The sequence below is a fragment of the Oncorhynchus kisutch genome, linkage group LG17, assembly GCF_002021735.2.
Source record: "Oncorhynchus kisutch isolate 150728-3 linkage group LG17, Okis_V2, whole genome shotgun sequence".
NCBI classification, from domain to species: Eukaryota; Metazoa; Chordata; class Actinopteri; order Salmoniformes; family Salmonidae; genus Oncorhynchus; species Oncorhynchus kisutch.
This window is the reverse complement of record NC_034190.2, coordinates 24,022,645-24,139,850: the sequence shown is the minus strand read 5'-3', so window position 1 is coordinate 24,139,850 and position 117,206 is coordinate 24,022,645. Positions and strand designations below refer to the sequence as shown.

The following is a 117,206-nucleotide window of genomic DNA, read 5'->3' as shown; positions in this document are numbered from 1 at the left end:
AAAATTTGACTGGTTTGAGTGCTTCATGTGGTTGTATCAAGCCTTTTAGATGGGTACCTGATAGGCATGATGCTGGATAGATATGTGAAACTGGGAAAGAGGTTGTTTTAAACATAGTTCATATTGTATGATGGAGAGTCGTTACATTCATGAAAAAGAGCAACATGAAGTTAATTGAAGAAATGTCTGTCTTGGTATGCAAACTATTACAAAATAAGAGTTAGTCAGAGTCTCTCTCTCCCTCTCTGTGACAGACTGTCTCTGATTGGGAGAAGTGATATCCAGTGAAAGTGATAGGCTAGCAACTTAACAATCTTGTATGTATCTACAGTATGTCTGAATATGCCACAATATGCAGCTGTCCTGCCTTCCCCTAGGCTCCTCTTCTCCTTTCCCACCATCAAGGAGAATATAGTAAGCAACATATCAAATAATAGTACCACTATCAGACAATCATTACAGCTATGGTGCCATTAAGCAATATTTTATTTATGTTTCATTTCAAAATCAAATACAATTGTATTTGTCACATGCTTCATAAACAACAGGTGTAGGCTAACAGTGAAATGCTTACTTATGGGCCCTTCCCAACAATGCAGAGAGAAAATAGAGAAATAGACCTTTTATGAATTAAGTCTTTATTTTTTCTATAACCTTTATTTAACTAGGCAAGTCATTTAAGAACAAATTCGTATTTACAATGACGGCTTACACATAAAAATGTAATAACACGTAATAATAACATTTATAATAAATACACAATGAGTAACAATAACCTGGCAATTGAAGGGGTACCAGTACCGAGATGATGTGCAGGGGTACGAAGTAATTGAGATTGATATGTATGGAATAAAGTGACTAGGATAGATAATAAACAGCAGCAACAGCGTATGGAATGAGTCAAAAAAGCAGGTGCAAAAGCATCAATGCAGAAAGTCTTGGCAGCTATTTGGTTAACTATTTAGCAGTCTTATGATTTGGGGTTAGAAGCTGTTCAGGGTCCTGTCGGTTCGAGATTTGGTGCATCGGTGCCGCTTGCCGTGCGGTAGCAGAGAGAACAGTCTTTGACCATTTTTATGCCCTTCCCCTGACCACGCCCAGTGACGTACCCACTGTCCTCTGTAGCGCCTTGTGGTCGGATGCCAAGCAGTTGTCATTCCAAGCGGTGATGCAGCCAGTCAAGATTCTATCAATGGTCCAGCTGTATTAACTTTTTGAGTATCTGAGGCCCTGTGAGAGTTCTTTTCAGCCTCCTGAGGGTGAAGAGGCGTTGTCATGCCCTCTTCACATTTGTGTTGGTGTGTGGACCATGATAGATCCTCAGTAATGTGAACACTGAGGAACTTGAAGTTCTCCAACCTGCTCCACTACAGCCCCAAAAACAGGTCTTCTATATAATGACTCGATTGAGAAATGAAACTCCTTTGAGAAAAGCACATACTGTCTGTGCAACTTCTACAGTTGAGAACATTAGTTTGAATATTACACTAGTGTTGTTCACTGTCAATTTGTATATCTCAGATTAAGTCAAGAAAGCGAACCATTCATAGATGTCATAATATTTAGAGAGCATTTGTCAAAACAATGTGATGAACACAATCCCAACTCCACCCATGAATACATTCCTGTGATACAATAGAAGAAACACAAAGTCTTGAAAGTTTACATTCAGTTATTGTGTGGGGAAACGTCACTTTTTGCTGATAAGTGTGTTACTGAAGCTTATTTTAGTCCTCACCTCACCACTTGGTGGCAGGGTAGAGAAGTGTGGTTACAGCAGTACAGTAGCTTGTGTTGAACATCTGCACCAACAGAGGGTACTATAACACAGCCATTTCAATTCAGATCTGAAATACAGTTTATATCAATTATCCTGAGAAAGTAACTTGGTTGAGATGTCAATAATGCACAGTTCAGTTGATGCTGATAATCTCAAACTCTATCATAGGTTATTTTAGGTTTATTTACAAAGATTGTTATAATGACTAAACACAGACAAGTTAAAGTCTTTTATTTTCAAAAGAAAGAAATAGAAAGAAAAACTATACATATCTATTTAGAACTGAGATATATAGAAAATAAAAAGGCAACAAGACAATTGAGGTTCACATTGACAATGATCTGAATGAATAAGTGGATAGTGCTCATCCACTGGTGGCTAATTCAAACGGATAGTGCTGGGGGTATTCATGGATGACTTTCAGGGCTTCATTGTACAACTCCAAGTCTGAAAGAAAAACCCCCCACAAAAAACAAATATTATATGCAAAAACATAGATCAGTAAAAAAAAACAAAGAGACGTCAAAGTCTTTGGCAAGATAAAAAGTTCACTCAGCAATATCACACCGTGGGGCAACATCATCAACAATAATTCAAGTAAGACTACCACTACTGTTTCTCCCAAATCTGTGCTCTCCCTTGAGGTAAGCTGCGCTGTCCACATTGGTAAGAGAGCATATTTTTTTTAAAGATTTTGTTGGAGGAAGTCACTGTGTATAATGATGTAACTTTGCAGAGTGTACCTTTGAGAACACATTCCCTTTTCCACAGGAGAGATGACATACTTACCGAAAGGAATGCCTTGGTCTTCTCTGAGCATGTTGTATGCGGAGGCCATTATTGCCCCTTTGTTGGACACTACACCAACCACCTCCACCACCCCACTCAGCTCCTCATCAAGCTGGGAAAGAGAAACAATGTTACAGCAGGCAATGCACTAATAGCCATATGCCTTTGAAACTCAAGTACAATGCTTACTTTCAGTTTTGTGATGCCATGTTGTCATTGTCAGATCGTTTCATTCCTAATTCCTAGAAGATAACTACTGTTCAGCCAGGCTACTGTAGTTGGTTGGTTAAGTCTTGCAACTGTACTCACCGGCTCGTTAAGTTCCACTGATGCAGACTTCCCTTCTCCATCCGAAAGAGTGAATGATTTTCCAGTTGGATGGACCTGTTATAGACGACAAAATAATGAATTGCGATTTAGTCATGCAAACTAGCTAGTTAGTTATAAAAGTAGCGAATTTCATTGCCATGTGTGGCTGTGTACCACCACGATCCTTTCGTCAAGACGGCCATCCAATTTCTAGTGCTGAACTAACGACAGCACTAACATATTACCTTCTCAACACGTCCAACGAAGCAAATCGCCCTGCTGATATATTGAGACAGCATAGAATGGTTTATTCTGGGTTTTGGTGACTCGAAAACTGCCATTTCGATAGATTTTGCAGAACACAACTTGAAATTCTAGCTACGATTGAGTAAAACAAGCAGGCGATAGCGCGGGAAATACTTTGTTACGGCGACGTTTCCTCGTTGTTCTATGCTACATTATTTCCCCGGACAGAAGCTGATGTTAACTATCGTTCCTCATATTAATATTTAAATGTCACATGCACGGATAATTTCATATCAATAAAACTTCAATAATTTAAAATGGAGTATAATATATAAACACCAGATTCAAAGCGACAGATTGCGGTACAATCATTATAAAACTGATTAGAATAAAATTGTTCTCGACATTGTTTCTAAACGGACCATTTACAGAACAGGAATGACCGGAAACAGATAAGACAACAGCAACAACACACTAGTCAAGGACTAACTACACGAAATCCTATAGATAATCTAACAACAACAAAAGTGTATGTTACTTTACTCGACTTTTTAACGAAAATAAAGACTGGTAGGGTAAGTAATTTGCTTTGTTTTGACGAAAACCTAGATAACCAGCTAGCTAACTAGACACTAAAGAACATTTAGCTAATAGAGCATACGTGACATTTGATACTTCGGAAGTTGAAAGAAATCAAACTGAAAGTCACTCACTTGTATTCAGTTATGATATTGCGATCTGTGATCAACTTTCAGGCATACTCCTAGGTTCTACATACCAAAGGGTAAACACAACATGATTTCCTTATGCGTTTTCTCATTCCAAGTGCCGTGATGATGTTGCCATATGCTTGCTAACGTTTGTTTTTCTCGCCTTTGCAGACCCAGTAAGGAGTCAGTATGTTCAGTTTTTTCGGAAATCGTAATAAAGACTCTTCCAAGAAGTCATCGTCAGAGGGTGGTACAGATGGGTTCGTGATAATAGGTGAGAAACAAATAATCAAACGTCAACATGCTGACTTTGTAAGAGTCAGAAATGTGTATTTGCTTGATACTCAAAGTCTAGGTGTTCAACAGAACCTTGACGTTTCAGGTCGTCCTATTGCTCAGTAGACTGCTCAGTTCTGAAACGACCACATTTACCAAATATTTAACAAGTTGGGCAGAACACACACACATAAAGTAATGCTGTGATTTGTTATTGAATCCATGAAATGTGTGTATTCCACAATGCTCTACTGGTTGAACCATTCTTGTTTCATAATTAAATGACCAGGCCTCTCCTGGTTGCCTATTGATATCACCCAGAACAATGCTGTGGGGGTTTTGTGTCAGAGTTGCACACAATGACATGGTCAGTGCTACTGTATTATAAAATGGCATTTTAAATGTTTCAAAGCACTGTACACATTCAGTCAATAACATCGGTCTATATTTTTAGTTTATCTTTTTTACATTTCTATTAATATTTTTTGTCAACAAGACTAAATCCCGAACCTCTACTTTGTAACACTAGTAAATACTATAAGCTTAAAAAGTCCACATGTAGTTTTAAGTTTGTCACCAGCATTGAATGTCTTTCACCACTTCCATGAGGCTGAAATGAACCTGAAATGAAAATAAGGAGTTGCGCCAAAAATAAGTTTCCTCGTGCTCATGGGCGTGGTAATAAGTCATAACAACAAATTAGCATATGTTTATCATTAAGTTCAAAATGATAATATAGGATTTCTACTTGCTTTATGAAGAAAAATCCTGCCAATTTTAAAGGTCAAAGGCAGAAACAACTTCCGTGGGTACCTTTCAAATTCAAAATAATAAAAATGTTATTGTTAGTCAGGAATCTCCCTCCTCCCTCTTTCCTCTACCAGGAAAGTGCAGTATAATTAGCTCTTTATCCCGTGGCTTTGATTGGGAGCGCTGCTGGTGGACCTGGATTCAAATAGTACTCAAAATAATTTCAAATACTTTAGCTGGGCTTGATTGCGCTTGACTGGCACTATGGAACCAATAAAGTAGTCGCAAAAGTGCAAACACTGTCCTTCTGGCACTCCGGACAGGCTAAAACTAACGCCAGAAGTAGTTAAAGTGATTTCAAATAGTATTTGGACCCAGGTATGGCTTTTGATGAAGCAGTAGACACAGATGGTCAGGAGTTGTATGTTTCGCTTGGCAGACAGGAGAGAGCCAGTCTCACAGCCAGCGTTTCTTCCCAGATAAAGGAGAAAGAGTCTGACTGAGCTCACAGATGTTTTAGTGTAAACCCTATGACTGTGCTCTGTTTAATCACATTCTCTGATTTAAAGATGCCAATGATGAGAGAGTGTGTGTATGTGTGTGTGTGTGTGTGTCGTAAGGGAGGGATCAGTCAGATAGCTGATGAAACCAGGGAGTTTAAAATGCAATTCACCAAAACGGAATTCATAGATTTACTCTGGGTGTAATCAATCTTGATAGGAGTTGTTACAGAGCGCAAATCCAACAATGTAGGACTATGCTTCAGTCAGAGTTGGGGTAGTGGCTTTCAATTTAGGTACAGTTAGGTTAGTTTGTCCCGTTGCATTGAATGAATATTCAAAGATCATTTTCTGTGAGGATTATTTTTTATTTATTTTTTAAATAGTTTTAACTGTATCAAATATAAAGTGTAGCTACTTGTTTCCCTGAAATCTGCCATTACATTTGCCATCTGCACCACAGCCTCTTTCCACTTTTCGAGAATTCCTGGTACTGATGGCTCCAGACCAAAGGGAGCAGATGTTCTTACAAAGCTGATCTGTGGGGCTCAGTCTGTGTCCATATGGCAGGGGGCATATTATGTGCCACTCCACTACCCTTTCACTTCCCCAGCCAGCGGCCTGCCGGTTGGGTATGTTCGGGCCAGAGCTGGGCTGTTGGAGAGAGCCAGCGGAAAATCCCAGTGGGCAGGGAACTGGGTGGCTGGCAGGCTGATCTTCTGTGGCCCTTCTCGCCTCCATCCACGTTTAGTTATTCAGACCAAGATAAATCCTCTAGGGAAAGAGCAAGAAGGAGCAAGGCAGTGCAGTGAAAAGTCATATTTTCAATTTTCTCAATGATGTTTCAACACTATAAGATCGAAATAACACTCTGAAATTGTGAAAATTATAATGCCCTTTTAGTGAAAGAGCTTTTGTATGTAAAAATATACATATGTGTCAACACACCCACATGATCAGACTGAGCATTTCAATGTCAAAATTCAAATAAATTATAAAAAGAGCTAACTTTTTTTTTTTTCGGGGGGGGGGGGTGTATTTTCATTGAATAAACACACAGTGACGATTTAAAAATAACATTTATAAAGACTGCATGGGGGCTTTAAGGGAAACAATCTGCAGAGTCCGCCCCTGATGCTAGATGGGGGGATGGCTCACATTTGTCAGGGGGTCATGGAGTCGAATCTCATTTTACCTCAGAAGATTAGCAAATGAGCTATTACAATAACGTCCTTTGACAAGGTTTGTATCCTACATCAGGCAAATCTCTCCCCAGTCTAAGCTGTTAATTTGTAACACCTAATACTTTCTCCTCCATTCTGTCAGATGGAATCTGATAAGAAAGGATTTGTTTTATTATCTCTGAAGTCATGAAGTCATCCAAGTCTAGGGCCTTCAGTCCCTCAAAGTGTGTGTGTGTGTGTGTGTGTGTGTGCGCGCACCTGCCTGCAGCTGACACTCTTGAGGAGTGGTGCTGGTTGACTGCGGAAGTCATGAGCAGCTGCCTGTGCCTCTTCTGGGAGCCCATCTCCCTCTCACAGGCTCTTAACCCAGCCGGCAGACAGACAATAGCCTCACTTGTATTTGGATGGCTGTCAGTGTCTACAAGGAGTCTTTTTCACTAACATCGTGTTCAAAGGCCTACACCCCCACACCACATTCATTTTAACATTTGTCCTCATGTTGCTTTTCCTTGTCTGAAGTCTTTATTTATTGTGCCAGGATAGTAGGTCACTCAGTATCAATTGCCACTGTTTTCCAGGGAGTCCTAAAGTCATTGCAGGTAATGCAAGGATGGGTGTGCATGCATGCAAGTTGTTTTAGTAATCTAAGTGTTTTAGTAATTGGTCACTGGTCATTAACAGAAGATTGTGAAAATAACTGTGAGGCTACTAACAGTGTCCAGCATTACTAGAGCTAGTTTGTTCTGCACTGGCAAAGATGTTTACAAGAAGCCTGCTAGCCTGACAAGCTGCATGTCATTGACCATGTCTATGCTCTGAGCAGGTCCCACAACTCCAGCACGAATCATGACATAACGTGATGTCATTGACAAGATCCACACTGCACAGAGCAGGTCGATGCACATGATCCAAGCCAGAACCTTAGGCCTCTCTCCTGACCTGACACTGTTCAGAAAATATTTTATTTTAATAATTTATATATATATATATGACACACACACACTACCATTCAAAAGTTTGTGGTCACTTTTGTTGTTTTCCATGAAAACATACATGAAATGATTTGTAAAATGAATGGAAAATATAGTCAGGGCGTTGACAAGGTAATAAACAATGATTTTTTATTTAAATAATAATTGTGTCGTTCAAACTTTGCATTCGTCAAAGAATCCTCCATTTGCAGCAATTACAGCATTGCAGACCTTGGGCATTCTAGTTGTCAAACTGTTGAGGTAAACTGAAGAGATTTCACCCCATGCTTCCTGAAGCACCTCCCACAAGTGTGATTGGCTTGATGGAAACTTCTTACGTACCATACGGTCAAGCTATTCCCACAACAGCCCAATAGGGTTGAGATCCGGTGACTGTGCTGGACACTCCATTATAGGCAGAATACCAGCTGACTGCTTCTTCCCTAAATAGCTCTTGCGTAGTTTCGAGCTGTGCTTTGGGTCATTGTCCTGTTGTAGGAGGAATTTGGCTCCAATTAAGCGCCGTCCACAGGGTATGGCATGGCGTTGCAAAATGGAGTGATATCCTTCCTTCAAGATCCCTTTTACCCTGTACAAATCTCCCACTTTACCACCACCAAAGCACCCCCAGACCATCACTTTGCCTCCACCATGCTTGACAGATGGTGTCAAGTACCCCTCCATCATCTTCTTCTTTGTGATCCGAACACCTCAAACTTAGATTCGTCTGTCAATCACTTTTTTCCAATCTTCCTTTGTCCAGTGTCTGTGTTTTGCCCATCTTAATCTTTTATTTTTATTGGCCAGTCTGAGATATGGCTTTTCCTTTGCAACTCTGCCTAGAAGGCCAGCATCCCGGAGTCGCCTCTTCACTGTTGACATTGAGACTGGTGTTTTGCGGGTACTATTTAATTAAGCTGCCAATTCAGGACTTGTGAGGCATCTGTTTCTCAAACTAGACACTCTAATGTACCTGTCCTCTTGCTCAGTTATTCACCGCGGCCCTCCCACTCCTCTTTCTATTCTGGTTAGAGCCAGAGCCAGTTTGCTCTGTTTTGTGAAGGGAGTAGTACACAGCGTTGTATGAGATCTTGTCTATTTCTCGCATGGAATAGTCTTAATTTCTCAGAACAAGAATAGACTGATGAGTTTCAGAAGAAAGCCCTTTGTTTCTGGCCATTTTGATCCTGTAATCGAACCCACATGCTGACGTTCCAGATACTCTACTAGTCTAAAGAAGGCCAGTTTTATTGCTTCTTTAATCAGCACACAGTTTTCAGCTGTAACATAATTGCAAAAGGGTTTCCTAATGATCAATTACCCTTTTAGAATGATAAACTTGGATTAGCTAACACAACGTGCCATTGGAACATAAGAGTGATGGATGCTGATAATGGGCCTCTGTACGCCTATGTAGATATTCCATTAAAAAATCTGCTGTTTCCACTACAATAGTAATTTACAACATTAACAATGTCTACACTGTATTTCTGATCAATTGGATGTTATTTTAATGGACACTCAAAGGTGCTTTTCTTTCAAAAACATGGACATTTCTAAGTAAACCCCAAACTTTTGAACAGTAGTGTACACGTGTGCCAGTCCAGGTTCACTTACAGTTATCCAAACACACAGTCTTTCCATGATGTTGAATGTGAAAACATGCAGCCTTACTATAATGGGAAGTCAAGTACAACTGACCTGACCTGACCTGTCCTCTGTATCATCAAGCAGAGGTGTGTGTGTGTGTGTGTATTCTTGCTTTTGCCTCGTTGTCCCTCTCCTCCTGAAGCATTTAGTGAATGGGAGGTATAAACTCCTGCATGCTCTTGAGCAGATGACGGATGCTCTGTGTGTTACTGACTGAGAGAGAACGGGAAGGCGGGGCCTCTAACTGACTGAGCCCAGAAACAAGGCCATGCATGTACAATGCTGATGACACATAACAGGGAGAACATAGGCTTACTTTACATGGCATTATTTAGATGCCCCTGTTGTCCTAGAGGACTTGCTCTGGAGGTGAACAATACCTACCATGCCAAGAATTTCTTCACAGATGTGGATGGAAATGTGGACTAAATCTTGTGATGAAATTGTGGGAACATTTGTACCCGTAGGACTAAAAGGGGCAAATCAAAGCTTTAAATACAAGGCATAGAATGAATTAATATTGCATACTTATATGCCTCAAACATGGATGGAAATATGAATATGATAATGGAAAAGTAAGACACTAGACAAAATATTTTTATTTAAAAAGATTTTAAAGTTGCAATATGTACAACTTTTTGTGCGACCTGACAAAATTCACATTCACAATGTAAGTTATAGATCTGTCATTCTCATTGAAAGCAAGTCTAAGAAACTGTAGATCTGTTCTATGTGCAGTATTTCTGTGCTTCCGTTTTTAAGTTTAGTTTTTGTGTCTTTTACATTAGGTTTTGTACACAAGCTTCAAACTGCTAAAAGAAAATACAATATTTTTAGTTATGGAAAATATATTTCACAGCGGTTTAGGTGGTACAATTATTCTCTACACTATACGTGCTTGTTTTGTCACAAACTGAAATTAAGTGAACCATTCGAATTTTAGCTACCAGGAAATTATTTCTGCATAGTGCATCTTTTTAAATAAAAAATCATCTGAATTTGAGGTTACTGAAGCCGAGAGACATTTTACTACTAGACTAGAGTAAGCTGATAGATCCCATATTGATCCCATGCAGAGTAACGCAACGTCTGTTTTTATCATGGGGCTCTGGGCCTCCGTTCCCTTTCATGGCGATCATTTACCCTCTATAGAGAGAGACATTGGGTGACTGGAGACACTGAGCTCAGATCAAAGGAATCTGGTGAGATCAGGGAGGATGACTTCATGCTGCAGAAAGAGTTCAGTCCCATAGCAAAGGGGAGTGGAGATGGCAATGGTCACAGAGGAGAAGAAAGAGTTCAGTCCCAGAGGAAAGGGGAGTGAGGAGTGGAGATGGCAATGGTCACAGAGGAGAAGATAGAGGGAGAAGAGGAGACGACAATGTGCAGTTAATTAGTCTAGTTACTAAGGCCCAGTCGTTCTCCCCCAGATGACATGGGAACACAGGCTAGGTTACACCAGAGAGAGGAATGGGGTTGTGAACACAGGCTAGGCTACACCAGAGAGAGGAATGGGGTTGGGAACACAGGCTAGGCTACACCAGAGAGAGGAATGGGGTTGGGAACACAGGCTAGGCTACACCAGAGAGAGGAATGGGGTTGGGAACACAGGCTAGGCTACACCAGAGAGAGGAATGGGGTTGGGAACACAGGCTATTATACCAGAGAGAGCTGCAGACATGCTCTGATCCACATAGTGCTCTGTGGAACAGTATTACTGTGTTACTTTGTTAATGCTGTGTAATCCATTAATGTGATCAGAATGCCACTCCGTTCGTTAAACCACGTCTAATCACCCAATTGACCTGCTTTCCCAGAAGACGGAAAAAATAACCCAAAGAGGCTAATGACTTCTGTTCTGAAGACCACAGGGCAAGTAGGCCATTGTAGATGGGGCTAGTAGTGGGTCTCGTGCACATGTATGTTGATGAAGAATCCAGGCCTCGGCCCGTGGTGTATAATGACAGAATATCTTTCTTTTTTGTTTTCCTCTCCAGGTGAAACTGTGGAAGAACAGAGGAAGATGACCCAGAACGCGAACATCAGCAAACCATCATGTAACGTTATTGTGCAACCATCAAAGGTGATTGTCTTTTATAACTAGGGGGCAACGCTATGCAGAACATGCAGTATAACACTCTTTATGGGCTCTGGTCTAAACTAGAACGCTATGTAGGAGAAAGGCCAATGTAGTGTCATTTAGGACCCAACCTGGGCGATGTTACTCAAAACTGCCAAGTGGTTTGTCTCGTAAATGCTGTCCTCAGTACCAGGAAACACAACTGTTGTAGACTTAAACAGACGGCATAGAGACTGACTGGCTCATCCTGCCTTCATATAGTCTGCCTACAGTCTGTTGCTGCTGTGTTGGGGACAGATGCTGAGTGGCATGGGTGTGATCCTGCACACACACACACAGAGACTTGAGGACCATCACATGCCACTACAATTCAGCACGCTCCATGCCTGCTACACTGGGTCTGGACTGCAGTCTGGACATATGGTGGCTGTAGAAAAGCTCTATGGTGTTGCTGCTAGTTCTCTGTTTGATCTGGTTGGTCCTTGAAGTCGCCTGTGGTCATTATTATGGGTTTAATCAAGGCGTGTGTGTGTGTGTGTGTGTGTGTGTGTGTGTGTGTGTGTGTGTGTGTGTGTGTGTGTGTGTGTGTGTGTGTGTGTGTGTGTGTGTGTGTGTGTGTGTGTGTGTGTGTGTGTGTGTGTGTGTGTGTGTGTGTGTGTGTGTGTGTGTGTGTTGAAGCGTAAGCTGCATATGGTGACATGGCACTGCTGCTTGGCTCCCATTCAATGAGTGTTATCTACAGTGCTTTGCCTCCATGTTGCGCACCCTTCACCTACATGATGTACAAACTCCTACCTCCACCAATATAAACCTGTCCAGCTTCACACACTCTCCTGTGTTATGGGCAATATATGAAACATATGGAGGGCCGGATGGCAGGACTACTACCTACAGTGTTCTGTATTGGTTATTACAGAGGTAATTAGTGGTTAAGATGTAACGTTACTTTACATGTGAAGTGCTAGAAGTCATGAAAAAGCAAAGCACCACACACTGCTTGCTGATCATGCTCCCAAATGAGTCCTCGTCAACCACCGTGTTTGAGAGAACCAACACTCAGACTCTTTTAAGGACGTTTCCGTGGTTACGTCCCAACCGAATGCTCTCTTAATTGAAGAGGAATAAGCCATTTCCTGTAACATCTTCTCTGCATTTAGGCTTTTATTCCAAGGCCCGAAGCACTGCTCAAGTCTCCAATCTAGCACTTTATGTGTACACCAAATCCTTTTGAATCAAATAAGTCAATTGAAGAGTACAAATAGTAGGCCGATTTAATATCATGGTAGACAGGCAAGAATAATTGTATTGTGTGACGCTTGCTTGTGTTTAGTAGTACACTTACTGGTACACTAGTTGAGTTGCTAAGGTTACGGTTTGGGACAGCACCCTAGTGACTTCCTCCCATGGACTTTGCCGAGTTCTGAAACCTCATCGGCATCAATCTGTTTTCATGTCTGACAAAAGTTAGCCACGTTAAGTGTTCCTTTTTCATTGTGTAGCCTACACTTGTTTCTAAATGCAATGTCTGAAGGTGGATGTTTTCTCAACTCTTCTCCTTAGTCCTCCAGTACCACACCTACCCAGGCCCACCACTCTCCAGCCCCTGCTCCACCTTCAGTGATCGCCCCATCACCAGGACCTATGTGGAAGCCCCCCGCGCCCATAGTGGAGGCAGCACTGTCTCTCCCAGAGCTACTAGGAGATGTCCCATTCACCCTGGCCCCCCATGTTTTGGCCATGCAGACAGGGGGTCCTGGGTTCCCCCTCTTCTCTGAGATGCTGATGTTGTCCCAAGACATCAACCACAACCTGGCCTCCTTCACCTACGACTTCACCCTGGAGAACTCTGTGCTCTGTGACCATTGACCTGTAGATAGTTTACTTGCTGACTATGACCGCTGACCTTTTGATCTGTCAACCTCCCCTCCAATACCAGCCCTACGTCAACCCTGGGTCGTGTTCATTGGGCAGCAAACAGATGAAAACGTACTGAAACAAGACGGGACTACCTGGGCTTGTCCAATAAGAAAGGCACATGTTTGTTTTCCTTTCCAAAGTGTTTAGCTACGTTTGCCCTACTGAACACTACCCTGGACTGTCTTGGCTCGTTACCATTCAGGTTTAGTTTCAGTTCTATAGGTTCTGTCTGAGAATGGTAGTACTATAATTAATGGTGAACCTGGTTATTGTGATGATCAGAGTTAGAAAACAGGTGTGAGTCAGTTGGGGTCAAAACTGCACCTGCCGGCAGTGATTTAGGTTACACACAGTATGTAGGTAGATGGGTTCGCAGAGTTCCACCATTAAGATTGTAGACTACTAGTTCAAGGCGAATCACTTTCTGATGCGCCTGTCATAGTAGTGCTGGTTCACTGTTTTAAGAACGGTGTGTATCAGAAGAGTGCTAGCTTCATGTCTGACTGGCATGCTTCATCATAGCTTTGTGTTTCATTTGAACAGTGTCTGGGTCTGTAGATTCACCTGTTGTTGCTGTTAGTTTAGAAGTCACTGATTGACCTTTGGGTTTGCACTAATGTACGCATGAGACAGATTTCAGATAGTTTTCAAATCTTATAAAGGAAATTACACGTATTCTTTATTTGGTTACGATGTTTTCTCTCTGCTGTCCTCACTTTTGCCCATGAAGTTAAGAATGCTTTTACAAAACACTTGGAAAAAGCGTTTGTGTAGCATAAGCATTTCTATAGAGGAACTATGTAGCTTTCTGATCTATTTTAACATGTAAGAATATATATCCCCTATTTTTCAACATGTATTATCAGGAATCACTCGATATGGTGACTCTTATGTGGCCTTTCTCTCTTGATCATCATCAGCATGGCTGACGGCTGGCTCTCATGTGTTGTAACTTTCCCAAACGTTGTATTTATTGTTATTTATTCTGATCCAACCAAGTTTCCCCCAGTCTTCATGGCACAGTTCAGATTTGACAGTGTTTCAAGGTATCCTGTCACATATACTGCATTCATTGCACACTGGCAAACAAATTATCTTGTGAACACACACATAGTTCAGTTACCTCTGACTGCTGTACAAATGTGAGGGGGCAAGAAAATACCAATTGTATATAGTTAAAATACTTTTTAGGACTATTATTTGAAGTTAACTCCTAAGACAACCACTCAAGAACCTGAAAAGATGTCTCATAAGTTGCTGTTATTTTCAGTGTCATGTTGTGGTTTTCCACATCATGTGAAATCATCCATAGAGGCTGCATTTACACACACAGCCAAATTATTCTTTTTTTGATCAGTTCTTTTGCCAATAATTGTGCAAGAAAATCTGAATTGGGCTGCATGTGTGAATTGCAGCCTTACTACTGCATACATTATGAAATATTTGGGATTTACCCTGTCTGGACAATCCTTTGCTGTGCATACCTGGAAACCAAGGGTATTTATATCTGTCTGTGTTAAATGATACTGTGGATTTCCCCAGGCCTCTTCCTCTCTTTGTAATTCAATCACTGACCTAACATAGCATTTAAAAAAAAAAAATATTCACCGGCGTGGAAGGCTACAGTTGTTTGCTTTGTATTTTGGGGTGGGTTTGAGTAACTTAGTTTATTTGGTTTACTTGGATGTGTTTTGGGGGTTTAGTTATGGTGTGGTTAATTTGTTGTTGTTGTGCATGTTTGCTATTAACAATAGATTGTTTTCATTTATCTTGTCATTTTTAACTGAGGGGGTTTCTCTAAAGATGGTTGACCTCTAAAATCGTGAGTACTGTGTTTTTATTAGTAGTAGCTGGTACATAGGAAATACAGTGCATTTGGAAAGTATACAGACCCCTTGACTTTTTCCACATTTTGTTACGTTACATCCTTGTTCTAAAAGTAATTAAATTGTTTTTTCCCCCTCAATCTACACACAATACCCCATAATGAAAAACTGACATCACATTTACATAAGTGTTCAGACCCTTTACTCAGTACTTTGTTGAAGCACCTTTGGCGGTGATTACAGCTACAAGTCTTCTTGGTTATGATGCTACAAGCTTGGCACACCTGTATTTGGGGAGTTTCTCCCATTCTCTGCAGACCCTCTCAAGCTCTGTCAGGTTGGATGGGGAGCATCACTGCACAGATATTTTCAGGTCTCCTGAGATGCTCGATCAGGTTCAAGTCTGGGCTCTGGCTGGGCCACTCATGGACATTCAAAGACTTGTCCCGAAGCCACTCCTGCATTGTCTTGGCTGAGTGCTTAGGGTCGTTGTCCTGTTGGAACGTGAACCTTCGCCCCAGTCTGAGGTCCTGAGAACTCTGTGGCAGGTTTGCATGAAGGATCTCTCTGTACTTGGCTCTGTTCATCTTTCTCTCGAGCCTAACTAGTCTCCCAGTCCCTCCAGCTGAAAAACATCCCCACAGCATGATGCTGCCACCACTATGCTTCACTGTAGGGATGGTTCCAAGTTTCTTCCAGATGTGACACTTGGCATTCAGGCAAAATAGTTGGTTTCATCAGACCAGATAATCTTGTTTTTCATGGTCTGAGAGTCCTTTAGGTGCCTTTTTGCAAACTCCAAGCAGGTTGTTCTGTGCCTTTTTACTGAGGATTGGCTTCCTTTTGGCCACTCTACTATAAATGCCTGATTGGTGGAGTGCTGCAGAGATGGTTGTCCTTCTGGAAGGTTCTGTCAGAGTGACCATCGGGTTATTGGTCACCTCCCTGACTAAAGCCCTTATCCCCGATTGCTCAGTTTGGCCAGGCGGTCAGCTCTAGGAAGAGTCTCTTGGTTAATTCCAAACTTCTTCCATTTAAGAATGATGGAGGCCATTGTGTTCTTGGGGATTTTCAATGCTGCAGACATTTTTTGGTACCCTTCTGCAGATCTGTGCCTCAACACAATAATGTCTCGGAGTTCTACAGACAATTCCTTCGAACTCATGGCTTGGTTTTTGCTCTGACATGCACTGTCAACTGTGGGACCTCATATAGACAGGTGTGTGCCTTTCCAAATAATGTCCAATCAATTGAATTTAATCCAATCAAGTTGTAGAAACAGCTCAAGGATGATAAAAGGAAACAGGATGCACCAGAGCTCAATTTCAAATCTCATAGCAAAGCGTCTGAATACTTTTGTAAATAAGGTATTTCTGTTTTTAAGTTTTTGTAAATTTGCAAAAATGTCTAAACCTGTTTTGCTTTGACATGATTGTGTGTAGATTGATGAGGGAAAAAATGCATTTAATCCATTTTAGAATAAGGCTGTAATGTAAGTAAATGTGAAGGGGTCTGAATACTTTCAGAATGCACTATATGTCATATTGGGTTAGAGGATATGTTTTACATGCTATCTTCCCTATCTGCCCTACTTACCACCTGCTTCTGTTTTCATACCTGACCATCAGCCAAGTATTTGCACGTTATCCTGATATTATGTACTCCGTGTTGGGGAAGCTACTTTGAACAGATCACGCTGTAGTTAGATGTTAAACTAATATGAAATGTATCCAATTAATCACAACAAAATTCAAGTGAGAATTTGGACGGTCTGATGCTGAAAAATAAAGATTATTGCCTATTTCACCCATATTTTATTTTTGGAAAAGAGTAGTAGAATGTAGTTCCAGTAGTTAGCCACACCATTAAATGGCAAAAAAGTAATTCGCTACTGAAAACACTACCTTGATTTCAATTTAGTTCAACTACCACCAAGCTACTGCAAAAATGTTGTTAAGTCACTAGTTGAACTACATGTACAGTACTTCACTACTCCCCAACACTGCAAGTACTGTAACTTCAAATTGATATTAAGAGTTATGGAGGATGTTACATGCAATCGTACATCTGGTTAACCTCTGAACATGCAGTTGTGCGTCCTTTGAAAATGTGCCTACCTCTGAAGAAGTTTGAATGCCACTTTAAAAAGCAAACCATTTTACCTTGTGGTAAATCTGCCAAGTTTACACCCCCTTATTCTGAACCCTGTCTTCAGCTTTACTTCCTTTTCAGTCCTTGTCCAATGCCTTTTATTTTGGTTCTGTATCCTCTTTGTGTTTTAATTGTACATGCATTTGATTTGTGAATCAGCTATACATAATCTTATGTTTGAATGTGGGTGAAAGAACTTGATCAAATTTGTACAAAAGCAGACTATTAAAAACGATGTAAACTATTGTGATGATTCTTGTCTTGTTGGTAGGGAAAATACATATGGTGCAAGTTTAGTACTTTGTAAATCTGTAATAAATGTGTTTGAACAGCAATATGTTGCATTTTAGGAAGGGTCTAGATACAATAGTTTAATCTTTAAACTGTGCAGTGGTTGTTTAAATTTACTCAAACTTGTCAATGCCATGACGATGACTGGTCTAAAGCCGCTTGGGGTAAAATCGATTTGATTGGTCATCCAACTCGGGAACTCTGCGTCTTTCTAGAGCTCCGACTTTCTGATTTAAAGATCACCGACGTCATGATTTGACATATTTTTCCGAGTTCCCAGTTGTTTTTCACTCGGCATTAGGGATACAGTGCAGTTATCAACATAAACAACTCAGATAACCTTTCTATTTTTACGGAATATTCTGCACAACCCATTTCTCTAAGATTTAACTCCGTATCAATGTAACTCTGCGTCACTCAGGGTAGTCCTTTTAGCTATCTCGAGAGCAGTCTACGTTGAATTTTCAACAAACTTCAATGAATCGATTGGTGGATGCTTAGAATTTGGCCAATGACCTCGACCTTACAGTATTATTTTGACCAATCAGAGCTTTACAGTGAGTGATTTTGCCACGCCCTGATTCGTCAACCAGTAGTTTTGACAGAGGAGGAACACAGGAAAGGGGTTGCGTGTTGCAAGACAGACAACATTGAGACAAAACTAGCTAGCTATGTTGTGATTGCGCTTTTATAAGTACAGTTCGTGGTTAAAGTCGTTTTTGTTCAATATGAAGATGTTTAATTGAGAGTTTTTCGGGAATCATACTTGTTCGAACACTTCAAAAATGACAAGTAGCAGAAAAAGTGCGAAAAATGTAGGTAGCTAAGCAGTTTACTCTCAACTAGACTTTTACAAAAACAAATGTTCCAGCTAACTTTTTTGGGAAAGTTACCAACTTGCTTTCTTATGTCACATTTATATACTTGAGCAAGCCAACGAAAGTACTTTCCGGTAACTTGAGTTTTATTCAAGACTACTTTGTATTTTTGGCAAGTTTTTCAACTGGAAGAGTTTCACTGTGGCAATCAACATCATGTCGACAGCATCATCAGCAACCAATTCAACCCAACAGCAGCAAAAGAGGGTCAAGCGCAGCGGTGACGGCTCTCCAACCATCTCTCCAGCCGGCTGCAGCAATTGCAACACCACCACGATCCGGCTGCAGCCTATTCGTGCCACTGTGCCGTACCAGCTCTTGCGTGGAAGTCAACACAGCCCAACCCGCTCCTGCTCCTCTTCATTCACAATCGCGAGCAATACAGGACCGACATCGACGTCCGGTTGCAACAGTCCTGGCAGTCCGACGCAGCTGCTACTCGCGAATCCGGGTGGAAACGGCTCGGTGGAGGGCAGGCTGGTCGCAAGGCAAAGACGATCGCCGCCGGACAGCAAGGGCTCACCCGAGCAGTGTCCCAACTCGCCTGTTTTCAAAGGTGCAGTAGTACCCGCTTGTCCATCATTTATTGCTTCCAAAGCTAAATATGCAATATGTTGCTATAACTAGCAAGCTAATTGGGTCAGATCGGGGGTCTCTGCTAGACGCATCAGCATCACTAGCACGCAAACATTATTTTGCTCAACATTGTGTGTTTATAAGCCTATCCAGAAATAGTAACTAACATACCTTACTAACCCTGAAAATGATGTAATTGATTGCGTATTTCGTATGAATGATTATGGATCCAGTAGCAAAATGTTGTCATGTTCAAATAATGAATTGGCATCGAGGGGATACTTCGAAAGCAGACATGCATATTAACTGTTGTTTAACGTTCAAACAATTGCTTTGGGCTTTCGATGTATGGTCTCGGTGGCTATTATATTATTATGGTGATGATGCAGTTACTGTACCCCCAGGCCAGCGCGCGCCAGTTAAGCTAAATACGGGTTACATTTCTAGAATACTGGCAACGGCAACCACATATTGGACATGTTAAAATGATTAACTAAATACCAATCATGATTAGTGTGACATAGTCATTTATGTAGGTATCTTGTCAAGCGTACGCTTGTTTGCCGGTGCTAAGGAATGGAAAGAATGACGTAGTCGAGGGAAGGTCGTTCGCTTATGACAACACTGAGGCCTAGCAGGGGCGAGTGCATTTCGAGTCGTAAACACGATAATTATATTGCAAGTGCTGCTCCTGCTCGTTGCAAACACTTTTTTTCTAAAGCTGCACTGTTATTCGACACCTTACAGGAGAGTGCAATGTACTATATTTGACAGATAAATACATCCATCTAAGAGGTGAAATGCTATTTTGGACTGCTATTCTTTCCCAGCACTTATGATTGCATGGATTCTAGAAGAGGTAGAGACAGGGTATTCCAATGCATTTCTCTAGCTACCAGGTCTCTATTCACCCTCTTTCAAAATAGGAGACCCAAATATGACTACAGTACCCAGGTGTGCAATGCAAATTCTGCAGGTCTAGTAGTACTGTCACTTTGACTATGGGATACCATGACCCAGACCCCCTAGAAAGCCTTGACCCGTGACCTTACTCTGTGTCAAGCCAGAGATGATGAATGCAATATGGAGATGTTCTGCACATTTTAGGTGCAGGGCACTGGACAGTTGGCCCTATGACTTGGGTTGAATCCCATTCTGCATTGCAGCGCACAGAATGTAAAAGCCCCCCAAAATGAGCAGTCTTATCATACAATCTCATAGAAAGCATATGATATTCTAAAGGCTAGATTTCTCAGATGTAACTGTTTAGGATAGGTGTTCCATGTAACTGTGCAGCATGCACTAGTCTGTGCATAAATGTTGTTTGTTTGATAATGGGTGACAGACAGGTCTGTTAGGAGACAGGCTATTCATTCCTTCCTGCTCACACTCTGGTTGGTCACTGCTGAAAGTGTTCAGGCCATGGTGACATATTCTGACGTTCCATCACATTACCTTTTAAAGTGGCAATATGTAACTTTTTGACTGACCAAATTCACATAGAAATGTGAGTTCTATAACTATCATTCTACTTGAAAGCAAGTCTAAGAAGCGGTAGATCTGTTCTATGTGCGTTATTTCTATGCCTCCCGCTAAGTTATGTTTTTGTGTCTTTTTTGTACATCAGCGTCAAACAGCTGAAACAACAATATTTTTGCTTATGGAAAATATACTTCACAGCTGTTTTAGATGGTACAATGATTTCCTACACTATACTAGCTTATTCTGTTACATAAACTGAAATTAAGCAAACTAGATGTTTACCAACCAGGAAATGGTGGAGAAATTACTGTATCGTGCAACTTTAAGCATGATGATGGTGATGTCATCTCTCAGAACCTTAGACTTGGTGAACCCCTGTAGAGTGATGGTCCCACAACAGTCTCATTCATTTTCATTCATCGTGACTCAAAAGGCCCTATTAACAAATCACCTTTAGCTGAAATCTAGCATATATGAACCAGAAATAACAGGAAGGTGTTTAAAACCATCTGTTTGAAGTTGGCTAACACTCTGTCAGTTCTCTGTTGGAGTAGAGACAGGCCTAACTCTCATTGCTACAGGGGCATTCTGTTGAGGCATTGATTTTGAGCGGGGGTGTTCTGCAGAGTACATCTGCTGCTTGCATTTCCATAGTATATTGAATCTGGGCTCATAACCCATTATGTATAGAACAATCAATACCTTGTTGTACAAAGGAGGATTCGTGAGACGAGAAGTGGCGAAGCTGTAAAGTTGTGCCGTTATGGTTACAGGTCTTTAAGCATATTGCTTGTAAAGCAGGCTTATAGAGGACTGCAGGCTGGGAGTGATTTGGAATACTGTGGCATGAATGGCTTTAATGGTGAAAATGGAACCGTTTTATCTTCAGGTGGGGTGGGGGGGACAGATCACTTCCATATGTAACCTAGGCCTAAACCTGTGACATGTCCCCTCATGTCAAGTTATGAACAATGGGACAGTGAATATGTTTACGTAGGTGTTATCTAATATACGTTCCTTTTGACACTTGAAGTCATTAACTACAAGGGATTTCTTTTGAACTCTCTCCAGGTATAACTTCAGAGAGAGAGAGTGTTGTAAACTACACTGAAAACTGTGTGTGTGAGACGCATCAGTTAATTAGCCAGTCCACTATGCTCTCGTGAAGCTGTAAAACAAAGTCACGGCAGCTTCCGGTAATAGGCTTGGCATTAAAGGAACACAACACCACAACAACCATCTACTTCCTGATGAAAGTATCCATACTGCAAATCTGTGAGCTACGTCCTATATTAAGCTAGTGCACTACTTTTGACCAGAGCCACAGGCTTCCAAAATGGCACCTAGTGCACTACTTTTGGACAGCTCTATAGGAATCTCTCATGTAAAGAGCCTGTCCTGCTAGTGACATTCCTTGTGTGACCCTGTGCTGAACTGTCAGCCACACTTAATGAGAGAGCTATTATGACTGATTAATAGGTGACCTCATCACCTTGAACAGTGAACACAACCGGCCTCTCTTCCAAACTCCAATATTTGATCTTGCCTTTAAATAGTATGGGGTTGAATGAATGAGTTAGTTGTGCAGATGGAGAGGGATTGTGTATCTTGTGTGAATGCTGTGCATTCAAACTCTGGCAACACAAAGACCGCGGGTTAAATCCCTGCAGGGATCACTTGCACACACTCAAAATATATTCACACACTACTGCAGGTGGCTTTGGATAACAGTCTGCTAAGTGTCATGTATTATATTATTATTAAACCCATCGTAAATCTTTCAACGCTGTTCGGCTGCACAGTGAGAGTGATTTCATCTACACCATTATTTAAGAACTATAATTTTGAATCATCCCATACTTTTCTGTCACAACTGTCAAATAAGTGTCCCCTAGCCTTCTCCATCAAAGCTAAGCCTACATCTTGGCTAGAGATGCTTGTATCTGCGACCAGACACACATGTTAGGCTATTTCAACTTATTCTTTCCATTGTTTACGTTTTGACATTTTGGTCTGGCAGGGAATCATTGAAATTGTCGGAAAGCATATGCACCCAGGGCATTGTTCCAATGTGGGAATATGTGTTTTTCTTTATATTTTGAGGGCATGATGATGGGCGCTCTCAATGTAGAGGCAGGAAGTTCTGTTTCCAAAATAGTAGTTTAGCTGAAGTTCTTATTCAGAGCCACCGATTTTATAGTTTGTTTGTATGTATTGGCCAGAGATCGGCAATCATTTCCAAGTATCATCAAAACATTATTTCAAAAGTTATCTTGGCCAGTTTCATTGAATCATTCAATGTTTAGATTAGTTGTTGTTTTAGTCACATTATGTTAGTGGTCACATAATGTGAACCTGTGAATGGTCATGCTGTAGTCAATATGCTATAGAAATGGAGGCCATAACCATATTAGGGTTATTAAATGACCTGGTTATTGCATGGTTTAGCTGTTGTTTCCGTCACATATGTAACCTAGGCCTAAACCTGTGACATGTTCCTGTTAGGATAGGTGTTCCATATGTAACCTAGGCCGAAACCTGTGACATGTTCCTGTTAGGATAGGTGTTCCATATGTAACCTAGGCCTAAACCTGTGACATGTTCCTGTTAGGATAGGTGTTCCATATGTAACCTAGGCCGAAACCTGTGACATGTTCCTGTTAGGATAGGTGTTCCATATGTAACCTAGGCCTAAACCTGTGACATGTTCCTGTTAGGATAGGTGTTCCATATGTAACCTAGGCCTAAACCTGTGACATGTTCCTGTTAGGATAGGTGTTCCATATGTAACCTAGGCCTAAACCTGTGACATGTTCCTGTTAGGATAGGTGTTCCATATGTAACCTAGGCCTAAACCTGTGACATGTTCCTGTTAGGATAGGTGTTCCATATGTAACCTAGGCCTAAACCTGTGACATGTTCCTGTTAGGATAGGTGTTCCATATGTAACCTAGGCCTAAACCTGTGACATGTTCCTGTTAGGATAGGTGTTCCATATGTAACCTAGGCCTAAACCTGTGACATGTTCCTGTTAGGATAGGTGTTCCATATGTAACCTAGGCCTAAACCTGTGACATGTTCCTGTTAGGATAGGTGTTCCATATGTAACCTAGGCCGAAACCTGTGACATGTTCCTGTTAGGATAGGTGTTCCATATGTAACCTAGGCCTAAACCTGTGACATGTTCCTGTTAGGATAGGTGTTCCATATGTAACCTAGGCCTAAACCTGTGACATGTTCCTGTTAGGATAGGTGTTCCATATGTAACCTAGGCCTAAACCTGTGACATGTTCCTGTTAGGATAGGTGTTCCATATGTAACCTAGGCCTAAACCTGTGACATGTTCCTGTTAGGATAGGTGTTCCATATGTAACCTAGGCCTAAACCTGTGACATGTTCCTGTTAGGATAGGTGTTCCATATGTAACCTAGGCCTAAACCTGTGACATGTTCCTGTTAGGATAGGTGTTCCATATGTAACCTAGGCCTAAACCTGTGACATGTTCCTGTTAGGATAGGTGTTCCATATGTAACCTAGGCCTAAACCTGTGACATGTTCCTGTTAGGATAGGTGTTCCATATGTAACCTAGGCCTAAACCTGTGACATGTTCCTGTTAGGATAGGTGTTCCATATGTAACCTAGGCCTAAACCTGTGACATGTTCCTGTTAGGATAGGTGTTCCATATGTAACCTAGGCCTAAACCTGTGACATGTTCCTGTTAGGATAGGTGTTCCATATGTAACCTAGGCCTAAACCTGTGACATGTTCCTGTTAGGATAGGTGTTCCATATGTAACCTAGGCCTAAACCTGTGACATGTTCCTGTTAGGATAGGTGTTCCATATGTAACCTAGGCCTAAACCTGTGACATGTTCCTGTTAGGATAGGTGTTCCATATGTAACCTAGGCCTAAACCTGTGACATGTTCCTGTTAGGATAGGTGTTCCATATGTAAGGCGTTCCTTCAAACATTGTTCCCCTGGTAATTGCCATCGATCACCTTCATCTAAATCATTTTGTGCGTATTTGATACATAGTTGGTCCATGCCTCACCATTGTTCAGCAGCTTAGGGTTAACTGGAAGGTTGCACTGTGCATTTATGTGTGTGTTAGGCTATGGTATGGACATTTGTGTTAGCCTGTGGCCTGGGGAGAAAGTATGTTGGGCTTAGAACAGTCTTTGTAACTGTCATGGCTTCATTAGTTGTAGGCCCTGATTAGCACTGTATTTTATTTTAAATGATTACTTATAGTTGGCCTATTTTATATAGTATCGTGTTCTACATTTTCCAGCACTGTTTAACTATTATTTTTAAAAATGACTACAGGTTGGCCAAGCATGGGAACCAAACAGATTTGACTACGTTTCTTTCGTGAGAGCAGCATTCAGTCTGGTTGGCTCTTTCCTTCATTAAATTCTCTACTTCTAGGCCAAACCTTGTGAAACCTGACTGTAACCGTTGGGCTTTATTTTGATAAGATCCCCTGAAGAGTTCAGCTTATATGTTTAGTCTTTATCTGACTAGTGCCATTGGTTTTCTAACCTTCCACGTGACAGCGTGTCACACTGTCTAGCTTTGAAGGACATTTGCATATATATCCATTTCTTTACAGCCCCCCTCCCCCTTGTGCGTTAGGGATTTACCTACCGATTTATCAGATATTATCAAACTCCTGTTTGATTTTCTCGTTCCCTAATGTTGATATTAATGCTTGTATTGCCAACTATGACAAAATACAGGAAGTGTTTTAGACAACATGTATCTGTGACAGATGTTTTCAGCTCTCTAGGCTCTAGGTTCTCTCTGGTAACATGTCTAAGTTCTGTATAGCGTTTTCTTCCCTATACCATGTCACTTTTTTGGAAAAGGTCAAACCTTGCTCTGAGCTGGACTGAAAGAACTCCCCTAAGGTTGTTGGTGCAGTTTGTTAGTCATTGACTGCCTACGTAACGCAAAGGCCTAGGCATGAGGAGGCACATACAAACTCATGTTTACACTAGAGGTCGACCGATTTATGATTTTTCAATACCGATTTATTGGAGGACCAAAAAAAAGCAGATGCCGATTAATCGGCCAATTTTTTTTACAATGTATTTTTATTTATTTGTAATAATGACAATTACAACAATACTGAATTAACACTTATTTTAACTTAATATAATACATCAATAAAATCAATTTAGCCTCCAATAAATAATGAAACATGTTCAATTTGGTTTAAATAATGCAAAAAAAGTGTTGAAGAAGAACATGAGAACATATGAAAGCTGGTGGTTCCTTTTAACATGAGGCTTGAATATTCCCAGGTAAGAAGTTTTAGGTTGTAGTTATTATAGGAATTATAGGACTATTTCCCTCTATACCATTAGTATTTCATTAACCTTTGACTATTGGATGTTCTTATAGGCACTTTAGTATTGCCAGTGTAACAGTATAGCTTCCGTCCCTCTCCTCGCTCCTACCTGGGCTCGAACCAGCGTTACCCATTCAGAGCAAGGGGAATAACTACTCCAAGTCTCAGAGCGAGTGACTTTTGAAACGCTATTAGCGCGCACCCCGCTAACTAGCTAGCCATTTCATATCGGTTACACCAGCCTAATCTCGGGAGTTGATGGGCTTGAAGTCATAAACAGGGCTGTGCTTGAAGCACAGGGAAGAGCTGCTGGCAAAAAGCACGAAAGTGCTGTTTGAGTGAATGCTCACGAGCCTGCTAGTGCCTACCATTGCTCAGTCAGACTGCTCTAACAAATCATAGACTTAATTATAATATAATAACACACACAAATACGAGCCTTAGGTCATTAATATGGTCGAATCCGGAAACTCATCTCGAAAGACGTTTATTTTTTCAGTGAAATACGGAACCGTTCCGTATTTTATCTAACGGGTGGCATCCATAAGTCTAAATATTCCTGTTACATTGCACAACCTTCAATGTTATGTAATAATTACATACAATTCTGGCAAATTAGGCAGCCAAAACTGTTGCATAAACCCTGACTCTGCGTGCAATTAACGCAAGAGAAGTGACACAATTTCACCTGGTTAATATTGCCTGCTAACCTGGATTTCTTTCAGCTAAATATGCAGGTTTAAAAATATATACTTGTGTATTGATTTTAAGAAAGGCATTGATGTTTATGGTTAGGTACACATTGGAGCAACGATAGTCCTTTTTCACACCGCATCGGTTATGAAAACTTGAAATCGGCCATAATTAATCGTCCATTCCGATTAATCGGTCGACCCCTAGTTTACACACACACACACACACACAAAGTGGAAACAACATCGTTGTCATCACCATCGTTGCATGTGCTGCACTGACCATGCAGACTGAACGCAAGTGTCTCGTGGTCAAGAAACAACAAATGCGCTCCTTGAGTGACGGGGTGGGACGAGGTCTGTGTGGAAAGCGGCATGGAGAGAGAGCAGAGAGGGATGACTCAAGTAGGGGAGTAAACTATACAAATGGATGTTACACACGGCATATCACATTTAACAAACCGTTATAGAAGGTAAAGTAAAAACCCAAACCGGTTCCTGCATCAATACCGGTGTATATAGTAAAATACGGTATACCACCCAGCCCTACTTACTAGGTCGTAAGAGGAACGGTGGAACACCTGATCCATTTTGAGCCCACACCTGTTCCACCTAGCCTCATCATGAGCAATAATCTCCTGTGTGTCACATCCTAGTGTAAATTATCTAACCATTACAGACACAGCCGCCTGAGGCTGTAGAGCTGGTGTGAGGAAGACCTACACTCTTAGCACCCTTATTCTCTATCTAGAACCGGCTGTCCACATAGGAGAACCCTTTGAAGTAGTGTTGTCAAGATACCAACATTTTTGTAATGTTAGACAAGTTGTTTTCTTTGCTGTAAACATGCCTGTTGCACGCAGTACTCAGACTGCCCTGTGCTTGTATACCAGTGAGGAAATACACAATGTATCAAACTCTGCTCCAATGTATCAAATGTACAAAATGTAACAGAAGACTCATCAGGGACTGCATCTCCACTCACCATCACGGTTCAATTCTGATTTAACAACTGATATAGGAATAGGTATGCATGAGGAGTGGATGGAGAGAAGCAGGTGAGGGATGGAGGAATAGGTGTACAGGAGGACTAGAAGGAGAGAAGCAGGTGAGGGATGGAGGAATAGGTGTACAGGAGGACTAGAAGGAGAGAAGCAGGTGAGTGATGGGGGAATAGGTGTACAGGAGGACTAGAAGGAGAGAAGCAGGTGAGTGATAGGGGAATAGGTGTACAGGAGGACTAGAAGGAGAGAAGCAGGTGAGTGATGGGGGAATAGGTGTACAGGAGGACTAGAAGGAGAGAAGCAGGTGAGTGATGGAGGAATAGATGTGCAGGAAGTGTATTCTGACTGGTTGCATCACTGCCTGGTACGGCAACTGCTCAGCCTCTGACCACAAGGCACTACAGAGGGTCGTGCGTACGGCCCAGTACATCACTGGAGCTAAGCTTCCTGCCATCCAGGACCTCTATTCCAGGCGGTGTCAGAAGAAGGCCCTATAAAAATTGTCAATGACCCCAGCCACCCTAGTTATAGACTGTTCTCTCTACTACCGCATGACAAGCGGTACCGGAGCACAAAGTCAAGGACCAAAAGGCTTCTCAACAGTTTTTACCCCCAAGCCATAAGACTCCTGAACAAGTAATCAAATGGCTACCTGGACAATTTGCATTGTGTGCCCCCCCCCCCCCCCCAACCCCTCTTTTACACTGCTGCTACTCTCTGTTTATCATATATGCATAGTCACTTTAACTATACATTCATGTACATACTACCTCAATCAGCCCGACTAACCGGTGTCCCGCACATTGGCTACCCGGGCTATCTGCCTTGTGTCCTGCCAACCCTTCTTTTATGCTACTGCTACTCTTTGTTTATCATATATGCATAGTCACTTTAACCATGTACATACTACCTCAATCAGCCTGACTAACTGGTGCCTGTATATAGCCTCTATACTGTTATTTTTCAGTCTTTTTACTGTTGTTTTTATTTCTTTACTTACCTATTGTTCACCTAATACCTTTTATTTTATTTTTCTTGCACTGTAAGTAAGCATTTCACTTTAAGGTTGTATGTATCCTGTTGTATTTGGCGCACGTGACAAATAAAAATAGATTTGAGTAGCAGATGAGAAGCATGTGAGTGATAGCCGGTAGTGGATACAGCTGGCTGATTACAGCTGCTACGTGATATGTGCATAAAAGTGAAGTGGACATTATTGGACCGGCACATGCAGTGTATTCGGACCCCTTCCCTATCTCCACATTTACTTACGTTACAGCCTTATTCTAAAATGGATTAAATGCATTTTTTCCCTCATCAATCTACACACAATACCCCATAATGACATCACAATACCCCATAATGACATCACAATACCCCATAATGACATCACAATACCCCATAATGACATCACAATACCCCATAATGACAAAGCAACATTGTTTTTGAAAATGTATTTAAAAAATGAGAAACAAATCTTAGTTGCGTAAGTATTCAGACCTGTTGCTATAAGCGTCAACATTTTGCTCCGGTGCATCCTGTTTGCATTGATCATCCTTGATTTGTTTCTACAACTTGATTGGAGTCAACCTGTGGTAAATTCTATTGACTGGACATGATTTGGAAAGGCACACACCTGTCTATATAAGGTCCCACAGTGGATGTCAGAGTGAAAACCAAGAACACAGTGGCCTCCATCATTCTTAAATTGAAGAAGTTTGGAATTAACCAAGACTCTTCTGAGAGCTGGCCAAACTGAGCAATCGGGGGATAAGGGCCTTGGTCAGGGAGGTGACCAAGAACCTGATGGTCACTCTGACAGAGCTCCAAGTTCCTCTGTGGAGATGGGAGAACCTTCCAGAAGGACAACCATCTTTGCAGCACTCCACCAATCAGGCCTTTATGGTAGAGTGGCCAAAAGGAAGCCACTCCTCAGTAAAAGGCACATGACTTTGCCAAAAGGCACCTAAAGGACTCTCTGGTCTGATGAAACTGAAATTGAACTCTTTGGCCTGAATGCCAAGCATTCTGGAGGAAACCTGGCATCATCTCTATGGGGGCAGCATCATGCTGTGGGGAAGTTCAGAGGCAGGGACTGAGAGACTAGTCAAGATAGAGGGAAAGATGAATGGAGAAAGTACAGAGAGATCCTTTGACGAAAACCTGCTCAGGACCTCAGACTGTGGCACACAGCCAAGCAGGTGAAGCTTTGGGACACATCTCTGAATGTCCTTGAGTGGCCCAGCCAGAGCCTGGACTTGAACCCGATCGAACATATCTGGAGAGAACTGAAAATTGCTGTGCAGCAATGCTCCCCATCCAACCTGACAGAGCTTGAGAGAATCTGCAGAGAAGAATGGGAGAAACTCCCCAAATACAGGTGTGCCAAGCTTGTAGCGTCATACCTAAAAAGACTTGAGGGAGGGTGTAATCGCTGCCAAAGGTGCTTCAACAAAGTTCTGAGTAAAGGGTCTGAATACTTATGGAAATGTGATATTTCAGCAATTTTTTTTCTTTCTGTAAACCTGTTTTTTCTTTGTCATTATGGGGTATTGTGTGTAGATTGAGGGAAAAACTTTTTAATCCATTTTTAGGATAAGGCTGTAATGTAACAAAAGGTCTGAATACTTTCTGAATGCACTGTACAAGCGATTAGTTGCTGTTTGTTAAAGAATTTAAGCATGTATAAACAACTGACTTCTTCATAAACATTTTATAAGAGGCGTCAGCTGGTTGTTTTAGATCTGAGAAATTTGGTTGTATCATATGAAACGGTACTATAGTATTCTAAGATTTGGGTATAATAAAAACTGACTTTGCACATGGCTGAGTGGAGTTTCAAAATATTGCATGTGATATGGGTCTCTTGCGAAATGGATATTACTCGTCAATATTGTGATTTTTGAATGTGAATTAGATACATTTTGCAGCCCTAGTCTTAAAATGCAACAATTCTAAAGCTTCTCAGTGCTTGTTGTGTTTAGTCTGAAAAAGACTTCAAGCCAGACATGCTGACTTAGCTTTCTGAGATGAAACACAAGCAGCATCTTTCAAAAAGAGCTCAGCATATTATTTCCTCTTTCTTACTTCCCGTTCTTCTTCAGACCTCAGCTGTGTCAGGTCAGCAAACTGCTGCTTGACAGTGTGTCAGATCACAGCCAAGGCCTTATTGTTACTTCTCTCAGAATGTAGTAGTGTTTACCTGTAATCCAGTGGATTTGCCCCAGGTGACCCTGCCCAGTGCCTTTGTCAGTGGGCTTTGATCCCACTAAGGCCTACAGGGCTTGTCAGTCACCTCAGGGGCAGGGTAAGGGGGCCCGCTGCCCTAAGTCCACCTAGTACACTCAAGGACACCACTGCTGTCCTAGGGTCTTTTGAAAAACGTCAAATGCTTCACTCAAATCCTGCGATCATAGCCATACATTGAGGTTTTGTAGCACAGGAAAAAAATATCAACATTTACTCAATACTTCCTAGTTATGAGAGACTTCAGCATAGATCAAGTCCTCCATGAATCAGAGGTGTTACGGTACACAGCACAAGTCTGTTTCATTTCATACTGGAATGTTGTTCTTAGAAACCTGGCCTGTTTGGTCAACTTTGCTAAATGCCTAATATATTAGCTAGCACCTTGTGAGTTGAAGCCTTTTGCTTTTGAAAATTCTAGCCCCATACAAGGCCACAGGGTTAGGAGGGTGTAAATATTGTTGCTTCTATCTCACGCGCGCACTTACACCAGAGAGTGTTGCTAGAACAAACACACAACCCTTGACCCAGATCCTTGGGTATGTGAGTTATTTTTATCAGGTTTTGCCTCACAGTGAGGGAGGACAGGCTGGGCTGCTCCAAGGGTAACCAAGTCAACCTGCAGTCTCTGAAAACAACACCATGACGTCTGTCTGCATCCTCATATATTGCATCTAGAAAAGAGATTGTGAGGATTGCTTCTGACAGTACAGAATGTGAAGGTGGATTGGCATAGTAATCTGATCAGTTGTTAATAGATTATAAGCACAAAGTATTGGACTTGGTCAGGCAGAGCCTTCTGAGAGCCTCCTCAATTAAAATATCTCTCCCCCTCCCATTCCAGTAGAGCGGTCCAAACCCCAGCAGCAGGTGCGTAACTCAGGAGCCATCCGGCGGACTTCCTCCCTGGGTACCATCACCGGCCCCTATCTCACTGGCCAGTGGCCTCGCGACCACCATGTGCACTACCCCTCATGCATGAAAGACAAATCCACTCAGGTAGGTGTCCCCTTACTTCCTCTCTCCTATATTTCATGTGTTATTGGGTCCCCCCTGCTGAGATGAATGAATGAATGAATGTGCACAATGCTTCGTGCATTAAAGAGAAATCCACTCCGGTTGGGGCCTCCTCACTTCCTGTCCCCCTACCCTTCATGTGTCACGCTTTGTTCGATCGTCCTAGAGAGATGAGTGCAAGTGACATTTATTCAACAAGAAAGAACGGATGATATTCCAGCTAGAAGAAACTAGATGTATTTATGGCTCTGGTTTATTGTTAGCTCTGGTTTATTGTTAGCTCTGGTTTATTGTTAGCTCTGGTTTATTGTTAGCTCTGGTTTATTGTTAGCTCTGGTTTATTGATAGCTTTGGTTTATTGTTAGCTCTGGTTAGCACTGGTTTATTGTTAGCTCTGGTTAGCACTGGTTTATTGTTAGCTCTGGTTTATTGTTGGCTCTGGTTAGCTCTGGTTTATTGTTGGCTCTGGTTTATTGATAGCTCTGGTTAGCACTGGTTTATTGTTAGCTCTGGTTAGCACTGGTTTATTGTTGGCTCTGGTTTATTGATAGCTCTGGTTAGCACTGGTTTATTGTTAGCTCTGGTTTATTGATAGCTCTGGTTAGCACTGGTTTATTGTTGGCTCTGGTTTATTGATAGCTCTGGTTAGCACTGGTTTATTGTTGGCTCTGGTTTATTGATAGCTCTGGTTAGCACTGGTTTATTGTTAGCTCTGGTTTATTGATAGCTCTGGTTAGCACTGGTTTATTGTTAGCTCTGGTTTATTGATAGCTCTGGTTAGCACTGGTTTATTGTTAGCTCTGGTTTATTGATAGCTCTGGTTTATTGTTAGTTTATTGTTAGCTCTGGTTTATTGTTAGTTTATTGTTAGCTCTGGTTTATTGATAGCTCTGGTTAGCTCTGGTTTATGGTTAGCTCTGGTTTATGGTTAGCTCTGGTTTATGGTTAGCTCTGGTTAGCTCTGGTTTATTGATGGCTCTGGTTAGCTCTGGTTTATTGATGGCTCTGGTTAGCTCTGGTTTATTGATGGCTCTGGTTAGCTCTGGTTTATTGATGGCTCTGGTTAGCTCTGGTTTATTGATGGCTCTGGTTAGCTCTGGTTTATTGATGGCTCTGGTTAGCTCTGGTTTATTGATGGCTCTGGTTTATTGATGGCTCTGGTTAGCTCTGGTTTATTGATGGCTCTGGTTAGCTCTGGTTTATTGTTGGCTCTGGTTTATTGTTGGCTCTGGTTAGCTCTGGTTTATTGTTGGCTCTGGTTAGCTCTGGTTTATTGTTGGCTCTGGTTAGCTCTGGTTTATTGTTGGCTCTGGTTAGCTCTGGTTTATTGTTGGCTCTGGTTAGCTCTGGTTTATTGTTGGCTCTGGTTAGCTCTGGTTTATTGTTGGCTCTGGTTAGCTCTGGTTTATTGTTGGCTCTGGTTAGCTCTGGTTTATTGTTGGCTCTGGTTAGCTCTGGTTTATTGTTGGCTCTGGTTAGCTCTGGTTTATTGTTGGCTCTGGTTAGCTCTGGTTAGCTCTGGTTTATTGTTGGCTCTGGTTAGCTCTGGTTTATTGTTGGCTCTGGTTAGCTCTGGTTTATTGTTGGCTCTGGTTAGCTCTGGTTTATTGTTGGCTCTGGTTAGCTCTGGTTTATTGATGGCTCTGGTTAGCTCTGGTTTATTGATGGCTCTGGTTAGCTCTGGTTTATTGTTGGCTCTGGTTAGCTCTGGTTTATTGTTGGCTCTGGTTAGCTCTGGTTTATTGTTGGCTCTGGTTTATTGTTGGCTCTGGTTTATTGTTGGCTCTGGTTTATTGTTGGCTCTGGTTAGCTCTGGTTTATTGTTGGCTCTGGTTAGCTCTGGTTTATTGTTGGCTCTGGTTTATTGTTGGCTCTGGTTAGCTCTGGTTTATTGTTGGCTCTGGTTAGCTCTGGTTTATTGTTAGCTCTGGTTTATTGTTAGCTCTGGTTTGCTGATCTGCAAAGCATGCTTGTTTTGCACCAGTATACTGAGGTGAAGGACCGGTACTAATTGTACGTATATTGTCACAGCAAAATAATCCTGCATCAACAGGATTCGAACATTTAGACCATAATGTTTCTTGATCTGTGGTTAGGCTATTAGCTTGCCGGAGAATTCTCAGCAACAAATGTGATCAAATGAAGTGGCTGAGTACTGCGCTGCATCACCGTAGGGAAGTGGGCTCTTTCAAGTTATTGGTGGCAATCCAGATTGTACACTACTCAGTCACTGATTCACTTACCCACACAGATATGAGTTAGCCTCTGCTGCCCTCTTTCACAGGTCTACACACCCTGTTTCCGCCAGTCACTTTGACGTTTACCACCTACGCAGCTGCGGGCCTGTCTAGCCTTGCTATAGATTAACCAGCCTGGCTCTCTGTATTAAATGCCTGCTTTTTTTGTATTGACCAAGTAGGCCCTAGGTGTCATGGAAGCACAAAGGTGTCATTGTGGAGAACATGTGAGCTCCTGTCTGTCTGAGTGACACATGGCTTCTGCTTGTCAGATGAAGTCAACTGTTTGTACAGAGCCATGTTGCTGCCAGTCCAGCTGCGGCTGGAATGTTCCCTTCCTCCTCCATGTCTTTCTCCTCCTTCTGCTTTTCTTTCTCCTTCTTCCCCTCCTCACCCTTTCCTCGTTCTATTCTGTAATTCTCAGCCATTGGGTCTGTGAACTGGAATTTTTTCCATCCTCCCCCTCTTCTTCCTGGTCCTATTCTGTATAGTGCTGTGACCTGCAACACCCACACCATCCTTCCAGGTTATGACAGACATGCCCAAACACATAGCACTAAGATTATACCGAGAGCAATAAGTAGAAGTGTGTGGAAGATTGATTGTGCAGGTCTGGGTAGTGTACTGGGCCAGTTTCACTGACCTAGGTTAAACCTACTTCCCAACTGGACGAAAAGGCCTTTTAATGGACATTCTGCTTTCTGCGTTGAACATGATTGTACAGTGTCAGCCCAATATTCTGGATCCCTCAAACTGGTTGTTAAAGGGGTAGATTTGGCCTTTAGTTTATCCTTTCTGCTCTGGGTCTAGTGCAGTCAGTGGTGGAAAAAGTAACCAATTGTCATACTTGAGTAAAATAAAATGAGTGAAAGTCACCCAGTAAAATACTACTTAAATAAGTCTAAAAGTATTTGCTATGACATATACTTAATTATTAGAATTAAAAGTACAAATGATTTGAAATTCCTTATATTAAGCAAATCCGATGGCACCATTTTCTTATTTATTGAATTTATGGAAAGCCAGGGGCACACTCCAACACTCTTCATTTACAAATGAAGCATATGTGTTTAGTGAGTCTGCTAGATCAGAAGCAGTAGGGATGACCAAGGATGTTCTGTTTATAAGCGTGTGAATTGGACCATTTTCCTGTCCTTCTAAGCATTCTAAATTTAATGAGTACTTTTGGGTGTCGGGGAAAATGTATGGAGTAAAAAGTAAATTATTGATATAAGAAGGATTGTAGTAAAATAAAATACTGATCGCCCCAACAACTACTGAAGTAGTACTTTAGTCGTTTTACTTAAGGACTTTACACCATTGAGTGCAGTAGCCAGTCACAGTGAGAGCGAGCTAGCAGGGTTATGACACCACCGCAGCCAGTGCCAGTTAGAGTCAGAGATGACATCCCATTACTTGTATTTGTATTTATTATGGTTCCCCATTTAACTGTTGTCAAGGCAGCAGCTACTCTTCCTGGGGTCCAGCAAAATTGAGACAGTTAAACATTACAATATATTCACAACAGATTTCACAACATTTTAATAAGTGTGTGTGCCCTCAGGCCCCTACTCTACCACATATCCACAACACAAAGTCCATGTGTACGTGTGTTTGTATGGATGTGTCTGTGCCTATGTTTGTGTTACTTCACAGTCCCCGCTGGTCCATATGGTGTATTTCTTTTAATCCGTTTTTTAAATCTAATTTTACTGCCTGCATGAGTTACTTGATGTGGAATAGAGTTCCATGTAATCATGGCTCTATGTAGTACTGTGCGCCTCCCATAGTCTGTTCTGGACTTGTGGACTGTGAAGAGACCTCTTGTGGCATGTCTTGTGGAGTATGCATGGGTGTCTGAGCTGTGTGTAAGTAGTTCAAACCGACAGCTTGGTGCATTCAACATGTCAATACCTCTCACAAATACAAGTAATGAAGTCAATCTCTCCTCCACTTTGAACCAGGAGAGATTGACATGCATATTATTAATGTTAGCTCTCTGTGTATATCCAAGGGCCAGGCTTGCTGCCCTGTTCTGAGCCAATTGCAATTTTCACAAGTCCCTCTTTGTGGCACCTGACCACACGACTGAACAGTAGTCCAGGTGTGACAGAACTAGGACCTGTAGGACCTGCCTTGTTGATAGTGCTGTTAAGGATGTAGAACAGCGCTTTGTTATGGACAGACTTCTCCCCATCCTAGCTACTGTTGTATCAGTATGTTTTGACCATGGCAGTTTACAATCCAAGGTTACTCCAAGCAATTACCATGTTATTCATTACAATGTTTAGTTGAGGTTTAGTGAATGATTTGTTCCAAATACAATGCGTTTAGTTTTTGAAATATTTAGGACTAACTTATTCTTTCAGTTGCTGTGCTAGCTGACGTGCAAAGTGTTGAGTCAGCCGTATACAATAGACACACTGGTTTTATGCAAAGCCAGTGGCATGTCGTTAGTAAAGATTTTAAAAGTAAGGGACCTAGACAGACTCAGGAATTCCCCAGGGCAGCTATCTGGGTTTTGTTGGAGAGACTTCCAATTAAACGACACCCTCTGTGTTCTGTTAGACGGGTAACTCTTTATCCACAGTATAGTAGGGGGTGTAAAGCCATAACACATACGTTTTTCCAGCAACAGACTATGATCGATAATGTCAAAAGCCGCACTGAAGTTTAACAAAACAGCCCCCACAATCTTTTCATCATCAATATCTCAATAAGTAATTTGTGTAAGTGCTGTGCTTGTTGAATGTCCTTCCCTATAAGCATGCTGAAAGTCTGTAAATTTGTTTATTGTGAAATAGCATTGTATCTGGTCAAACATAATTTTTCCCGAAAGTTTACAAATTGCTGGTAACAGGCTGATTGAAGATATGGCAAATAGGAGTGGTAGTATAATCCACTAATTATCCTCAGTAATTTGTCAGACCCCAGTGGCATGTCATTGTTGATAGACAACAACAAAAAATGTCACCTCTTCCACACTTACTTTACAGAATTCAAAAAACAATGCTTGTCTTTCATAATTTAGTCAGATATACTTGGATGTGTAGTGTCAACGTTTGTTGCTGGCATGTCATGCCTAAGTTTGCTAATATTGCCAACTACACTAATGATTTTTTCTTTGGCAAGATCAGTGGGTTTTGTAATAAGTGAGCCATCTGATTCAATGAATGATGGAGCAGAGTTTGCCTTTTTGCCCAAAATTTAATTTAAGTTACTCCAAAGTTTTACTATCATTCTTTGTCATTTATCTTTGTTTTATAGTGTAGTTTCTTATTCTTTTTATTGAGTTTAATCACTTGATTTCTCAATTTGCAGTACGTTTGCCAATCGGTTGTACAGCTAGACCTATTTCCCATTTATTTTGCTTCATCGCTCTCAACCAAACAGTTTTTCAATTCCTCATCAATTCACAGGGATTTAACATTTATTTACAGTAATTTAGTTCATGGATGCATGCTTATTAGTAACTGAGATAAGCAATTTCATAAATGTGTTAAGTGCAGCATCTGGTTGCTCCTCATTACACACCACGGACCAACAAATATTCTTTACATCAACAACACCTCTTATACACTCTATTAGGCCCAGACTTTGGAACTTTGGTTTTTCTACATATGCCTACTATATTGTGATCACTGCATCTGATGGATTTGGATACTGTTTTCAAACACATTTCTGCAGCATTAGTAAAGATATGATCAATACATGTTGTTGATTTCATTCCTGTGCTGTTTGTAACTACCTTGGTAGGTTGATTGATAACCTGAACCAGGTTGCAGGCACTAGCTACAGTTTGAAACTTTTCCTTGAGTGAGCAGCCTGTCAAATCACCCAGAAAATATACCTGTCTATTGATATCACATACAGTGCCTTGCGAAAGTATTCGGCCCCCTTGAACTTTGCAACCTTTTGCCACATTTCAGGCTTCAAACATAAAGATATAAAACTGTATTTTTTTGTGAAGAATCAACAACAAGTGGGACACAATCATGAAGTGGAACGACATGTATTGGATATTTCAAACTTTTTTAACAAATCAAAAACTGAAAAATTGGGGCGTGCAAAATTATTCAGCCCCTTTACTTTCAGTGCAGCAAACTCTCTCCAGAAGTTCAGTGAGGATCTCTGAATGATCCAATGTTGACCTAAATGACTAATGATGATAAATACAATCCACCTGTGTGTAATCAAGTCTCCATATAAATGCACCTGCACTGTGATAGTCTCAGAGGTCCGTTAAAAGCGCAGAGAGCATCATGAAGAACAAGGAACACACCAGGCAGGTCTGAGATAGTGTTGTGAAGAAGTTTAAAGCCGGATTTGGAAACAAAAAGATTTCCCAAGCTTTAAACATCCCAAGGAGCACTGTGCAAGTGATAATATTGAAATGGAAGGAGTATCAGACCACTGCAAATCTACCAAGACCTGGCCGTCCCTCTAAACTTTCAGCTCATACAAGGAGAAGACTGATCAGAGATGCAGCCAAGAGGCCCATGATCACTCTGGATGAACTGCAGAGATCTACAGCTGAGGTGGGAGACTCTGTCCATAGGACAACAATCAGTCGTATATTGCACAAATCTGGCCTTTATGGAAGAGTGGCAAGAAGAAAGCCATTTCTTAAAGATATCCATAAAAAGTGTTGTTTAAAGTTTGCCACAAGCCACCTGGGAGACACACCAAACATGTGGAAGAAGGTGCTCTGGTCAGATGAAACCAAAATTGAACCTTTTGGCAACAATGCAAAACGTTATGTTTGGCGTAAAAGCAACACAGCTCATCACCCTGAACACACCATCCCCACTGTCAAACATGGTGGTGGCAGCATCATGGTTTGGGCCTGCTTTTCTTCAGCAGGGACAGGGAAGATGGTTAAAATTGATGGGAAGATGGATGGAGCCAAATACAGGACCATTCTGGAAGAAAACCTGATGGAGTCTGCAAAAGACCTGAGACTGGGACAGAGATTTGTCTTCCAACAAGACAATGATCCAAAACATAAAGCAAAATCTACAATGGAATGGTTCAAAAATAAACATATCCAGGTGTTAGAATGGCCAAGTCAAAGTCCAGACCTGAATCCAATCGAGAATCTGTGGAAAGAACTGAAAACTGCTGTTCACAAATGCTCTCCATCCAACCTCACTGAGCTCGAGCTGTTTTGCAAGGAGGAATGGGAAAACATTTCAGTCTCTCGATGTGCAAAACTGATAGAGACATACCCCAAGCGACTTACAGCTGTAATCGCAGCAAAAGGGGGCGCTACAAAGTATTAACTTAAGGGGGCTGAATAATTTTGCACGCCCAATTTTTCAGTTTTTGATTTGTTAAAAAAGTTTGAAATATCCAATAAATGTCGTTCCACTTCATGATTGTGTCCCACTTATTGTTGATTCTTCACTAAAAAATACAGTTTTATATCTTTATGTTTGAAGCCCGAAATGTGGCAAAAGGTCGCAAAGTTCAAGGGGGCCGAATCCTTTCGCAAGGCACTGTACATTATCAAGCTTTTCACATGATATCCAGATACTGACTGTTAGCACTTGGTGATCTATAGCAACTTCCCACCAGAATGGGTGAGACCGATGAACCTGTAGCCATATTACTTCAACAGTATTTAACATGAGATCCTCTCTAAGCTTTACAGGAATGTGGTTCTGAATATAAACAGCCACACCTCCACCTTTGGCTTTTCTGTAGATCTTATAACAATGTACCAAAAATATTATCTAAGTGAGTTTCAGAGATAGTCAGAATATGAATTTAATCTGTTAGAAAAAACTGTAATTTCAGGAACCTTAATTTTTATGGAATTTTTTTGTACTCTTTTCTGGGATTCTTGATTGCTTAGCTTCCCAGTAAAGCAAGAGAAACAGAGTTAGACATCCTCTGGTTATTTTATGTTAGTACAGGGTGAGCTACCCACAGCGAACTTCCTGCTAGGGCACACCACCTCAGTGCTAACAGTTCCAACACCTTTGGGATAATGTACATTTGCTGAAGCATCATGACAACTCAGCGACACAACGGTAGGGATTAAATAAGCTGGACTTGGGTCGTTGATAAGTCATTGTCTCAACACAGCCTTATAATGCTGTGAAAGGATCCAGGAACCCAAATGATTTGGGTGGAGGCCATCCTCCTTATAATAGCCAGTAGCCAGTTATGGAGGGATAAAAGTCTGCTGAAACATTCAATGCCACAATTTAGGGAGGGCAGAGGGCCAGACCCAATCAGTTTTTTAAAATCCATCTTCAGCTGTTCTGAGCTGCCCTTCATAATTCAAATTTAATTTCAAATTTATTTTATATAGCCCTTCGTACATCAGCTGAAATCTCAAAGTGCTGTAGAGAAACCCAGCCTAAAACCCCAAACAGCAAGCAATGCAGGTGTAGAAGCACGGTGGCTAGGAAAAACTCCCTAGAAAGGCCAAAACCTAGGAAGAAACCTAGAGAGGAACCAGGCTATGTGGGGTGGCCAGTCCTCTTCTGGCTGTGCCCGGTGGAGATTATAACAGAACATGGCCAAGATGTTCAAATGTTCATAAATTACCAGCATGGTTGTATAATAATAATAAGGCAGAACAGTTGAAACTGGAGCAGCAGCACGGTCAGATGGACTGGGGACAGCAAGGAGTCATCATGTCAGGTAGTCCTGGGGCATGGTCGTAGGGCTCAGGTCCTCCGAGAGAGAGAAAAACAGAGAGAATTAGAGAGAGCATATGTGGGGTGGCCAGTCCTCTTCTGGCTGTGCCGGGTGGAGATTATAACAGAACATGGCCAAGATGTTCAAATGTTCATAAATGACCAGCATGTTCGAATAAGAAGGCAGAACAGTTGAAACTGGAGCAGCAGCACGGCCAGGTGGACTGGGGACAGCAAGGAGTCATCATGTCAGGTAATCCTGGGGCATGGTCATAGGGCTCAGGTCCTCCGAGAGAGAGAAAGAAAGAGAGAAGGACACTGAATAGGACAGGAGAAGTACTCCAGATATAACAAACTGACCCTAGCCCCCCGACACAAACTACTGCAGCATAAATACTGGAGGCTGAGACAGGAGGGGTCAGGAGACACTGTGGACCCATCCGAGGACACCCCCAGACAGGGCCAAACAGGAAGGATATAACCCCACCCACTTTGCCAAAGCACAGCCCCCACACCACTAGAAGGATATCTTCAACCACCAACTTACCATCCTGAGACAGAGTATAGCCCACAAAGATCTCCGCCATGGCACAACCCAAGGGGGGGCGCCAACCCAGAGAGGATGACCACATTAGTGACTCAACCCACTCAGGTGACGCACCCCTTCCAGGGACGGCATGAGCCCCAGTAATCCAGTGACTCAGCCCCAGTAATAGGGTTAGAGGCAGAGAATCCCAGTGGAAAGAGGGGAACCGGCCAGGCAGAGACAGCAAGGGCGGTTCGTTGCTCCAGAGCCTTAATGTCATTCGACCCCACATGAACTATGACAGTGTCAGCCCCTGATGACCTCCTACATTCTGTTTTACTGCACTGCTCGGCAACCAGGACCTAATAACCTCCTCAGCCCAGCCCATAGCCAAATTGCTAGATCGTCTCAAAAAACATATTACTGTGGAGTCAACCTGGCAGCCGGTTTACTATATGAACCAACCCATCCATTCCACCTCTCCTTTGTCCACATGCATAGAAAAATCTGACATATTCACGAACCTGCTCTCGTCCTCAGCATCGGAAAAAGGTTTATGGCTTGTGGTATAAGGACACTTTTCATATGCCAAACAGCCCGAACCCTAACCAACTGAAAAACTGGAATTTCCTTTGGAGTGTTTGTTCATTGACCGAACACATGCAGGGCAGGGAACGGTATGCGGTCACACATGGTCCACTGTAAGAGGAGAGGATATGGTGTGTGTGTGTGTGTGTGTACTCTTCTCTTTAAAGAGGAGATGAAAAAGGCTATGTTCAAAGCTGTCTCTCTCTGTTTCCTGCCTGGCTTGGTGAGGGTGTTGAACTGGGTACAGAAGACAACAATGTGAAGATTCCACAAATTAATAGAAGAACTCACCATTTTACAATATTTACTACCTCTTCCGGCAACAGCATTGACCTAGCACTTCCATTGGCCCCTACAGTATATATTCACTGATGCTGTGATGAAGGCATAACTGCAGAAAATAAAAAGGTGAAATGAGGTTACGTATTCTACACAAAAAAACAAACATTTTGGAGAGCCGTTGTTTCCCAATGTTCTTGGACTTGGGATTTTATTTTCTCTCTCTCTTTATTCCATTTCTCACTCTTTTATTATCTCTCTTTGCCTTCTCTCAAGCAGACACACAGAGTTGGCATATTCTTTATCACAGCACACTCTATTTAATTCCTGTTTGATGCCTGTCATGTGTTGAAAGAGCCCGGCAATGTACAAGATGGTGCTGCCTGACATGGTCACCCTGTTTCTAGTTCCTGTTATTTCTTACATTATTTGCTCGGAACATTTCTTGCATTATTACATGCATTTGAAAATAACTTTTGGATAGTACATCCGTGGTCACTCATCACAAATTCGACTTCCCTGAATTGGACCCTTTGTTTGAACTCTCCGAGGCAGTTCCATTCATCCTGGGGGCTGCTCCAGAAGAGGAGTGGGCTCCTATTCAGACGCAGGAGGCGTGCATACCATCCACCGCTTCCAAGTATATTACTCTCTAACGTTCAGTCCCTGGACAATAGACAAGGTCAGGGTGAGGATCTCATTCTAGAGAGACATCAGGGACGGTAACATACTCTGTTTTACATACATCTCATTCCAAAATCATTGGCATTATAATGGAGTTAGTCCCCCCCCCCTTCTAGGAAGACATTCCACTAGATGTTGGAAGATTGCTGTGGGGACTTGCTTCCATTCAGCCACGAGCATTAGTGAGGTCGGCCACGGATGTTGGGTGATTAGGCATGGCAAACCCAGATTTGTCCAGGTGGTTAAGCATCACTCCAGAGAATGCGTTTCCACTGCTCCAGCTTGACACCACTCCAGCTGACGCTTGGCATTGCACATGGTGATCTTAGACTTGTGTGCGGCTGCTCGGCCATGGAAATCCATTTCATGAAGCTCCCGACAAACAGTGCTTGTGCTGATGTTGCTTCCAGAAGCAGTTTGAAACTCGGTAGTGAGTGTTGCAGCCAAGGACAGACGATTTTTACGCATTTCGGCACTCTGCGGTCCCGTTCTGTGCGCTTGTGTGGCCTACCACTTCGCGGCTAAGCCGTTGTTGCTCCTAGACGTTTCCACTTCACAATAAGAGCACTTAGAGTTGACCGGGCAGCTCTAGCAGGGCCGAAATTTGACAAACTGGAAAAGTGGCATCCTATGACGGTACCACGTTAAAAGTCACTGAGCTAATCAGTAAGGCCATTCTTCTGCCAATATTTGCTATGGAGATTGCATGGCTATTTGCTCGATATTTTTATTTTTATTTATTTTTATTTTTTATACACCTGTCAGCAAGCGGTGTGGCTGAAATAGCCGAATCCACTAATTTGAAGGGGTGTCCACCTACTTTTGTGTGTGTGTATATATAGTGTATTAACATATCTCCTGTGCTACCCGCGTATCGAGCACTCTTGACCATTGCTACTCCCCCTTCTGGGACGGCTCTAAGATCCTCCCCCGCCCTCCCTTCGGCAAATCAGATCACACCTTAATTTTGCTCCTCCCCTCCTATAGGCAGAAACTTAATCAGAACCAATCAGAATCTATACTTCAAGATTGTTTTGATCACGTGGACTAGGAAATGGTCTGAGTTGTCTCTGAGAATAGCATCAACATATACATTGACTCTGTGTGCATAAAGGATGTTGTTTACACTGACAATTAGAACTTACCCAAACCAAAAACTGTGGATTTGCGCAAAACTGAAAGCGTGAACCACCGCATTTAACCACGACAAGGTGACTGGGAAAATGGACACGGGTGGCGCAGCGTTCTAAGGCTCTGCATCTCAGTGCAAGTGGCATCATTACAGTCCCTGGTTCAAATCCAGGCTGCATCACATCCGGCCGTGATTGTGCGCCGCCCTATGGGACTCCCAATTGGCCCAGCGTCGTCCGGGTTTGGTCGGGGTAGGTTGTCATTGTAAATAGGAATTCTGCACTGACTTGCCTAGTTAAATAAAGGTAGATAAAAAAATTTTTTTAAATGTGGCAGGGACTCCAGACAATCACGTATGAAGGGAAAGCCAGCCACGTTGCGAACTCCGTCCTTCTCCCTGACAACCTAAACGCCTTTGCCTGCTTTGAGAAAAACACTGAGCCGCCAACGCGTGCCACCGCCGCTCACGAGGACTGTCTGTGGCGATGTAAGACATTTTAAGCGGATGCCGCTCAGACAGCATCCCAGGCTGCGTACTCAGAGCATGTGCATCCCAGCTGACTGGGGGGTTTACAAACATATTCTATCTCTCCATATCTGTCTGTTGTCCAAACTTGCTTCCATATGTCCACCATTGTTCCTGTACCCAAGAAAGCCAAGGTAACTGAAATAAATTACTATCACCCCGTGGAACCCACTTCTGTTATCATGAAGCGCTTTTGAGAGATGGTTAAGGATCATATCACCTCCACCTATCCTCGACACTCTAGACCAGGGTTCCCCAACTGTTGGTCCGTAGGTGGTTTTATTTGTTTTCTGAGCAACAACAAAAAAACGAAATATATATACAGTACCAGTCAAAAGTTTGGACACACCTACTCATTCAAGGGTTTTTCTTTATTTGTACTATTTTCTACATTGTAGAATGAAAACATCAAAATTGTGAAATAACACATGGAATCATATAGTAACCAAAAAAGTGTGAAACAAATCAAAATATATTTTATATTTTTGAAAGTAGCCACTTTGCCTTGATGACAGCTTTGCACACACTAGTGTGTGTGTGTGTGTGTGTGTGTGTGCATAGATGGATATCTATTGATCAGTGGATCACTAATATATATATATATATATATATATATACATACATACATACATACATACATACATACATACATACATACATACATACACACACACACACACACACACACACACACACACACACACACACACACACACACACACACACACACACACACACACACACACACACACACACACACACACACACACACACACACACACACACATACATACATACATACATACATACATACATACATACATACATACAGTTGAAGTCGGAAGTTTACATACACCTTAGCCAAATACATTTAAACTCAGTTTTTCACAATTCCTGACATTTAATCCTAGTAAACATACCCTGTTTTAGGTCAGTTAGGATCACCACTTTATTTTAAGAATGTGAAATGTCAGAATAATAGTAGAGAGAATTATTCATTTCAGCTTTATCACATTCCCAGTGGGTCAGAAGTTTACATACACTCAATTAGTATTTGGTAGCATTGCCTTTAAATTGTTTAACTTGGGTCAAACGTTTCGGGTAGCCTTCCACAAGCTTCCCACAATAAGTTGGGTTTGGCCCGTTCCTCCTGACAGAGCTGGTGTAACTGAGTCAGGTTTGTAGGCCTCCTTGCTCGCACACGCTTTTTCAGTTCTGCCCACAAATTTTCTGTAGAATTGAAGTCAGGGCTTTGTGATGGCCACTCCAATACCTTGACTTTATTTTCCTGGAGCCATTTTGTCACAACTTTGGAAGTATGCTTGGGATCATTGTCCATTTGGAAGACCCATTTGCGACCAAGCTTTAAAACCCTGACTGATATCTTGAGATGTTGCTTCAATATATCCACATAATTTTCCTCCCTTGTGATGCTATCTATTTTGTGAAGTGCACCAGTCCCTCCTGCAGCAAAGCACCCCCACAACATGATGCTGCCACCCCCGTGCTTCACGGTTGGGATGGTGTTCTTCGGCTTGCAAGCTTCCCCTTTTTTCCTCCCAACATAACGATAGTCATTATGGCCAAACAGTTCTATTTTTGTTTCATCAGACCAGAGGAACTTTCTCCAAAAAGTACGATATTTGTCCCCATGTGCAGTTGCTAACCTAGTCTGGCTTTTTTTATGGCAGTTTTGGAGCAGTGGCTTCTTCCTTGCCGAGTGGCCTTTCAGGTTATGTTGATATAGGGCTTGTTTTACTGTGGATATAGATACTTTTGTACCTGTTTCCTCCAGCATCTTCACAAGGTCCTTTGCTGTTGTTCTGGGATTGATTCACTTTTCACACCAAAGTACGTTCATCTCTAGGAGACAGAACGAGTCTCCTTCCTGAGCAGTATGACGGCTGCGTGGTCCCATGGTGTTTATACTTGCGTACTGTTCTTTGTACAGATGAACGTGGTACCTTCAGGCGTTTGGAAATTGCTCCAATGGATGAACCTGACTTGTCGAGGTCTACAATTTTTTTTTCTGAGGTCTTGGCGGATTTCTTTTGATTTTCCCATGATGTCAATCCAAAAGGCACTGAGTTTGAAGGTAGGCCTTGAAATACGTCCACAGATACACCTCCAATTGACTCAAATGATGTCAATTAGCATATCAGAAGCTTCTAAAACCATGACATTTTCTAAGCTGTTTAAAGGCACAGTCAACTTAGTGTATGTAAACTTCTGACCCACGTTTGTCTGTAAACAAATGTAAAAATTACTTCTGTCATGCACAAAGTAGATGCCCTAACCGACTTGCCAAAACTACAGTTTGTTAACAAGAAATGTGTGGAGTGGTTGAAAAACAGTTTTAATGACTCCAACCTAAGTGTTTGTAAACTTCTGACTTCAGCTGTGTATTCCAGACTCTGACAGTGCTCGTTCTGATATTTCTTATTTCTTTTTATTTGGGGGATTTGTGTCTAGTGTTAGGTGTTACTGCTCTGTTAGCTAAAAACATAAGCATTTCTCTGCACCCGCGATAACATATTTGTACGCAACCAGGAAAATTGTATTTACTTTATTCTCATTTATTTTACGCTTGTCTTCCTCCTTCTGTCTTTCTCCTCCTCTCTCTGCTCCAGTAGCAGACCAGGGGTAACCAGGGGCGACTATCTCTCTCAGCTCCAGTAGCAGACCAGGGGTAACCAGGGGCGACTATCTCTCTCTGCTCCAGTAGCAGACCAGGGGTAACCAGGGGCGACTATCTCTCTCAGCTCCAGTAGCAGACCAGGGGTAACCAGGGGCGACTATCTCTCTCTGCTCCAGTAGCAGACCAGGGGTAACCAGGGGCGACTATCTCTCTCAGCTCCAGTAGCAGACCAGGGGTAACCAGGGGCGACTATCTCTCTCTGCTCCAGTAGCAGACCAGGGGTAACCAGGGGCGACTATCTCTCTCAGCTCCAGTAGCAGACCAGGGGTAACCAGGGGCGACTATCTCTCTCTGCTCCAGTAGCAGACCAGGGGTAACCAGGGGCGACTATCTCTCTCAGCTCCAGTAGCAGACCAGGGGTAACCAGGGGCGACTATCTCTCTCTGCTCCAGTAGCAGACCAGGGGTAACCAGGGGCGACTATCTCTCTCTGCTCCAGTAGCAGACCAGGGGTAACCAGGGGCGACTATCTCTCTCAGCTCCAGTAGCAGACCAGGGGTAACCAGGGGCGACTATCTCTCTCTGCTCCAGTAGCAGACCAGGGGTAACCAGGGGCGACTATCTCTCTCGGCTCCAGTAGCAGACCAGGGGTAACCAGGGGCGACTATCTCTCTCGGCTCCAGTAGCAGACCAGGGGTAACCAGGGGCGACTATCTCTCTCGGCTCCAGTAGCAGACCAGGGGTAACCAGGGGCGACTATCTCTCTCGGCTCCAGTAGCAGACCAGGGGTAACCAGGGGCGACTATCTCTCTCTGCTCCAGTAGCAGACCAGGGGTAACCAGGGGCGACTATCTCTCTCTGCTCCAGTAGCAGACCAGGGGTAACCAGGGGCGACTATCTCTCTCTGCTCCAGTAGCAGACCAGGGGTAACCAGGGGCGACTATCTCTCTCTGCTCCAGTAGCAGACCAGGGGTAACCAGGGGCGACTATCTCTCTCTGCTCCAGTAGCAGACCAGGGGTAACCAGGGGCGACTATCTCTCTCTGCTCCAGTAGCAGACCAGGGGTAACCAGGGGCGACTATCTCTCTCTGCTCCAGTAGCAGACCAGGGGTAACCAGGGGCGACTATCTCTCTCTGCTCCAGTAGCAGACCAGGGGTAACCAGGGGCGACTATCTCTCTCTGCTCCAGTAGCAGACCAGGGGTAACCAGGGGCGACTATCTCTCTCTGCTCCAGTAGCAGACCAGGGGTAACCAGGGGCGACTATCTCTCTCGGCTCCAGTAGCAGACCAGGGGTAACCAGGGGCGACTATCTCTCTCGGCTCCAGTTGCAGACCAGGGGTAACCAGGGGCGACTATCTCTCTCAGCTCCAGTAGCAGACCAGGGGTAACCAGGGGCGACTATCTCTCTCAGCTCCAGTAGCAGACCAGGGGTAACCAGGGGCGACTATCTCTCTCTGCTCCAGTAGCAGACCAGGGGTAACCAGGGGCGACTATCTCTCTCTGCTCCAGTAGCAGACCAGGGGTAACCAGGGGCGACTATCTCTCTCAGCTCCAGTAGCAGACCAGGGGTAACCAGGGGCGACTATCTCTCTCAGCTCCAGTAGCAGACCAGGGGGCGAAGCGAGGGCTACTTTATCCCTCTCAGCTCCAGTAGTAGACCAGGGGTAACCAAGGGGCGAAGCGAGGGCTACTTTATCTCTCTCAGCTCCAGTAACAGACCAAGGGTAACCAAGGGGCGAAGCGAGGGCTACTTTATCTCTCTCAGCTCCAGTAGCAGACCATGGGTAACCAAGGGGCGAAGCGAGGGCTACTTTATCTCTCTCAGCTCCAGTAGCAGACCAGGGGTAACCAAGGGGCGAAGCGAGGGCTACTTTATCTCTCTCAGCTCCAGTAGCAGACCAAGGGGCGAAGCGAGGGCTACTTTATCTCAGCTCCAGTAGCAGACCAGGGGTAACCAAGGGGCGAAGCGAGGGCTACTTTATCTCTCTCAGCTCCAGTAACAGACCAGGGGTAACCAAGGGGAGAAGCGAGGGCTACTTTATCCCTCTCAGCTCCAGTAGTAGACCAGGGGTAACCAAGGGGCGAAGCGAGGGCTACTTTATCTCTCTCAGCTCCAGTAACAGACCAAGGGTAACCAAGGGGCGAAGCGAGGGCTACTTTATCTCTCTCAGCTCCAGTAGCAGACCAGGGGTAACCAAGGGGCGAAGCGAGGGCTACTTTATCTCTCTCAGCTCCAGTAGCAGACCAGGGGTAACCAAGGGGCGAAGCGAGGGCTACTTTATCTCGGCTCCAGTAGCAGACCAGGGGTAACCAAGGGGCGAAGCGAGGGCTACTTTATCTCTCTCAGCTCCAGTAACAGACCAGGGGTAACCAAGGGGAGAAGCGAGGGCTACTTTATCTCTCTCTCTCCATTTGACATCACTTATTCATCACAGTAGCTTTAGCTGAGCCTGCAGCATTTAGAGGCCTCTCCTTTTTCTGTTGTGCTCTGACACACAGCAGAGCACTCACGGCTAGTTGAAGGTCCATTTTAGATCTCATTATACATGATGTATGCACAGCAAAGCATCCATGTCAAACCTGCCACTGCTGCATGGTAGAGAGATCAAGTTCACATAACTGTCTGAGGTTTTGTGTCGCAACGGCAAATCTGAAATGGCAAAGTAGTGCACTGCTTAGGCTGGGGGTCAAAGGACCCTCTCCCAGGCTGCGGACTTGTATTCCCTACCACGAGTTTCACGATGATTGACATAGCTGATGAGAATATGAGGTTGGCAATTAGATAATGATATTATTGGTTGTTTCCTTGTTGAATTCAGACACCTGGATGTTGGAGTGAAGAAGCAGGAGAGAGGAGGGGCACACACCAGCGCTCTGCTTCTTGGGGCAGCGCAGACCAGCTCAAAGAGGTACACACTCACTCACGCTTGTGTATGCATGCACGACACACACACACACACCACTAAAACACGTCATTAGAAACCCTAACCTTTCGTAAGAAAACACAACTTGCAGCACTTTCCTAATGACGATTGGACCGAGGTGTTATCAGATCAACAGTGACAGCATACTGTACAGTAGGCCTCTGTGTAAAACTGATGAAATCTGTCATCCTCCTTTAACCCGGACGTAGATTCTGCCAGGTTGAGATGACTTGAAGTTGACATGACGACTAGAATGTCAATGGGGAACTGCCTACCATCTGCCGTGATATGCCCCCTCCCGCTCGCCACCTTCTAGATATAACTTCCTGTATGACGTCCGCATGCTCAGGGCTTCTCTGTTCTAATGCTGGGTGTCAGAGACGTAGTGCCGGGGCGGGCGGTCGTTGTCTTATCATCCCCTCTCCGCTCCACCCTGGTACTATACGGCCACAGGCAGGGAGGAGGCAGATAACACTATCTATCTCCCTCGCAACTAACCAGAAACTTCCCCTCACAGCAACCAACCGCCAGCCCAGCCATAAACTAACAGGCAATTTATTGACAGAAAAGATAGCCAGGCAGACCTCAGATTCCTCGTTCTCTCTCTTTCAGCCCCTTCCTTTCATTCTTTCTGCCTCTCTCTCTCTCTCTACAATTCAAAGGGTTTTATTGGCATGGGAAACATATGTTTACATTGCCAAAGCAAGTGAAATAGATAAACAAAAGTGAAATACAAATTGATGAGTAAACATTACACTCACAAAAGTTTCAAAGGAAGAGACATTTCAAATGTCATATGGCTATGTACAGTATTATAGTGATGTACAAATAGTTAAAGTACAAAAGGGAAAATAAATAAACTGAAATATGGGTTGTATTTACAATGGTGTGTGTTCTTCACTAGTTGCCCTTTTCTTGTGGCAGCAGGTCACAAATCTTGCTGCTGTGATGGCACACTGTGGGATTTCACTCAATAGATATGGAAGTTTATCAAAATTGGATTTGTTTTTGAATTCTTTGTGGGTCTGTGCAATTTGAGGGAAATATGTGTCTCTAGTATGGTCGTACATTTGGCAGGAGGTTAGGAAGTGCGGCTTAGTTTCCACCTAATTTTGTGGGCAGTATGCACAGCCGTTTCTCTCCTGAGAGCCAGGTCTGCCTATAGCGGGCTCTCTCTTGCGCTCTTCCTCTCCCTCCCTAGTTTAGCAGCAAGGAGAACAGTTAAAATACTAGTGCTCAGGCATGTTCCTTATTAATGGTAATGGAGCATGGAGCTGTCGTGCAGAGGGGTTGAGGTCCCCTTCAGTTACACCATGATTGTTCGTAGGCCTATATAACCTCAAGAGATACCAGGGTTGTTAAGCAACCGTAATCTTATAGACCTCATTATTTACCAACACTTCCTCACTTAACTCTTGTGTTCTTATTTCCTCAGCATTATATAGGTTGTACTTGCTCTATTTTCATCCCTGTGTGAAGTTCTGTCCAGCCTAGCTGAATGTCTTAAAACTCTCTCTCTCACACACACACACACAAAATTATATTTTTTTAGCTTCTGTGTACTAGCAGAATGTATTTTTAAGTGAATCGCTGGAAAGTTAGTGAGAGGAGGAGTTCATTTTAGTTAATTTCACCTTTATTTAACCAGGTAGGCCAGTTGAGAACAAGTTATCATTTACAACTACAACCGGGCCAAGATAAAGCAAAGCAATGCGACACAAACAACACAGAGTTACACATGGATAAACAAACGTACAGTCAATAACAAAATAGAAAGTCTATATACAGTGTGTGTAAATGTAGTAAGATTCGGGAGGTAAGGCAGTAAATGGGCCATAGTGGCGAAATAATGACAATTTAGCAATTTAACACTGGAGTGATGGATGTGCAGAAGATGAATGTGCAAGTAGAGATACTAGGGTGCAAAGGTGCAACTAAATAATAATATGGGGATGAGGTCGTTGGGTGGGTCGTTGGGTATTTACAGTTGGGCTATGTACAGGTGCAATGACCGGTAAGCTGCTCTGACAGCTGATGCTTGAAGTTAGTGAGGGAGATATAAGTCTCCAGCTTCAGTGATTTTTGCAATTTGTTCCAGTCATTGGCAGCAGAGAACTGGAAGGGAAGACGGCCAAAGTAGGAGTTGGCTTCGGGGATGATCAGTGAAATATACCTGCTGGAGCGCATGCTACGGGTGGGTGCTGCTATGGTGACCAGTGAGCTGAGATAATGCGGAGCTTTACCTAGCAAAGACTTATAGATGACCTGGGTTTGTCGACGAATATGGAGCGAGGGTCAGCCAACGAGAGCATACAGGTCGCAGTTGTGGGTAGTATATCAAATCATCAAATCAAATGTATTTATATAGCCCTTCGTACATCAGCTGATATCTCAAAGTGCTGTACAGAAACCCAGCCTAAAACCCCAAACAGCAAGCAATGCAGGTGTAGAAGCGGCTTTGGTGACAAAACGGATGGCACTGTGATAGACTACATACAATTTGCTGAGTAGAGTGTTGGAGGCTATTTTGTAAATGACAACGCCGAAGTCAAGGATCGGTAGGATAGTCAGTTTTACGAGGGTATGTTTGGCAGCATGAGTGAAGGATGCTTTGTTTGCGAAATAGGAAACCGGTTCTAGATTTCATTTTGTATTGGAGATGCTTAATGTGAGTCTGGAAGGAGAGTTTACAGTCTAGCCAGACACCTAGGTATTTGTAGTTGTCCACATATTCTAAGTCAGAACCGTCCAGAGTAGTGATGCTAGACGGGCGGGCAAGGAGGGTGCGGGCAGCAATCGGTTGAAGAGCATGCATTTAGTTTTACTTGCATTTAAGAGCAGTTGGAGGCCACGGAAGTGTGTTGTATGGCATTGAAGCTCGTCTGGAGGTTTGTTAACACAGTGTCCAAAGAAGGGCCAGATGTATACAGAATGGTGTCGTCTGCGTGGAGGTGGATCAGAGAATCAGCAGCAGCAAGAGCGACATCATTGATGTATACAGAGAAGAGTCGGCACGAGAATTGAACCCTGTGGCACCCCCAGAGACTGCCAGAGGTCCAGACAACAGGCCCCCCGATTTGACACACTGAACTCTATCTGAGAAGTAGTTGGTGAACCAGGCGAGGCAGCCATTTGAAAAACCAAGGCTTTTGAGTCTGCCGGTATGAATGTGGTGATTTGACAGTTGAAATCCTTGGCCAGGTCGATGTAGAAGGCTACACAGTACTGTCTTTTATCAATGGCGGTTATGATATCGCTTAGGCGCTTGAGCGTGGCTGAGGTGCACTCATGACCAGCTCGGAAACCAGATGCATAGCGGAGAAGGTACGGTGGGATTCGAAATAGTCGGTGATCTGTTTGTTAACTTGGCCTTTGAAGACTTTAGAAAGGCAGATAGATATTGGTCTGTAAAGTTTGGGTCTAGAGTGTCTCCCCCTTTGAAGAGGGGGATGACCGCGGCAGCATTCCGATCTTTAACGATATGATAGAGGGATTGAACGGGCTAGTAATAGGGGTTCCAACAATTGCGGTGGATAATTTTAGATAAAGAGGGTCCAGATTGTCTAGCCCAGCTGATTTGTAGGGGTCCAGATTTTGCAACTCTTTCAGAACATCAGCTATCTGGATTTGGGTGAAGGAGAAATGGGGAGGCTTGGGCAAGTTGCTGTGGGGGGGTGCAGAGCTGTTAACTGGGGTAGGGGTAGCCAGGTGAAAAGCATGGCCAGCTGTAGAAAAATACTTATTGAAAATCTCGATTATCGTAGATTTATCGGTGGTGACAGTGTTTACTAGCATCAGTGCAGTGGGCAGCTGGGAGGTGCTCTTTTTCTCCATGGACTTTACAGTGTCCCAGAACCTTTTGGAGTTTGCTACAGGATGCAAATTTGTGTTTGAAAAAGCTGTCCTTTGCTTTCTTAACTGCCTGTGTATATTTGTTCCTAACTTCCCGGAAAAGTTGCATATCGCCGGGGCTATTTGATGCTAATGCAGTGTGCCACAGGATGTTTTTGTGCTGGTCAAGGGCAGTCAGGTCTGGAGTGATCTAAGGGCTATATCTGTGCTTAGTTCTAAAATACATTTATGGGGCATGCTTATTTAACCCCGATGACAAACCATTCAGATTTTCTATTTTTTGAGGTCACTTTCTTTTCAATGGTTTTTCATTGGGAATCCAGATTTCTAAGGGACCTTCTTGCAGTTCATACCGCTTCCACTGGATGTCACCAGTCTTTAGAAATTGGTTGAGGTTTTTCCTTTGTGTAATGAAGAAGTAGCCCTGTTCAGAACGAGGGTCACTTGTAGTGCACTGTTAGATAGAGGCACGTGACCAGAAAGGTAGCGTCAGGTTGTTTTCTTACTGTATTGAACACAGAGACTACAATATATCTCAAAAGTTACCTGTTAACTTTGCCAAAACATTTCAAGCTACTTTTGTAATACAACTTTAGGTGTTATTTAACGTAAAAAATATTTTCATATTTTTACGTTAAATAACACCTAAAGTTGTATTACAAAAGTAGTTAGAAATGTTTTGGCAAAGTTTACAGGTAACTTTTGAGATATTTTGTAGTCACGTTGTGCAAGTTGGAACTAGTGTTTTTCTGGATCAAACGCGCCAAATAAATGAACATTTTGGATATATATCGACGGAATTAATCGAACAAAAGGATCATTTGTGATGTTTATGGGACATATTGGAGTGCCAACAAAAGAAGCTTGTCAAAGGTAAGGCATGAATTATATTTTTATTCCTGCATTTTGTGTCGCGCCTGCAGAGTTGAAATATGCTTTTCTCTCTTTGTTTACGGAGGTGCTATCCTCCGATAATAGCATTGTTTGCTTTTGCCGAAAAGCCTTTTTGAAATCTGACATATTGGCTGGATTCACAACAAGTGTAGCTTTAATTTGCTATATTGCATGTGTGATTTAATGAAAGTTAGATTTTTATAGTAATTTATTTGAATTTGGCGCTCTGCATTTTCCCTGGCTTTTGGACGCTAGCGTCCCACATATCCCAGAGAGGTTCAAGAATAACCATGTGACTGACTGGCTCGATTCGGTCTTATGTAGCAAAATGAAAATGTGTTTTTTACATTGTATAAAAGTAGAGACTCAGCTAGAAAATGGCATATCATACACTGCAGTTGAGGAACAATGGGAAAGTAATTCTGCTTTTAAAGTTGATAAACTTGTTGCTCAATTCTGAGAAAATGGTCCTTGAATATTTTGGTACACCTTCTGGAGAGCTCTTTTTTGTCTACACCCATTCAGCATCATTCACACCCTCTTAAGCCTTCTCCTCACCCATCTCTTTAAGGATTCACATGTGCTATACAGAGCGAGTACGGTAGTGTACTAAACAACCAAAGATTTCAAGACTAAAGGCTGGTTTATATTGTGTTTATCTGTAGACAGTTGTCGCAGTGACACATGAACATTCTATTGTCGTCCGACATCAAACTTGTTGTCGTTATGAAAAAACTCAAACTAAAGATAGCATGACATCAGCAGCCTAGTGGTCCAAAATAGCATAACTGGTGTATTTTAATGCCAATAAACCCACCTGTTTAAAAATAAATTTAGTATATGTTAATTTTGCAAACCAGGTATCAACTTGCTAAACAGTGTTTTGGTTTGTTTCTAGCAGGTTAGCTAGCTAGCTACCACAACAAGATCATTATTTACAAGTTAATGGAAAGCTAATTATAGAAAAAAGCTTACGGTGGTGAGTGTGATGAAATAAAAGCAGGGCATTCTACCAGAGGATTTCAGGACTTGTCACACTATCTCGTTGGCCTAACTTTATATCCTAACTTGACTTTGCTGCAGTTCTAAACACACACTTTATCAAATAAAATCTAAGTGTATTTGTCACATGCACAGCATACAGAAGGTTTAAACGGTACAGTGAAATGGTTACTTGCATAGTGGTCTTTTTAGACAGCTAGCTAGCTAAACAATGCACCATAATCCCAACTCATAACATTACTACCCTGCAAATAGCTAACCAACTAGGTTCAATGTTAGCTAGCTAGCTAACATTAGGCTATAACTAGCAATGCAAATGACTCTGAGATACGAATAATATTACTACACAGGTCATACATGTAACGTTAGTGATCAAGCCAGCCAGCTAACATTAGCTAGCTAGCTAAAAGTACGCTTTAATTTCTAAGTTTAATTTGACACCTCTCCCTCTCTGTCACGGATGACATGGTTGAAGATGTAATTCGGTGACGGGTGATTTTATACAACAGCATTCTGTTTTCAACTCCCTCTGCATATTTGCAATCAAACGGCAGAATTTTCTACATCTTTTTAGCTATCACACTCTGCTTCCACCGGGCATTCCACTGATTTCAAAACTCGGTCCTCCAGAAAGTGGAGAGCAACACTTTTGCAGTTCTTTGTGATATCTTTTTTAAAAAGCAGTGTTAGAAAGGATTACCTAGACATACTGACCAGCTCATGTTATGGATAGAAGCATGCTACATGACAGACCTATTCCACCTCATCTCTAGGCATGCCCAGTCCATCCATTATCTCAGTCAATCATGGCTAGTGGGCTATTTTCTGTCTTTTTCTGTGGCTTAACCAACTAAGCTTGTAAATTAACCATTTTTATTGCATTTACAGATGACATACACATTTTAAGGCACATGAAAGTTCACATATTCCATAAGGCATTTCTCCCAAAAATGCATTTTGATAAATGCATTAAAATGCCTCTCCTGTGAAGTACTGGCACGCGACATATGGCTAGTTTCCTGAAACAAGTCGCACATAAGAGCTTGAGTGAGTTGTCAGTATGTGTGTTTGAGTTGGTGTATTCAGGAGCGATGTTGGTGCTGGAATAAAGCAGTTGAGCAACACTGTTTATAGTAATGAAAGAAAAGCCTACATATACTATCTTTATTTTGGGCCCAGCATCATAAGAGAAATTTGTGATGTGCCTATTATCGCCTATTGATTCTTGAGTTATTTGGAAAGCTGACTAACTATTGAGTGCACCAGGCCCACTATGGCTGAAGAAAGTGGATCACATATCAGCCTTTCCATTCAGACAGAGCCTCCTTTGATAAGGACCTGTTAGGCTGGGTGTTTGTGTTGTGTTGCTATAGTAAAATGACTTGGTGGAAGAGGACAAGTTGAAGGACGGGTTGTGTAAATGCATTGTGAAAATGGCATGTGTTTCTGGTGTAAGAGGGGACCTGTGTTGCTATAGTAAAATTACTGCAATGACTGAACCTCCAATGACTTGTGTGTAAAGGCACAGGGAAAATAACATGTCTGGGCTTGTCTTGTCTGGTTGTCGTGAGATGCTATATGCATAAAATAGCTACCATGTATGTGGCAAGCAATTTATAGCTACAAGGCTATCAATGTGATTTCTGCATAATTTCCAGTCCCACATAATGAAAAAATATATTTTCTTTCATTACTTTCTGCTAACCCTCACCTAATTGGAGTAAACTAATGGACAACAATACTTAGGCTTCTACTTCCAGCTTATTCATACTATATACATCTTACGGACACAGTACATTTTACATCTCTCATTTTACATCTCTTATTTATATATATCTCACCCTTCAGCTACCCTCAACCCCTCCCATTGATCTCTAAATAACATCCCGCCTTGACTTCTTCTACTTGCCAAATATTTTTCAACTGTGATACTGTATGATGTTTCAACCAAAGTTCTGAAAAGCTGTTCTCAGAGTTTCCACAGATTGTAAATAATAGATGAACTCCTTTACTAAAAGCACCCAGCAGTGTGATTGTTCAGCCATTCCTTAACCTGTGACCTGAAACAGGCTACATATGGGCAGAACCAAAACAAGTGAAATAATGATTTGTTTCTTCACAGCCAAATCTGCAGAGTTGGGATAGTTGTAACCCCCATATACATAACATTCTATTGATTGCAAGAATTTAGTATAATGAAAATGGAAAAACTCAGTTTTGAATCCAGTGTTGTTTTGTGTGTCAGTTCATAAACCCTGTGCCATGGAATCTGCACATCAGAAATCTCTTCCCAACTATTTAGCAACCTGTACTGTAAACTTCTTGGTCCTTAAATGGAACTGGTATACGTTCCTATTTATATATATTGGTTCAATTTTGGTCTTTAATGCAGGGCCGACTGACACAAGCCTTCATTTTTGCAGTAATGCTGCAATCAGCTGGTTATAATTGTGGATAGAGCAGACATTCCATATATTGTTGGTAGATGCATTGGTCACAACTCACCCAGTCCTATGTATGATATAATTAACAAAGACTATATATATATATATATATATATTATTTTTTTTAATCAATTAGTATATTTGCAGTAATACTTTTCTAGTGGATTAAACTGAAATTGCAACCAGCTTTCTATGGCTTGTTTTAAAAATAGTGATATTTTAGAGATTTCATTTTCAAATAACCAAAAGTGAGGGGTTGCGTTTTGAAGAAATGGAAAATGAGGGTGAGCCATTCTTACTAATCTGCTGGAGAACCCGTTTGGATTTAGGTTTAACTTTTGTATGACTGAAGCCTTTAGTGAGAGGTTCAATTCTTTAATATTCAATAACTGTAGCCCCCCGAATTCATATGAATGATATAAATATGCCTGTTTTTAATTTAGTCTGAATTGCCGTTCCAAATAAAGTGGAACATTGTTTTGCTAATAACATTGTTTTAACAAGTTGTCCGGTGTTTGCACGCCATCTAATAACATTGTTTTAACAAGTTGTCCGGTGTTTGCACGCCATCTAATAACATTGTTTTAACAAGTTGTCCGGTGTTTGCACGCCATCTAATAACATTGTTTTAACAAGTTGTCCGGTGTTTGCACGCCATCTAATAACATTGTTTTAACAAGTTGTCCGGTGTTTGCACGCCATCTAATAACATTGTTTTAACAAGTTGTCCGGTGTTTGCACGCCATCTAATAACATTGTTTTAACAAGTTGTCCGGTGTTTGCACGCCATCTAATAACATTGTTTTAACAAGTTGTCCGGTGTTTGCACGCCATCTAATAACATTGTTTTAACAAGTTGTCCGGTGTTTGCACGCCATCTAATAACATTGTTTTAACAAGTTGTCCGGTGTTTGCACGCCATCTAATAACATTGTTTTAACAAGTTGTCCGGTGTTTGCACGCCATCTAATAACATTGTTTTAACAAGTTGTCCGGTGTTTGCACGCCATCTAATAACATTGTTTTAACAAGTTGTCCGGTGTTTGCACGCCATCTAATAACATTGTTTTAACAAGTTGTCCGGTGTTTGCACGCCATCTAATAACATTGTTTTAACAAGTTGTCCGGTGTTTGCACGCCATCAGTCAATAGGTCAGCTTGGATGTGATTAAAGAATTCATCAGGGTTTTTACCTTTCCATGGTAACAAGATCTTACCTATTTTTGCTAACTTTCTATTAAAATATTGTATTGAGCATGTATTTATTTTGGGATATGAATACCGAGTATGTCCACTTACCCGTCAGACCATTTTATTTGTAAACTACACTGTAATGTAACATTTTAATTATTTAGTCATCCAATATGTAATATGGTACGCTTCTCATAGTTCGGTTTGTAATCCAAAGTGGTTTGAGAAATGATGTAGATCCTCTGAGGCTGTACCTTGTTTACTCCTCATGACAGTTTAACACTTTCTGAGAAGTAGCCATTATTTACACCTGTGGTTACGATATATAAGCAACTATTCATCTGATTTGCCATTAACTGTACTGTGCTTCTATCTGACACACAAAAGGCCCCCACTTGTCTGAGAGTTTAAAATACTCTTTTAGCAATTGAAACTTCCCTCTGTGGTCTAATATGAATGCAGAATTATGAAGAACTATAGATGTGGGTCAAAGATATAGAGCCACACAGGACTGGAGTTCTAGCCCTTTAGAGCCAATACACAGTCATCTTTTCTGTTAGATGCACAGTTTAGCACAGTCTGTGGGTCTTTCAAAGGTTTGAACAGCACCATGCAAATGAAAGACATTAGATTGTAAATGGCCCTTTTTATGTGTGTTTAAAAAAAAAAAATTATGGATTCTTCCTTTAGCGATTAGATCAATGACTAGCCTGCAAGATAGTCTGAAAGGAATGTCTCCTTTTAGATGTACCTAGGGACTGCACAGCTCCAGCTATATATGTAATCTGATGCATTCATTACTGAAGCTGCCTGGCCTGAGCTATGGTGACCCCTGGTGGAAATATGGGGTTATGTCAAAACGTGATAAGATTAAATTGGCTACATTACATGAGACAGAGGTTCATCTGTTAACATGTTACTGTTCCTTTCTCTCCCTTTCCCCATGTTTATTTTCTCTTTCCTTTGTCTCTGTCTTACTCTCCCCCTCTTTTCCTCTCCCTCTTTCCACTTCCTTTCCTCCTCCTCCTCTGTTCTCCTCAGCAGATAGCCAAGCTCCGGCAGCAGCTGCGTGGCAGTAGTAAGCAGCAGCAGGGAGGTCGTCCGTCTCTGTGTCAAAGAGACAAAGACGGCTCATCTCCTTTACAGGGACCTATCATCAACACCACATCCGACCAAGCACAGGTAAGGCACAATACTGCCATCCAGACTTGGGTTTATATTTATTTATTTGTGTCATGCTTTTAGGGGAATGCATGATTTAGCTTGCTGAACGGAATGGAATCAAGGCAATCGACCCAAAAGTGCAAACCTAACACGCCAGGGAAGCTTAATCACCAGAATTCTGCTTATATGTGTAATATTGAGGTTTTGTTTTTGAATGTCTGCGATTTGTGTCCCTGGTCCCTGCAGTGGTCCTGCATGTCTAAGTCGTCCCCGATGTCCAACATGACGGTGCCCAAGTCCTCCATCACCAGAGTACCCAGCAGCATGGAGGGAATCAACCACGAGCTGGAGAAGGTCTTCATCAGAGACAACAACGGAGAGAAGGAGGAGCTCAAGGTGAGGGGATGGACTGTTAGATGCATCCAATCACATATTTACAATATGCACTCTCACACAATACTAGCGGTGGCCACTCGCAGTCAAGCATGACATCAGTCATGGGCTGCATGTGTCAATGTGTAGTTCATATATCGTCTATAAGCAGAATGACTATCTTTACTCAGTTAGCCACAAAAGCCCTACTTTGAAAGTGACTGTTTTCTTGAAACTGTGCCGTACCATTTTCTCTACATTTAGAGTTTGCAAGAAAGGCATTTCACTGTACTTGTGCATGTGACATTACAACTTGGAACTTGAAACTCGTGTGTCTGGAAGGAGCTGAGAAGACGTGCACACAACCACTCATGCGCCTGCTGTGTCACTGGAAATCCTATTACTTGCAGTACTCAATGACGAGACAACTCTTTATTTTTTTTCCCTCACTCCTCGCCCTCCCCCAGGTGTTGGAGGTACCAGACGGGCGGCGAGCCCCCTTCCCCCCCCAGCAGCGCAGCAGCAGTACCCGTAGCGTGGACACACAGAACCCCTCTGCCCCCGGCCGCTCCAGCAGTAGTTCCAGCCTGTCCCCCTGTCCCTCTCCTGCCTGCCCCCCGGGGTCCGGCTCACACGGGGGCAGCCCTTACTCCACCGACGATCTGCTCTACGACAGGGATAAAGGTAGGACTGTCAGGGTGCTCTCTCAGACCTGGGGCAAGGCCTCCATTGGACATCCTACCGTTGTGCAAGGCTCTGAACTCCCAACGTGGACTGTGTGTCTTGTCCGGGGACTGTAGAGTAATCGTCTTTTCTGTCCTTTTCTGACCATTGTCTCGGTCTACAGACAGTGGCAGTAGCTCTCCCCTGCCAAAGTTTGCCTCGTCTCCTAAACCCAACAACAGCTATATGTTCAAGAGAGAACCCCCAGAGGGCTGTGAGAAGATCAAGGTGTTTGAGGAAATGAGGTAAGCACCACAAGAGACCAGGGATCTTTTAGGATCTCTTTTATCACACCAAAGTGGTTGATACTGAAGGTCAGTGATATATATACATGTCATGAAAGGAGTTTATACGCCGTCTCTTTTGTCTGTCCAGCTCCAGGCAGTCAGCGTCCGTCCCGCTCTTCTCCTGCCCCGACAAGAACAAGGTCAACTTCATCTCCACCGGCTCCGCCTTCTGCCCTGTCAGACTGACCCCCGGCGCCCTGCACCTCTCTGTGACCTCTCACCCCGACGACGACCCCGAGGCCGGCCCCAGCTCAATGATATCAGCATTCTGCCGCGTCCTCCCCACTCAGGTCCACACCTCCACCAGCACAGACGACGCTCCCACCCCCGAGGAGGCTGCCACTCCAACGCCCACCTCGCCTCAAGAGACTGACCCCCAGACAGACTGCCTGGCCATCAGCTAGACATGGGCAGAGCTGGCCTCTGACACGTGGTTCTGGTTCTTCTTCTTCTGAATAATATGATTATTACGCCCCCAGTATCATCAGCATCACTGAAGTCCTGTCTCTTTTGCTAAAGGACCTCCTCTTCTCTCAGTCTCTGCTGAACTCTAAACACTCTGCATGGCGTAGCATTAGCAACATGTCCCAGGCAACAACAACAACAAACGGAGAAAACAAAGACAAGTCTACCACATGTTCCTAGCGTATTCCTAAGGCACTGTTCCTGTCAGGGATAGCCATGATGATCTTTAACAGCATGTAAAAAGTAGAGATGCTGGATGATGTCATTGGGTGGATGGGATGAAGATGAGACACTTTGGATGGGGGGGGCATGTATTTTAAACCAGTAGTGTGTTTAAGATTAAAGACATGCTCCTGTACTTTGGAGACTAAGAAAGTCATTTTTTTAACTGGTTGTGTCAATGTGTGGTTCATACATATTCATAGTCTATAATCAGAATTACTGTCTAAACTCAATTAGCCTTGAAATCCCTAGTTTGAAAGCGACTCTTTTCTTGAAGCTTTGCAGCGACATCTTATTTCCCCCCACTTGGGCCAGCCCCATAGCGATTAGAGTTCTAGCCAATGAGCTTCAGCACCTCACATTTCAACCACGTTATCCAATGTTGAAAGGTGGGCATAACTGCTGACTGAGTGACGCACACCGAGAGTGAGTGAGTGACGCACACCGAGAGTGAGTGAGTGACGCACACCGAGAGTGAGTGAGTGACGCACACCGAGAGTGAGTGAGTGACGCACACCGAGAGTGAGTGAGTGACGCACACCGAGAGTGAGTGAGTGACGCACACCGAGAGTGAGTGAGTGACGCACACCGAGAGTGAGTGAGTGACGCACACCGAGAGTGAGTGAGTGACGCACACCGAGAGTGAGTGAGTGACGCACACCGAGAGCGAGCGAGCGAGCGAGGGACGCACACCGAGAGCGAGCGAGCGAGCGACGCACACCGAGAGTGAGAGTCAAAGAGAGTCAAAAAAAGAAAGAATAGGATAACCCTGTAGGATTAAGTGAGATTAAACACGTTATCCAATGTTGAAAGGTGGGCATAACTGCTGACTGAGTGACGCACACCGAGAGTGAGTGAGTGACGCACACCGAGAGTGAGTGAGTGACGCACACCGAGAGTGAGTGAGTGACGCACACCGAGAGTGAGTGAGTGACGCACACCGAGAGTGAGTGAGTGACGCACACCGAGAGTGAGTGAGTGACGCACACCGAGAGTGAGTGAGTGACGCACACCGAGAGTGAGTGAGTGACGCACACCGAGAGTGAGTGAGTGACGCACACCGAGAGTGAGTGAGTGACGCACACCGAGAGTGAGTGAGTGACGCACACCGAGAGTGAGTGAGTGACGCACACCGAGAGCGAGCGAGTGACGCACACCGAGAGCGAGCGAGCGAGCGAGGGACGCACACCGAGAGCGAGCGAGCGAGGGACGCACACCGAGAGCGAGCGAGCGACGCACACCGAGAGTGAGAGTCAAAGAGAGTCAAAAAAAGAAAGAATAGGATAACCCTGTAGGATTAAGTGAGATTAAACACGTTATCCAATGTTGAAAGGTGGGCATAACTGCTGACTGAGTGACGCACACCGAGAGTGAGTGAGTGACGCACACCGAGAGTGAGTGAGTGACGCACACCGAGAGTGAGTGAGTGACGCACACCGAGAGTGAGTGAGTGACGCACACCGAGAGTGAGTGAGTGACGCACACCGAGAGAGAGTGAGTGACGCACACCGAGAGAGAATGAGTGACGCACACCGAGAGCGAGCGAGCGAGGGGCGCACACCGAGAGCGAGCGAGCGAGGGGCGCACACCGAGAGCGAGCGAGCGAGGGACGCACACGAGAGCGAGCGAGCGAGCGAGCGAGCGAGGGACGCACACCGAGAGCGAGCGAGGGACGCACACCGAGAGCGAGCGAGCGAGGGACGCACACCGAGAGCGAGCGAGCGAGGGACGCACACCGAGAGCGAGCGAGCGAGGGACGCACACCGAGAGCGAGCGAGCGAGGGACGCACACCGAGAGCGAGCGAGCGAGGGACGCACACCGAGAGCGAGCGAGCGAGGGACGCACACCGAGAGCGAGCGAGCGAGGGACGCACACCGAGAGCGAGCGAGCGAGGGACGCACACCGAGAGCGAGCGAGCGAGGGACGCACACCGAGAGCGAGCGAGCGAGGGACGCACACCGAGAGCGAGCGAGGGACGCACACCGAGAGCGAGCGAGTGACGCACACCGAGAGTGAGCGAGTGACGCACACCGAGAGCGAGCGAGCGAGGGACGCACACCGAGAGCGAGCGACGCACACCGCGAGCGAGCGAGCGAGGGACGCACACCGCGAGCGAGCGAGGGACGCACACCGCGAGCGAGCGAGGGACGCACACCGAGAGCGAGCGAGCGAGCGAGCGAGGGACGCACACCGAGAGCGAGCGAGCGAGCGAGCGAGCGAGGGACGCACACCGAGAGCGAGCGAGCGAGCGAGCGAGCGAGCGAGCGACGCACACCGAGAGCGAGCGAGCGTGCGAGGGACGCACACCGAGAGCGAGCGAGCGAGCGAGGGACGCACACCGAGAGCGAGGGACGCACACCGAGAGCGAGCGAGGGACGCACACCGAGAGCGAGCGAGCGAGCGAGCGAGGGACGCACACCGAGAGCGAGCGAGGGACGCACACCGAGAGCGAGCGAGCGAGCGAGCGAGCGAGCGACGCACACCGAGAGCGAGCGAGCGAGGGACGCACACCGAGCGAGCGAGCGAGGGACGCACACCGAGCGAGCGAGGGACGCACACCGAGCGAGCGAGGGACGCACACCGAGCGAGCGAGGGACGCACACCGAGCGAGCGAGGGACGCACACCGAGCGAGCGAGGGACGCACACCGAGCGAGCGAGGAGGGACGGCCACCGAGCGAGCGAGGACGCACACCGAGCGAGCGAGCGAGGGACGCACACCGAGCGAGCGAGCGAGCGAGGGACGCACACCGAGCGAGCGAGCGAGGGACGCACACCGAGCGAGCGAGCGAGGGACGCACACCGAGCGAGCGAGCGAGGGACGCACACCGAGCGAGCGAGCGAGGGACGCACACCGAGCGAGCGAGCGAGGGACGCACACCGAGCGAGCGAGCGAGGGACGCACACCGAGCGAGCGAGCGAGGGACGCACACCGAGCGAGCGAGCGAGCGACGCACACCGAGCGAGCGAGCGAGCGACGCACACCGAGCGAGCGAGCGAGCGGACGCACACCGAGCGAGCGAGCGAGGGACGCACACCGAGCGAGCGAGCGAGCGAGGGACGCACACCGAGCGAGCGAGCGAGCGAGGGACGCACACCGAGCGAGCGAGCGAGCGAGGGACGCACACCGAGCGAGCGAGCGAGCGAGGGACGCACACCGAGCGAGCGAGCGAGGGACGCACACCGAGAGCGAGCGAGCGAGCGAGCGAGGGACGCACACCGAGAGCGAGCGAGCGAGCGAGGGACGCACACCGAGAGCGAGCGAGCGAGCGAGCGAGCGACGCACACCGAGCGAGCGAGCGAGGGACGCACACCGAGAGCGAGCGAGCGAGCGAGCGAGCGAGCGACGCACACCGAGCGAGCGAGCGAGGGACGCACACCGAGCGAGCGAGCGAGGGACGCACACCGAGAGCGAGCGAGCGAGCGAGGGACGCACACCGAGAGCGAGCGAGCGAGCGACGCACACCGAGCGAGCGAGCGAGGGACGCACACCGAGCGAGCGAGCGAGGGACGCACACCGAGAGCGAGCGAGCGAGCGAGCGAGCGAGGGACGCACACCGAGCGAGCGAGCGAGGGACGCACACCGAGAGCGAGCGAGCGAGCGAGGGACGCACACCGAGAGCGAGCGAGCGAGCGAGCGAGGGACGCACACCGAGAGCGAGCGAGCGAGCGAGCGAGGGACGCACACCGAGAGCGAGCGAGCGAGCGAGCGACGCACACCGAGAGCGAGCGAGCGAGCGACGCACACCGAGAGCGAGCGAGCGAGCGAGCGACGCACACCGAGAGCGAGCGAGCGAGCGAGCGACGCACACCGAGAGCGAGCGAGCGAGCGACGCACACCGAGAGCGAGCGAGCGAGCGACGCACACCGAGAGCGAGCGAGCGAGCGACGCACACCGAGAGCGAGCGAGCGAGCGAGCGACGCACACCGAGAGCGAGCGAGCGAGCGACGCACACCGAGAGCGAGCGAGCGAGCGAGCGACGCACACCGAGAGCGAGCGAGCGAGCGAGCGACGCACACCGAGAGCGAGCGAGCGAGCGAGCGAGCGAGCGACGCACACCGAGAGCGAGCGAGCGAGCGACGCACACCGAGAGCGAGCGAGCGAGCGACGCACACCGAGAGCGAGCGAGCGAGCGACGCACACCGAGAGCGAGCGAGCGAGCGACGCACACCGAGAGCGAGCGAGCGAGCGACGCACACCGAGAGCGAGCGAGCGAGGGACGCACACCGAGAGCGAGCGAGCGAGCGAGCGAGGGACGCACACCGAGAGCGAGCGAGCGAGCGAGGGACGCACACCGAGAGCGAGAGTCAAAGAGAGTCAAAAAAAGAAAGAATAGGATAACCCTGTAGGATTAAGTGAGATTAAACAGCTCCTCCAATTTGTCTGCACTAAACACACACACACACCTATTGTACTAGAATGTACTTGTTCAATGAATAGGAATATTTATACACTGCTCAAAAAAATAAAGGGAACACTAAAATAACACATCCTAGATCTGAATGAATGAAATATTCTTATAAGTGGGACACAATCATGAAGTGGAACGACATTTATTGGATATTTCAAACTTTTTGAACAAATCAAAAACAGAAAAATTGGGCGTGCAAAATTATTCAGCCCCTTTACTTTCAGTGAAGCAAACTCTCCAGAAGTTCAGTGAGGATCTCTGAATGATCCAATGTTGACCTAAATGACTAATGATGATAAATACAATCCACCTGTGTGTAATCAAGTCTCCGTATAAATGCACCTGCACTGTGATAGTCTCAGAGGTCCGTTAAAAGCGCAGAGAGCATCATGAAGAACAAGGAACACACCAGGCAGGTCCGAGATAGTGTTGTGAAGAAGTTTAAAGCCGGATTTGGATACAAAAAGATTTCCCAAGCTTTAAACATCCCAAGGAGCACTGTGCAAGCGATAATATTGAAATGGAAGGAGTATCAGACCACTGCAAATCTACCAAGACCTGGCCGTCCCTCTAAACTTTCAGCTCATACAAGGAGAAGACTGATCAGAGATGCAGCCAAGAGGCCCATGATCACTCTGGATGAACTGCAGAGATCTACAGCTGAGGTGGGAGACTCTGTCCATAGGACAACAATCAGTCGTATATTGCACAAATCTGGCCTTTATGGAAGAGTGGAAAGAAGAAAGCCATTTCTTAAAGATATCCATAAAAAGTGTTGTTTAATGTTTGCCACAAGCCAGCTGGGAGACACACCAAACATGTGGAAGAAGGTGCTCTAGTCAGATGAAACCAAAATTGAACTTTTTGGCAACAATGCAAAATGTTATGTTTGGCGTAAAAGCAACACAGCTCATCACCATCATCATGCTTTTCTTCAGCAGGGACAGGGAAGATGGTTAAAATTGATGGGAAGATGGATGGAGCCAAATACAGGACCATTCTGGAAGAAAACCTGATGGAGTCTGCAAAAGACCTGAGACTGGGACAGAGATTTGTCTTCCAACAAGACAATGATCCAAAACATAAAGCAAAATCTACAATGGAATGGTTCAAAAATAAACATATCCAGGTGTTAGAATGGCCAAGTCAAAGTCCAGACCTGAATCCAATCGAGAATCTGTGGAAAGAACTGAAAACTGCTGTTCACAAATGCTCTCCATCCAACCTCACTGAGCTCGAGCTGTTTTGCAAGGAGGAATGGGAAAAAATGTCAGTCTCTCGATGTGCAAAACTGATAGAGACATACCCCAAGCGACTTACAGCTGTAATCGCAGCAAAAGGTGGCGCTACAAAGTATTAACTTAAGGGGGCTGAATAATTTTGCACGCCCAATTTTTCAGTTTTTGATTTGTTAAAAAAGTTTGAAATATCCAATAAATGTCATTCCACTTCATGATTGTGTCCCACTTGTTGTTGATTCTTCACAAAAAAATACAGTTTTATATCTTTATGTTTGAAGCCTGAAATGTGGCAAAAGGTCGCAAAGTTCAAGGGGGCCGAATACTTTCGCAAGGCACTGTAGTTGAATGTACTGACAACAAAATCACAAGAATTATCAATGGAAATCCAATTTATCAACCCATGGAGGTCTAGATTTGGAGTCACACTCAAAATTAATGTGGAAAACCACACTACAGGCTGATCCAACTTTGATGTAATGTCCTTAAAACAAGTCAAAATGAGGCTCAGTAGTGTGTGTGGCCTCCACATGCCTGTATGACCTCCCTACAAAGCCTGGGCATGCTCCTGATGAGGTGGCGGATGGTCTCCTGAGGGATTTCTTCCCAGACCTGGACTAAAGCATCTGCCAACTCCTGTGGTGCAACGTGGCGTTGGTGGATGGAGCGAGACATGATGTCCCAGATGTGCTCAATTGGATTCAGGTCTGGGGAACGGGCGGGCCAGTCCATAGCATCAATGCCTTCCTCTTTCAGGAACTGCTGACACACTCCAGCCACATGAGGTCTAGCATTGTCTTGCATTAGGAGGAACCAGGGCCAACCGCACCAGCATATGGTCTCACAAGGGGTCTGAGGATCTCATCTCGGTACCTAATGGCAGTCAGGCTACCTCTGGCGAGCACATGGAGGGCTGTGCGGCCCCCCAAAGAAATGCCACCCCACACCATGACTGACCCACCGCCAAACTGGTCATGCTGGAGGATGTTGCAGGCAGCAGAACGTTCTCCACGGCGTCTCCAGACTCTGTCACATCTGTCATGTGCTCAGTGTGAACCTGCTTTCATCTGTGAAGAGCACAGGGTGCCAGTGGCGAATTTGCCAATCTTGGTGTTCTCTGGCAAATGCCAAACGTCCTGCACGGTGTTGGGCTGTAAGCACAACCCCCACCTGTGGACATCGGGCCCTCATTACCACCCTCATGGAGTCTGTTTCTGACCGTTTGAGCAGACACATACACATTTGTGGCCTGCTGGTGGTCATTTTGCAGGGATCTGGCAGTGCTCCCCCAGCTCCTCCATGCACAAATGCGGAGGTAGCGGTCCTGTTGCTGGGTTGTTGCCCTCCTACGGCCTCCTCCACGTCTCCTGATGTACTGGCCTGTCTCCTGGTAGCGCCTCCATGCTCTGGACACTACGCTGACAGACACAGCAAACCTTCTTGCCACAGCTCGCATTGATGTGTCATCCTGGATGAGCTGCACTATCTGAGCCACTTGTGTGGGTTGTAGACTCTGTCTCATGCTACCACTAGAGTGATTTCCACCTGTTGTCTATTCCATTTGCACAACAGCATGTGAAATTTATTGTCAATCAGTGTTGCTTCCTAAGTGGACAGTTTGATTTCACAGAAGTGTGATTGACTTGGAGTTACATTGTGTTGTTTAAGTGTTCCCTTTATTTTTTTGAGCAGTGTATATATATATATAACAGAAAAAATGTTAGCTGTTATCCTGTTTATCTCACTCTTAACAACTTATTAGTTTGTTTCTGACTGCTATTCTTTCTTTTTGCAACATGAAATCACTATCAGTTGGCATGTGGAACATTCAGGGCCTAAACTCAAAATACCCAAACACAATATTACACATTATATAGCTTATGGAAAGAAAAAAATCCACGCTTGCTTCAATTGAAAATTGTCTGCTGTGTTTTGTTATGTAGAGTATCAGAGAAATCCAGGTCCTTTGAAACATGCAACGCAAAACCAGAAAAGAATCATCAGAAAGGGGGGGAAAAAGACATGGACATAAAGAAAGTGTCCATTGCGTCTGTCCTTCAGGTATATATCACAAACGGAGTCGAAACTCAGGTCATTTGGAATGTATGCCCATATTCCATGACACAGATTGGCTCTGACTGCATTTCCTCCCTGAAACTGAACAGATCACTCTATTTCCTTTGCTTTCTCTCATTCCAGATTCCATTCCAGAAATTCAGCACATTTTATTCCCCCTAGACATTCCGTGGCGTTATGATGTGCTGTCCCAAGACTTGACCTGTTCTTGGCTGACAGCAGAGGGCAGAGGTTAAAGGTTCACTGTGTTGTTAGGTGTCTCGGTTGCAATAATGAGTGACTAGCAACAAACCAGGCCCACTGTGAGAGATAACGGCTGTGCTTGTTGAGACGAGTTCTGACATGTTTGAGGGAAGTCTATAACGGCTATGACTCAACGCCTGACGATCCTGTGTGGTCGTCGGGCCCTCTACTGCGGTCGTGCTGTGGTCCAGGTCAGGTAGCAACTTCAGGTCAGTCTGTGTTGACTGGTCCTAGTCAAGTCCTGGCCTGCAGTAACATCACATATAAGAAGACCATGAAGCGAGAATCAGCATATGATTGGTTACCTTCCGGTGATATCCAGTCTGAAAGTGTTTAAATATTACATAGACAACATAACTATGCTTGACTATTGATTCATAAGACCATTAGATTTGAGCTGGTTTTCGTGGTCGAGAAGGCTCATCAAGTCATGTCCAAACGTTCATCTTTATGCCCTCAGGTTTGGATTGAGAGGAGCTAGTTGGTTTATTTCATCTGCAGAATTGGTCGATGTTTCGTGTTTGGATTTCAAAGAAAATGGGTAAACTGTCCTTATTTAGTCCATGTCTTTCTGAACTGAAATGATTTACAATGTCATGTCATTATTATTTATACCCCAGCAGTATAAAGATGAATACAAACATGTTCCTGTGTACCGCAACCAACCACACGACAAAACTTTGAACGTGATCCTCTCCTCTCTCACCTCTGTGTTAGGTAGAACCCATTGTTGGAAGATTAATCCATAGGTAACATCTAGAAAAAAGGCTCTTAAGAAACCTTTATGTCATTTGGGTTTCCTCTGTTTTGCTCACGATTCCCTTGGTGTGTGCTCAAGACGTTATTGGAGAGTGTTGTTAGGTGATGAGCTCACCAAGTGTACCGTACTTTTACGTCTACTGTTAGTCTGCCCACTGTTCTCAGTTGGCTGGACCTGATGATGCGATGCCACACCTATTGTTGTGTAACGGACAGCCGTGCGTGGCTGATGATCATGTAGTATTTTTTATCAACATAGAGATCTTGTGTCTTAAATAATACGTTATTAGCAGAACCAAAGCACTTCCTCTGGAGTCGCCCTACACGACAACATTTATTTCTGAGGTCCACTTACACCGTTTATTTCAATAGTTTTACAAGTATATATCACATACATACCTTTTGTAAATGCACACACTGACACCTTTATTTATTTTCACAGCAAGGTAGGTTAAGACATGTGTGTACATATTATCTAGCCATCTTCGAGGGGTCACTATGAAAAAGCAGAGTGTTCTCTAGTGATAGAAAGGGGCCACTATAGAAGAGGTTGTACTTGATCTCAAACACATTAGTCTCAATAAACCGTTACAGTACTGTACACCACCCCTGGCACCTGCACCCCAGCAAATACCTTTCTGACACCGATGGTGAGTGTCTGGAAATGAAACAGCACTCTAATTGTTTTAATTCTTTGAATTAATAAAACGTTTAAGCCTATAAAGTAACACCCCACCCCAAGTGCTCGCCTTAAAACTGGTAATGAATCTTTTCCACCTTTAATGATGCTTTAACGAGACTTCTGCCGGCTTCAAACATGACTGTGGAAGTTGGTGTGTGTGTGTGGTAGGTCTTTATATCGTAAACTACAACGGGCAACGATGACATGACCGCCGCCTGCTTTCTCGAAAGAGAGTGGCCTTCCTTAGCCTACCCTAAGCTTTTGCTATGTAAGACTCTGACGTAAAACGGATGTAAGATGTAAATCTTGAACATTCAGCCTTTCTCTCGCTCTCTGTCAGAGCTGTAGATACACCCTTCTCTACGACAGCAGTAAAGTGGGAATTTACTTCAAACAATCTCCTGTATGCTTCAGGGTAGATTCTGGAATCTCAATAAAGACTGCATCAATGGTGTAACATTTTCCTGACTGAGGATTGATTGATTGATGAATTGATTGATAGAGGGTGAGGAAGAGGGCGCATGTGAATGGCTGAAGGGTTGATGTAAAAAAAATGTGGGGAGGACAAATATCGGTAGAGGTGATCTACACCTTTTGAGAGGTACCGAGGTCAAAGGGCGTGCATGTATCTTATGTGTCTGACGTAAAAGAAAAGAAAAAGTCACCTGCCTTGAATTTGCCAAGAGTCTCTATGGTGAAAAGTACAACCTTGACACGATAAATGTTGCCCCACAGCCGTTAGTTAGTGGATGACCATGACTTAGCTGTCATAGCGAGAGGAAAGGAAGGAAGGTTACTGTCTCTCTCTTCTTCTCCTGGGAACACAGCACCAACAAGTACACCCCCATCCGGTCGTCTCCCCTACCTCTACTCTAACCCCACCCTTTCAGAAACATGCATAAGCTCTTTCATAGCTGTGGCCTTGAGGAGTATATGAGTGTTTATACTGTGACTGAGCAGCAGGGTACAGGGTGCCATACTTTACTGTGTCTGAAGTATTTAAATGAAGACATTCAGGAATTAAGTCTTATATCGTTACATTAAATATTGTTTATATATGTATATATTTACCAGCTGACCTCATTACAGATGATGGGACATTAAATGTGAAATTTAACGTGGAACTTGAGACGTGTCCATTTAGAAGTCACCATTTGAATATTCATTTGTTGCAGAATTGTAATTTTGGTCCTTTGAGTACGGATGCTGGCTTCTCTTAAGGCTTTGCATCTGGCACCGTATACAGTGCATTCAGAAAGTATTCAGACCCCTTGACTTTTTCCACATTTTGGTATATTACAGCCTTATTCGAAAATGGATTAAATCATTTTTCACTATACACACAATACACCATAAAGACAAAGCAAAAATAGTTTTTTATAAAAAATATATATGTCACATAAGTATTCAGACCCTTTACTCTGTAATTTGTTGAAGCACCTTTGGCAGCGATTACAGTATTGAGTCTTCTTGGGTATGATGCTACAAGCTTGGCACACCTGTATATGGGGAGTTCCTTCCATTCTTCTCTGCAGATCCTCTCAAGCTCTGTCAGGTTGGATGGGGAGCGTCGCTGCACAGATATTTTCAGGTCTCTCCAGAGATGTTAGATCGGGTTCGGGCTCTGGCTGGGCCATTCAAGGACATTCAGAGACTTGTTCTGAAGCCACTCCTGCCTTGTCTTGGCTGTCTGCTTAGGGTCGTTGTCCTATTGGAAGATGAACCTTCGCCCATGTCTGAGGTCCTGAGCACTCTGGAGCATGTTTTCATCAAGGTTCTCTCAGTACTTTGCACCGTTTATCCCTCAATGACTAGTCTCCCAGTCCCTGCCACTGAAAAATATCCCAACAGCATGATACTGCCACCACCATGCTTCAACGTAGGGATGGTGCCAGGTTCCTTCAGATGTGATGCTTGGCATTCAGGTCAAATAGTTCAATCTTGGTTTCATCAGACCAGAGAATCTTGTTTCTCATGGTCTGAATCCTTTAGGTGTCTTTTGGCAAACTCCAAGCGGGCTGTCATGTGCCTTTTTACTGAGGAGTGGCTTCTGTCTGGCCACTCTAACATAAAGGCCTGATTGGTGGAGTGCTGCAGAGATGGTTGTCCTTCTGGTAGGTTCTCCCATCTCCACAGAAGAACTCTGGAGCTCTTTCAGAGTGACAAAGGCCCTTAACCCCCGACTACTCAGTTTGGCTGGGCGGCCAGTTCTAGGAAGAGTTCCAAACTTCTTCCATTTAAGAATGATGGAGGCCACTGTGCAGAAATGTTTTGGTACACTTCACCAGATTTGTGCCTTGACACAATGCTGTCTCAGAGCTCTACAGACTATTCCTTCAGCTTGGTTTGGTTTATGCTCTGACATGCACTGTCAATTGTGAGACCTTACATAGACAGGTGTGTGCCTTTCCAAATCATGTCCAATTGAATTTACCACAGGTGGACTCTAATCAAGTTGTAGAAACATCTCAAGGATGATCAATGGAAACATGGTCTCATAGCAAAGGATCTGAATACTTATGTCAATAAGGTATTTCAGTTTTTTATTTGTAGAAAATATTTTCTAAAAACCTGTTTTTGCTTTGTCATTATGGGGTATTGTGACATCATCATGGGGTATTGTGACATCATCATGGGGTATTGTGATGTCATTATGGGGTATTGATGGAAAAGTCATTATTTAATCCATTTTAGAATAAGGCTGTAACGTAACAAATTGTGGGAAAAGTCAAGGGGACTGAAAAATGTCTGAATGCGCTGTACCTTTTAGGTCTATCATAACTACACGTTGACAGGTTTAGACACACAATTCAAGCAACACATTGAAGGGAAAGTTATGTAGGCCTTACAATTTCCAACATTTGGAATTAGAATTTGTGTTTTAAAATCAATGAAATGGATTTTGGATTACATAAAAAAATCAAATAACATGAATAATTCAAAAGGAATGTTTGTACTATTTGTATCCATTAGGTGGCAATGTAGCACCAAAAAAAGAGTCAACTAAAGCAATTTGTTGTTCAGAATTGGATCCTATGAGATTTAAGTGATTTTATAATGTAGAAGAAGGTTTATTTAAAATGCCTCTGAAAATGTAATGCAGTCATAATACGTAGTGGAATGGAACAAATATCATGTTCCTTTTAAGCAGGCAATTTACATTATGGCAACACACCCTGCTCTATCTGCTAATATTCAATGTAATGCATGTCATCTAGGCATTAACATAGCATACGATCACAACGTAGGAATGCCATTCATGAGGATATGAATGATTTCTCAGAGTTCTTACTTTTGATTGAACACACAGCAAGCAGCCTTTTTTTTTTAAACGGAGAACTCAATTTGGCCCTGTTTCAATTCTGGCTAATCGGCTTTCAGACAAACTCCATTCTCTGAGCTAATCTCCACCTCCCACCAGCCTTACTGGGAAACATGGAACAAAGGTAAGACTCTTTCTTTTCAAATCAAATTATGGAGCAAAAAGCCTCTTGTAATCCTCTGTTTTCTGTCTGTCTTAGTAGTGTTGTTGTTTCCATATTATTCAAAGCCAATATTTCATGCATAATAATACTCATCTGTCATTCGAATATAGAACCAATGGAACAAAGATAATACAGTGAGGTTCTGTCAAATCAGTGACTACCAATATTAGTCATACAGTAAATGATAGGTCTATGTAGCATTATCAATTGATGTACTCAATGTACTTGCATTACAACAACACACACATGCTACGGACAGAGATTCAAGTAGCAACAACACCGTCCTGACTTTCATTTACTGACCTGTAACAACTTTACTTTAAGACTGCAGGTAACATGCATTATGATGCTGTTTTAATGCATTAAAACGCCTTATACATGGTTTTAACAAATGATAAAGCATTATACCTGCACAAAGTGTTTTAAACTAAACTTGACAGAGATGAGTACCGGCAGACAGGTTAGTTTCTTCTTCACACTCGGAGCAATCAGCTCCCCAATTACTGGCTAGTTAGTGAGAGCTGGCCCCAATCAGAGCCCTCTTCACCCAACCAATCAGCACTCAGGACACATAGTCCAGGCTCAGAGGTTAAACCCACACTTCCTCACTTTAGTGTCTATTCTCACACTGAGATAGTCCAGTAGATAAGCTCAAACATGGATCACTTTGGTTTAGAAGCGTGGAAAAATGTGCCCATTTTCATGCTTTTATACCAAAGTGGAAAATGTGGTCTTTTTTGGAGTTTATCTACTGGATTTACTGAAATACTGAATTACCGACAAAGTACTTATGTTAGTATGCTGTGCTTTAGTAACGTGGATATGTTTTACTTGTTTGTAAGGTGCTATTTCAGAGACAAGATGAAGACCGAATGCTAATACATGTTCACATTGGTATAAACATAAATTGTCAGTAAACACAATTACCACCAATATTTTCTGTAGATTTAATTGTATTGCTTCAAGGCTTGATACCCGGGCCACAGACTGCTTTATCAATGCTATGAAACCTATCAAATATCAATTGCCACATCAGTCAAAATGTATTTTATGAATCAGGAAAAACTCAGATATGAGTCAGTCCATGCTCCCAGGGGACAGTAACCATGGCAGTGGATGGACAGGGGATGAACAGGACTGACAGTCTCAGCTTTGTGTGTGTGTGTCTGTCTCTGTCTCGTGGGCCCATTGTGTTCAATTGGACAGTCCGGCAGGCAGCAGGCAGATCCCGTGGATGTCAGAGCCTTCCTCCCATCCTCCTTGCCTCCCCTTCTCCCTGTGAGCCGATCCCATTGTTCTCTCTCCCTTTCAGACAGACCCTTGAATGCTACAATGATCAAACAAAATAATCAACTGGTCTTTTGTTTTTGCAGCTGTTACAGTAGGAGGTAATAAACGTATGGTAATGAAGCCTTATCCCATTCAGTTCAGACGTTCAGGGTGCAGAGACACGTGATTTGTCTGCCAGTCTGTACAAAAGTAAGCCTTCCTCTCTCTGGCCTGCGATCAGGAGGAGATTTGAAGCCAGCTGTCTACCATCCAGCTCATTCTAATACTTGAGTGCTTTCTTCTATCTCACCACTTCACCTAAGGCTGTGTGACTATGAGGATTCTATGACATTGGTTGCTCTCTAACGTTGCAGAGACGCTGTGGAAACGTTGTATGAATGTTGGGGGCTTGTCAGCTGGCAGGAAGGAGGGGCAGGGGGATACTGCCATGCCATGGCATCCGCTGTGCCTTTCGTTTTGTTCCAGGCCAAATCATCCACTGAAAGGCTCTGATGGCTCTCATTGTGTGGCTGAGAGAGAGGAAGCCACACTGGCCAACAGGAGGGTGAGCTTTTTACCAGCCATGACAGACAGGTGCCAGACTGGCCAATGTAACGACAGCCTTTTCCCAGTCATATGATCGACTGGCCAATAGGACATGCTGATACTGAAAGACAGGTGTCAAACTGTATGATGGGTAAGAATCCAGGTGCCTTTTTCACCTGTCTGCCATATGTGTCTGTCTATTGTCATCCAGTCTAAGTACAGATGAAAAGGATGTAATGAAATGATGACTGGGATAGATGACACATAGGTGGAATTCAGTGAACTGCAGATAGTGGTTTGAAAGTGTTTTCAGATCCTGCTTTTTGGTGTCTCACCTACTCAAAATGTTCACAGGAGACATTTTTATTAAGTCAGAATAACGCCCTGTGAGAGTGAAAATCCAGGGTGTAAATTGCTGTATTAGACAACCTATGGTGTGTGTGTGTATGTGTGTGAGGTGTGTTTGTGTGAGAGAGAGGTGTCTATGAGAGAGAGGAGGGGGTGATGATCCTGAAAAAAGCATTATTTAAATGGAGCGCTCTGCTAGGGAGATTACACCGACCGGTGTGTGTAGGACACGCTCATCTCATGGAGAGAGAAACCAGAGGAATGGAAGAGAAAGAGAGACCAGAGGAATGGAAGATAAAGATGAGAATACTGAGAGAAATTACCAGCTAGCGTACCTTTAACCTAGCGCTATCGCCACACCGCAGAGCTGGAGGTGAGAGATAGAACAGAATGGTAGTAAAAAAAAAAAAACGCAGGGTAAAGAAGAACGACCCTTCAGAATATTATACACAGAGAGCAGGGCTAAGCATCGGTATCTGTCGGCAACACCAGGGCAACCACTCTCACCTTAAATGGGTGTTTTTCTTCACTGTCAGCTTCTGTGGAGCTTGGTGTGGGTAAGGAAGTGTATTGGTGGATGGGAGGAGCAACCCTGGCCTGTATTACATCCTCATCAGAGGGATACCACTTAGGGTAGGTTACAGTTCTCTGTAGGTAACAACACAATGTAATATACAGTGCCTGAAAGTATTCAGACCCCTGGACTTTTTTCACATTTTGTTACTTTACAGCCTTATTCTAAAATTGATTAAACGTTTTTTTTTTTTCCTCATCAATTTACACACAAAACCCCATAATGACAAAGCAAAAACAGTTTTATTTTTTTTGCTACAAAGTATTTACATGGGCCTGCTATGCTTAGTGTGTGTGATTTAGTATGTGCTGAAATGTTTACCTCATGGAATTAGTCAAAATCTGTCTTGAAGACTACCCTGGCAGGAGTTACCAGTCTATGGTCTGTCATCATGAAAAAACACAGAACTATATGGTGTTTGCAAGCCTTGCCCTCTTATAGTATAGTATTAGTATAAGAATAGTGTAGTATTGTATTAGTATAGTATAGTATTGTTTTAGTATAGTATAATACTGGTAAAGTACAATATAGTATTGGTGAAGTACACTACTGTATAGTATACCTTTAGTACAGTACAGTATAATATAGTATTAATATAGTATTAGCATTAGTATTAATATTAATATTAATATACTGTACATAAGGGTGTCAAAACCCACATTTATTTAAATGTGTTTCTTCCCTGCAAAGAAGCTTACTTTCGTTTGAAAGTTTGTTTCTTAATTGTTCTGAATTCTTTATAGTCATGTTTTTTTCTTAATCATATTTTAAATAACTTGTAGAAATACACTTTATGACACTGTCATGAAGCATTATGACCATGCTGTGTCACTTTACTTTACTTGGACTAAGAAAATACACGGTATGACACTGTCATGAAGCATTATGACCATGCTGTGTCACTTTACTTTACTTGGACTAAGAAAATACACGTTCTGACACCGTCAAGAAGCATTATGGCCATCATAGTCATATAAGCCAGATAGGCCTACTGTACATCAAATCAAGTCAAATCCAATTTTATTTGACACATGCGCCAAATACAACAGGTATACTTTATGGCTGGTTATGACACCTACATACCATGAAATGCTTACTTACAAGCCCTTAGCCAACAATGCAGTTAAAAAAATTGAGTTTAGAAAATATTTACTAAATAAACTAAATAAAAAGTAACACAATAAAATAACAATAACGAGGCTATATACAGGGCGTAGACTCGGCCTTGTCTCAGGGTAGTAAGTTGGTGATATCCCTCTAGTGGTGTGGGGGCTGTGCTTTGGCAAAGTGGGTGGGGTTATATCCTGCCCGGTTGGCTCTGTCCGGGGGTATCGTCGGACGGGGCCACATTGTGTCCAGATCCCTCCTGTCTCAGCCTCCAGTATTTATGCTGCAGTAGTTTATGTGTCGGGGGGCTAGGGTCAGTCTGTTATATCTGGTGTATTTCTCCTGTCTTATCCGGTGACCTGTGTGAATTTAAGTATGCTCTCTCTAATTCTCTCTTTCTCTTTCTCTTCTCTCAGAGTAGAGATTTTCAATAATGGCCTAGGAACAGTGGGTTAACTGCCTTGTTCAGGGGCAGAACAACAGATTTTTACCTTGTCAGCTCGGGGATTTGATCTTTCGGTTACTAGACCAACGCTCTAACCACTAGGCTACCTGCTGCCCAAATGCTAGCTGCATTTATGACATGGTTATGACCATGTGTCATGAAGCTGGGTGTCAAGTAACATGTTACCTAGTATGGTATAAGTAAAGTATAGTATTAGTACTAGTATAGTATAAGTAATGTACAGTATAGTATAGTGTAGTCAGTATAAACTGGGTGGTTCAAGCCCTGAATGCTGATTTCCATTCAGTGCTTGAACTCCGCGTTGCGTCGATCTTTAGAACAGACCTCAGCCTTGGTATATTGGCCTTATACCACACCTCCTCAGGCCTTATTGCTTAAGTATAGTATAGTATAGTATAGCATGGTGTCGTGTCTTTGGCAATGCCAGGATTAAGTGATATGACGGGGGTAGCCTAGTGGTTAGAGCGTTGGACTAGTAACCGGAGGGTTGCAAGTTCAAACCCCTGAGCTGACAAGGTACAAATCTGTCGTTCTGCCCCTGAACAGGCAGTTAACCCACTGTTCCTAGGCTGTCATTGAAAATAAGAATTTGTTCTTAACTGACTTGCCTAGTTAAATAAAGATAAAAAATACAATTCTATAAAATCATTTATCTGTAATTAATATTACCTGATTGAGTTAATCATGTAAATGTAATTAACTAGAGAGTCGGGCACCACAAAATAATATTTATAGAGCTGTTATCTTCCGAATAAACTCTTAAAGACCTAGTAGTATTTTACATCAATAGCAGTCAATATTAATCGTCATCTTAATTCAGTCTCATCTGAAAGTTACAAGTTCTTGGTTATCTGCACGAACCCTGGCTAACAAGTTGAACCAGCAATAAAAAATTGGGTTTAATTATTTATTTACTAAATACCTAACTAATCACACAGAATTACACATACACATAATTCAATCATAACTTGATTACAAATGACGTCATAAAGGAAAACGTCCCTAGCGTGCGGAACAGATATGACAACTTGTTACACAAAAGAAAAGGGTCTGGGTTTGAGTGAAAGAGCAGGAAGACTGAGGGACACAGGGAGAAGCTCTGCTATCGTAAATACAGTATCTAATGCATTCTAAATTACCGCCCATTTGGAAAAGGAAAATTCAATAAATATTTACTCTGAGCTGCGCTTCGCTAGGTTGGTGGTAGATGGAAGGCTGTGTTGCCCAACTGAGTCCTTTGAAGAATGTCTCTGCTGGTAAATAGAATACGTTATAGTAACGTCGTTGTGTGGTAGACTGGATACTCTGTCTGTTCCTTCCTAACCTGCGTTTGCAGCTGCGGTTGCTAACTCAACGGCTAGGAGGTATCACTTCTGTAGTGAATAAGAGTTCAAAGTTCATACCATTCGCAACCAAGTTTCACGCTGATGTTGGCTTCGTTCTGTAGTTATTATCTGAACCATTCTGACATAGGACCGTCGTCCTCACTTCCTCGGAACAGGAGGTTACATTGTCGTCAAGGGCTTATATAGGAAGGGAGAGGAGGGTGTGTTTGAAAAGTTTTATAGCCCATGTCCCTTCACAGGGGCGGGCCACTGATAGGGCTTTGCTCAATCTTATGAAAACCCAAATCTCACATTTTAGAGGCTAAAATCACATTTCATCCCATCACGAATCATTTCATATTCAAACATTTAAATTGAACAACAATTCCATGTGAATCCGATAACTCTGATGTGTAGACTTTCCACTGTAGAGTTTGTCATCTTATCATTGATGAGAATGTCTCAGATGACAACCGAACTGACATTATATTCATTAAGTACCACTGCATATATGTTCAATTGGTCAGATTACCAGCATATAGTTAATTTCCCCCCACCTTTTGATGTTCCCAGAATCTCTATGTTAACCAAGGGTTTGCAAATGTAACATCACTAGGGTAGAGAGAGGAAAAGGGGGGGGGGGATGTATTTATGACTGTCATAAACCTACCCCCAGGCCAACGTCATGACAATGGTCTATGCTCCTGCCCACTCCCACCAGACTCTGGCATGTGATAGCACAGTGCATAACTCAAGCCAGAGTTAGCTGCCCAGGCCAGGGTTGACAGGACAGTCTTTGCTAATCAGTTATTATAATAATAGTTTGTGACTGTAGCCCTACCTGGATCACCAATCCACAGCCCTGCGGCTGGGCTTGGCAGTGGGCTGTCAGACTCCAACTAATTCAGTGATGAATCGGAGCAATTGTGTATTTTACGACCAATGGAATGAGCTCTGGTGGTGCGGCCGGGAGCAGCGCGTGCTGGCGGGAATGATACAGGAGCGGTATGGGGAGCAGACAAGGAGCAGCAGGAGTGGTATGGGGAGCAGACAAGGAGCGGTATGGGGAGCAGCAGGAGCAGTATGGGGAGCAGGCAAGGAGCAGCAGGAGCGGTATGGGGAGCAGGCAAGGAGCAGGCAGGAGCGGTATGGGGAGCAGGCAAGGAGCAGCAGGAGCTGTATGGGGAGCAGGCAAGGAGCAGCAGGAGCGGTATGGGGAGCAGCGGGAGCGGTATGGGGAGCAGGCAAGGAGCAGCAGGAGCAGTATGGGGAGCAGCAGGAGCGCTATGGGGAGCAGGCAGGAGCAGCAGGAGCGCTATGGGGAGCAGGCAGGAGCACTATGGGGAGCAGCAGGAGCGGTATGGGGAGCAGACAGGAGCGGTATAGGGAGCAGGCAGGAGCAGCAGGAGGAACAAATGGCTCATAAACAAGCCCTCCTTGACAGATCAGGCAATTCATGGAAACGTAGGAACAACTTTCCCTTGTAAATCTAGAGATGACCTTTAAATATGTGCAGAGAGAGCCGAGCTGGTGTGCAGATATGGGCTCTGGCTAGAAGGAGATTGTAATAGATTTCTTCAGCTTTTTTCAAAGGAGCTCGCTGTTTTATCGGCATCATTGCATGGATATGAAAAAGTTCTGCTGCACTTTGGAGGGCACTGAAATATCAGCCTTTCCAACACAGTAGTCTACAAGGGTCGTTTAAGGGAGAGTAGAGTACAGTGACAAACATATTGGAAACTAAAATTACATTTACTCTTAGTACACTCATCAAATCACATTCAAGTGTAGGTCTAAAGCTGTTTTTGTTCTTTTAAGAGTAGTTAAAACTATTTGTAGTGGCAATGGTGGTGTCTGTTGTCCCTGCACACATGCAGCTGTGAGCATGTGTTATGCAGTAGATGCTGCATTTGCAATAAAATAAACAATAACTCTCTGTGGTCTTCTATAACTATCTCCACCTCCTAACAGAAACTCAACCACTTAGCTTTAACATCTGTCTAACCAGACTTCAAATATATGCCTCAGGGTCCAACATCTCTACCTACACTACTCATACCTCACACTGCAGCCCACTACATGAACTTTGAAAAGCACCACCCCTCAAATCAGCACCTGACCAATCAGCAAATTATAAATCTGCACCTGACCAATCACAGTGTGATGAAGCAGGGCTGTAAAACAAGCTGCCAGGAGCCAATTATATGGAATGTTATCCATGCATCCGTCCAACATGGGAGAGATTTTCGAATGAGAAAGTTGTCAGTTTCCTTCACCCTCTCAATATTTTCTACCTTTCTCTTTTTTCTCTCCATCTATCTTTCTCTTACACACACACACACACACACACACACACACACACACACACACACACACACACACACACACACACACACCAGCTTCATTAGATTTGCACCAAATTAGTGAAATGACTTGTGTGGAGTGTTTGGGATGGGAAGGAGGTGAAAACAGCGATAACCTACACCCTGAGAGATTGAATTATGTATGAGTGTTGAAGGGTTTTTATGCCGGGGGTGTGATGTGGACCCCCTTCTCTTCGAAAGTCAATCAGACGGCCTACTTTTAGAGGTTGTGAGTGGGCGTGCTACTGCCGGGCCAGCAGATGGTATTAGGGAGGGTGTGTGTGTGTGTGTGACGGGGGGAAATTTACTGCAAAAAGATCTGTTATCAAAGACAGGTCATGGAGAGAAGCTAGAACCCCACGTTGCCACGGCAATTTAATAACAGTGCTAAGGCAAACGGCTGGCAGGAGGAAAATGAAAGTGAGACAGAATAACTTCGTCATGACTCTGAGACTCTGCACACACATAAGGGCTAGTATAGCTGCATTATGGCAGCATACTATAGCTCCCTTAAACTAGTCATACGTCAACTAGGGAACTTGGACAGATAGGGATCGCTGTAAGCAATGAGGCATTGCAAGCCTCTGAGATGCACAGAAACAAGTATAAGGCTGTACTAAGGCAACACAGGTTCTAGAACTATGTGAATGAATTAATGTGGATAGTTTGGTATAGCTAACTACAGGAACAGACCATTGGCCTTTGCAAGACTCTTCTAGCAATGACGTAAGAATGTAACCTTTAAAGTGTGTACCTGAAAGTGATGCCTAACCTGGAACTTAACTGTTGAAAGTAGTTTGGGGAATTACAATATGTCTGTTATTGAAAGGATACAGAGAAGAAATATCGAGAGATAGATAGAAATGTAGACTATTTTCCCTCAGTCTAAGATAACAAGAGCAGAGACAGAGAGAGGAGTATCAATCTGCTGATAGAAATCCTATTTCTCTGCTGTGTGCTGTGTAGAAGCAGAGGGCATTGGCACTCACTTTGAGCTCTAGCATGATAACTCGGCAGCTTTTTTTCTCAGCACCATTCAACACAAACAGGCAGGTACATTAACAGTGTGAAACTGTTGTTACACAGTAAGAACAGTGCAGTACGCTATGAAGGCTTGTTAGTTTCTTTGGGATTCGCTGCTGCCTTCTTGCTGAGGGAAGCTAAAGCACTAGGGCAGGAGAAGGGAAGAAGGAGAGACGAGAACAGAGAAAAGGAAGTGGAGGTGACATAAGTCATGCTGCTGTCCTTGGTGGGATGAGAAAGATGGTGTTTGGTGGTTGGGCGCGCTGCACAGTGTCCTTTCTGAGGTGCCTGCTTTATGTCCCTGCAGGAGATAGTGTCCCTAAATGACAAACACACACACACACACGCACAAACACACTCCAGCATGCATTTATCAATCAGCTTCCTGAAGGCCGTCGTGTGTGTGTGTGTGTGTGTGTGTGTGTGTGTGTGTGTGTGTGTGTGTGTGTGTGTGTGGACAGTACATCTTGTAGAGTATAGATAGACAACCATAGAAATAGACATAGAACATATGCCATGTTGTTCTCTTACAGAGGCAGCTCAGACACATTTGAATATTATTTTTACATACCTTGAAAGTCAGCAATCCACAATTTGTGTTTGTACTTAGCGACAGCCACCCCTGGATATTTGATGGCTATGCATTATCAGGATTACACATCTCAAGTCAATTTCTTTCCTGTTGCTTTTTTGTGAAACATACACTGCTCAAAAAAATAAAGGGAACACTTAAACAACACAATGTAACTCCAAGTCAATCACACTTCTGTGAAATCAAACTGTCCACTTAGGAAGCAACACTGATTGACAATACATTTCACATGCTGTTGTGCAAATGGAATAGACAACAGCTGGAAATTACAGGCATTTAGCAAGACACCCCCAATAAAGGAGTGGTTCTGCAGGTGGGGACCACAGACCACTTCTCAGTTCCTATGCTTCCTGGCTGATGTTTTGGTCACTTTTGAATGCTGGCGGTGCTTTCACTCTAGTGGTAGCATGAGACGGAGTCTACAACCCACACAAGTGGCTCAGGTAGTGCAGCTCATCCAGGATGGCACATCAATGCGAGATGTGGCAAGAAGGTTTTCTGTGTCTGTCAGCGTAGTGTCCAGAGCATGGAGGCGCTACCAGGAGACAGGCCAGTACATCAGGAGACGTGGAGGTGGCCGTAGGAGGGCAACAACACACCATATACAGTGGGGGAAAAAAGTATTTAGTCAGCCACCAATTGTGAAAGTTCTCCCACTTAAAAATATGAGAGAGGCCTGTAATTTCCATCAATAGGTACACTTCAACTATGACAGACAAAATGAGGGAAAAAAATCCAGAAAATCACATTGTAGGATTTTCAATTAATTTATTTACAAATGATGGAAAATAAGTATTTGGTCACCTACAAACAAGCAAGATTTCTGGCTCTCACAGACCTGTAACTTCTTCTTTAAGAGGCTCCTCTGTCTTCCACTCGTTACCTGTGTTAATGGCACCTGTTTGAACTTGTTATCAGTATAGACCTGCACCAGGCTGGGAAGACTGAAATCTGCAATAGGTAAGCAGCTTGTTTTGAAGGAATCAACTGTGGGAGCAATTATTAGGAAATGGAAGACATACAAGATCACTGATAATCTCCCTTGATCTGGGGCTCCACGCAAGATCTCACCTCATGGGGTCAAAATGATCACAAGAACGGTGAGCAAAAATCCCAGAAGCACACAGGGGGACCTAGTGAATGACCTGCAGAGAGCTGGGACCAAAGTAACAAAGCCTACCATCAGCAACACACTACGCCGCCAGGGACTCAAATCCTGCAGTGCCAGACGTGTCCCCCTGCTGAAGCCAGTACATGTCCAGGCCCGTCTGAAGTTTGCTAGAGAGCAGTTGGATGATCCAGAAGAAGATTGGGAGAATGTCATATGGTCAGATGAAACCAAAATATAACTTTTTGGTAAAAACTCAACTTGTCGTGTTTGGAGGACAAATAATGCTGAGTTGCATCCAAAGAACACCATACCTACTGTGAAGCATGGGGGTGGAAACATCATGCTTTGGGGCTGTTTTTCTGCAAAGGGACCAGGACGACTGATCCGTGTAAAGGAAAGAATGTGGCCATGTATCGTGAGATTTTGAGTGAAAACCTCCTTCCATCAGCAAGGGCATTGAAGATGAAACGTGGCTGGGTCTTTCAGCATGACAATGATCCCAAACACACCGCCCGGGCAACGAAGGAGTGGCTTCGTAAGAAGCATTTCAAGGTCCTGGAGTGGCCTAGCCAGTCTCCAGATCTCAACCCCATAGAAAATCTTTGGAGGGAGTTGAAAGTCCGTGTTGCCCAGCAACAGCCCCAAAACATCACTGGAGGAGATCTGCATGGAGGAATGGGCCAAAATACCAGCAACAGTGTGTGAAAACCTTGTGAAGACTTACAGAAAACATTTGACCTCTGTCATTGCCAACAAAGGGTATAGTATTGAGATAAACTTTTGTTATTGACCAAATACTTGTTTTCCACCATAATTTGCAAATAAATTCATAAAAAATCCTACAATGTGATTTTGGGGATTTGTTTTCTCATTTTGTCTGTCATAGTTGAAGTGTACCTATGATGAAAATTACAGGCCTCTCTCATCTTTTTAAGTGGGAGAACTTGCACAATTGGTGGCTGACTAAATACTTTTTTGCCCCACTGTATATGTATCTTACAATCTGCTTCATCTGGATGTAAGGCCCATTACTGGACAAGGCAGCAAGTGAATGTGGCCCTGGGAGAGACACGCACACGCACGCGCACACACATGAATACACACACACACACACACGGGTATGTGTGTAGATGGTCCTGTGTAGCCTGTGAATTACTCCTGTCATAAAGCTTCAATAGGAAGACCATCAGTAGCCTGTATCAGGACGGCCTTGTACCTCAATGTATTTACCTTTTCATGAGGTCGTAAATTTGACAGGTAGCACAAAGGACAGAACCTCTTCGTGTGAGTATGAAGCACAACTCTAAACACAGAGTAATATACTGGAACTGAGAGAGTTTTTTTTTTAAAGGTCTAATTCACGTCCTTTCTATGGAATTTTGCAAGCATGACACAACACATTACACAACAGACAGAAACTCCTGCCTATTTTATGACATTTATTTTTATTTCACCTTTATTTAACCAGGTAGGCTAGTTGAGAACAAGTTCTCGTTTACAACTGTGACCTGGCCAAGATAAAGCAAAGCAGTGTGACACAGACAACATCACAGAGTTACACATGGAGTAAACAATAAACAAGCCAATAACACAAATAAGTCAATGACACAGTAGAAAAAAGGTCTATACACAGTGTGTGCAAAAGGCATGAGGAGGTAGGCAATAAATAGGCCATAGGAGCGAATAATTACAATTTAGCAGATTAACACTGGAGTGATAAATGAGCAGATGATGATGTGCAAGTAGAGATACTGTTGTGCAAAAGAGCAGAAAAGTCAATAAAAACAGTATAGGGATGAGGTAGGTAGATTGGGTGGGCTATTTGTGCCTAAATGTAAATAGATGAGGATTTTTACCGTGTCTTCTTCCTCCGTGTTTTAATCTAACAGCTCCTTGTTCCAGCTGTCACAACAACCAGGTATCAGAATGAACTAGTGTGTGTGCGTGTGTCTGTGCGTGTGCGAGTGCGTGTGTGTGATTGTGTGTGAGAGAGTCATTAACGTGGCTGTGTGAAGAGGGAGACTTTATGGTGTTAGGAACCTTCTCAGGAGTTTCTCTCATAATGAGTGTCTTTATCCACACACACACACACAGACACACACACACAGCAATAAAGAGGGAGAAAAACTGTCATAACACGGTAAGCCTGGAAAAGGTCACTCAAGCACCTCTTCTATACTGAGATGATATCTTAGGAATTATCCACAGCAATTAAAACTTAGAGAGGGAGGGAGCGAGAGAGAGAGAGAGAGAGGGAGAGAGAAGGAAAGAGTGAGAGAGAGGAGAGAGAGGAAGGACAGAGAGAGAGAGAGAGAAGGAAGGAAGGAAGGAAGGAAGGAAGGAAGGAAGGAAGGAAGGAAGGAAGGAAGGAAGGAAGGAAGGAAGGAAGGAAGGAAGGAAGGAAGGAAGGAAGGAAGGAAGGAAGGAAGGAAGGAAGGAAGGAAGGAAGGAAGGAAGGAAGGAGCAGAGTAAAATATTCAAATCTCCTTGTAAATGTCACAGAGCCACTTAAGTAAATCTTTACTGTAATATCTCCAGGGCAAACTGACTGGATATTAGTCATACTGCTGGGGTGGAGTGTGTGTGCAGAGAAGTCATTCCCATAAGGGACACAGGGGCACGTACCCCCTCAACATTTTTTTTGTATTTATTTGTTGTTTTTCTGTAATACTACTAGCCACCTATCTATTTTATGAAGTTGCCTTTAGCTAGCCCAGATAGGTTTCCCAATCTGCCAACCTCATAACTAGATACCAAGACGCCATTGCAGGCTATCAATCTAGTTAGAGTAGCTAGCTTGTCTATATCTTAGACATGCCTGCTGGCAAAGTTGATAGACTTTAGAAAAGCAAGAAATAACTAAATGTACTGAAGGAAACAAACATTCCTTTCAATCTTTTACCTACATTTTAGAACCATATTTAGTTTCTTACAAAATAAACAAGTCAGGAAGATAAAAACAGTTCAAGAGGTATATTATATATATATATTTTATATAGTATTAAACATAATGATTATGATTATAGATTGCAGGAAAATGCTGTTTCAGGTGTTTGAAAAAAATTATAATTTATTTTGTCCACCCTCAAGCAACCCTCGCTCCTGTGTGTGCCTGTGTGTGTACAATGAGTATTCCATTCCTGCGTTCCACAGTTGTGGATGCTGGCCAATGTTGCCTCCATTGTGTCAACTTGGCTTGATGTTCTTTGGGTGGGGGGCCTTATCGATACACATGGGAAACTGTTGAATGCTAAAAACCTGCCGGCGTTGCAGTTCATGACACAAACTAGTGCGTCTGGGACCTACTACCATACCCTGTTCAAAGCCACTTGCCCAATTCACCCTCTGGATTTTTTTCTCATCAATCTACACGCTATACCCCAACAGTTTTTACAAATATTTTTGCTCATTTTATTTACATAAGTATTCAGACCCGTTGCTATGAAACTCGAAATATAGCTCAGGTGCATCCTGTTCCCATTGATCATCCTTGAGATGTTTCTACAACTTGATTGGAGTCCACCTGTGGTCAATTCAATTGATTGGACATGTTTTGGAAACCAGGCACCTCTCATGACCTGGCCAATACCATCCCTACGGTGAAACAAGTCTCTGAATGTCCTTGAGTGGCCCAGCCAGAGCCCAGACTTGAACCTGATCAAACATCTCTGTAGAGACCTGAAAATAGCTGTGCATCGACGCTCCCCATCCAACCTGACAGAGTTTGAGAGGATCTGCAGAGAAGAATGGGAGAAACTCCCCATATACAGATGTGCCAAGCTTGTAGCGTCATACCCAAGAAGACTTGAGGCTGTAATCACTGCCAAAGGTGCTTCAACAAAGTACTGAGTAAAAGGTCTGAATACTTATGTAAATGTGATATTTAGTTTTTTTGTTATTGTTGCTAGAAGTTTTTGCTTTGTCATTATGGGGTATTGTGTGTAGATTGCTGAGGGAAAAAAACATGTCATCCATTTCAGTAGAAGGCCATAATGTAACAAAATGTGGATAAAGTCAAGGGGTCTGAACACTTTCGGAATACACTGTACCTTAAAAATATCTGTAAATGTATAATTATTGTGTAATTTAAATCTACAGGCTACATTGAGGTTTTCTTTCATTATTTTAGACTATCAGGCATTAGTGCATAAGCCTAAACTCCAGGGCTCATCTGTGCATGTGCAAAACAGCCTACACACCGTTTTGCCATGTTCGCTGATTTCCAGGCAAATTGGGCTACTTTGAAAACGATGTCGCGGGTGATGATATATTGTTCGTGGGTTTGCAGGTTTTTGGGCTATTTCTAAGTTGCACCGCGGTCGCCATTGGCATTTCTCTTAAAAATATATATGCTACCGCTCAAACGTTTGGGGTCACTTAGAAATGCCCTTGTTTTCCATGAAAACATACATGAAATGATTTGCAAAATGAATGGAAAATATAGTCAAAACGTTGACAAGGTTATAAACAATGACTTTTTATTTAAATAATAATTGTTTCCTTCAAACTTTGCATTCGTCAAAGAATCCTCCATTTGCAGCAATTACAGCCTTGCAGACCTTAGGCATTCTAGTTGTCAAACTGTTGAGGTAATCTGAAGAGATTTCATCCCATGCTTCCTGAAGCTCCTCCCACAAGTTGGATTGGCTTGAGGGGCACTTCTTACATACCATACGGTCAAGCTGCTCCCACAACAGCTCAATAGGGTTGAGATCTGGTGACTGTGCTGGACACTCCATTATAGACAGAATACCAGCTGACTGCTTCTTCCCTAAATAGTTCTTCCATAGTTTGGAGCTGTGCTTTGGGTCATTGTCCTGTTTTAGGAGGAAATTGGCTCCAATTAATTGCCGTCCACAGGGTATGGCATGGCGTTGCAAAATGGAGTGATAGCCTTCCTTCTTCAAGATCCCTTTTACCCTGTACAAATCTCCCACTTTCCCACCACCAAAGCACTCTCAGACCTTCACATTGCCTCCACCATGATTGACAGATGGCGTCAAGCACTCCTCCAGCATATTTTCATTTTTTCTGCGTCTCACGAATGTTCTTCTTTGTGATCCCAACACCTCAAACATAGATTAGTCTGTCCGTAACACCTTTTTCCAATCTTCCTCTGTCCAGTGTCTGTGTTCTTTTGCCCATCTTAAACTTTTCTTTTTATTGGCCAGTCTGAGATATGGCTTTTCCTTTGCAACTCTACCTAGAAGGCCAGCATCCCGGAGTCGCCTCTTCACTGTTGACATTGAGACTGGTGTTTTGCAGGTACTATTTAATGAAGCAGCCAGTAGAGGACTTGTGAGGCGTCTGTTTCTCAAACTAGACATCTAATGTACTTGTCCTCTTGCTCAGTTGTGCACCGGGGACTCCCACTCCTCTTTCTATTCTGGTTAGGGCCAGTTTGCACTGTTCTGTGAAGGGAGCAGTACACAGCGTTGTACCAAATCTTCAGTTTCTTTTCTATTTCTCGCTTGGAATAGCCTTCTCAGAACAAGAATAGACTGACGAATTTCAGAAGAAAGTTATTTGTTTCTGGACAATTTGAGCCTGTAATCAAACCCACAAATGCTGATGCTCTAGATACTCAACTAGTCTAAAGAAGGCCAGTTTTATTTCTTATTTAATCAGAACAACAGTTTTCAGCTGTAACATAATTGCAAAAGGGTTTCCTAATGATCAATGAGCCTTTTAAAATTACAAACTTGGATTAGCTAACACAACGTGCCATTGGAACACAGGAGTGATGGTTGCTGATAATGGGCCTCTGTACGCCTATGTAGATAGTCCATTAAATAATCCGCCGTTTCCAGCTACAATAGTCATTTACAACATTAACAATGTCTACACTGTATTTCTGATCAATTTGATGTTATTTTAATGGAAATTTTTTTAGCTTTTCTTTCAAAAACAAGGACATTTCTAAGTGACACCGATCTTTTGAACGGTAGTGTATATTTCACTGTGACCTGCTGCTGACTGTCAGGCAGTGAGGCAAGCTGTTGCCGTGTGAGTGGATGAGTGAGTGAGTGGTTATGAGGGCTGGACGGGTGGGTGTGGGTGTGTGTGTTGAGTGAGCAATACAGTTATTGGCTGAGTCACTTGACCGAAAGGCGAGAGAGCAGCACACATGCACTTTTTACCTGTTATGGGGTTATAGAGACACCTATTTCCTAGTATTTTTCCATTAAACATATTAATACTGTAGAAGTGATGCACATCAATAAATAATAGAAACAAAGAACTGGAAAACGACTTTGGGCGCACTACATGAATCCCTTGGAGATGGTTTAAACTGCATTCTAATGTTGACTGCTTAAAGAAAACTGTATCAAGCGAAGTGCTTTATGTATGCTCAGTTCTTGAGTCTCGGGGGCTGCCTGAGTGGACATTGGAAATGGAAGTTGTGGAACTCCCTCGCATGGTTCTTTTTAGGTGGAAAAGTCCTCAATGAAACGGACTTTAGGCTAAAAGTGAATAATTATACATTTGCCTCTGTTGTCCATCAAGTAGTCTATTTAAGCAATAAGGCCTGAGGAGGTGTGGTTTTGGCCAATATACCACGGCTAAGTAGTCAGATTAGGCTACAGGTAAAAAATAAATAAATAAATAAACACTGGCTGTTGACAAGCATATTCAGTTCATAAATATACTATTAATATTTCATTCAGTGATTTAAATTATGAACCCATCCTCAGTAGCCTATTCCAGTAAGCTATTGGGAAAAATGAGCACTTCTTCGCCTCGCTATTCATATTTAATAAATTAGTCTGTTAATTTGAGCTAAGCAAGCTGCTAAATCGTTCAGTTTACATCCTATCTAGGCTACTGTAGACTATCTGAAATGAGATGTAGGCCTATCAGGGGCTATAGGCTACCTGCCTTTATCTAAGCAAACTATGGAAAAATGTTATTAGAATCATAAACCCAGATTTTAGACTGTAGCCTTTGTCTATTGAAATGACAAGTCAATCTCGCAAATGGGCCATTTATAACCGTTTGTAGTCTTAACATCTGGAACATAATAACAACACAATTAAAAATAGTGTTTTATGTTCATCCAAGTGTTTCTTGCTCAATCTACTGTCCAGCTTTCATCACTCAAACTCTCCTGTCTGATTTATCTATAGTTATGCGCATGTGCAAAGGGGATTTATTTACAATTATAACCTGGGTGGTTTAAGCCCTGAATGCTGATTGGCTGACAGCTGTGGTATATCAAACCATATACCATGTCAAAACATTGATTTTCCTGCTCTAACAGCAATAAGGCACCTCGGAGGTTTGTGGTACTCTATATGGCCAATATCAAATCCAATTGTATGTCACATTTATGACTTGGGTGATTGGAGTCTTTGACAATTATTTGGGCCTTCCTCTGACAGCGCCTAGTAGATAGGTCCTGGATGGCAGGAATCTTGGCCCCAGAGATGTGCTGGGCTGTACGCACTGCCCTCTGTAGCGCCTTACAGTCAGATGCCGAGCAGTTGCCATACCAGGCGGTGATGCAACCCATCAGCATGCTCTCGATGGTGCAGATGTAGAACTTTTTGAGGATCTGGGGAATGTCGGCTACATTTGGACTTGGGAACAGGAGCGGAGAAATATAATTTCTTTCTTTCTGCATCTTGAGATGCTGTCAGCATCATAAAACCACCAAGAAGCCGAATTGAAATCTTAATAGAAACACTTTGGGTCATTTTCATAGCTTCTATATTCCTACAACCGGTTAAGCTAATGTCATTTGGACATTTTGCACAGAAAATCTTTCAATTTTTTATTTTTTACATATTGTATTTTCTCCCCAGTCCTTAAACATCTTTGCTCCGCGAAATAAGTTGACAGAGAAAACTTTACCTAGTAGCAGATTGAAGTATTCATTCTATTGACCTATTACATCATTTTGTTTTGGCCTTGTGCAAGGGTTTATTTAGTCTTCTCGGTCAACATATAATGACAAAAGAGAAGCTGACTAACAAATAGCCTACCCAAATTTCAGAAATTATAATCAGAAACATATCTAAATCAGGCAAAACCAAAAAATCCTGCACCCCATGTCAATTTGTTTTTGCTGTCTTTGACTGTAGCCTACAGCACATTTTCTATATTAGTGGGTGAGGGTTGGGTGCAGGCCTCAGATTTTCACTTGATCACATAATGTCTTGTGGTTGCTGATGGGTTATTAGCAATTGCGGACGGTTGCGGGTTAACAAACACCTGACCTACGCAACACTAATGTGTATGTGTGTGTTGAGGCCAACGCTGTCAAAACATAGATCTACCTGATTAATGTGTGACATGTCATAAATATAAATACTAGGGCTAACTGGAGAGGAGAAGCACAGCCAGTTTGTCCACTTTTTACTGCTAAGCTAAGAAACCTTTCACCCAGTTGTTTCTGCAAGAAGTGTATTAATGACAGGCAAATAAGAAGGATATCAAAGCATCGAAAAGCTGAAATACTATTTCTACATTGTAGCATTTTGTTATAATCATAGATCAGCACATCAACTTAAGCAGCCCTGTTGTCTATAAGCTGTTCAACGTCAAGAAAACATCCCTTCATAAAGAGGACATATACAGTATAATGAAACAGGGCGTGGGATCACATCTCCTTGGCCCTGTGTATGGCCACAATAAGATTTTTTTTTTTGTTGCATTAATTCCGCCTGGTTTCAGGGTTAAAACAGAAACAACTCAAATGGTTAAGTTTAGGTATTAATTCCTAGTGGTTAAGGTTAGGGCTATGGTTTGGGGAAGGCTTAAAACTAAATAATGAAAAACAAAGTGCTGTTTCCATCAACTATCATCAACTATTCTCATGGCTTGCTAGAGCATTGTGAATTGTGTTGGTGCAGTGGTCTAAGTAGTGCCCTCTTACTCTGAGCATCACGAGTTTGTGCCCAGTGCTGGGCAATCATTTATTCTATTCTTTGTGAGCACCGAGGAAGACATATATTCAGGGGCGCAAGTTTGGTTTAAGAAACTGCGGGAACATAATTATACATTTTATTTTTATCCAGTCCGATAAACACACGACTGCTCGGAGGTGTCCGCATGGTCCTAAATCACACTGTTGCCTTGTTTTGTATCACATTCCAATGATAAAACTGTGGGGACCAAAAGGCAATTTCAGAATTTGTTGGGGAGGGGCATTCCTCCCCCCATTCCCAGTGAAAGTTGCACCCCTGCATATATCGTTGTTCTCAGGACCTTTTCAAATGTCTGAAATCCGCCATCTATGTATGGCCACACATAGAGAAACATTAATACATGAGTGCTTTGTTCATTCTTCTCTTTTGCTCTAGACAGCTGGCTGTTGATCTGTATAAGGACTTTTAAGACCTGTGCTGCGACTGTAGATAGGAGTGTAGTTGAGATATTGGCGGGGCACGCACACAGATTGGCGGAGCAAGAGGCGACGGAGCGGGCCACTGTCATTAACGTGCCCATCGCTGTTATTGCAGGCCTAATGACATCCTTCTCAGACGGCATGCTGGGAAAACGGAGGCGGGAGGCCCGGCTCTATCGTCTGCCGGCACCAGCCGCCCCTCCCATCAAAGAGCATTGTAACATGTCTCTTCCTTTTCCTGAACGAGGGACACACACACACTCTTCTCTCTCTTTTCCTCCCACAAAAAGGAGAGACACAGGCCCTCCAGATAATGTCTTTCACGGTTCAGCGGCTGTACAGGGGTTTCCTCCTGCCTCCCTGACATGGGAAAATGAATAGTTCCTTTTTGAAACAAATTGGCATTACACCCCTCAATGAATTAATGCCTGGATGCTTCTCCCCGCCTTGACATGGGGGATGGCGACAGGGGTTTGTGAGGCCATAAAATATAAAGATCCATCTGACAGCGTTTCATTTTTCAATCTTTTTGTATATGAATGTGTGTGAGAGGGACAGAGAAGCAGACAGAAAGGAGAAAAGAAAGAGAGACTGAAGGAAGGAAGAGGAAGAGTGTGCGTTTGTGTATAAATGTTCGGAGGATTGTAAAGATAAGCATGAGTGTGTGTGGAGCACCGCCCCCTACTAGTGCTGGCACATGACTGCAGTTTAAATGGGGCTGAGTCCTTTGTGAGGATAAATAATATAGAGCAACACATTATGACCCAAGGAACACAGAGGAGTCACTGTGCTGTCTCTGGTCCTATGCAACACTCCATTACTGTAGGCTAGGATCTAGCATGGATCCCAAATGGCACCCTATTCCCTATATATATTTAATGTAAAATGATCAAGCAGAATGGTTGCAATTTCCTTTCTCATTTTTATGACTGCAGTTGACCCAGACTGCCGTTGTCCCAAAGCTTTGTATAAGGAGGGTTCTTTTTGGATGTTGACAAAGTCAAATTGAATGAATGTCATAGAGACAGAGACGATATTAAAACCATAATATATTTGTGGAAATGAAGTTAATTGGCATTTAAACATTTCCAAAGTATCTAAATACATACTCTTGGCAAATGCATATCCCCCCCAGGAAAAAAAAAACCTTTTCCTTGATGCGTTCATGTTAAATCAATTAGTTTCCTTTGACTTGTAGAGCGGCCACAAACAAAGAGGATCGCTGACGTCAAATGGATTGTGCTACCAACAGGCCACATCATGTGTATAAGGTTACTGACATGTCAGACAGTATGAACATAAATGCATACAAATATAAAACTAGACCAAATAGCACCAAAACAAATGTGATACAAGACCTGTACGACAAAACTATTTCAATTCAACGGTGATGAGAGATTGTATAAGAAATACTTGACACCACTGAATACTCGACATACAGTGTATGTAAGCCGGGCGGAAAATATAGACAGATCCCAGATCTGTTGGTGCTGTGCAGCCAACTCTAATGCAGCCAACTCTTCTTGTTTGTGACAGCACAAACAGATCTGGGAACAGACTACTGAGAACATCATACTGTATTCTGATTAGTGTATGAAAATCGATCTGAGGGAAAAAGTTTGGTTGGTCAAGTTCATAAAAACATCAAGCAGGTACATATCCTTTAACAGTCTGACTGGACTGGTCCCACCAAACCACTTTCCCTGGGTTTTATATTTATTTGATTTCATCTCTGCTGCAAATTAAATCCAGGATGGATGCCCCTGAATACACAAATCTATTACTGGGCCCCACTGAATGAAAACCTTCTCTGTCAGAATACATTGATGTGCTTTTTCATTAAGTTCTTATATACAAACCATAGAAAACCATTTTAGAATATATAACCTACAATAGATTCTAGATTGTATATTTATATGATAAAACCTACATATCAGTGACATCTCCAGTTACCATAGCGAGTGTGAGGGTTCAGCCCTGTCCCGTTTGAAAATACATACTATTCCCTCTAAAAGATAACCAAATGCATTCTGTTCTCTAAAATATACTGTTCCTCTGGCTACAAAACTAATGTGGGTAGTACCTCTGTGCTCTGCCCCATATCTTACTGAAGAGAAAAGATGAGTTAGCATGGTCCCAGATCTGTTTGGGCCATCTTGTGGTTGTGTAGTTATTAGCTGCAAGAAAGCACAAACAGATCTGGGACCAGGCTAGAGATGAGCAGTAATAGCAGTAAAACGGTGAGACACTGCAGACTGTCCTGTTTGCTACAGATCTTTCAAGCGGAATTGACGACACGGACCATCCGGTGACCACTAACATTTGATCATTGTGCTCAAGATATGGTAAAACTGTTGTTTTTGTTTCAGTTGGGAATTTCGGTTGGGAATTTGTGCTCTGACTTTTCCTCTTGGACAGAATCGTCCTCTTCGTCCTCCTCATGTTCCTCCTGAAACATAAAACAACATATAAATCGGATCAACACAGAATATTCAGGTACTGTATTTTCCTCACCTGGGTCCCCAAAATGGGTCTGTAGAAGGTGAAACATATCAAAGTCCTTTAGACCATAGTTGGACAAATCACATCCTAACCCACAACCACAAATTAGATGTTTAGAAAGGTCTGTCAAAATACCAACAGGGATAAGTAGTTAGTGTTGGTAGGTTAGTGTTGTGCCGGTGTTAGTTAGTGGTGACTTCCCTGCTAACAACATTGCTCAGCAGCCATTTCCTATTAAAACATAGAGCTGTAGAGAGGCTGGGCCCAGAGGGGGCAGGCGACAGCAGCAACAGTGACTAAACGACTCTGACAGATGCAATTATCTCCATCTCTAGAGGTTAATATACACACTGAGTTAGAACCACATCTACACACTATACACACTGTTAGAAACAGCAGGCCTTTACATCCACACCAAGAATCTACACTAGGCCTACACCTCATGTAGGTCTGTCCATCTGCACGTTCGTGTGTATGTACAGTGGGGTAAAAAAGTATTTAGTCAGCCACCAATTGTGCAAGTTCTCCCACTTAAAAAGATGAGAGAGGCCTGTAATTTTCATCATAGGTACACTTCAACTATGACAGACGAAATGAGAAAAAAAAATCCAGAAAATCGCATTATAGGATTTTTAATGAAGTTATTTGCAAATTATGGTGGAAAATAGTATTTGGTCACCTACAAACAAGCAAGATTTCTGGCTCTCACAGACCTGTAACTTCTTCTTTAAGAGGCTCCTCTGTCCTCCACTCGTTACCTGTGTTAATGGCACCTGTTTGAACTTGTTATCAGTATAAAAGACACCTGTCCACAACCTCAAACAGTCACACTCCAAACTCCACTATGGCCAAGACCAAAGAGCTGTCAAAGGACACCAGAAACAAAATTGTAGACCTGCACCAGGCTGGGAAGACTGAATCTGCAATAGGTAAGCAGCTTGGTTTGAAGAAATCAACTGTGGGAGCAATTATTAGACCACTGATAATCTGATAAACACTGATATTCTCCCTCGATCTGGGCAAGATCTCACCCCATGGGGTCAAAATGATCACAAGAACGGTGAGCAAAAATCCCAGAAGCACACGGGGGGACCTAGTGAATGACCTGCAGAGAGCTGGGACCAAAGTAACAAAGCCTACCATCAGCAACACACTACGCCGCCAGGGACTCAAATCCTGCAGTGCCAGACTGAAGTTTGCTAGAATGCATTTGGATGATCCAGAAGAAGATTGGGAGAATGTCATATGGTCAGATGAAACCAAAATATAACCTTTTGGTAAAAACTCAACTCGTCGTGTTTGGAGGACAAAGAATACTGTGAAGCATGGGGGTGGGTGGAAACATCATGCTTTGGGGCTGTTTTTCTGCAAAGGGACCAGGACGACTGATCCGTGTAAAGGAAAGAATGAATGGGGCCATGTATCGTGAGATTTTGAGTGAAAACCTCCTTCCATCAGCAAGGGCATTGAAGATGAAACGTGGCTAGGTCTTTCAGCATGACAATGATCCCAAACACACCGCCCGGGCAACGAAGGAGTGGCTTCGTAAGAAGCATTTCAAGGTCCTGGAGTGGCCTAGCCAGTCTCCAGATCTCAACCCCATAGAAAATCTTTGGAGGGAGTTGAAAGTTCGTGTTGCCCAGCAACAGCCCCAAAACATCACTGCTCTAGAGATCTGCATGGAGGAATGGGCCAAAATACCAGCAACAGTGTGTGAAAAACTTGTGAAGACTTACAGAAAACATTTGACCTCTGTCATTGTTATATACCCTTTGTTGGCAAAGTATTGAGATAAACTTTTGTTGTTGACCAAATACTTATTTTCCACCATCATTTGCAAATGGGGCGAAGGTTCACCTTCCAACAAGACAATGACCCTAAGCACACAGCCAAGACGACACATGAGGGCTTTGGGACAAGTCTCTGAATGTCCCTGAGAGGCCCAGACAGAGCCGGACTTGAACCCAATTGAACATCTCTAGACAGACCTGAAAATAGCTGTGCAGCGATGCTCCCCATCCAAAATGACAGAGCTTGAGAGGATCTGCAGAGAAGAATACAGGTGTGCCTGTATTAGGGTCATTGTCTTGTTGGAAGGTGAACCTTCACCCCAGTCTGAGGTCCTGAGCGCTCTGGAGCACGTTTTCATCAAGGATCTCTCTGTACTTATCTCTGTTCATCTTTCCCTCGATCCTGACTAGTCTGACTAGTCTCCGCAGCGGAAAGACATCCCCACAACATGATGCTGTTACCACCATGCTTCACCATAGGGATGGTGCCAGGTTTCCTCCAGGCGTGATGCTTGGCATTCAGACCAAAGAGTTCCATCTTGGTTTCATCAGACCAGAGAATCTTGTTTCTCATGGTCTGAGAGTCCTTTAGGTGCCTTTCGGCAATTCTGTGGTAGCCATGCTGGTTAAGTGTGCCTTGAATTCTAAATACAGTGCCTTGCGAAAGTATTCGGCCCCCTTGAACTTTGCGACCTTTTGCCACATTTCAGGCTTCAAACATAAAGATATAAAACTGTATTTTTTTGTGAAGAATCAACAACAAGTGGGACACAATCATGAAGTGGAACGACATTTATTGGATATTTCAAACTTTTTTAACAAATCAAAAACTGAAAAATTGGGCGTGCAAAATTATTCAGCCCCTTTACTTTCAGTGCAGCAAACTCTCTCCAGAAGTTCAGTGAGGATCTCTGAATGATCCAATGTTGACCTAAATGACTAATGATGATAAATACAATCCACCTGTGTGTAATCAAGTCTCCGTATAAATGCACCTGCACTGTGATAGTCTCAGAGGTCCGTTAAAAGCACAGAGAGCATCATGAAGAACAAGGAACACACCAGGCAGGTCCGAGATACTGTTGTGAAGAAGTTTAAAGCCGGATTTGGATACAAAAAGATTTCCCAAGCTTTAAACATCCCAAGGAGCACTGTGCAAGCGATAATATTGAAATGGAAGGAGTATCAGACCACTGCAAATCTACCAAGACCTGGCCGTCCCTCTAAACATTCAGCTCATACAAGGAGAAGACTGATCAGAGATGCAGCCAAGAGGCCCATGATCACTCTGGATGAACTGCAGAGATCTACAGCTGAGGTGGGAGACTCTGTCCATAGGACAACAATCAGTCGTATATTGCACAAATCTGGCCTTTATGGAAGAGTGGCAAGAAATAAGCCATTTCTTAAAGATATCCATAAAAAGTGTTGTTTAAAGTTTGCCACAAGCCACCTGGGAGACACACCAAACATGTGGAAGAAGGTGCTCTGGTCAGATGAAACCAAAATTGAACTTTTTGGCAACAATGCAAAACGTTATGTTTGGCATAAAAGCAACACAGCTCATCACCTTGAACACACCATCCCCACTGTCAAACATGGTGGTGGCAGCATCATGGTTTGGGCCTGCTTTTCTTCAGCAGGGACAGGGAAGATGGTTAAAATTGATGGGAAGATGGATGGATGGAGCCAAATACAGGACCATTCTGGAAGAAAACCTGATGGAGTCTGCAAAAGACCTGAGACTGGGACGGAGATTTGTCTTCCAACAATACAATGATCCAAAACATAAAGCAAAATCTACAATGGAATGGTAAAAAAATAAACATATCCAGGTGTTAGAATGGCCAAGTCAAAGTCCAGACCTGAATCCAATCGAGAATCTGTGGAAAGAACTGAAAACTGCTGTTCACAAATGCTCTCCATCCAACCTCACTGAGCTCGAGCTGTTTTGCAAGGAGGAATGGGAAAACATTTCAGTCTCTCGATGTGCAAAACTGATAGAGACATACCCCAAGCGACTTACAGCTGTAATCGCAGCAAAAGGTGGCGCTACAAAGTATTACCTTAAGGGGGCTGAATCATTTTGCACGCCCAATTTTTCAGTTTTTGCTTCGTTAAAAAAGTTTGAAATATCCAATAAATGTCGTTCCACTTCATGATTGTGTCCCACTTGTTGTTGATTCTTCACAAAAAATACAGTTTTATATCTTTATGTTTGAAGCCTGAAATGTGGCAAAAGGTCGCAAAGTTCAAGGGGGCCGAATACTTTCGCAAGGCACTGTAAATCACAGACAGTGTCACCAGCAAAGCACCCCCAACACCATCACACCTTCTCCCCCATGCTTCACAGTGGGAACCCCACATGCGGGGATCATCCGTTCACCTACTCTGCGTCTCACAAAGACACGGAGGTTGGAACCAAAAATTTGAAATTTAGAATCATCAGACCTAAGGACAGATTTCCACTGGTCTACTGTCCATTGCTTGTGTTTCTTGGCCCAAGCAAGTCTCTTCTTATTATTATTAGTGTCCTTTAGTAGTGGTTTCATTGCAGCAATTCAACCATGAAGGCCTGATTCACACAGTCTCCTCTGAACAGTCGTGGTTGAGATGTGTCTGTTACTTGTCTGTTATCTGAGATGCAATTAACTCTAATGAACTTATCCTCTGCAGCAGAGGTAACTCTGGGTCTTGCTTTCCTGTGGCGGTCCTCATTAGAGACAGTTTCATCATAGCGCTTGATGGTTTTTGTGACTGCACTTGAAGAAACTTTCAAAGTTCATTAAATTTGCCAGATTGACTGACCTTCATGTCTTAAATTAATGATGGACTGTCATTTCTCTTTGCTTATTTGAGCTGTTCTTGCCATAATATGGACTTAGTCTTTTACCAAATAGGGCTATCTTCTGTATACCCCCTACCTTGTCACAACACAACTGATGGCTCAAACGCATTAAGAAGAACAGGTGTGCCTTGTTAAAAGTTAATTTGTGGAAAGACATTCCACAAATTAACTTTTAACAAGGCACACCTGTTCATTTAAATGCATTCCAGGTGATTACCTCATGAAGCTGGTTGAGAGAATGCCAAGAGTGTTTAAAGCTGTCATCAAGGCAAAGGGTGGCTACTTTGAAGAATCTCAAATATTAAATATATTTAGATTTATTTAACACTTTTTTGCTTACTACTTGATTCCATATGTGTTATTTCATAGTTTTGATGTCTTCACTATTATTCTACTATGTAGAAAATAGTAAAAAATAAAGAAAAACCATTGAATGAGAAGGTGTGTCCAAACTTTTGAATGGTACTGGATATATATATTTTCTTTCTAAGATGCACATTCTCTCCTCTCCTCAGTTCCTGAATTCATGTGCTGCTGCTGTAGGGAGGGGGGCATTGTCTAGGCAACTGAAGACTGGTTTGCTACAACACCTTGCTTGTTTCAGCAAGGAGCAACAAAGTTTGGACTCAACCTCACGAATGCCCGGCCGTTCAGTAATCTGTTCGTTCCACAAAAAAACCATTGTTATGACGGTTATTTTGTTTTTATGAGTCTTCATCCATAACCCTATTTCCTATGGTATTTATTATAACACAAGAGCATCTCCCAAACCTCCCAAGTGCATTTCAACAGCAGCTAATTGGGCAAATTGAGTATCTAAACATCAAGCCCCCTCCCACCCAGGTATTCAGAGTATCTCTCGCCACATACAGTATCTAAGGATGCGTCCCAAATGACACCCTTTCACCTATCTAGTACACTACTTTTGGCCAGAGCACTATGGGCCCTCCCTATTGGCCCGGTGAATAGGGTTAACTGGGACTAGGGTGCCAATTGGGACGCAGTCTAACTACGTAGCAGGATCCCCCAGGCTTGTTAACTATAAGACAGTAACTGTGGAGTCATAAATCAACCAGGGGCCAGAGTTTAGTTCTGGTTCATATATCACCCTGTAACTCACACAAACCTTGTCTGTGTCTGCACCTCTCTGGACACACTTTTGATATGCAGCCTGCCCCTGGTGAAAAATGCCTTACTTTTTCCTGAACTCAGGATACTTCTCTACTTCCCTCCTCCGCCCGGTCCTTGTGGGCCGATATAAATCTATCGTTGCCGGGGATGACATGTTGTGAACCCCGGCCGCCGTACATATCGGCCTGTGCCATCCACCAAATCTCTCTGACAAGCCTGCCAATTTTCCAATTACCTGTGGTACCATTCACTATCACATCCCCAGGCAGATCTCTCTCTCCCTCCCTCTTTCTCCTTCCTTGATGTAGTGTCTGTCCCTGGAGAGAAGGGGGAGAGGAGACACCCCTGTTCCTGGCCTCTTGGGGACTGATTTGCAGGGCCTGCTGCTAATCTCCTCCTCTCCCCTCCATCCACCTCCCTCCCAGGAGTATGACGACACTACACAATATACACTGAAGGAGCTAAGGAGAGAGATGACCAATAGAAACATAGAAACGTGCTGATATGATCATTACTATCACTGCTGTGGGATTCATTAGAGACGCCATTGGAAATGGAGGACATGAACAATGACAAGTAACTAACCACAACTCTATGCTGTGGTGTACCCTTTCCATTATGACCACGGCCATTAGATCTGGCACCAGGCTAGGAGAAACCCTGGGCCTGTTCCGTAACAGAAACAGGAGAGTGAGATAGTGGGTCCAGCCTTGTGTCAGGGTCCCTGACAGACAGAGTGATATTTGCTCTGTGAGGAGCAGAATGGAGAGGCAGAGAGCCACCAGAAAGATGTCTCAGAGGGCCTGGCGAAAGGGAGAGAGCAGTGGAGGAAGAGGGATAAGAGGGAGAAACTGACAGGCTCTGGCATATCTCCATCCCTCCCCTCTGGAAGAGAGGTAGGGGGAGATGGGGATGGAGGGGATGGGGGAAAGAGAGAGACAGGAAGGGAGAGCTCTCCATGGGTCCCCAGCCCTCTGGCACCAGCAGCATATACAGATGATAATGAAATGCCATACTTTTTATTCTAATTGAGTTTGGTGTTCTTAAAGGGCATGCAGAGCCTGTCGTCCACCGCGCTCCTGTTTTCTCACACACTGCTACTGCTGCTCTCAACATGTGAGTCTGGAAGGAGTGGAGGAGGAGAAGAGAGAAGGTGGGTAGAGAGGAGGGGGAGAGAGAGAAACAGGGAGACTACTCCCCCCACACAGGAGAAGGAGAGGAGGAGGAGAGGAAAGAACGAGGGTAGAGAGGAGGGGAAGAGAGAGAAACAGGGAGACTACTCCCCCCACAAGGAGAGCAAGGAGGAGAGGGGGAGGAGGGGGAGAGCGAAGAGAGGACAGAAGTGAACCCTAGGTGGCAACAAAGGCTCATGGAGCTGCTAATGTGCGTGAGGCTGAGACCCCCGCTGCCTGGTAGGAAGAACGACATTGCTCTAAAAGACGAGTGAAGCACCCCCCTCCTCCCTCCCTCCCTCCCTCCCTCCCTCCCGCCCACACACGCCATGCAGGCAACTTCATAAAGCGGGATTAAAAATAATGCTGTAAAAGAAAATGTAAATGTCCAACGCTGCATGTCTCATTCTTTAATGAGCTTTAGTACTGGTCCTTTATCAAGCCGGCGCAGTCCTCAAAAGAATTAGCAGCTAATTAGTATGACTTATTTTCCTTATCGTGTTTTCTGCTTTTATTGTATTTAGTAGTGTGGTTGTCTGTGTGTGTGTGTGTGTGTGTGGTGGAGGAAGCAGTGCTATGTACTGGGTTTCTTTGATAGGTGCTGCTGGGTGGTTCTGGGGGGTTCACAGCATCCCAGCAAGGTATTGATGCTCCTAGAGCCACATGAAAACACCCACAGTGTGAACAACATTAAAGCACACAAATAACTACCGATCAAAACACCTCATGTGACCCAAACTAAAGACCAAAAAAGAGCACACACAGACAGACACTGGTGTGAAGCCCTGTGTGTATTCATAGTCATCCAACATTATCTTTTCATAAAGATGTTTAGTCATTTTGAAAGGGACAGATTCAATTCCAATGGCACAAAACAAATGGATTAAGCCAATTAAGAGTTGTGTCTGTGTGAAGAGCTGTGTGCCTGTGTGTGAAGTTGTGTGTCTGTGTGTGAAGAGGCGTGTGTCTGTGTGAAGAGCTGTGTGCCTGTGTGTGAAGAGCTGTGTGCCTGTGTGTGAAGAGTCGTGTGTCTGTGTGAAGAGCTGTGTGTCTGTGTGTGAAGAGCTGTGTGTCTGTGTGAAGAGTCGTGTGTCTGTGTGAAGAGCTGTGTGTCTGTGTGTGAAGTTGTGTGTCTGTGTGAAGAGTCGTGTGTCTGTGTGAAGAGTCGTGTGTCTGTGTGAAGAGTCGTGTGTCTGTGTGAAGAGCTGTGTGAAGAGCTGTGTGCCTGTGTGTGAAGTTGTGTGTCTGTGTGAAGAGTCGTGTGTCTGTGTGAAGAGTCGTGTGTCTGTGTGAAGTTGTGTGTCTGTGTGAAGAGCTGTGTGTGTGTGTGTATGAGAGTGGGAGGTTATGAGCGTGAATGTGTGTGTGTGTGTGCACTGGTGTGTTTTAAAGCCTCTTTTGCCATTCAGGTGAGGACACAATAGCATTGGTTGGGTCATAAACAGTCGCTTCATTAGCTTGCTCAGACTGTGCGTTACGCGCTACATTTAACCCCCTCTCACTCACACTCCGCCTCTTCTCCTCTCTCCCCTCCTCTACCTCGCTCTTCTCTTCTCCGGTCCTCTTCTCCCTCACTTTTCCCTCCCCTCTCCTCTCTTCCCTACTCTTCTCCCTCTCATAATGTCTTCCTCTCCATTTCTCCCTACACACCACCGCCCAGCCAAACCAGTTACCAGAAAGCAGCACAATTACATTTCATGACTGGGCATATTTGTGATTCCCATTTCATTTATTACAAAGGGCATTCATTAATCTCCCTTCTTTTCCGAGAAGTGGAATTTCATTTTAGTGAGCCGTGACAGATACTGAGGTGAGCCTACCAGGCCAGGTCTAATTTAATCAGAGGTAAAATGCACAAGCGGGAGGTTTTTTATCCTCTGTTTGATAAGCGCTGATGCTCACAGGGAAAGTATATGGTGGCGGTGGGAAGAGAAGTCATTTCTCTCTGTTTCCAATTTCAACCATTTAAAAAGTGGCACGGAATCATAAATAGTGGCTAAAGTGCTTGGTAGGAATCTGCAGGCCAAATTGGCCCAAGTGCCTCCTCCATTATCTCTGAGTGCTGGAGAGGAGAAACAAATCAGGAACTAATAAAAACAACAGAAACATCAAAGAAGCGGAACATGAGGGACCAGAGGACAAGCCAATGAGAAGCCTGGCAGCTTGAGAGATTGTTGACTGCTGAATGTGGCTATGAATGACTGGAAAGAGCACTAAGATGCATTCCAATAATCTCTTCTTTCTCTTGTGCACTTGTTCACTTCCCTCCACGTATTTGACAGGAAATGACTGTCGCAAGTAGTGAACACGTCAGGAGGAATGATTCATTATTGGGAAATACGCCTAGAGAGGTAATATATGGTGATTAAACTACAGGACTCTACACTAAAGAGGTTGACTGGTCTGTTGACTGGTCATCTAACTACAGGACACATGAGAGGTACTGTACTGTTGACTGGTCATCTAACTACAGGACACATGAGAGGTACTGTACTGTTGACTGGTCATCTAACTACAGGACACATGAGAGGTACTGTACTGTTGACTGGTCATCTAACTACAGGACACATGAGAGGTACTGTACTGTTGACTGGTCATCTAACTACAGGACACATGAGAGGTACTGTACTGTTGACTGGTCATCTAACTACAGGACACTAGAGAGAGGTACTGTACTGTTGACCGGTCATCTAACTACAGGACACTAGAGAGAGGTACTGTACTGTTGACTGGTCATCTAACTACAGGACACTAGAGAGGTACTGTAATGTTGACTGGTAATCTAACTACAGGACACTAGAGAGAGGTACTGTACTGTTGACTGGTCATCTAACTACAGGACACTAGAGAGGTAATGTACTGTTGACCGGTTATCTAACTACAGGACACTACACTAGAGAGGTACTGTACTGTTGACTGGTCATCTAACTACAGGACACTAGAGATGTACTGTACTGTTGACTGGTCATCTAACTACAGGAAGATACAGTACAGAGTCATTGCCGCCGAAATGAAGTGGGGGCCTGTAGGTCTAGTTGGGGCAGACTATTATATTATGACATGAGGGTACAGTCTCTCTCTCTCTCTAGACTATTATATTATGACATGAGAGTACAGTCTCTCTCTCTCTCTCTCTAGACTATTATAGTATGACATGAGAGTACAGTCTCTCTCTCTCTAGACTATTATATTATTGACATGAGAGTACAGTCTCTCTCTCTCGCTCTCTAGACTATTCTATTATGGACATGAGAGTACAGTCTCTCTCTCTAGACTATTATATTGTGGACATGAGAGTAGTCTCTCTCTCTCTCTCTAGACTATTATATTATGGACATGAGAGTACAGTCTCTCTCTCTCTCTAGACTATTATATTATGGACATGAGAGTACAGTCTCTCTCTCTAGACTATTATATTATGGACATGAGAGTACAGTCTCTCTCTCTAGACTATTCTATTATGGACATGAGAGCACAGTCTCTCTCTCTCTCGCTCTCTCTCTAGACTATTATATTATTGACATGAGAGTACAGTCTCTCTCTCTCGCTCTCTAGACTATTCTATTATGGACATGAGAGTACAGTCTCTCTCTCTCTCTAGACTATTATATTATGGACATGAGAGTACAGTCTCTCTCTCTCTCTAGACTATTATATTATGGACATGAGAGTACAGTCTCTCTCTCTCTCTCTCTCTCTCTCTCTAGACTATTATATTGTGGACATGAGAGTACAGTCTCTCTCTCTAGACTATTATATTATGGACATGAGAGTACAGTCTCTCTCTCTCTCTCTAGACTATTATATTATGGACATGAGAGTACAGTCTCTCTCTCTCTCTCTCTCTCTAGACTATTCTATTATGGACATGAGAGTACAGTCTCTCTCTCTCTCTCTAGACTATTATATTATGGACATGAGAGTACAGTCTCTCTCTCTCTCTCTCTCTCTCTCTCTCTCTAGACTATTATATTGTGGACATGAGAGTACAGTCTCTCTCTCTAGACTATTATATTATGGACATGAGAGTACAGTCTCTCTCTCTCTCTCTAGACTATTATATTATGGACATGAGAGTACAGTCTCTCTCTCTCTCTCTCTCTCTAGACTATTCTATTATGGACATGAGAGTACAGTCTCTCTCTCTCTCTCTAGACTATTATATTATGGACATGAGAGTACAGTCTCTCTCTCTCTCTCTCTAGACTATTATATTATGGACATGAGAGTACAGTCTCTCTCTCTATCTCTCTCTAGACTATTATATTATGGACATGAGAGTACAGTCTCTCTCTCTCTCTCTAGACTATTATATTATGGACATGAGAGTACAGTCTCTCTCTCTCTCTAGACTATTATATTATGGACATGAGAGTACAGTCTCTCTCTCTCTAGACTATTCTATTATGGACATGAGAGCACAGTCTCTCTCTCCCTCTCTCTAGACTATTATATTATGGACATGAGAGTACAGTCTCTCTCTCTAGACTATTATATTATGGACATGAGAGCACAGTCTCTCTCTCTCTCTAGACTATTATATTATAACATGAGTGTACAGTCTCGCTCTCTCTAGACTATTATATTATAACATGAGAGTACAGTCTCTCTCTCTCTAGACTATTATATTATAACATGAGAGTACAGTCTCTCTCTCTCTAGACTATTATATTATAACATGAGAGTAAAATACAGACTTTTATGAAGGGGAAGATACAGTATACAGGAGGCCCTCTCTCTCCCCTGATCCACATTAGTGTGATTCATGGCATTGATGAGACACACTCCTCCACCCAAGTTAGACCCCCTCTCCATTTAAAACAATTCCATTTAAACCACGTTGGACAAACAGCCATCAAACTCAAAGTAATTTAAGAAATGTAATGAAATACACAAGAGGCCCAGTTAGATCTAGCCAATGGACCTTAGTTGCATCAACATCAGGTGTGTGTACATAGGGATACTCAATGTCACCGTTGTGTTGCTGATAAGTTAGCTCTATTAATAATGCATTGTCTGTCTGGGAAGCTACAGATGCTGGAGAGGGAGCGAGGGAGAGAAGGAGAGAGAAGGGGGAGAGAGAAGGAGAGAGAAGGGGGAGAGAGAAGGAGGAGAGAGCGAGAGAGACACAGAGAGAGAGAGAGATACTTGGGAGAGAGAGAGAGAGATGCTGGGAGGAAGGGAGGGAGAGAAGGAGAGAGAAGGGGAGAGAGAGAGAGAGACAAATACTTGGGAGAGGTGCTGGGAGGAAGGGAGGGAGAGAAGGAGAGCGCGAGAGAGAAGGGGGGACAGAGAGATAGAGAGAGATGCTTGGGTAAGAGGGAGAGACAGAGAGATGCTGGGAGGAAGGGAGGGAGAGAAGTAGGGAGAGAGGGAGATGCTGGGAGGAAGGGAGGGAGAGAAGTAGGGAGAGACAGAGAGATGCTGGGAGGAAGGGAGGGAGAGAAGTAGGGAGAGACAGAGAGATGCTGGGAGGAAGGGAGGGAGAGAAGTAGGAAGAGACTCTAGCTATTCTCCTGCAGTCTTCTTGTCATCTGGAGGGTTGACATAACTTTTTCTCCAAACCAATTCCTCCACACTTTGTCTTTTATTTTATTTTTTAACCCATTTTTCTCCCCAATTTCGTGATATCCAATTGGTAGCTGCAACTGCCGTACGGACTCGGGAGAGGCGAAGGTCGAGAGCCGTGCGTCTTCTGAAACATGACCCCGCCACACTGCTTCTTGACACACTGCTTGCTTAACTCGGAAGTCAGCCGCACCAATGTGTCAGAGGAAACACTATACACCTGGCGACCGTGTCAGCGTGCACTGCGCCCGGCCTGCCACAGTCGCTAGACTGTATTTGCTCAGCCATATAAAAGATGCTGAGCCCAAACACTCGTGATTGTTCCTACTTTACCTTTACGTGTCCTGGTCATAAATGTTGTAGCCACAAAATGTTTGTTTTTGATTTTCACTTGCAATTAAATCTGGCCACGTTTGAAAAAGGCCATTATCAAAAGATGACCTGAACTCACCTAATGCCCTAAGACCATTGCTTTACTTCCACCAACAACAAAACGGCATCGCAAAGAGGTTATAAGCTACATCAGCAGGTCTCAGAGAGTGGTGGCATGTGCAATATTTTCTGTCTTTGTGTCTGCTGCTCCCACAGTCTTCATAGAGTACACATCCAGGATGTAGTGGAGGTGGTCCTGGGAGCTGAGTACACATCCAGGATGTAGTGGAGGTGGTCCTGGGAGCTGGGTACACATCCAGGATGTAGTGGAGGTGGCCCTGAGAGCTGAGTACACATCCAGTATGTAGTGGTGGTGGTCCTGGGAGCTGAGTACACATCCAGTATGTAGTGGAGATGGTCCTGGGACACTGAGTACACATCCAGGATGTAGTGGAAGTGGTCCTGGGAGCTGAGTACACATCCAGGATGTAGTGGAGGTGGTCCTGGGAGCTGAGTACACATCCAGTATGTAGTGGAGCTGGTCCTGGGAGCTGAATACACATCCAGTATGTAGTGGAGCTGGTCCTGAGAGTTGAGTACACATCCAGTATGTAGTGGAGCTGGTCCTGGGAGCTGAGTACACATCCAGTATGTAGTGCAGCTGGTCCTGGGAGCTGAGTACACATCCAGTATGTAGTGGAGCTGGTCCTGGGAGCTGGATACACATCCAGTATGTAGTGGAGCTGGTCCTGAGAGTTTAGTACACATCCAGTATGTGGTGGAGCTGGTCCTGGGAGCTGAGTACACATCCAGTATGTAGTGCAGCTGGTCCTGGGAGCTGAGTACACATCCAGTATGTAGTGGAGCTGGTCCTGGGAGCTGAATACACATCCAGTATGTAGTGGAGCTGGTCCTGAGAGTTTAGTACACATCCAGTATGTGGTGGAGCTGGTCCTGGGAGCTGAGTACACATCCAGTATGTAGTGGAGCTGGTCCTGAGAGTTTAGTACACATCCAGTATGTAGTGGAGCTGGTCCTGGGAGCTGAGTACACATCCAGTATGCCGTGGAGCTGGTCCTGGGAGCTGAGTACACATCCAGTATGTAGTGGAGCTGGTCCTGGGAGCTGAGTACACATCCAGTATGTAGTGGAGCTGGTCCTGGGAGCTGAGTACACATCCAGTATGTAGTGGAGCTAGTCCTGGGAGCTGAGTACACATCCAGTATGTAGTGGAGCTGGTCCTGGGAGCTGAGTACACATCCAGTATGTAGTGGAGCAAGTCCTGGGAGCTGAGTACACATCCAGTATGTAGTGGAGCTGGTCCTGGGAGCTGAGAACACATCCAGTATGTAGTGGAGCTGGTCCTGGGAGCTGAGTACACATCCAGTATGTAGTGCAGCTGGTCCTGGGAGCTGAGTACACATCCAGTATGTAGTGGAGCTGGTCCTGGGAGCTGAGAACACATCCAGTATGTAGTGGAGCTGGTCCTGGGAGCTGAGTACACATCCAGTATGTAGTGGAGCTGGTCCTGGGAGCTGAGAACACATCCAGTATGTAGTGGAGCTGGTCCTGGGAGCTGAGTACACATCCAGTATGTAGTGGAGCTGGTCCTGGGAGCTGAGTACACATCCAGTATGTAGTGGAGCTGGTCCTGGGAGCTGAGTACACATCCAGTATGTAGTGGAGCTGAGTACACATCCAGTATGTAGTGGAGCTGGTCCTGGGAGCTGAGTACACATCCAGTATGTAGTGGAGCTGGTCCTGGGAGCTGAGTACACATCTAGTATGTAGTGGAGCAGGTCCTGGGAGCTGAGTACACATCCAGTATGTAGTGGAGCTGGTCCTGGGAGCTGAGTACACATCCAGTATGTAGTGGAGCTGGTCCTGGGAGCTGAGTACACATCCAGTATGTAGTGGAGCTGGTCCTGGGAGCTGAGTACACATCCAGTATGTAGTGGAGCTGGTCCTGGGAGCTGAGTACACATCCAGTATGTAGTGGAGCTGGTCCTGAGAGTTTAGTACACATCCAGTATGTAGTGGAGCTGGTCCTGGGAGCTGAGTACACATCCAGCATGTAGTGGAGCTGGTCCTGGGAGCTGAGTACACATCCAGTATGTAGTGGAGCTGGTCCTGGGAGCTGAGTACACATCCAGTATGTAGTGGAGCTGGCCCTGGGAGCTGAGTACACATCCAGTATGTAGTGGAGCTGGTCCTGGGAGCTGAGTACACATCCAGTATGTAGTGGAGCTGGCCCTGGGAGCTGAGTACACATCCAGTATGTAGTGGAGCTGGTCCTGGGAGATGAGTGCACATCCAGTATGTAGTGGAGCTGGTCCTGGGAGCTGAGTACACATCCAGTATGTAGTGGAGCTGGTCCTGGGAGCTGAATACACATCCAGTATGTAGTGGAGCTGGTCCTGGGAGCTGAATACACATCCAGTATGTAGTGGAGCTGGTCCTGAGAGTTGAGTACACATCCAGTATGTAGTGGAGCTGGTCCTGGGAGCTGAGTACACATCCAGTATGTAGTGCAGCTGGTCCTGGGAGCTGAGTACACATCCAGTATGTAGTGGAGCTGGTCCTGGGAGCTGGATACACATCCAGTATGTAGTGGAGCTGGTCCTGAGAGTTTAGTACACATCCAGTATGTGGTGGAGCTGGTCCTGGGAGCTGAGTACACATCCAGTATGTAGTGCAGCTGGTCCTGGGAGCTGAGTACACATCCAGTATGTAGTGGAGCTGGTCCTGGGAGCTGAATACACATCCAGTATGTAGTGGAGCTGGTCCTGAGAGTTTAGTACACATCCAGTATGTGGTGGAGCTGGTCCTGGGAGCTGAGTACACATCCAGTATGTAGTGGAGCTGGTCCTGAGAGTTTAGTACACATCCAGTATGTAGTGGAGCTGGTCCTGGGAGCTGAGTACACATCCAGTATGCCGTGGAGCTGGTCCTGGGAGCTGAGTACACATCCAGTATGTAGTGGAGCTGGTCCTGGGAGCTGAGTACACATCCAGTATGTAGTGGAGCTGGTCCTGGGAGCTGAGTACACATCCAGTATGTAGTGGAGCTAGTCCTGGGAGCTGAGTACACATCCAGTATGTAGTGGAGCTGGTCCTGGGAGCTGAGTACACATCCAGTATGTAGTGGAGCAAGTCCTGGGAGCTGAGTACACATCCAGTATGTAGTGGAGCTGGTCCTGGGAGCTGAGAACACATCCAGTATGTAGTGGAGCTGGTCCTGGGAGCTGAGTACACATCCAGTATGTAGTGCAGCTGGTCCTGGGAGCTGAGTACACATCCAGTATGTAGTGGAGCTGGTCCTGGGAGCTGAGAACACATCCAGTATGTAGTGGAGCTGGTCCTGGGAGCTGAGTACACATCCAGTATGTAGTGGAGCTGGTCCTGGGAGCTGAGAACACATCCAGTATGTAGTGGAGCTGGTCCTGGGAGCTGAGTACACATCCAGTATGTAGTGGAGCTGGTCCTGGGAGCTGAGTACACATCCAGTATGTAGTGGAGCTGGTCCTGGGAGCTGAGTACACATCCAGTATGTAGTGGAGCTGAGTACACATCCAGTATGTAGTGGAGCTGGTCCTGGGAGCTGAGTACACATCCAGTATGTAGTGGAGCTGGTCCTGGGAGCTGAGTACACATCTAGTATTTAGTGGAGCAGGTCCTGGGAGCTGAGTACACATCCAGTATGTAGTGGAGCTGGTCCTGGGAGCTGAGTACACATCCAGTATGTAGTGGAGCTGGTCCTGGGAGCTGAGTACACATCCAGTATGTAGTGGAGCTGGTCCTGGGAGCTGAGTACACATCCAGTATGTAGTGGAGCTGGTCCTGGGAGCTGAGTACACATCCAGTATGTAGTGGAGCTGGTCCTGAGAGTTTAGTACACATCCAGTATGTAGTGGAGCTGGTCCTGGGAGCTGAGTACACATCCAGCATGTAGTGGAGCTGGTCCTGGGAGCTGAGTACACATCCAGTATGTAGTGGAGCTGGTCCTGGGAGCTGAGTACACATCCAGTATGTAGTGGAGCTGGCCCTGGGAGCTGAGTACACATCCAGTATGTAGTGGAGCTGGTCCTGGGAGCTGAGTACACATCCAGTATGTAGTGGAGCTGGCCCTGGGAGCTGAGTACACATCCAGTATGTAGTGGAGCTGGTCCTGGGAGATGAGTGCACATCCAGTATGTAGTGGAGCTGGTCCTGGGAGCTGAGTACACATCCAGTATGTAGTGGAGCTGGTCCCGGGAGCTGAGTACACATCCAGTATGTAGTGGAGCTGGTCCTGGGAGCTGAGTACACATAAAGTATGTAGTGCAGCTGGTCCTGGGAGCTGAGTACACATCCAGTATGTAGTGGAGCTGGTCCTGGGAGCTGAGTACACATCCAGTATGTAGTGGAGCTGGTCCTGAGAGTTGAGTACACATCCAGTATGTAGTGGAGCTGGTCCTGGGAGCTGAGTACATATCCAGTATATAGTGGAGCTGGTCCTGGGAGCTGAGTACACATCCAGTATGTAGTGGAGCTGGTCCTGGGAGCTGAGTACACATCCAGTATGTAGTGCAGCTGGTCCTGGGAGCTGAGTACACATCCAGTATGTAGTGGAGCTGGTCCTGGGAGCTGAGTACACATCCAGTATGTAGTGGAGCTGGTCCTGGGAGCTGAGTACACATCCAGTATGTAGTGGAGCTGGTCCTGGGAGCTGAGTACACATCCAGTATGTAGTGGAGCTGGCCTGGGAGCTGAGTACACATCCATTATGTAGTGGAGCTGGTCCTGGGAGCTGAGTACACATCCAGGATGTAGTGGAGGTGGTCCTGGGAGCTGAGTACACATCCAGTATGTAGTGGAGCTGGTCCTGGGAGCTGAATACACATCCAGTATGTAGTGGAGCTGGTCCTGAGAGTTGAGTACACATCCAGTATGTAGTGGAGCTGGTCCTGGGAGCTGAGTACACATCCAGTATGTAGTGCAGCTGGTCCTGGGAGCTGAGTACACATCCAGTATGTAGTGGAGCTGGTCCTGGGAGCTGGATACACATCCAGTATGTAGTGGAGCTGGTCCTGAGAGTTTAGTACACATCCAGTATGTGGTGGAGCTGGTCCTGGGAGCTGAGTACACATCCAGTATGTAGTGCAGCTGGTCCTGGGAGCTGAGTACACATCCAGTATGTAGTGGAGCTGGTCCTGGGAGCTGAATACACATCCAGTATGTAGTGGAGCTGGTCCTGAGAGTTTAGTACACATCCAGTATGTGGTGGAGCTGGTCCTGGGAGCTGAGTACACATCCAGTATGTAGTGGAGCTGGTCCTGAGAGTTTAGTACACATCCAGTATGTAGTGGAGCTGGTCCTGGGAGCTGAGTACACATCCAGTATGCCGTGGAGCTGGTCCTGGGAGCTGAGTACACATCCAGTATGTAGTGGAGCTGGTCCTGGGAGCTGAGTACACATCCAGTATGTAGTGGAGCTGGTCCTGGGAGCTGAGTACACATCCAGTATGTAGTGGAGCTAGTCCTGGGAGCTGAGTACACATCCAGTATGTAGTGGAGCTGGTCCTGGGAGCTGAGTACACATCCAGTATGTAGTGGAGCAAGTCCTGGGAGCTGAGTACACATCCAGTATGTAGTGGAGCTGGTGCTGGGAGCTGAGAACACATCCAGTATGTAGTGGAGCTGGTCCTGGGAGCTGAGTACACATCCAGTATGTAGTGCAGCTGGTCCTGGGAGCTGAGTACACATCCAGTATGTAGTGGAGCTGGTCCTGGGAGCTGAGAACACATCCAGTATGTAGTGGAGCTGGTCCTGGGAGCTGAGTACACATCCAGTATGTAGTGGAACTGGTCCTGGGAGCTGAGTACACATCCAGTATGTAGTGGAGCTGGTCCTGGGAGCTGAGTACACATCCAGTATGTAGTGGAGCTGGTCCTGGGAGCTGAGTACACATCCAGTATGTAGTGGAGCTGAGTACACATCCAGTATGTAGTGGAGCTGGTCCTGGGAGCTGAGTACACATCCAGTATGTAGTGGAGCTGGTCCTGGGAGCTGAGTACACATCTAGTATGTAGTGGAGCAGGTCCTGGGAGCTGAGTACACATCCAGTATGTAGTGGAGCTGGTCCTGGTAGCTGAGTACACATCCAGTATGTAGTGGAGCTGGTCCTGGGAGCTGAGTACACATCCAGTATGTAGTGGAGCTGGTCCTGGGAGCTGAGTACACATCCAGTATGTAGTGGAGCTGGTCCTGGGAGCTGAGTACACATCCAGTATGTAGTGGAGCTGGTCCTGAGAGTTTAGTACACATCCAGTATGTAGTGGAGCTGGTCCTGGGAGCTGAGTACACATCCAGTATGTAGTGGAGCTGGTCCTGGGAGC

The 117,206-nt window shown here is 44.0% G+C and overlaps 4 protein-coding genes across 13 annotated transcripts in view; 2 read left to right on the top strand and 2 right to left on the bottom strand.

The window, feature by feature from the left end:
• Positions 1 to 1,994: 1,994 nt before the first annotated feature.
• rpa3 (replication protein A3) lies at positions 1,995 to 3,331 on the bottom strand. Its single transcript, XM_020507075.2, has 4 exons — positions 3,124 to 3,331; positions 2,879 to 2,953; positions 2,570 to 2,681; positions 1,995 to 2,227 (listed from the first exon to the last, which is right to left on the bottom strand). Exons 1-4 carry the CDS (start codon positions 3,217 to 3,219, stop codon positions 2,145 to 2,147), a joined length of 366 nt encoding a protein of 121 aa, XP_020362664.1. The 5' UTR covers positions 3,220 to 3,331; the 3' UTR covers positions 1,995 to 2,144.
• Positions 3,332 to 3,549: 218 nt separating this feature from the next.
• LOC116354374 (UBAP1-MVB12-associated (UMA)-domain containing protein 1-like) lies at positions 3,550 to 14,922 on the top strand. Of its 4 annotated transcripts, XM_031793401.1 has the most exons (6): positions 3,550 to 3,699; positions 3,880 to 3,908; positions 4,006 to 4,108; positions 7,123 to 7,143; positions 11,163 to 11,248; positions 12,806 to 14,922. In XM_031793401.1, exons 3-6 carry the CDS (start codon positions 4,024 to 4,026, stop codon positions 13,109 to 13,111), a joined length of 498 nt encoding a protein of 165 aa, XP_031649261.1. In that variant the 5' UTR covers positions 3,550 to 3,699; positions 3,880 to 3,908; positions 4,006 to 4,023; the 3' UTR covers positions 13,112 to 14,922. The 4 variants fall into 4 exon arrangements, with proteins under 4 accessions (XP_031649261.1, XP_031649260.1, XP_031649263.1 ...); XM_031793400.1 differs by lacking the exon at positions 3,880 to 3,908; XM_031793403.1 differs by lacking the exon at positions 7,123 to 7,143 and having other exon boundaries at positions 3,551 to 3,699.
• Positions 14,923 to 18,029: 3,107 nt separating this feature from the next.
• Positions 18,030 to 62,647, top strand: LOC109907365 (glucocorticoid-induced transcript 1 protein). Of its 4 annotated transcripts, none has more exons than XM_031793399.1 (8): positions 18,030 to 18,864; positions 31,512 to 31,663; positions 49,761 to 49,850; positions 60,293 to 60,430; positions 60,659 to 60,808; positions 61,252 to 61,468; positions 61,632 to 61,752; positions 61,883 to 62,647. In XM_031793399.1, exons 1-8 carry the CDS (start codon positions 18,465 to 18,467, stop codon positions 62,196 to 62,198), a joined length of 1,584 nt encoding a protein of 527 aa, XP_031649259.1. In that variant the 5' UTR covers positions 18,030 to 18,464; the 3' UTR covers positions 62,199 to 62,647. The 4 variants fall into 4 exon arrangements, with proteins under 4 accessions (XP_031649259.1, XP_020360882.1, XP_020360881.1 ...); XM_020505293.2 differs by having other exon boundaries at positions 31,509 to 31,663; XM_020505292.2 differs by having other exon boundaries at positions 31,509 to 31,663; positions 60,290 to 60,430.
• Positions 62,648 to 96,498: 33,851 nt separating this feature from the next.
• LOC109907364 (PHD finger protein 14-like) overlaps positions 96,499 to 117,206 on the bottom strand; it is a 114,320-nt gene continuing 93,612 nt past the window's right edge. For all 4 annotated transcript variants that reach the window (XM_031793394.1, XM_031793396.1, XM_031793395.1 and 1 more), the window contains one exon: positions 96,499 to 97,897. In XM_031793394.1, the coding sequence (XP_031649254.1) occupies positions 97,814 to 97,897 (84 nt within the window). In that variant the 3' untranslated portion in view covers positions 96,499 to 97,813. The remainder of the gene's footprint in view (positions 97,898 to 117,206) is intronic.

Bases quoted from the DNA above. Each gene is read 5' to 3' on its own strand.
- LOC116354374 (XM_031793400.1), top strand. From the start codon at position 4,024: ATGTTCAGTTTTTTCGGAAATCGTAATAAAGACTCTTCCAAGAAGTCA. The intron at 4,109-7,122 runs GTGAGAAACAAA...ACTGTTTTCCAG, and splicing joins AGATGGGTTCGTGATAATAG to GGAGTCCTAAAGTCATTGCA. The intron at 11,249-12,805 runs GTGATTGTCTTT...TCTTCTCCTTAG, and splicing joins TTATTGTGCAACCATCAAAG to TCCTCCAGTACCACACCTAC.
- rpa3 (XM_020507075.2), bottom strand. From the start codon at position 3,219: ATGGCAGTTTTCGAGTCACCAAAACCCAGAATAAACCATTCTATGCTG. The intron at 2,954-3,123 runs GTAATATGTTAG...CGTCTATAACAG, and splicing joins TCGTTGGACGTGTTGAGAAG to GTCCATCCAACTGGAAAATC. The intron at 2,228-2,569 runs GTAAGTATGTCA...TTTTTCTTTCAG, and splicing joins AGACCAAGGCATTCCTTTCG to ACTTGGAGTTGTACAATGAA.
- LOC109907365 (XM_020505292.2), top strand. From the start codon at position 18,465: ATGTCGACAGCATCATCAGCAACCAATTCAACCCAACAGCAGCAAAAG. The intron at 18,865-31,508 runs GTGCAGTAGTAC...CTCCCATTCCAG, and splicing joins CAACTCGCCTGTTTTCAAAG to TAGAGCGGTCCAAACCCCAG. The intron at 61,469-61,631 runs GTAGGACTGTCA...CTCGGTCTACAG, and splicing joins GCTCTACGACAGGGATAAAG to ACAGTGGCAGTAGCTCTCCC.